Consider the following 137,005-nt stretch of genomic DNA (forward strand, 5'->3'; position numbering starts at 1 on the left):
CTGGCCCACCTCATTATCTTCTATGTACATCCTTCCCTGATAGCCTAAGTCAGGCAGGTGGCCCTCTGATAAGTCCTGGCACTCACCATTCTGCCCTGACAGGGCCTGCTGCCTTGTCTGGACTGTGAGTGCCATAATTCCCTTTACATCTATTTCTGGTTTTTACTATAACATTTCAAATACACAGCAAAGAGAGTTGCAACATGAAGCCCAGATTGTATAGGGTCAAGATTTTCCTTCTTTCCTTCCTTCTTCCCTCCCTCTCTCCTTTGCTTTCTTCCTCCCTCTCACCCTTCCTTCCTTCCCTCTTTCTTTTTCCTTTGCTAAAGTCTTATAGAGCAAATTCTCCCCCATAGACTTCATGTACTTCTCTAAAGCACTCAATAAAATACTTTTTCAATGCATGACTGTTCATGGCAGAGCTGTTTACAACATGCCCAGCTAGCACAAGTTCACTAGCTAACCATCTCCGACTATGGGTGTCTGATCAAAGGACTGTGAAGCATCCATTAAAGCAATCAATGCCAAGACCACCCAGCCACATGCTTGCAATAGAGAAGCAGAAAGGTCGTGAGTTCAGTCCAGTGTAGTACTCGCCTCTTGTTGCTGTGGCAAAGCGTCTGGTTGGGGTTCTGGATGGAATGGAGAGAGTGAAAACGAGGGTGAGGATGAGGATGGCAGGACGATGGGCAAACCTTTCATTCTCCCATTGTAACACTCTTTGGGCTCCTTATATCTTTTCAAGCCAATATCTGCAAACCAGGGTGGCTACAGAGGCTGTTTGTGAGGCCCAAAAGGACTGACTGGAATCTGCTGGCTGGGCAGGGGCTACAGGCAGTACAAGGAGCCTCATGGCAGACATCTGACAACAGGGGGTTTCCAACCCTCCCGCAAAGCCCTTCTCAGACCCCAGAAAGTGGCCTGGCACACTGTAAGGCAGTTTGGAACGTCACAGTGCAGTTTTCTGATGTTCTGGGTCATGTGTGCAGTCCACAGTGTTACTGGAAACCCTGGCCCACACCAGGTGACCAGCCCATCTGGGTGCCCATGATATGACACAGAGCTGATCAGGCCACTAATTGTGGCAGAAGCATGCCTTGAACTGGTTGCAAGTCCCAGTGTGGCTCATATAGTCATCCTAGAGAAAACAGCACTTATTTTACAACTTGACTTCTGGGCACAACTGTCCCCAGAGGGGCAAGAGGCCTGTCCACAGCAGAATTTTGTATCCATCCTATAGCTCCTGGGAGCTCAGTGCCCAGCAAACAGGAGGTGCTGACTTAATGGTTCTCTCCCAGGTGCCATGCTGAGCCCAGTGTCTTCCTCTTAATCCCTGGAAAACCAGACCCCAGGAAATTGGGAGGGAAAGCCTGCCCTAGTGGGATTAGGTGCGGAAAGAAGGGTGAGGGGAGTCAGGGAGCCCCAAGCTGGAGTCCCAGCTCCCCTATAAATTGCTTGGGGACCTTGAGACTGCTGTGCCTGTTTTCTCATTTACCAATGTGTCCATTCATCTGTCTGGTCGTTCTACCAATCTGATGTTGCAAACATTTGCTGAGCAGCTTTCTTGGAGTCTAAGGAAACTCAAGGCTGAGTTACCATTGTTCCTGACCTTGGGAAGTTCAACTTTGCTGCAAACAATAACTACAGTGTTACATGACTAAAAGTAACTGAGGGCCGGGTGCAGGTGACTCATACCTGTAATCCTAGCTACTCAACAGGCAGAGATCAGGAGGATTGCGATTCGAAGCCAGCCCTGGCAAATTGCTTGTGAGACCCTATCTCAAAAATACTCAACACAAAACAGAGCTTTTCTTTGCCCTCCAGATGCACAGCCAAACTCCTGCCTGGGTCTACACCCCCTTCATTTGTTCCTGTTCCACCTGTCTAGCCACTGTGCCCATGACCTGCATGCTGGTTGAGCCCACAGGCTCTTTCCTTGGTTCCTTTGAACCTGCACCTCCCTTCACCTAGCCTGTTCTTCCCTATTGCCAGCTAACACCACAGTCCTGGCCACCACCCATCAACTTCTCTTCCTAGCATTCAGAACCACTCGGAACATCTTCTTTGTTGGCAATAATGGCGCCGATAGGTTTCAGTTCTTACTGCACCCTTAAGCTTCTGTTTTCCAGGGTCAGGGTCCTGCCTCAAGTCTAGTTTGAATCCTCCTTCTGCCCCAACCTCCAATCAGCATGAACCATAAGATCCTAACCAATCAGATCATGCTGAGTCTCACTGAGGGGTATTTAAGCCCTTGCCCCTCCTGCTTCTCTCTCTTGGCTCTCTGCTCTCTCCCTCTCCCACCCGGCAATAAAGAATCTCTTTGCCAGATCACTCCTCTCTACGTGGTCACTTTTGGGGCCTATATTTCCTTACATTCTGTATGTAAACACCATTCTCCCCAATCCAATGGCTAGCTTTTCAAGGCTTGTTTTGCTCCCTGTGGCATTTGACTCAATGAACAATTTGCTCTCCCCTGTATTCATTAAGTATTCTTCAACAATATCATTTTATTTTTATTTATTTACTTTTTGTTGGCACTGAGGTTTGAACTCAGGGCCTCTGTGCTTATTAGGCAGGTGCTAGGCAGGTGCTCTTACTGCTTGAACCATTCCACCAGCCCCCCACTGTATTCATAAAGAGCCCTAATGAGAGCCTTAGGAACCCCATCTTAAAGAATACTGGAGGGCCGGGTACCAATGGCTCACACTTGTAACCTTAGCTATTTAGGAGGATTACTGTTTGGAGCCAGCCCAGGCAAATAGTTCAAGAGACTCTATCTCGAAAAACCCATCAAAAAAAGGGCTGTTGAGTGGCTCAAGGTGTAGTCCCTGAGTTCAAACCCCAGTATCACAAATAATAATAATAATAATAATAATAATCCTGGAGGAAGTACGCGCATAAAACTAGAGAAGCAAGCACGGATGGTGAAGGCACTTGGCATTCTTCCAATCTGCCCCTGCGAGGAAAAGTGGAGGAGCGCGCCTGCGCACACGTTCTGCAGGTGCCCCACCCTTCCTCCGCCCCAGAGGGGCGCTGTGCGCATGCTCCCCGGCGTCGCGGTCCTCCACGGCTCCTTCAGCCGCTCTAGCCACTCTCTTCACTGCTCCGCCGGAGGCGGGCGCGCCGCGGGGGTCCTCCAAGATGGCGGCGCAGAGGAGGAGCCTGCTGCAGAGTGTGAGGAAACCGACCCGCTCTCCGGGCTGGGGGTCGGGAGCCCGGGGGGTGCTGTCGGGTGCAGGAGCGGTTCTCCCTCGGTGGTGGAGGGTGACCGCCGCCGTCCCCTCGCTCCGGAGGCCGGGGGCGCGTGCAGCGCCGGGAGACCCGCGGCGGGTTCGGCCCCGCGAGGCTCTGCGCGTGCGCACTGCCTGCCCGACCGCCGGGGATCGAGGGCGCGGGGACCTGCTGGGTGGAAGCGTCCTCGAGCCGGAAGGGAACGTGGCGCCGCAGAGCCAGCCTGGGCGCCAGCCCGGATAATAATAGCAATAGCATCCGCTCGTGTAAAGCCCGCGGTGTCCTAGGCCTTGTGCAGATTGCTTCACGTTTGTAAATTTAATTTTCATAACAGCCCCAGGTGATGGGCACTAAAGTTATTCCTGTTTTACGTATGAGGAAACTGAAGCATAGAGAGGCTGTCATTTGCCCCCAGGCCACGCAGCTGGGAAGTGGCAGAGGCAGGATCAAAATTAGACAGTGTGGTTCCAGGAACCCCCTTATAACCTCTGGGCTGTACAAGTAATGATGTCCGTGGTTTTGGTCCTGGCGCCAACTCGCTGGCTCCGTTGGCCTCAGTTTCCTCTCCCTGAGGGGAGAGTGGGGAGTGGGACAACTAGCCCCAGTCGTGCTCCTCTCTCCAGCCCGGACCCCACTGGGTTTGATGCTGTCTTCCAGCTCCTGTGCCCTCCCGATGGACATGTGCATACGTTGGCACCGTGGTCTACTCTTTGGACCTGCCGGGGCAGAGTGTTGGTCCCCTGGCTCCTCCCCAGTCCTGGCACTCTGGGAGTTGCTTGTGGACTTCTCTGCCTTCAGAAGTAGAAAGTAGATTCCTTGAAGACCGAGGCTTGTGACCTCTTGTTTACCATTGTGTCCCCACACGGACCACCACTGTGTGCTGGGCACTTGTGTTCGTGAGATAGTAAGTGGTGTTTGTAGTCTAGACCACAGCTAGGATGAGGCTCTACAGAGATGAGCCCATGAAGGTCTTGAAGCATTGGAATTGGGAGGGTGAGGATGACCTTCACAACTGTATGCTAATGCATGCAGCATTAGGCCTGTGTAGACTCTGCAGCAGAGGTCTGGCCTGCTTTGTAAGGTCGGGGAGCAGAACCCTTGTTAAGTGTCTCCATTGTAGAGAACATCCAGGAACACTAGTTTGACTGTGGCATGAAGAGAAAGGGCAGCTGAAAGAAGTGGTAAATGATGCACTCTGCTTTGGCTTGCTAAGGAGAGAGTGGCCACCTGGGTCAGGCAGACCAAGGTGGTCGCCAGCTTCCCTTCCTCCTAGGTGTGATGGAGCCCAAGGGACTCCAGCTAGATAGGAAGTGAGCTTTACAAGCCCTAGAATGTGTTCTCTGAGTGATGGTGCACTCTTATTTATTTGTTTATTTAATTTTTTTTTTTTTTTTGGTAGTTACTGGGGTTTGAACTCAGGGCCTCATGCTTGCTAGGCAGGTGCTCTACCACTTGAGCCACACCTCCAGCCTCATGGTGGATTCTTTAAAAAAAAAGAAAGAAAAAGAAAAAGTATTAGCTTTAAACATATAGCATCTTGGTAGGCATTGGTTGCTCACAGGTATAACCCTAGTTACTGGTGAGGCTGAGATCAAACACTGCAAGGCCTGCCCGGGCAAATAGTTCATGAGGCCCCATCTCTAAAATAAGCAGAGCAAATGGACTGGACTGGAGGTGTGACTGAAGCAGTACAGAGCCTGCTTTGTGAGTACCTACCTGCTTTGCAAGTGTAAAGCCCCGAGTTCAAATCCTAGTCCCACCAAAAAATAATGATAATAAAAAAATTTTAAAAACCCCATAGCGTGTTGATGCAGGGAGGGGGCTGGCAGAGACGTCTATATAAGCTCCCTCCTGCCCTCAAGATGATTAGAACATCCCTACTCACAGGGCACCTGGGTGTCCAGTCCAGGTTGGGTGCAGGGTATTACCTGGCCTTTGTCCTGAGTCTGGTGAGAGCAGTTCAGATCCTGTGTTTGGCAGATGGCTGTGAAGGCTACTTGTCTGGCTGCTGTGCCTGGCAGTGCAAAGGTGATTGAGAGAGGTGCTTACCCTCACTGTGTTTGCAGCCCAGCTTAGGAGAAGGAGCATAAGCCACTAGCACAGTGTGCACAGCACTCTCAGGTCAGTGTGGGCCCTGGGCAGGAGCCCTGGGCAGGCAACAGAGAACTACAGAGGCTTTAAAGGATGTCGGGTTTGCCAGGCTGAGGGGAGGAGGGAGTTGTCCTTAAGTGTCTGTGCAGTCGGAGCTCTCTGCAGGTTGACTAGAATTGCTAGTACAGGTCTGTGTGTGGGCAGGACAGGCATAGAGCAGCCTCATGTGACCGAGGCAGTGGGGCTTGCAGAAAGGGGCTGGGATTGGCTGATATACTTACAAGGGATTTTAGGGCCAGTTAGCAGAGCACTTGCAGCACGTCATCCTGAGAAATTTCACCTTTCCTCCCCAGGCAGTGTGGTATCTTACAAAGTCTTTTGAAGAAAAGAGCTTTTGAAGAAAGCTTGATGTGTTTATAAAACCCCAGCCCTTCAGCCTTGTATGGGTTCCATGAGGGTTTGTGCAGGTCCCTAAACCAAAGAGGCTCCCAGGAGTAATGCTAGTGTTGAATGAACCGTTTGGCTGTCGTCTCAGTCAAACGAACTGCCACCTTCATTTCCACTTGAGCCAACAGCTGTTGAACCCTTCCAGTGTCATGGAGGCTGCTGACTAAGGCAGGCACCGTGCAGGTGAGGGGACATTGCCGTCTGTCATGTAGCTTTTATTCTAATAAGGGAGACAGGCAGTAAAAAACAGTGAACAAAAACATGACCTAATATCAACTAGAACCTCAGGTGGTGGTGTGAGGACTGCCCATGGAGGGGGACATTTTCCATGGGGTAGTAGGGAGTGATGTCTCAACATTGGTGAGGTAGAGTGGGGAAAAGTGAGGGGGTGGAGGATACAAAGGCCTGCCTTTTTTCAGCAGCCCCAAGGAGGCCAGTGTGGCTGGAGTTGAGTACTTTGGGGAGAGTGGCAGCATGGTCTCTTGGACTGGCTTAATGGGTGTGGGTATGGCCTTTGGGCTTTGCTTATGTGTGATACAAAGCTTCTGGATGTTTTCAGCAGGAGCCTGATGTGTTCTGAGTTATGACTGGAGAAAGATCTCTGTTGCAGTGGAGTGGTGAGAGTGGAAGCTTGGGACCTGTTAAATGGCTGTTACAGTCATCCGAGCTTGAGAAGACAGTGGCTTGGCTGGGGTGGTAGAGACATGGTGGAAATATCAGAGTCCAGCTGTGTTTGAGGCAGAGCAAGGACTCAGGCTGGGTTTGAACAACAGTGGTGCCATTTACATTGGGGCCCTGGAAGAAGAATGGCTTGGGGGCAGGGAGGACCAAGAGTTTGATTTTGTGGAAATTGTTACATAAATACAGAAAGGAAATCAGTCAGGGACAGTGGCGCTTGCTGAGTCGGAAGGATCACTTAAGCCAGGAATTTGAGGCCAACCTAGCGAGACCCTATCTCCAAAAGAAAGACAAGAAGTCAATTTTCTTAACATAGACATGTCCTGAGTAATTATGTTTATGAAATCACAGGTGCTAGCTATGTGTTGTTTTCTAATGTACATTAAAATAAATACATACTCATAAAATAAAGACATTCATTAAAAAAACGCATCACCTTGTAACCGTTCACCGGCCATCAACAGTGAGTGCTCCGCAGTCATTAGTAGCCCTTTAAGCACATATCAGGGACTTTGTGATGACAGGGTAGAGAACCTTTGATGGAAACCCTAGCCGTGTCAGGACCAGGAGTGTGTTGGCCTCAGAAGTGGGTCATTGAGCAGGGTAGAGACAGCAGGAGGCTTTTTGGAGCAAAGAAACTGCTGTCCCCCACCCTGAGCCATCTTCCCAGGGGCATTATTCTCCCTTTAGAGCTTCCTTTTTTGTCTCTGAGGCATTCGGTTGCTTTCACTACAAAAACACTCAGCCTTTTCATACCATAATTTGATATTCAAGCTGTAGCCTGAACTGGGAACCAGGCTTTGTCCACTTGTTCTGCCCAGGGCTTTGAGCTGAGTCTGTGCAGGGACGTTTATGAACGCTTTTGATGTGACACAGCCTCGTTTAAACATGATGAGCTCCTGCTTAAATACCTGGGCACAAGGCATTTGCAAAGACTGGGGCTCAAACACAGTTGGGTAGCCGTAGAAGTGTTTCATACTGAAGCAGGACTGCTGGAAACTCCCCTACAAAATCAAGTTGGATCAGGCCCTTTGGAGCAGCCTGCTTTCTTGCCATGTTTTCTGTTCAGTTTTGTACTGTGGAGGAGTTAGGGTCCCTGTGGTCGCTGGTATGTGTGCACGTGCGTGTGTACACGGTCTGTGCTCAGGGCTCTGAGTGTGAGACGCCCCCTTCTCAGCTTCTCCACAGCTTGCACCCCCTGAGCTCACGGGCCTGGCATTTGGGGACGTGGGAGAAAGTATGCATCAGTAAGTGTATGGGAGGAAGGGTGGGCGGTTTGTGTGACTAGCAAATACGTGACCTTTCCAAAAATTGTTCAGAAATGTGGAGGAAGGACCAGACTTGGCAGATGTGCTCAGACAGCGCCATGGACGCTTGGTGTGGGTGATCCTGACGAGATGGAGGTGGGAGAACACGCTCGAGGCTCGCCTGGCCGCAGCAGTGTGAGTGATGAGATCAGGAAGGACCAGGTACTCTGCTGCTGTCACACTGGTGGGACCTGCTGGAATCCCCAGGCCGATTGTTACTGACTGACTGGGTATGTGAGATGCTGTGGAGACCACATTAGGGCAGGGCTGGCCATTGATGGAGGCGTGTGAAACTGCCCCCATGCTGTCGGACCTAAGGCACTGTGCTAGAAGGACATCACTACTTTGTGTACTACAAGAAAAATTCCACACTGTTAACCAACTAGTAGTACATCATCTCTAGCACGAGAAAACATGGCAATACATCTTCAAGCCAGTGACCTCTGGGAGCTGATGAACGGCATGACAGTGGGTGGCTAGAAGCACATGAGCTTCAGGTCAGGAAGTGGGATGTCAGTGCCTGTGGTGCTGTCCCTGGGAGGAGGTTCCATAGAAGGGGCCCTAGGGCTTCAAGCAGCCCTTGCCTAGAGTCAATGCAGTGGCTTGAGGGGCAGCAAATAGAAGTGACCGTCACAGCTTGCGATGGTGCTCACTTTCCAGGTCCCCTTCAGACTGCTGGTCCTGTCAGGAAAAGACTTGGTTTGATCCCAGTGTGCTTAACACTTTTCTGATACTTGCTAATCTCTTTAAAGCACCCAACAGGGCTGCAGCTCCGAGTCTGTAGCAGGCAGTAGGTACAGCTAGGACTGAATAACCTTGTTTTGTTTGTTTTTATCTTCAAGATATAGCAGATGATACTGGCTTTCTGCTTACAATATTGGGAAAGTTTATATTCAAAATGAAATCACTTGACCAAAGTTGTGGCAACTTGAAGATGAAATAGGAAATGGATAATTTGTTGAAGATGATGTGTAGTCCCTGGTGCCACTGGATTTGGGGGCAGATAGAATAGAGAAAAATATTAAAAGGGAGGTCTTGCTTTCTGTATGTGCTTTTAAATATACTCTTTGGATAAACTTTTTTTTCTTTTTTTGGTGGGACTGGAACTTGAACTCAGGATTTTGCATTTGCAAGGCAAGCACTCTACTGCTGGAGCCACTCCACCAACCCTTTCTTTGTTTTATTAGCAAGTCAAGACGAACTGACTAGGAAGTTAACGTTTGAAGAGCCAACGTAAAATAAGTAGGACTTTTCCCAGCAGGGCCTCGGATGTGCATGAACAGTTGGTTTGTTTAAGTATGTGCTTCTCTCTCTGACGATACCTCTGGGGTCAGAAGCCTCCTCATTTGAAGCCAACAAAATGTTTCTGGCTTTTTAGAAGGGTAAACGTTTGGTGGAGGTGTTACTTCTCTTCTGTGTTTGGTGTGGACCCTTCCTGCCAGAAGTGGGTTAGCCTTTGCTCTGGGCACAGTTTTTAGAAGTCATTGGGAATGTGGTGTGGAAGGCTGTCTGTACAAGATAGACACTACATGGACTGTTGTCTGTCAAAGGGCAGGATTTGAAACTGCGTCCACAGTCTGGAAGGTGGAATACAATCGTTAAGATCTAATCCAAGCTGGGCGCTGGTGGCTCTCATCTGTAATCCTAGCTATTCAGGAGGCAGAAATCAGCAGGATCATGCTTCAAAGCCAGCCCAGGCAAATAGTTTGAAAGAACCTATCTTGAAAATAAATACCTAACACACAAAAAAAAGGGCTGGTGGAGTGGCTCAAGGTGTAGGCCCTGAGTTCAAACCCCAGTTCCGCAAAAAAAATAAAAGATCTAATCCAACCCAGAGCCAGACGCTGGTGGCTCATGCCTGTAATCCTAGCTACTCCAGAGGCAATTATCAGGAGGATTGTGGTTTGAAGAAAGACAACCCCAGGCAAATAGTTCACAAGACCCTATCTCGAAAAAACCTATCACATGTACAAAAAAAAGGGCTGGTGGACTGGCCCTGAGTTCAAACCTTAGTATGGCCAAAAAAGATCTAATCCGGCCCAAATAAACCTAGGTTTAGGGTTGTGGACTCTGACATACAGACCTCATAGGAAGAAGCTATGCTATTTTAGTTAGTAGCAGCAGAAGTTTTATTTAAGTGTATGAAGGCTATTGGTTTTCATGTCTTGATTTCTATTCTCCCACCGTATTTATATCTTTTTGGTTTTTTGAGACAGTCTTTTTATGTAGCACAGGCTGGCCTCAAACTAAATCCTCCTGCCTCAGCCTCCCAAGTGCTTTGATTATAGGCATGCATCACAATGCCTGTCTACCTGATTTCTTTTATTGTGTGGTTTGTTTTATCATTAATTCTTTAGGGTTTTGAGGTATCCTGTGCGAATAGAGAAAGCCTTACTTTTTTTCCCAATTCCTATGCTTCCATTCTTTTCTCTTGTCTAATTGCATAGGCTCACACCTCCACTTGAATGCCAAGTAATGGAGAGAGTGGGCAGCTTTGCTGTGTTCCTGACGGAAATGGGAGTGTTTCTTCTTAAATGTTTCCCACCGAGTGAGATGCTGGCATTGGCACTCATGGAAGTCTACATTCATAGCTTGCTAAGAAAGTATCACCGCTGCTGCTGGTGGCTCTGCCTGTAATCCTAGCTACTTGGGAGACAAATAGTTCACGAGACCCCATTTCCAAAATAACCAGAGCAAGATGGGCTGGAGGAATGGCTCAAGTGGGTAAAGTGTCTGCTTTGCAAGTGTGAAGCCCTGAGTTCAAACTCCAGTTCCACCCAAAAAAATAAAATAATTGGGTCAAGTACAGGCCTATAATCCTATCACTTGGGAGGTTGAAGAAGGAGGATTCAAGTTCCAGGCCAGCCTGGACTATATAGTGAGACCCTATCTCAAGAAAAAAAAAGGAAAGAAGGGGTCAATTTCTGATTTTTCAAGTATTTTTATAAAGATGAGCAAAGACACTGGAACATATACCCATTGACCGAAACACTGTTGGCTAGTTAATAAAATGATACGTTTCCAAAATATTACTACCTCAACATTATGAAAATCAGCCTTTAAAAAGTTAAAAAAACCCAAAAAACTAGATATAAATAATCACTGAAGGACAAGGTGCTTGCTCAATAGATGGTCACTGTCATGTGCACAAACTTTCTGACTTGGGAGACTTTCTTATTCCCACACCAGTCGAATGTGACTGCAGTGGTCAGTGCAGCATCTTCCCACCCCCATTGTAACATCCTAGGCCCCTGCTGGGAAAGACCCCTTCTAGAAGAGTTGTCTCTGAGCCAGCTTGGGGTGTCTTGCTTGCTAGGCAGGCACTCTACTACTTGAACACATGTCCAGCTCCTTTTGGTTTAGTTATTTTTCAGATAAGGTCACCCTCTTGCCTAGGGCCAATCTGAGACAGAAACCCTCCTACGTACGCTTCCTACATAACTGGGATTATAGGCTTGTACCACTATCTTCAGCTGGTTTGTTGAGATGGAGATCATGCTAAGTTTTTATCCAGGCTGGCCTCAAACTGTGATCCTCCCAATCTCTGCCTCCTCAGTAGGTAGTATTAAGGTGTCAGCCATTCTGCATTGGCCCTTTACTAGCCTTTTTAGTGTGTCTCTAAATTGAGTCAGTCTGTAAGTTGCTTGGGTAATATTTATTTTTTACCCAGAAAGTATGGATTTGTTAGAAAGATTCCAGGCCTGGAAGCCTATGTCTGCCCCTGGTGGGAGTTAGATAATGATAGAGGAAGTCCAGTGACAGGCTTTGCATCATGGGTGACACATTTGTGTTATTCATCTCCTGTTAGGGGACGAGTCCATCCGTCTTAATCTCGTCTTTGATAGACAGGACTGCAGGAAACATACTCTTTCTCTCCCACACTTGAAAGCTCTCGTGCCACCTTGGGGTGCTGACGGTGACTTCTTACCCGTCTTTTCAGGAGGAGGCCCTGGGGTAATCCCACTGGGAGCTGCTTTGTGTTTACTTCTGTTGTACTGGGGCTGGAGGCAGGCCCTAGAAAAGGAGTTTACTTGGGAAATTTGTTTGCCAGGTTGTCTGAACCCAATGTGAGCACCCTGGCAGTAAAGAGGTACTGACCAGATCTAAGATTGGTTCCTGAAAAATAACTAGCTTCCCGACAGTTCCTTCCTCGCTGTGGCCCAGAAGTCCCGGTACTGGCTTCCACCCAAGCCATGTGGGCCTTGTCTGAGAAGAGGGCTCATCACTTTCCCCAGCACTCACTGCAGGCGGCACCAGCTCATGCTTTCTTCCGCAGAGTGCCTTTTTTTCCACCTCAGGGCCTTTGCACATGCTGCTCTCTCTGCATGGGAGGGCCCTTCCCCAGTCTAGAAGGGCCAGTGCTCCATAGTCACTCAGGTCTGGCTCAGAAGTCTCCTCCCCAAAGAGGACTGCTCTTACAACCACCAACTAAGCCTTCCCCATCACTCACTGTCATATTCCTGACCAAAATTTCCTTGTTGACTTACTGTTTTACATGTTGAATCATCTTCCCCCTAGAAGGGAGGTCTGGAACAAGGAGCCTCTGTTATTTTCTACTTGTGTTGTGCTGCTTTGTTGTCCCTGGGACGTAGCATAATACCAGCCTGTTGTAAATGCTTAGCAGATGTTTGTTGAGTGAATGTGTGCCTTAACTGAACATACCATAATCACATAACATCATATGTGGTCCCAAGGATGTATGTTCCCATTCTTGTTTAGGGAGACATTCGTTTTGCTTTAAAATGAGGCAGGTCAGCTGAGCAAAGTGGCTCATGCCTTAACACTAGCTACTTGGGAGGTTGAGATCAATCCAGAGGATGTGGTTTGAGATTAGCCTAGGCAAAAAGTTAGTCAGACCCCATTTAAAAAAAAAAAAAAAAAAGTTGGGCACAATGGCATGCGTCTGTCACCCCAGCAATGTGGGATGTGCAAATAGGAGGATCAAGGTCCAGCCTGGCCTGGGCACAAATGTCAGAGCACGTCCGAAAAGTAAGTAAAGCAAAAGGGACTCTGGCTTCGGTGGTAGAGTGCCTGCCCAGCAAGCGTGAGGCGGTGAGCTCAGACCCCGGTACCACCGAAAAAGAGAGAGAAAGAAAGGAAAAAGATTAGGCTAGACCTAGAAAATGCTTTCTTTTCCAGTGCTGGAACTTGAACTCAGGGCCTACAACTTGAGCTAGGGCTACAGGTGTGAGCCACTGGCCGGCTAGAAACCGTTTTGCATTATGAGAAACAGTTGTCCTTTTGCTGTCACTTGACCTGAGTGTTAAGTGCCCAGTGTCATCAGAGCGGAGCAGAATGTCAGAAGAACATAAGAAGAAGGTTGGAGTTACATTTTCTGTTCTCAAAGGCTGCTGGCGGTATTAGTGGCTCTTCAAACCCCATGCTGAAACTGTGAAATAAATTAAAAATAAAGTCCTTTACAGAAGACTTAAGTAAGGGCAGAGACACGTACCGTGCTTATGGATTGAAAGAAGAAACAGCATGATCTATAGATTTAAATCCCAACAAGACTTTTTTTTTTTGCATAGGGTCTCGCTGTGTAGCCCACACTTGATGCAAACTCATGATCCTTCTGCCTCAGCCTCCTAAGTGCTGGGATGACAGCTGTGCGTCACCATGCGCAGCTCCCAACAAGACTTTTTTGTTGATACAGACAAACTGATTATATACGGAAAGGCAGAGGACTAGAATAGTCAAAACAGTTTAGGAAAAGAGTTGAGTGAGAGGAATTACATTACTGACTTTAGGACATACCATACAGCTCAAGAAATAAAATGTGTTGGTGGAGAGACAAACACATAGTTCAGTAAAACAGAACAGAACCAGTTAATTTTTTTTTTTTTTTTTTTGCGGTACTGGGGCTTGAACTCAGAGCCTTCACTGTGAGCCACTACACCAGCCCTTTTTTTGTGAGGGTATTTTTGAGATAGGGTCTTAAGAACTATTTGCATGGGCTGGCTTCAAACCGTGATCCTCCTGATCTCTGCCTCGTAAGTAGCTAGGATTACAGGTGTGAGCTGCTGGTGCCCAGCATTAGAGCCAGTTAATTTTTAACAAAGGTACAAGGACACATCAATGGACAAAGACTAATGTTTTCAGCAGATGGGGTTGGAACAATTGGACAGCTATACATAGGAAAAGTATTGACCTAGACCTCCTACCTTCAACAGAAATTCATTCCAGTGGATCCCAGATGTAAATAGGTAAAATGTAAAACTATAAAACTTTTAGAAGAAAATAGGTCTTTGTGACCTGGTGCTGGGCAAGGAGTTCTTAAACATGACTCCAAAAGTACAACCATGAAAGGAAACGATTGATAAGATGGACATCATCAAAGCTAAAAACCCAGCTGGGCACTGGTGGCTCATGCCTGTAATCCTAGCTCTTTGGGAAGCTGAGATTGGGAGGATCATGGTTCAAGGCCAGACTGGGCAAATAGTTCATGAGACCCTGTCTCCAAAATAACCAGAGCAAACTAACAACTCTGCTCTGTAGAAGACACTACTAAATGAGTGAAATGACAAGCTGCAGACTTGTCACATACCCAACAAATGGCTTTTATCCAAAATATATAAAGAGCTCTCAGAGCTTAATAGTTAAGAAAACAACCCAATTAAAAAGGGGGAATAAGATATACACACTTGCCCAGAGCTCTGTGGATGGCAAATCAGTGCACGAAAAGACACTCTGCATCATTGGGCACTAAGAAAGTGTAAACGAAAGCCGTGGAGTGGGGCTGGGTGTGCTTAGATGTCTAAGCAGGCAGGTGATACCAGATGGCGGTGAGCATGTGAGCTGCTCAGCTCTCGTGCGTCACTGGGGGCAATGCAGTGGTTCAGCCACAGGTCAGGATGTGGTCAGCAATCCCAGTCCTGGGTGTTTACCCTAGAGAAGTGAAAAGTTACGTTCATGCAAAAACCCGTATGTGAATGTTTACAGCAACTAATCCCTCGGTGGATGAATGGATGAGCAGACAGCTGCCTCTGCGCAGGGGAATAGGAGACCAGCTCTGCAACAAAGAGAAACAAACTGGATGCTCACAGGCCACCACCGGGTGGATCTCAAGGGCACACGCTGAGTGAGAGAATCCAGCCTCAAAAGATCGCGCGTGGCGTAATTCCACATGTGCCGTTCATGATAAACAGAAGCATAGAGATGGAGTATCAGGCTCAAGAGCGGGGCCTCCGGAGTGGTGTCAGGAGGGAATATTTGAGGTGGTGGGGCATTCTGCACCCTGAGCGTGGCTGTGGTCACACAGTTCTCTAGTGTATTAGCAGTCAAGACTGCGTACCATTTCCCTACATGTGAACTTAAAAATAAAACAGACCCCCACACCCTGCAGGAATTGCTCCAGGGAGCTAAGTACAGAACTAAAGCACTAAAATAGATAAATTCAGCATAAAAGCAATTAAAATGGAAAAATAGTTCATAAAAAGTGACTCCCTTCAGTACGTAAATAAACACAAGATGAAATTTGCCACAAGAGCTAGCACTGGGCTTTTTACCTCTCTGATTGCTGATGTGGTTTTCATATACCATTTTGAAAGACCATTACCAGTAACTTGTAAGAACTTGCACTCGGTGATCATGTTTGTTTAAATAAAGCTTTCAGTACAAGTTTTAATTGTTCTTGAAACAAACTTTTATTCTCCATATGATTGTAGTTTGCTGTCATTCAGCACTGTGGCCCCAAGAGTGTCCTTGTGAGCAAAGCCTGTGCTCAGGTGGGAGGTGGGCTCTCAGGGAGAGGCAGGGGCCTCACTTCAGAGTCAGCTCTGGAGCTTAGGAAAACACAGATGCTGGGGTGAAGCCTGAGGAGGTTCAGGAAATTCAGGGTTGGTATATTTGGGCCAGGGACTCGTGTGTGTGTGTGTGTGTGTCTCTTTGTGTATCTCTTTTGGGATGAACTGGGAGTCAGATGCAGGCAGGCAGGAGAGAAGGAACCAGGGTGCAGAGTGAGTATATAAGATGGTGTCTCCTTAGCCAGTGTCCAGAGGACAGGGAGACTTGCTGGACGAGAAAAAGGAGGGTGTCCACGTGGATGAACAAAGCATGTGTGCATAGGGCTGCGTCCACGTGGATGAACAAAGCATGTGTGCATAGGGCTGCGTCCATGTGCATGAACAAAGCATGTGTGCGTAGGGCTGCGTCCACGTGCATGAACAAAGCATGTGTGCGTAGGGCTGCGTCCAAGTGCATGAACAAAGCATGTGTGCGTAGGGCTGCGTCCACGTGCATGAACAAAGCATGTGTGCGTAGGGCTGCGTCCACGTGCATGAACAAAGCATGTGTGCGTAGGGCTGCGTCCACGTGCATGAACAAAGCATGTGTGCGTAGGGCTGCGTCCACGTGCATGAACAAAGCATGTGTGCGTAGGGCTGCGTCCACGTGCATGAACAAAGCATGTGTACATAGGGCTGCAAGCAATACATATTTGCCAAGAAGGACGCGGCGGGGAGATGGGTAACGACACCCTGGTGGAGGCCCTAGTGCTGGGGAGCGACTGAGACTGGCTCACAGGTGGAGTTTCTCCAGGCCAGGTCCTGGCCACTCTTCTGAGACTCACACGTGGCTAGTAGCTACTTACTTACAATGCAGATACCTGGGTTGCACCTCAGTCAGATGTTCTGGAGGTGAAGCCACAGTTGTCACCAGTGCCCAAAGGATTCCTTTGCTTCCTGCAGTCAGAACCACTATGGGAAGAGAACTTCCTGTGAGAGTTTGCTTCATCTATTGTTTGTTTGTGTTTCATAAAGCAGCTCCCTCCTGGAAACCATTCAGGAGCCTCGCATTTGGGGGTTTCCTGGGGAACCAGTTTGTGGATTGGTCATAAAAGCAGGAAACCCTTCTGTGATGTCTTTTCCTGAGACCATCGCTATTCTTTAGAAAGAGTGGAGACCTTTGGGGCTCCAGGCCTGCTTCGTTTTATTGGAGAAACAGATGGGGTGGGTCTGCCTCTGGGAAGAAAATGGCTCTTCACAGTTTCCTTGTGTCCTTCCCAGGAGCAGCAGCCAAGCTGGACGGACGACCTGCCACTCTGCCACCTCTCTGGGGTCGGCTCAGCTTCCAATCGCAGCTATTCTGCTGATGGCAAAGGCACTGAGAGCCACCCTCCAGAGGACAACTGGCTTAAGTTCAGGTGTGCATGCTGGCGTTGCTATCCTGGGTGGAGCATGTTAGTTTGTAAGCAAGAAAAGGCACCACCTTGTCACTGTTGTGTGGGGCTTACCATACATGTGACCCATGGGAAGTGGCCTCTGCTGTGGCCCCTTCCACATCTAATTCAGCCAAGGGCCTGCAACAGGGTGGAGTGGGGGAAGGACACCCAGATGGGTACCCGAAGCCCTTCTTCCTGTCTGTAGTCTCCCCCCAGTCCCTTTCCCTCTTCCCCGCTTATCCTCCAGCACTGGTCTCAGGCTTCCTTATGCCCTCCCTCTGCCAGAAGCGAGAATAATTGCTTCCTGTATGGGGTCTTCAATGGCTATGATGGCAACCGGGTAACCAACTTTGTGGCTCAACGGCTGTCTGCAGAGCTCCTTCTGGGCCAGCTCAACACTGAGCACACTGAGGCAGACGTGCGGCGTGTGCTGTTGCAGGTAGGGGCTCCGGGTAGCTGCTGTGACCCAGATGACTCGTGTCCACCTCTACCCTCCAGAACTTGGGCCTATGAATATGACAAGACTTGGTCTAAAGACTGCCAGGTTCCTTGCCCCCTGCCAAGGATCAGGTCTGGGAGCTGCTCCTGGCACCAGGGGCTCCTCTGTCTCTAGGAGCCTATAGCCAAGCAGGACTGGCTCTGGAGGAGTTAGTGTTGGAGAAGAAGTAGTGGAGTCTGAATGGAGACCAGGTTCTTCAGAGTAGCCCTGTCCTCTGGATGTGGTCATTGCTCAGCGTCTAGCTGCTGAGAGCATCTGGGAAGGACCTCATCTCCCCACCTCCTATGCTGTGCCCTCACTGGTCAGCAGTCTGGCTATTTATTGTTGTGTTGGGATTTTTCTCCTGCATTTCCTTTTCCAAGCACATCTGGAGGCACTTTGTTTTCAATGAGAATGGTTTTGTGATCCTTGAGAAAGCAGCCCCAGCTTTTTCTTGTCCTCTTCAGCCTCAGTGTTCCTGTGCTAGAGACTCTCAGAAGAGCCCACATCCCAGGGATGGGGCCAGTGTCTCTGGCATGTAGAGGCCAGTAGGCCAGACTGAAACCTCCAGGAAGAGCCGCAGTGCTCCTGCAGGCTGCGGGTGATTACTTCACTGCAGATGAGGAGCCTGAAGGGGCAGAGCTGCTCTGACTCCAAGCCCGAACGAACTCTTGCTCCAGCTTCCTGGCTCTCTCCAGAGTGCCTCATGAGCAGCGCATGTACTGAAGATCTCTGTCAGACCGATCTGTAGGAATCTCAGGTGCTCTCTCTAGGGGCATTTTAGCATGATGTGACAAAGGCATTTGAGCCAGCCTTTGCCCTATCTTCTGTCCCTCCAGGCCTTCGATGTGGTGGAGAGGAGCTTCCTGGAGTCTATTGATGACGCTTTGGCAGAGAAGGCAAGCCTCCAGTCCCAGCTGCCGGAGGTAATCTCCTTGCCTGCCCTGGAAGAAGACATCAAAGCCTGGCTCTGCTGGGAGCCAGAGTCACTTGCCGTGTCACTTGCCACCCTGGACGCAGCAGTGCCAAGGGAACAGGAGTCATGGGAACCATTCCTGATAGGAAGGTGGGGTGGTGATGGATTCTTGAGTGGGCCTCTTGGCCCACTGTGGACAGCTTTTCTCTAAGGCTCAGCTTTGGGGTCAGCGATGGATGGGAGGACTGACCTTTCCAGGTCCAATGGCCTGATTCAAGCCATAGCATCATCACCTACCAGCACCTTCCATCGCTCCTAAGTTAGGGCTTTGGCTGCTTTTCTGGCCGTCCTGGTCATGCCACAGGCCTCTGTACCCTAGGCCCTTACGTCCTTGCTCCCGAGGGAGAGGGAGGATTGGTAGGATGGACCCTGAGGACCTGCCTGCCCTGACTCCACTGATGATGGTTGCAGGGCGTCCCCCAGCACCAGCTACCTCCGCAGTATCAGAAGATCCTGGAGAGACTCAAGGTGCTGGAGAGGGAGATTTCAGGAGGGGCCATGGCCGTCGTGGCTGTCCTTCTGAACAACAAGCTCTATGTCGCTAATGTTGGTGAGCCACCTGAAGTTCTGGACCGGGGAGGGAAGGTCAGCCTTGGGGTCGGAGTGCTCTCTGGCAGTCTGCTTTCCAGACACATAGACGCCTTAGACCCAGAACGTACTGTGGTTATTGGGCGTGTGTCCTCCCCATTCCACAGTTGTGTCAGTCCCAGCTGGAAGGAGAACGGACCAGACAGGGCCAGGCATCTTGGCTTTTGGCTTCACTCTGCCCTAACTGGCCTGTGGCCTTGGGTGCGTCCCATCCCCTCTCTTAAGTGGCCTTGTGGCTGCTTCTTTCAAAAGAGGTTACCTGGCTCAGGGCACCCACTTGGCATCCCATCAAACAGCAGTGAACTGCCAACTGGACATTTGGATTTGTTGACAAAGGAGAGGCCATCCTGGAACAACAAAAGACCATGTAGTATACAAGCTACTGAAGGGACTCTGCAGAAACCTCCTGATGGTGTCCATCCCTCTGCCTCCTTTCCTTACGATTTAGATAGAGAACGATTTGCAGAATAGAAAACAATAGATGAGTAATTAGTGGACCGCCATGTCCCATCCAACCCTGGTTACCAACTTGTGGCCAGTTGTGTTTCATTTATAGCCCTTTGTCCCCAAATTACTTTGAAGCAAACCACAGACATGGTATGATACCTGTAAAGATTTCAGTATGGATCTCTTGAGAAAAGATCTCTTAAAACTCTTAATCTTGTGATCGCACTGTAAACATGGACCCTGATTCTTTAATGTCATCAGTCTGAACCCCTTCAGGCCGTTCCTGCCATGTGTGTGATATGCCTGCATTCCCTGCTTTCCCTCACATGGGTCTCACTCCTCCCTCTGTGTTGTCTGCTCACCTGCTCACATTATGCTACAGGTACCAACCGGGCACTACTGTGCAAGTCTACGGTGGATGGGCTACAGGTGACGCAGCTGAATGTGGACCACACCACAGAGAATGAGGATGAGCTTTTTCGCCTTTCACAACTGGGTGAGCAGGGGGTGCAGGCCAAGGGTCAGTGAGGCTATCTTGGGCATCCCCTGCGTCCTCCTAGGTTAACCAGGGGGAGAAGAGGAAGCTTGCCTGAGGTGCCATAGTACGTGGGGGGAGGGGCCTGAGGGGGGTGTTCTGATGAAGATGGAGCCTGAGGACACTGGGGGACGCTGTAGGTATTCTGATGATATTTTTTCCTATTGGTGTGTCCTCACTCCTTCTTTGCATGGGTATGTCTCCATCCCCTTATTTTTGTTCCTCATGAACAAGGAATGGGACCATTGCATTCTTTTTCCTGTGGTAGGTTTGGACGCGGGAAAGATCAAGCAGGTGGGGATCATCTGTGGGCAGGAGAGCACCAGGCGCATCGGGGATTACAAAGTCAAATATGGCTACACTGACATTGACCTGCTTAGGTAGGTGGTCAAACCAGCAGCCCCATTATGCTTAAGACCAGAGGGCTGGGGTAGAAGCAGCTTTCAGGCTCCAGTGGTAGGGGTGCAGTTGAAGTAGTTCAGAGTCCAAGGAAACACTTTTCACCTCCTGGAGGGGCAAGTGTGAGGCAGAGCCTGGGTCACTGGGCCAGGAGTGGGGTTCTTTGGACCTAGGCTGACAAGGGGTTGAGGAGAGGAACTGGGCCAAAGCCAGGGCAGCAAGAGTGCCATGGGGCCTGGCAGAAGAAGCCAACATGGATAGGGACAGACAGATGTGGCTGGGGCCAATGTAGAGGTATAAGGAGAATTGACTGTCTCTCGCTAAGAGCCTTCCCTCCTTGGTGTCACCTAAGTGCTCATGGCAATAATAGTAATGGTGAGCCTTTGTTGTGCATAGCTCTTTACACATGGCCTTCTGTTCACTACTCAGACCCTCTAGGTGGGTACTGTCTTTACCTCTCAGGCATTTTCATAAGAGGAAACGGAAGCATGGAAACATCAGCTAACCTGCCTGGTTGTGGGGCTAGTGGTGGACTGAAGCAGGACCTGACCCCAGCAGCCTGCAATTGCAGTGTGTGTCCTAAACATCAGTGAGAGATACTGTCTGGGAACTACGTGTGTGCACTTACTTACGTGTGTGCTAGCCACAGCATCTGTGCCAGCCACAGCATCTGTGCCACAAGCAGGGCTGTGGGAATCTGGCCAAAGGTTTTGTCAGCAGAGGCCAGCCTCGTGGCTTGGTTAAACTCTTTGCCCTCCCACAGGATTTAGGTGATGGAGTTTGGGACCTGTGTCCCTCATTTGTGGGGTTCTGTTTGCTTTGTTGGAAAAGGCCTATAATAAGTGCAATGAAAATAAATCTTCCTCCTACCCAAGCCAAGGCCTCCCACCCAGAGGCTGACAGCTTCTTGTGTTATGTCTGTGCACACATGTGTCTCAGTCTGCCCTGTGCAGAATATGTGTGTGTTTTGTGGGTTGTGAGGAGTGGGCAACCCTTTAAAGCATCCATAAGCGCTCTGTGCCCTCCCAGTGCTCCATCTCTCATGCTTTCTTTCTTAACCATTTTATTGTGGTCTGATTGACCCACAAGAGCTCTGCATACCTAATGTGTGCAGCTCAGTGAGGTCAGAGCTAAGTTCATGGGCCCCACTGTTTACATGAGAGATGCCCAGCCCTCCATGCCTGCACACCTGCACTTGAGCTGAGGTCATGCTTTGTAACAGCTGCTAGGATTGCAGCGCCAGGCTGTGTCAGCACTCACCCAAGTAGCCTCAACTGACCAATGCTTGGGATGTTTCCAGGCTTGACTCTTCTGAGATTTTGCCAGGATTGTCCTCATGAACATACATGTGTGCTGGAGTTTTCTGACGTTTAATGATTGAAGCCCACTAGCAAATGGTCCCTGGGCAGAGAAGAGTATTTGGGGCCTTAGTTGGTATAGACACCTGTTTTGGCAGAGCCCAAGTGACATAAAGACAGGTGGGCTTTTAAAATATAGCCTTCTGCTGGCAGAGAGGCTCAAGTGGTAGAGCACCTGCATAGCAAGCAGCAGTCCCTGAGTCCAACCCCCAGTACTGCCAAAAAAGAAAAAATATTCCTCCACCAAATAGTTAGACCATTACTTTGAGGCTGGAGGTGTGGCTCAAGTGGTAGAACACTTGCTCTAGGAACAAGGTCCTGAGTTCAAAGCCTAGTACCAATCAGAAAAAAAAATTTTTTTAAAAGATAGCCTTCCCTCTTGCTCTTCTACCCCCACAAGCCACAGCCCAGGCTCTGTGGACAGGAGTTGCAGAACAAGGCCAGAATCCAGCATTTGACTGTTGCCATCCTGACATAGCCCTCCAGCTTTTCTGGCCCTTTGAGCTTTGTTTTAGTAGCTGCCCTCAGAAGACAGGTCTGCTCTGATTTTCTCTTTTCCTGTTTCTTTTCCACTTATTGAGTCATGTGTTTTATTTTACATTCTGGGTGTGGATTCTTCCCTCAGCAGAAGCGTCGTCTACCTGGGGACCTTTCCACGCAAAGCCCCCCTCCACTCTCTCCCATAGTGCTGCCAGGTCCAAACCGATCATCGCAGAACCGGAGATCCACGGTGCACAGCCTCTGGACGGGGTGACTGGCTTCCTGGTGCTGATGTCTGAGGGGCTATACAAGGCCCTGGAGGCAGCCCATGGGCCTGGCCAGGCCAACCAGGTGAGCTGGGCTAGGCAGAGGAGGCGGCTGCAGAGCATGGCAGGCCGGCCCATAAACATGCTTCCCTGGGAACCTGGAGCTCTTATTCTTAGATGTTTTCATCAGATGTCTTTTCGGGATTCATAGCTGGGAAAGATAAAGCCCAGAGCTCTAAAAACTCCTCCTGCCTAAAGCTATGCAGCAGTGTTGATGCCTGGACTCGCATGAGGCCTGAAGAAAGAGGGTAAGGTAGAGAGAATTTCCACCTGTATCACATTGCTCTGGGGTCCAGGGGAGAGCCCAGAAAGAGCTGTGGCCTGCTACAAAGAGCACTGCCAAGGGTCTGTCTCTGCCAGGGCCTCAGGGCTTCACTGCCCTCTGTAAGTGGCAGGTGTTCTTCATCTTTGTAGTGAGAATGGTAACACACCTTGCGGGAGACTGCTGAGGTCAAGTGTGGAAAACGCAGGTCTTCATGCATTGGGGAACCAGTTATTTCTCCTACCCCTTGGAGCACACATGCCGAAAGTGTGACTTCCAGGCTGGACTTGAACTCAAACACCCTTCCCTCTGTCTCCCAAATGCTGGAAGTACTGTGTGTACCACCGCACCTTTTTAACCAAAGCCTATGTGGAGAAGCCTTAAGTGCCTAGCTATTTCTGCCCATTTCATGGGGCTTAGTTAGGGTTGAGGGGCCTGCCTGAGGTGACACAGCAAGTTAGGGATGGAGCTGAACCCCCAGCATCAGTCCCTGCCCTCTTTTCTTCAAGAGGCTGAGGCTAGCCCTCAGATAAAGGACTTTGTCTTTGTGCTTTTGGTCTTTTAGTCAGTGTGATTTTCTTTTTATTCTTTCATTTTTTTGGTCTGTGCAGTTATCCAGTGGCATCCCTAGGTTCTAGAATAAAATGGACAGGGACTTCTCTGAAGGCAGGGACACTCTTCATTCTGTATCCCCAATTCCTGACAAAATGCCTGATGTAGGTTTGTTACAGGAAAGAACAGTAATGACTATTTATACACACTTGTTAGTAGTCTACGGAGTGCTGTCAGGTCCATTGAGTCACGTAATCTTCGTACTCACCCAGTGAGGTGGGTTCTATCCGTTTACAGGTGTAGAAACCAACAACCAGAGAGATCCCCGGTCACAGACCTTTCCTATTGAGATAGCTCCAGAAGGATTATCCTGTAGCTTGAAAAGCTCAGATTGCAAGTGTGGCTGGCAGGGACTTCCTTCACCTGCTGGGCCAGTCACCCCTAAATCTGTGGAACAGGGCTCTGAGGTTATGGGCCTTCTCGCCAGGTTCTTGCTCCCTGCCCCTAGGAGATCGCCGCAATGATCGACACCGAATTCGCCAAGCAGACCTCTCTCGATGCGGTGGCCCAGGCTGTAGTGGACAGGGTGAAGCGCGTCCACAGTGACACTTTTGCCAGTGGGGGGGAGCGTGCCAGGTTTTGCCCACGGCATGAGGACATGACCCTGCTGGTGAGGAACTTCGGCTACCCGCTGGGAGAGATGAGCCAGTCCACAGCAGCCCCAGGTATGTGCACTGTGCAGTGCATTGGTGGTCTCACTGCTTGGGATGCAGATGAAGCGGTGGTCTGGCTTTGAGTGGCTCTGACCAGGAACTCTGCCCTTGGGATTCTCTGAGGTTTAGTTTTAGTCCTGTTGTCTGTAAAATGAGTGTGGTACCACCTGCCCTGGCCACCTCCCAAAGATCTGGTACACAAACACTTGTGCAGAGTCACAAGTCACATGCCAAAGACAGTGGCTGCCACCAGCCATGGCTGACGGCCAACTCCACCAGGCCAAGCACATGGCCTGAAGGGTGGCCATTACAACCCTAGACACAGGAGGAGGAAAGAGGCTCTGATGGAAGGGACCAGTTTTCGATGAGGCACAGGGCAGATTGTTGGGCCCCAGTGCCAGGCTCTGTCCCAGCCATGTTGGCCCAGGAAGATTCTTTACTTTCTTCCTTTTTAATTCTTGAATTGAGTTTCTCGGGAGCAGGGGGCATTGTTTTCTTTGCTGTTCCCGCCCAGTGCGGCTGATCCTTACACCTTCTGTCCCTGAGCACTCTGTTTTTTCTCTTTTTGAATAAGCAAACCTTGGAACTTGAGCCTTGCAAATGGGTTTGTTCTAAGACACCAGGGTTGTTGGAGTTTCTCTGGCTTGTTGTTATTGCAGTCATATTTTTATTGGGTCAGCCTCAATGCAGAGCTGGCGTCTCTGGATTTAGGTATCCTGGGTAGCTGGGAAGTAACCCTTTCATTGAGGCAACTAAGCAATTGATTCTGTTCCTGCTTTAAGGACCAGTGGACTTCTCTGCTGAGAGGGTCCCTCCTGGCCAGGAAATATCCTGGTCTCTGCCAAGGGACACTCCTCTTGAACTGCCCTAAGGGTCCAGGGCCCTGAGGGAGCTTGGGGATCCTCCCAGCCCTCAGATAGCCTCTGTTGGTTCAGAGCAGCCCTGCCTCTCCCCGTCCCATTTCCTCCCTTCCAGCCAATCCTCATACCCACTGCTTCTTCCCACAGCTTCAGGGGGTCGTGTGTACCCTGTGTCTGTACCCTACTCCAGTGCCCAGAGCACCAGCAAGACCAGTGTTACCCTGTCTCTCGTCATGCCTTCCCAGGGCCAGATGGTCAACGGTGCCCACAGTGCTTCCACTCTGGATGAAGCCACTCCCACCCTTACCAAGTAAGCCTCATGCTATGGGGCCAGTGTTGGCACGCAGACAGAAATGGCTATGGGCCACACTGTGGCTCAGGGCGCTGGGCCAGAGGCCCTAGGTTCATAGACCTCCCGTTCCCTCACCTCCACCCCTGAGGGAGGCAGGAAGGGGTAGCATAGTCGGTTCCATCAGGTTGCTGAAGCTGGACCTGGGTGGGTGGAGGGTAGGGCTGGATGGGTGAAGAGGGTTGAGAGGGCGGGCAGTGCCAGCTCACCATCTGCTGTCTCGTGGGCTAGCATCCTCACTTTTGTTCAGTGGACATGTTCTTTTGACCTAAGGTAGCCCTCTCCATGGCATCTGAGCCTGGGGGACACTGCCCACCTGCTGCTGCTGCTCTCCCACTGCATTGTCAACGTCTGGTTTCAGCTTTGAAAGGAGCTGTCTAGTTTGAGGGGAGAGGTGATGTGGGGTGGGGGCAGCCCCTCAGCACAGACCTGCCTAACAGTCTGGTATTCACTGCCCCTCACTTCTGTGGGATGCACTTGCCCCTCCAGGGGAATCTTGTTTCCACATTCCAACCCTGCAGGAATAATAGATGCCACACCCAGCCCATCTAGGATGGAGCAAGCAGGATGTGGCCAATTAGAAGAGCTGGAAGGAGGGCGTGTCCCTGTTTGCCTCTGCCTGCCTGGGGCTTTTCTTCTGCCGTGTGTCCCTGCTGTTCCTGCTATGGCCACCACTGTGGGGAAGGGTCTGCCAGGCCACGAGTGTCTCTAGCACAGTCCTTGGGCACAGTCATGGTGGCCCTTCCTTCTCCTCTACTGCTGCCCTAGGAAGCCACCAGCTGTATCCACAAAACGACAGGATCACGGTGATCCTAAGACAGGATATTCAGCATCCTTCTCTGCCTGACTTGCTGGGCCTCTCAGGCATCTTCCTTCCCCTAGCTCTGAGCTATAGTTGAATTCCACTTGGGCCAACCCCAAGCTGGCACGGGATTTGCTAGGAGCTGGCAGGGCAGTGGACTAACAGGGACCTTTCCCCACCTGGACAGTAGAACATAGGAGTCCTTAAAGAGGAGTCTTTAAGAGGAGTCCTTGCCTGTGGTCACTGGGGATGGGACCAGGGCTTTTCCTTGCCAGTGGAATGTTCTGTGTCTTCCTTGCCTTGCTCCACAGTAGTACTAACCACAAATGGCTGTTGAGCACTTAACCTGAACATTCTGTTTAGCTTTTGTCAACTTAAATAGCCACATAGTCAGTGCTTAAGAAATACATGTGAGGTCCAAGCATGTCCTGTAATCCTAGTACTCAGGAGGCTGAGGCAGACTGGACTATACAGCAAGACCCTGTCTCAAAACAGAACATAGGGGGAGAAAAACATTACAATTGACATTTTAACTGTCCCTAAGAACATCTGGCCCAACTAGCTTTATGGTCATCTTTGCCAGAGAGGCCTGTGGCCCAAGGGCCTGCTGGAGTCAGGCCTACCTCAGCTGCCCTTGGCTGACTTCCTCCCCTTCTTCCACAGCCAGAGTCCAACCCTGACCCTGCAGTCTACCAACACACACACACAGAGCAGCAGCTCCAGCTCTGACGGGGGTCTCTTCCGCTCCCGGCCAGCCCACTCACTCCCACCAGGTGAAGATGGCCGTGTGGAGCCCTACGTGGACTTTGCTGAGTTCTACCGCCTCTGGAGTGTGGACCATGGCGAGCAGAGCGTGATGACGGCGCCATAGCTTGGCAAGAAGTGCATCCTAAGCAGGACCTTGTGTGGGGACAGGGACCCAGCAATGGAACAGGGTAGAGTTAGCCTTTCCTAACCTTGCCTGTGTCATGGGGCCATTTGACACCCTATTCTTGGCCTGCACCAGGCTCTGCCCCACAATGCCTGGGGCTGTAGAGCTCTGTAGTGCAGATCACACCACTTGTCCATTCCTCACCACCACACCAGGGCTAGGAGCCAGGCCCCACAGGCAGCCTCAGCTAGGACCACAGTTGTTTCTTAGAAAAAGAGCCCAAGTGTGGATGCTGTGGCTGGCCTCCAGGCCACCAAGGGTTTCTTCCCCACTGTACAACAGTGAGAGGAGGCCGTCCTGTGGACCCCAAGTACCACAGATGCAACAGACACTACGCCCTCAGGGGCGCCCTCTCCCATCACAGTCTCCTAGAATAGCTATGACCACTGCTAATGCCTCACCTCTGGGCAGTGGCCCCAGGGTCTAAGGCTCTAGCCTCTCAGCCAACTCCTAGGTCCACAGTGGAACCGCTCATGATGCATCTTCTTGGCCCTAGCTGTCAGTGGTAATATTTGTGAGGGCTAGGGTTGTCCACAGGGGAGCAGGTCACATGGAAAGATAACTGGCCGCAGCAGCACTAGTCCTGGAGCTGCCAAAGCAGAGCAGGCTGGTGGCTGGGCTTCCTAGGGGCGCAGGAGGTGAGGCTGGCCCTCTGAGCTGTGTTGGTGGCGGGAAAGATAAGGCTAGGCCTACTGAGCAGCTGGAGTGGTTGATTTTGTCAGACCCAGTTTGGAGTTTGGGAATCTCAACGTCCAGGTGAGCCCATAATTCCTGCCCTGCCTCCTCCCTGCTGGTGCTGGGGAGACCATGATGGGAGGCTGAGATGGTGGCCTTTACACTGAGGATGAGTCTGGACTGCTTTGCATGACAGCCATGGGTGGTGCTTCAGGCTGGGGGCTCAGTTCAAAGAGTGGAAAATGCTTCCAAGAGGCAAGAGGTTCTCTGAGCCCCCACTGTCCAGAAAGGCAAGACTTGGGGATGTGTGCAATGTTTACAAACAGAGGAAAGGATCAGCTGGCCAAGACATCCTACACACGTTCTCTGCCACCAGAGAACGCCCCCGATGGCGCTTCTTATTCAGAGGAGGCAGCAGGCGGCTCTTCACCTGAGTTGCGCCATCAGTGATGAGCCTGAGGCCTTTTTGTTAGTGTGGCCCACAGGGCGCTGCCACCTCTCCCAGCCTCTGTGTCCCAGTGTTCCAGCCACAGCTTGCTGGGGACCAGCTGCTGGGGGACAGTACCCAGTGTGCTTGCTGTCTGCAAAGTCAAAGGCCAGTTCCAAAGTCCATGCTCTCGCTGCAGTCCAGGAATCCATTTTCCTGCAGCAGAGCCAGCAGTGTACTACCAGGGAGAGCCTGGGTTTCTGGGGAAGTGAAGTCTCAGCAGAAGAAGAAGGTCATCCTGGTGGCTAGCCCAGCCACCCTCCACTGGAAAGTCATCTCTCTGTGGATCGGCAGATTTTTGCTCACTCACAAAGACTTGGGGATAAAGAGGACTCTCCCAGGAATGTCTGGAGCTGTTTGGTCTGTAGAAAAAAAATTGTGTTCTTTATGCTATAAAGTAATACATAGCGGTGTGCTATGTCTTCATGCTAACAGTGCTGTCTTTTGTCTCCTGTAACAAGCGTGCCCTGGGAAGTGGCTGCCTTCTCCCGTTCTTCTGGGTAGGCTGGTAAGTGACTGGGCTAGGATTTGAACCCAGGCCTCCTGACTGCATTCACACTGCTGCCTGGCTACCCAAGGGGAGCACGGGCTGCAAAGAGTGGCAGTCTTCCCTACTGCATCAGGTCCTCCGGTCACACTTCTCCCTGTTCTATGAGTATGAGCCCAGAGTATGTGCCTCTATGGCGGGGCTCAGTTCACCAGGGCAGGGGTCCTTGCCCTCTCACCAGCTAGCTGGCTTTATTTGGCTTTGTTTCAGTGAAGGATATTCTATAAATATAGTCCATAGCGTGCCTCCTTCTGCTCCCTGGGACTTAACTCATCCCTCTAAGGAGCATCTGTGACAAACTGAAAGGCTGTGTTTGCTCAGGAACAAAGCCAAGCTCTGTTTGGTCAGAGGGTCCCAGATGTCCCTTCCCCTCTGCTAGGCAGGGGCTCTTAGAGGAGGGGTCCCCATGCAGAGCTTCCTGTCAGGATCTACCCCTTCAGATTCCCCAGGCATGCCTTCAGGTGTCCTAATGACTGCTGTGCCCCTTGAACACTCCTGATCGATGCTGGCCAGTGGCCCTTCCCAGCCTTTGACTCCCTCCCTCAGTCTTGTGAGGAAAATACTCAGCTCCCTAAGGTGGAGTCAGAGAGCCAGAAAAGCCAACTGTGCCCTCTTTTCTTGAAGCTATCCTGTCCCTGCTCAGAAATCTGTCCCAGGCTTGATTGAGGTACTAGCCTGGGTTAGACCAGATGGGGCCAGGCCTCAGAGCCACTGTGTGTCCCAGGCTGAGGCAGGTGGGCAGCAGTGAGGCCTCCACAGCAACCATGGCCATCATCTGGCCTGCTGTGTGTTTCCAGCCCTGGCCTGGCCTCTGCTTCTCACGAGTGGTCCTTGAATTGGGCTGCAGAACAGGGGCCCTGAGACGTGTTGACGGCGTCACACTGGCAGTGTTGGTCTACCCACAAGGAAGACTGTTCACTGACACTGTGGGAAAAGCACCAATCGTGCTCTTTGCAGGTTTCTCCGGTCACCTGGGTCTCAGCACAAGTGCTGCCTCCTGGAAGAGCCTGCCCAGCCATGTCCTGCTCAGCCTGTATAGAAGCTCACCGCAGGGCTCATTCCTTTATCTGGGTGGTCTCTTTCACTCTACTCACTCTAATAGCAGGGACTTTGTGTCCCTTATTCCCCTGGGATCAGCCCCCAGGTCAGTGCTGGGCCTGTATGGTCCCCCACACATTTATGGGAGTCCCTGAGTAAAGGAAGCAAGGGATAGCTGTGTGACCTTGACCAAGAACCTTTGTCTCTCATCTCCATGAGGAGGACACAACCACTTAATAAGATCATCCAACAGTCTTGGACAGTCCTGTCCCCGTAGGTGTGAGAAGTAAGATCCACTGCTTCCCTGCACATGTGGAGCCTGGGGCTGGGCCAGGTCACAAGAGTGTCAGCCAAAATCCTCCACACATGCACCCCACTCATGTTTAACAGGCTCAGCTGGGGCCCTAGTGTGCATCAGATGCCAGTGCCCCCTACGGCTTCATCCAGGGACCCAGATGCAGGGGGTGGGTGTCCTTCCTGCCTCTTCTCAGCCAAAGCCCAGACAGGGGCCTTTGGCCAGGCTTCCAGATGGTTCCTCTGACATGAGAATTTCACGATTCTCCCTTCCAGCCCCTGTTTTGAAACCAAACAAGAACAGATCCCTGCCGATCCCGGTGGACTCGGCATGTGCACGCTGTTTGTTCCCACTCAAACATGACGCCAGCTCAGAGCACAGACAGACACTTGACATTTCCACGAGCCACATTGGCCTCATCAAGGACAGACTGTCTGGCGGCCAGTTTTGGACACTATTGACACATCACTCACTCCATTCCTCCCCTCGAGCCCCCAGAGGGGACACAGCACCCAGGCTGTGTGGGCCCCTTGTCTGAGCCTGCCCTTCTTGCCCTTGTCCCAAGTCACAGAGGGATTGGTTCAGGGGCAGGCCTTAGAGCTTGGAGCTAGTTTCTGAATGCTGTGATGAAGCCTGTAGCTGTCACTTCATCAAAGCCATGCTATGGTTCACACAGTGCTGAGCTCAAGAACCTTCCTGGGCTCCACCCTCCTCCAGCACCTGCTGTGAGTCATTTGCCAGCTTGCCAGTTCCTCTCCCAGGCCTGGGCTCTGCTCTTCTCACCTCACCTCAGGAGCCAGCGCCAGCCCTGGGAAGTGTTCAGAAAATGTCAGTGAACATGATGGATGAGTGGACGAGTTATCCAGCGCAAAACTCCCAGAACTTGGCTACAGGAAATACCTGTCCTACAGAGTACACCTTCACACTGGTCCCTAGAGGTTGGGGGTTGGTAAGAAATTAGATGCCCCTCATTTATTTTGAAGAGGTGAATTCTGAAGTTAAGTCTGTACAATCCCTGTGCTCATTTTAGTATGAAAATAGCATTACTTTTTCCCAAAGTAATATTTTTAAATTATCAAATAAATGGACACACCAGGAAGAATGCCACATGAATTCTATAGGTTTGTAGACCCAGACACTCCAGGTGTCTGGTGACCCTAATCAAATACTTGCTATGTGCCAAGTGTACCCCACCCCGAGAGCTTGCAGGGTGAAGCCCAGGTCAAGGGGCCCGGCTAGCAGTCAGGAGATGGTTCAGCCTAGTGTCAGAAAGCATCAGCTCACGGCTGGCTGTGGAGGTGGGAAGCCTCCCTTCATCCCCATCACCCGGGGCGTGAGCAGCTGCATGCCAGCTGGCATCGGCAGGGGGATCCAGTATGGCTGCACAGCCAAGTCCTTCAGCAATGAAGTGGGGGGAGTTAAAAATATAGGTTCCCTGGCCCTGCTGTGAATCCACAAATCAGAACCCTGGAGGGAGGCCATACTGGGCTCAATGAACACTGCAGGATGGTGACTGGAGGCAGGCAGACAGGTGCCTACCTTCCTGCCCATCCTGCACCACGAAGCCTTTCCTAACTTGTGCTTCTGCAAGTTTGACCTCTGGATGCTCCTGGGTGAGAACCTCTTTGATCTCCATCTCATCCCCAAAAGGTTTACAGCCCAGATTTTTGTAAAAACAGAAACAAAATAAAACAAAAAACCTTAACGAGTTCTAACTGTGGTGCCAGGCAAGTAGCTGACATGTAATATTCATTTATTTACTTTTTGGCAGGGCTGGGGTTTGAACTCAGGACCTCATACTTGGTAGGCAGGCCCTCTACCACTTGAATCACTCCAACAGCCCTTTTTCGTGTTGGGTTTTTTCAAGACAGGGTCTCACCAACTATTTGCGGGTTGCCTTCGAACCAAGATCCTCCTGATCTGTGTTTCCTGAATAGCTAGGATTACAGGTGTTTGCTACCAGTGCTCAGCAAACACATAGCATTTAATTGTTAATGTCTCAGCAAGGAGACCCAACTACATCAGTGACCTGTTTTATGGTTTGAGTCGTAACAACACATGTCCCCAGAGGTTCACGTGTTAAAGGCCTGGACCCAAGGCTGGCAGCAGTGTTCAGAGGTGGGGCTTTTGGGAAGTGATTGGACAATGAGGACCAGATCTGCCGATGGATTAATCCATTGATGGGTTCATAACCTAATGAGACATTGGGAGTGGATGGAAGCTTGGGAGGAGGGGCCTGGCTGGAGGTAGATCACTGGGAGGGGTACTCTGGCCTAAGAGCACACAAGAAAAAGGATTTGAACCCTGAACTGTACATCTGGTGGAGTTCCTGCAAAGGCCTTTCCAGGCCTGAGATCAATGCCAATGCCAGCTGAACTTGCCGGAACACCCTGAGGGTCCCTCAGAGCTGAGGTGGCCTTGAGGTTTGGCCCCTAGGACTGAGTGTAGGGAAGGCACCAATCCCTTCCCCATACTGGGACCTACTTCTCAGTGGCAGATTCAGCAGGGGTCAGCCATGGTGTGCTCTGGGGGAGCTTGCAGACTGTAGAGCACCCCAGCCAAGACTTGGGGGGCCCCTGGAAGTTGCCTGGAGGAAGCATGTTGGAAGGAAACCTAAGAGACAGCTAGGTGAGGGAGAGGTGAGAAAGACACAAACCCTGGGAAGTGGGGGCCTTGCAGCTGTCAGGCACTGAGACTGTGTGACTGTCCTTTCTCCCAAGGCCTGGGGGAGCCAGTGCCAGTTTTGTGCAGTCCTGCCCAAGAGGTCCCAACCAATGCTCCCATGACTCTGGGGAAGGGATCTGAAGTCCACGGGCATTTCAGGTGTTTGGGGAGGGCGTTTCTGACCAAGCAGTGGGCCCCACCATGCCCTCTGCTTCTTGCTCTAGCCAGCCAGGCACCCACCCTTTGGGGCCAGACCAGACCATTCAGGGTCTTTGCTCATGTTTCCAAGCTGAGACCTCCCAGTCTTTGTGACCCAGCTCAGCCCCACTTCCCTCTCCAGGGACACCGCACCAGCTATAAGCCTGTTTCTGGTACTTGGTCACAGTAAACCTAGGGCTCTATTGACACCCGAATATGTTCATCTCTGATCCTAGTGCCCAGTGCAGGGCTGCATTTGCGACACTGAGTGGAGCTGGACCCAGCCATTCTAAGGGAAGAGATACAGCAACCATCTGAAGCATCCCACAGCTCAAAACAGTGCCACACTGGGGATGGACATAGATGCATTGTGACTTCCATGAGCCTCCTCTGCCACGAGAAAATATTTAAATTTTTATTTCCTGACTAGCTTGATATAAAGACGAATATATTGGTATGTTAAAATAATTCTTTGAACTGTGAGTTCTTTTTTTTTTTTTTTTTTGTAGCACTCGGGTTTGAACTTGGCCTCACGCTTGCTAGGCAGGCGCTCTACCACTTGAGTCACTCTGCCAACCTATTTTTTTCCACTCATGAGGGCCTTTCTTATCTCCAGCCTTTGCCCAGGCTGCTTCTGCTCTCCAGCATGCCCTTCCCTTTGCTCTTTCTAGCACAATGCATGCTGAGCGCCGTGTACCCGCCTCCCTGTGGTTGGAGGGTGCAGAGAGAGAGTCAGAAATGACCCAGTTTGAACTCCTGACCTAGAGGAGCTTCATCTCCAGGGAAGGTACACCCACAGGTAGAAGTCCAGCTGGAGTGCACCCCTAGACTAGGCCAAGGAATGCCCTCCAGCTGACAGGCTATGGGGAGCTTCCCCAAGAGGTTGGCTTTGCCCCGGGGCTAGGAGCTTGTCTGAAGGATAGGAATTCCAGGGGCTGTCAGGTTAGTCTCGCTGAAGATGACAGATTAAACACATGCATTAAATTTCTCTCACTCCTAAGAGCCCATTAAAACTGCAGAAAGGAGCTGGGCACCAGTGGCTACTCCTGTAATCCCAGCTACTTGGAAGGCTGAGATCAGGAGGATCACAGTTTAAAGCCAGCCTGGGCAAACAGCTAAAGTCCATCTCCAAAATAACCAGAGCAACATGAACTGGAGGTGTGGCTCAAGCAGTAGAGCACCGACTTTGCAAGCACGAAACCATAAGTTCAAACCCCAGTCTCCACCAAAAAGAACCCACTCCGCAGAAAGGGATTTGCTCCTTCCTTCCCTGCTGGTGCAGATCCACAAGGAAGGGTGGGGGTGCAGCTCAGTGGTAGAGTGCAAAAACTTGCATAGCATGCACAAGGCCCTGAACTCAAACAAAACAAACCCTCAAGGGTGGGGCAGGCAGACAGAACAGCCACAGAATTCTTTTTCCCCGTGCTGGGATGGAACCCAGGGCGTCGTGAATGCCAGGCAAGCACTCTGCCACTGAGTACACCCCCAGCCCCACCCACGCAATTTTTGAAGCTGGAAAGTAGATAGAAGCAACCAACTTAGCCACATCTCAAGTGTCCAGCCTGCACCTGAGCCACCTGTGGGCAGCCAGGCCTTTGCCTTCCAGCCAGGGGGCCTGCTGGAGCATCTGATCCTCCCAGGAACAAATTCTTGAATACACTGACATGGGACCCCAGCAAGTGCCACACACCTCACTCAGTGGAGACCAGAGTCCACCCTCACACCCCTAGAAGCAGCTGACCTTGGCAATGTGTGCCTAGAACATCACAGGTAAATCAGGTAAATGCTAAAAAGAAAGTTCACAGCAGCCATTACCCATACTAGCCTAAAGGTTGCTGGATACTTGGCTTAAGCAGTAGAGTGCCTGCCTCGAAGGCACAAAGCCCTGAGTTCAATCCCCAGTACCATCAAAAGAAAAGTAAAAAAAAGAAGAGCGACCATAATAGTCCAAAGGTGGAAACCACCCATATGCCATCAGCAGATTAAAGTGTAACAGGAGTTCTAGGGCACAAGCCCGACTTAAGGGGTTCTCCCGCTCTCCCCAGTACATCAGATGAAGAGATGAGAAGTAGTGGTGAAGGGTAGAGGAAGATTTATGAGGCACAGGCTTGCCAAGGGAAGAAGCAAAGTAAGCACTTCAGCCATCTTCTGGGTACAGACATGACTTTAAATTTACACAGAAGAAGAATTAGGGCAGGGGAGAAAGGTATGAATAATTATTAAGCAGTCCTGATCAAAGTATAGCCTGGTTGAGCAGGGCTCAGGTGGCTTAGGAGGCAGAGATCAGAGGGATCATAGTTCAAGGGCAGCCTGGGGCTAATAGTTCAGGAGACCCTATCTCGAAAAACCCATCACAAAAAAGGGCTGGTGGAGTAGCTCAAGCAGTAGAGTGCCTGACTAGCAAGTGTGAGGCCCTGAGTTCAAACCCCAGTACCACCAAAAAAGAAAAAGTATGGTTGATCATTACTTCGGTCTTGTGCTGGGGAGGGGATTCCAGAGAAGATATCACTGTATTGCTTGGCAAATCTGGTCATGAGAAGCAAGTCATTGTTCCCTGATGAGTCCTCTGTCATGAAAGGCTCTGCTGACCCTTTCTTGGGGGGTAGTTTTCAGTTCCATGTTATCAATCAGTTCTGTCCTTCCTGGAACCCAGAGTGACTGCAGGAGAGAGACTCAGAGCCCAGGAGACAGATGCAAAATGGAGGCAAGGATGCCAGGCTTTTCTCCTGCTTTCTGTTAAAATTAATTTATTAATTAATGGCCACATGATGCTTTTCTAGACTGATGAGAAAATTCGAAACCAGAAAGAGGTGGTGGTTGAACAGCACTGGGAACACATTAAATGTTGCTGAATCATAAACTTTTAAATGATTATTTAAGATCCAATCAAAGGTGTCTACCTTTGAGAAGGAAGAGTTCTAGGGGCTCCTTGTTATCCAGAAGCCCTGGACCACCAGTCCTCTAGTGTTCATGGCTCAGTAGAGAGACGACACAAGCCCATACGTGTTCCAGTTGTCACCTTTGAACTCAGAGCCTTGCGCTTGTCAGGCAAGTCATTTAAAAGCTGGGCAGGGTAGCACTCCCGTAATCCAGCACTTGAGAGGCGGAGGCAGGAGGATCTTGATTTCAAGGCCAACCTGGGCTACATAGCGTGATCCCATTTCAAAAGGGAATGATACAATGTGTGGCCTCTTGTATGTGGCTTCTTTCACTGAGCGTGTTTTCAAGGCTCAACTAGGGTGTAAGGTCAAAGAGGCTCCTTCCTCTTATGACTGAATAATACCGTCTTCTATTGTATGGATGTAACACGATTTGTTTATTATACATGTACTTAGAAAAGGCCTTTGCTAAAAGTACTGACTCCTTACTTGAGCTCATGAATTTTACCACAATTTTTTTTTGAAACCTCCACTACTCAGTGTGTCTAGGCTTGTGTGGATAGGGTGTTGGGACTTTATGGTGACCAATGAGAAACACTGGGGAGGATGTAGTGCCCAGCTGAGGTGACTGGGATGGCTGGATACTGTTCAGTCACTGTCCCATCCAGACCCTCACAGGTTGGCACATGCAGGGAGAAGGAAGACCTCTCCAGGCCAAGGCCTCCAGACCCTTGGAGACCTAGCCCCTCTGGGGCGCCTGACTGCTCTGTTGAGAGCCAGGAGGCCCCTTCATTGCTAATGTCCCTTCTTATATTCATCTGTAAGCTTGCTTTGGTTTTAGTGTAGCGAGGACACGAACACAGGAGGTTTCCACCTGGCTCACTGTCTGCACGTAGTTGAGAAGCACTGTGATTGAAGACAACACCAAGAGCCGTGAGAATTTTTTCTTGAAAAGAAAGTGCGCTAAGACTCGGTTTTGAGAAATGCTGTGGTTTGGCTTCTGGGTCTGTTTTCCTTGAAGTTCCATCATCTCTCTCTGTCCCCAGGGAACTGGCATGGGGCCAGTCTCAGTCTTTCTGAGTGAGTGAATGAACGAATGAATGAATGCAGGAGAACAGGAAGGAGGAATTCATTGTAGCTGGGCTCTCAGCCTCCTGGGTGGCTGGAGTCTTGACCCAGCTCAGGGTTGGCTTCACCCTGTTGAACTCTAGGACTTCCAAGCCTGCCCCAGCCTCAGTGTCCACATCTAAAAAGTAGAGAGAGCAACTCCCCTCTTGAGGTAGCTGGAGCAGATTGTGGTGGAAGGTTCATAACCCACCTTCCACTGGAAAGAGGAGTTTTTAAAAGTTGGTGATAATCCTGGTGGCTACCAGATTTGGGAGCAGGGGGACTACCTTGGCCTCCTTCCTCCAGGCTAGAGGAGCCATTTCCTGTGAGCTGCTGAGGACAGGATCAGGAAGCCAGGGCCTGGTAGAACTCCAGGCTCAGCTTTCAGCTGCTGTGACATGGGCAGGTCTTAAAACCCTCCCCACTCCCACACCACGTTACACTGAGAAAACAGGAGGGCTGCCATGCTGCCAGACACTGGCTCCAAACCTGCTTGGGAGACATTCGGCAGACCAACAGGTGAACACCAAGCGTCACACAGTATTCCCCCAACTACCCGTAGGATAAACCAGCATAGCCCTCTTGATAGACTGACCACCCCCCCGCACACACACACACAAAAAAAACCTGAACAATAAACAAGGAACTGAAAACTAACACACAGCAGAGGGAAACAGTTGCTGGGAGCACACCAGAGAAGGGGTGGGCAAGGAGCTGATCTCCACATGAACTTTCAGTAAACAAAGGCTGGAAAGGCAGAAAGGCTGACAGTGGGCAGGTGATAAGCCGCTGCCTAAAATAGGACAAGTAGCAGTCCACAAAGCTCATCTCCTGAGCCAGTGAGCAACATCCAAAGTCAAACAACATAGCAAAATTGAAAAATAATCAGTAAACCATCATGACATGCTGACAGCAGGGGGCCAGCTGATGGGTCACTGACCTTGCCCAGAGAAAGGGGGTGAGGCAAAGAAACAAGCCCCCAGCAATCAAGCACAGTGAAAACCCCAGGGCTACAGAACTGATTCTGGAACCTGAGGACAGCATGCAAACTTAAACTGCCACACCACACTGAGGGAGGAGCTGACTAAGCAGCTGCCTCTGAAAGACGGAAGAAAAAAAAATGCTACCCAACCACCTGGAAAGACTACCACACAGCTTCTGCTTACATACCAACACCTGGATTGGATGCTAGAGGAGTAGCACCAGAACATAAAATAAGACTGAAATTCTTTTGTTCCTGAACCTGGAATTTTTGTTTGTTTGTTCTGTTTCTTGTTTGTTTGTTCATTTCTCCATGTTGATTTTTTTGGGTGCTTTGTTTTCCCCCTACTTTTACTGTTGTGAATTAGCAAATACTAAATTACACCCAGATCAGGGACAGAAATAACACGCACACACTTAGCTACAAACCCAATACAGCCACAAAACAAAATTAAACCAAGGGAAAGAAAACAGGTGACTGAAACCACCAATTAGCCTATCAAGAACATAGTTGCACAGTACCAAGTGGAGCAATGGGAAGACGAAAAAGGGAAGGGAACCATTCTCCCACAAAAATAATTTAATACAGGATTCAGAGGGAAATGAGGCAGTTCTGGACTCCAGCAAAACAAAGATAAATGACACCAAGGAACCCAACGATGGCCACAAGAACATCCTCAAAGAAGAAATCCTGCAAGTAATCACTGAGAATTTCATGGAGATGTTACTAGGCATGGTTAACCAAAATGTACAAGAGGCACTAAAATTTTAAGACACCAAAAATAAAGGATATGAAAAGACACAGAAACAAATAAGTGAACTAATAGGAGCCCTAAATAAACACCAAACTGAAACAGAGAACACTATAAATACAGAAATAAATGAACCAAAGATGAAAATGGACAATATTAAAGAGGAAGTGACCCATGATATGGAAAACCTCAGAAAAAAGAATGAAACAGAAATACAAAACACAATGGAAGGCCACTCCAGCAGACTAGAACAAGTAGAAGACAGAATCTCAGAACTTGAAGATAAGATGGAAATTAAAGGAAAAACTGAAGCTATTAGTCAAACAACTCAAGACCTGTGAAAGGAATATGCAAGAACTCACCAACTCCATCAAAAGACCAAACCTGAGAATCATGGGTATTGAAGATGGAGAAGAGGTGCAAGCAAAAGGGATTTGTAATATATTCAACAAAACAATAACAGAAAATTTCCCAAACCTAGAGAAATCTATGCCCATTCAGGTGCAGGAAGCCTCCAGGACACCAAACAGACTTGACCAAAATAGAACTACCCCATGACATATTATCATTAAAATAACAAACACAGAGAATAAAGAAAGAATATTGAAGGCTGTAAGAGAGAAAACACAAATAACATACAAAGGTAAACCCATGAAAATCACAGCAGATTTCTCAACGGAAACCTTAAAAGCAAGAAGGGCATAGCGTGAGGTATTCCAGGCACTGAATGAAAATAACTTCAACCCTAGGATACTCTACCCAGAAAAACTATCATTCAAAATAGATGGAGCAATAAAGTCTTCCACAATAAACAGAAACTAAAACAATATATGACCACCAAGCCACCACTACAAAAAATTCTTCAAGGAATTCTGTGCACAGAAATTGAAAGCAAACAAAACTATGAGCGGACAGCAACACCAAACCACAGGAGAAGAAAACACAAGGAATCAGCTGCACACAATCAAACCCTCAAACAACAAAAATAACTAAATGGCAGGAATCACCATATACCTATCAATGTTAACACTGAATGTTAATAGACTTAACTCCCCCATCAAAAGACACCATCTGGCAAACTGAATTAAAAAGGAAGATCCAACAATCTGTTGTTTACATGAGACCCATCTCATTGACAGAAACAAGCACTGGCTTAGGGCCCAATGGCCCCCCAAAACAGGCAGGAGTAGCAATACTTATCTTGGAGAAAGTAGATTTCAAACCTACATTGATCAAACGAGATAAAGAAGGACATTCCATACTAATAAAAGGGGAAATACACCAAAAGGAAATAACAATTATCAACCTATATGCACCCAACGTCAGAGCACCCAATTTCATCAGACATATTCTGAAGGACCTAAGAGCATATATTAACTCCAACACAGTGGTAGTGGGAGACTTTAATTCCCCCCTATCACCAATAGATAGGTCATCCAAACAAAAAAATCAATAAAGAAATTCTAGAACTAAATCACACCATAGATCAAATAGACCTAGCTGATGTCTACAGAATATTTCATCCAACTTCTGCACAATATACATTCTTCTCAGCAGCCCATGGAACCTTCTCCAAAATTGATCCTATCTTAGGGCACAAAGCAAGTCTCAGCAAATATAAGAAAATAGAAATAATCCCATGCATTCTATCTGATCACAGTGCATTAAAACTAGAACTCACAACAAAAATAACAGTGAAAAACATGCAAACAATTGGAAACTGAACAACACATTGCTCAATGATCAATGGGTCATTAATGAAATAAAAGAGGAAATTAAAAGGTTCCTGGAAGCTAATGAAAATTAAAACACAACCTACCAGAACCTATGGGACACAGCAAAGGCAGTCCTAAGAGGAAAGTTTATAGCCATGAGTGCATACATTAAAAGGACAGAAAGATCTCAAATCAATGACCTGATGCTACATCTCAAATTCCTAGAAAAATAAGAAAAAGAAAAACCCAAAACAAGCAGAAGGAGAGAAATAATAAAAATAAGGGCTGAAATTAATGAAATAAAAACAAAAAGCACACAAAGAACAAAAAGTTGGTTCTTTGAAAAAATAAACAAGATTGACAGACCCCTAGCAAACCTGACTAAAATGAGGAGAGAAAAAACCCAAATCAGTAAAATCAGAAATGCAGGAGAGATAACAACAAACACCATGGAAATCCAGGAAATCATCAGAGACCACTTTGAGAGCCTATACTCAAATAAATTTGAGAATCTTGAAGAAATTGACAGATTTCTAGATACTTATGACCACCCACAGTTGAACCAAGAGGATATCAATCACCTGAATAGATCTATAACAAAATGAAATTCAAGCAGCGATAGTATCCCAAAAAAGAAAAGTCCAGGACCTGATGGATTCTCAGCTGAATTCTATCAGACCTTTAAAGAAGAACTGATACCAACTCTCCTTAAACTTTTCCACAAAATAGAAATGGAAGGAACACTGCCTAACTCATTTTATGAAGCCAATATTACTCTTATCCCAAAACCAGACAAAGACACCATAAAAAGGAAAACTATAGGCCAATCTCCTTAATGAACATTGATGCAAAAATCCTCAACAAAATAATGGCAAACCGAATTCAACAACACATCAAAAAGATTATTCACCATGACCAAGTAGGCTTCATCCCAGGAATGCAGGGGTGGTTCAACATACGAAAATCAATAAACGCAATAAACCACATTAACAGAAGCAAAGACAGAAACCACTTGATCATCTCAAGAGATGCAGAAAAAGCCTTTGATAAGATCCAACACCATTTCATGATAAAAGCTCTAAGAAAAGTAGGAATAGAAGGAAAGTACCTCAACATTGTAAAGGCTATCTACAACAAACCTATAGCCAACATCATACTTAATGGAGAAGAACTAAAACCATTTCCCCTAAAATCAGGAACTAGACAAGGATGCCCACTATCTCCACTCCTATTCAGAATTCCTAGCCAGAGCAATTAGGCAAGAAGAAGAAATAAAAGGAATACAAATAGGTAAAGAAACTTTCAAAATATCCTATTTGCAGGCAACATGATCCTATATATATATTAAAACCCCAAAAAACTCTACCCCAAAACTCCTAGACACCATAAACAGCTATAGTAAGATGGCAGGATACAAAATCAACTTACAAAAATCATTAGCTTTTCTATACACCAACAATGAACAAATTGAGAAAGAATATATGGAAACAATTCCATATATTGGACCTACTTGCAGGTCTTGAAGACAGCTGGGAGTATGTGGGGGGATTTCAAGCCTGTGAGTAAAGGCTATAGGGAAGGTAAAGTTTTATTTCTACCGTCTCAGGGGTGAGGCTGAGTGAGAGAACTTTCTTCTCACATGCTCAAGGCCCTGGGTTCCATCCTTGGCAGAGGGAAAATGAACAAGTAAGTAAATAAATAACAGAAATAAATAAGAACCAGTCCACTTGAAGGCGAGGGTGGACATCTGTGAGTTTTGTTTCATGTGCTCAGAAAGAGAAGGTGAGGGTCACAGTATAGTCCTTGCACTTGCTGGTTTTTCAAAATGCCACTAACCCCAAGTAATCCTTAAAGTGGCATCTTTGGGATAACATGTTCTGCCACCTCTCAGGGTGTATCACCGAGTGGCTGAGACTGGAGAGGCCTGGGGCTGAGTGGGTCCCAAGAGGTCAGCCCACGGACCTGGCTGCTTTCAACCCCCACATGGGCGCCATCACCCTGTGGGGACTGGCAAGGTCTGCCATCATCTTCTCTGCTGCAAAGATGACAGGATAAAGGGGGAGGCAAGCAGCGGCCCCCCAGTAGTGTGAGTAGTGTCTAGGCTAAGGAGGAAAGGGCTCGTTTTTTGGTGAGACTGGGGTTTGAACTCAGGGCTTCATACTTGCAATGCAGGTATGGCTTGAGCCATACCCCCGATCCACTTTGCTCTGGTTGTTTTGGAGATATGGGTCTCAAGAACTATTTGTCTGGCCTGGCCTTGAACCATGATCCTCTAAATCTCAGCCTCCCAAGTAACTAGGATTACAGGCATGAGACACAGCTCCAAGGGATCTTGATAATGTGTCTTGTCCCTTAGCCATGCCTACCTCTTGTATAAAAAAATGGCAGATTTGGTTGCTGTCCAAAGCAGGGAGACCACATCTTCTTCAAGACCCCTGCAAACCCCTCCTTTATAGAAATTCCTTCCTCTAACCCCTCTGGGGTGAGCTGAGCACCCTGAGGATTTGGGTGGTTCCTCAAGCAGGAGCTGGAAATGAGCAGGGGGAGAAGGGGAAGGAACCAGGCTGTGGGGAAAGCGTGGCCAAATGACCACTCTCTTGCTGTGTGCCAAGGCAAGACATGCCTTTCTCTGGGTTCTGTGTACGCTAGGCACTCAAGGAGGGCCTGGCAGAGGATATGGCAGACTGGGACCAGCATAGCTCTTTTAGCTGGGCTCTCAACACCAGCCCAGGAACAATGCTAGAGATGGCATGAAGCAGCAGGGCAGGCAGCACAGGCAAGGGGTTGGGTGACAGCCTGTGCTGTCCTCCCCTGAGCCAGTCTTGGCGGGTAACCGACCTCACCTTTCTTTTCCCTGGAGAAGGAAAGGACTGGAGTAGGGTAGAAGGAGGACAGCTGTGAGACTGGCCATATCTGAGTTATGGGACCAGCTCTGCTTAGACAGTGTTCTTTAGTGACCTTGAGGAAGTCACTTTGTCAACCAGCCTCAATCTTGTGAGAGTGATGGAGGTTCAGAAGTGACGTCATTCATGTGCATGAGGTAGTGTTCTTTGAGCAGTAGTCCCTGCTAGAATCCTGATGTCTCCAACAACAAACAAATTGTGAAAGAATATATGGAAACAATTCCATTCACAACAGCCTCAAAAAAAGTCAAATATCTAGGAGTAAACTTAACAAAGTATGCAAATGACCTCTACAAGGAGAACTACAAACTGGAAGACTACAGAAGGTGGACAGATCTCCCGTGCTCATCATGGTTTGGCAGAATCAACATAGTAAAAATGGTTACACTACCAAAGGCAATCTACACGTTTAATGCAATTCCCATCAAAATCCCAATGACTTTCATCACAGAGATTGAAAAATCTACCCTAAAGTTCATTTGGAAACACAAGAGACTGCGAATAGCCAGGGCAATACTCAGCAAAAAGAGCAATGCTGGAGGTATCACAATACCCAACTTCAAACTATATTACAAAGCAATAACAATAAAAACAGCATGGTACTGGCACAAAAACAGACATGAAGACCAGTGGAACAGAATAGAGGACCCGGATATGAAGCCACACAACTATAACCATCTTATTTTTGACAAAGGTGCTAAAAATATATGATGGAGAAAAGACAGCCTCTTCAACAAATGTTGTTGGGAAAAGTGGTTATCTGTCTGCAAGAAACTGAAACTAGATCCATGTTTATCACCCTGTACTAGTATCAACTCAAAATGGATGAAGGACCTTAATATCAGACCCGCAACTCTGAAGGTAGTACAGGAAAGAGCAGGGAATACTCTTGAAAGCAATAGGTATAGGCAAGGACTTCCTCACTAGAACCCTAACAGCTCAGCAACTAAGAGAAAGGATGGAAAAATGGGACTACAAACAATTAAAAAGCTTCTGCACAACAAAAGAAATGGTCTCTAAACTGAAGAGACCAACCACAGAGTGGGAGAAAATATTTGCCAGCTACACATCAGACAAAGGACTGATAACCAGAATATACAGGGAACTTAAAAAACTAAACTCCCAAAATCAATGAACCAATAAAGAAATGGGCAACTGAACTAAACAGAACTTTCTCAAAAGAAGAAACTCAAATGGCCAAAAAAAAACCATGAAAAAATACTCACCATCTCTGGCCATAAAGGAAATACAAATCAAAACCACACTAAGATTCCACCTCACCCCTGTTAGAATAGCCATCGTCAAAAATACCACCACCAACAGGTGTTGGTGAGGATGTGGGGAAAAAAGAACCCTCATACACTGCTGTGGGAATGCAATCTAGTGCAACCACTCTGGAAAAAAATTTGGAGGCTACTTAAAAAGCTAAACATTGATCTACCATTTGATCCAGCAATACTACTCTTGGGGATATACCCAAAAGACTGTGACACAGGTTACTCCAGAGGCACCTGCACACCCATGTTTATTGTGTCACTATTCACAATAGCCAAGTTATGGAAACAGCCAAGATGCCTCACCACTGACGAATGGATCAAGAAAATGTGATATTTATACAGAATGGAATTTTATGCAGCCATGAAGAAGAACGAAATCTTATCATCTGCAAGTAAATGGATGGAACTGGAGAATATCATCTTGAGCGAGGCTAGCCAAGCTCAGAAGACCAAAAATCGTATGTTCTCCCTCATATGCGGACTTTAGATCTAGGGCAAAGGCAGCAATGTGGTTGGACTTGGGTCACACGCTAAGGGGAGAGCACATACGGGAGGAATGGGGATAGGTAGAAAACCCAAAACTTGAAAGTGTCTGATGTCCCCACTGCAGAGGAGCTAATACAGTAACCTTAAAATGACAGACGTCAATATGGGAGGATGACTGGGAAGTAGTGAAGAGGTCAGGTAGAGATGAATCAATTTGGGTTGTAATACACTTGTGCATGGAAGCAATGCTAGGAATCTCTCTGTATAGCTATCTCAACAAAAACGCTTTGTCTTTCTTATTATTGCTTATGTCTACTCTTCAACAAAAGTGGAGAAAAGGGCAGAACAGGTTCTGCCCGGAAGTGAGGGAGGTGGGGGGGAGAAAGGGGCGGGCCATGGGGGAGAGATGGCCCAAACAATGTATGCACATATGAATAAATGAATAAAAATAAAAATAAAAAAAAGAATCCTGGTGTCTCTTGGGAGGTGGAGATTTGGGGGATCTCAGTTTGAAGCCAGACTAGACAAAAAGTTACTGGGAGACCCACTGACAAGCTGGGTGTGGTGATGTGTACCTGTAATCCTAGCTTTGTGGGAGGCACAAATAGGATTGCTGTCTGAGAAAAAAAATCACAAAACCCTATCTGAAAAATAACTAAAGCAAAAATGGCTGGGGGCGTGGCTCAGAGCAGCTGCCTAGCAAGCATGAGGCCCTGAGTTCACACCCCATTTCCATTGAAAAAAGGAAAGGAAAGGATCCTGGTGTCTCTAGCTCCCTGGAGAATCTGCCCGGTTCAGCCTGGTGAACTCTTTAACTCAAAAGACCCAAAACCTGGCATCTGTGCCCCCACCCCACCCCTGCCAGAGACTGGGTGGGGGTGGAGGGGAATTGACCCTCTTTCTCTTCGACTTCATCCACCTCAGTAGTTGGGTAAAAAACATCCAATACCTGCTGGGCAGAGCAGCCATAGTAAAAGGCCACCAACCAGTGGGACAGTGCTGTTGGGCCAGGGATCCTCCAGGAAGCACAAGTGGCCATGCCTCTAACAGTAGCAGAAATGGCTCACGAGCCCCAGTTGGGTCAGCCTGAGCTCCACTTACCAGCTGGTACTCTGAACCCAAGTCATGCTGGTGCTGCTGTTAGCCCTGGCTGGGGAAATCAAGTCCCCATAGAAGCAGGACTGTCATGTTGCTGTCTCTGCAGTATGCAGAGCAGGCTGGGCCCCTCCCATCTCCTCCCTGATGGTCCCAGGTGATCTCCTCATGGCCTCCCTTCACAGTGGCAGGGTAGTCAGGTTTCCTTCTGTGGCCTCTGGCTTCCACCCTGGAGAAAATGGGCACTGAGTCCTCTTGAGGCCTAGGCCTGGCAATTGTCCAGTCACTTCCATCGCATCCTATTGGTCAAAGCAAATCACAAGCCAGCCCCAAGTTCCAGGGGAGGGAGCTATGGGAGGTGGGGCCTCTGACCTGCCAGGGGAGGACTTGTGGGCAGCCATCTTGTCAGACATGCTTCCACCTGTGGATGGCTGTGGGCTGTTGCGAGGCTCCTGTGTGACAGGTGGAAGAGTTCAAGGTGCCCCATGAGCATGGAGCAGGGAGAGTCTGGCTAGAGTGGGATGGGCAGGACAAACTGGCCTGGCAGGTCCTATCTCTTCAGGCCCCAGGGTCTTTCCCCTCCTAGACCCCAGCACTCTGTCACTGAGGGGTGGTTTGCCAGGCCAGTGAGGAATGAGGCCGGGCCTGCTCCTCTCACTGGTGACAACATTCTACAGGCCCTGTCTAGGCTTTGCCTGGGGCTTTCTGCTGGCAAAAGCAGACGCCTTCCACCCTGCCCATGAGAAACTTCCTCCCTCCAGCTCTGCCCCGGCCCCACCCTGGCCTTACAGTTTCTGATACTGGGGACCACTGGGACCAGGTGTGTCCTCCCCCTTCCTCCACACCCAGAAAACCTCAGAAACTAGTACCACCTTGGGTAGGCCCGGAGTGACATACTGACTCTGTACAATACTGGGAAAGTTACTTAAAGTCTTGTAGGCCTCAGTCTCCTCGTGTAAGAAAATGGAGAGGAGCCGAGTGTGGTGGTGTTCCTCTGGGGTCCCAGCACTTAGGAGGCGGAGGCAGGAAAATGGTTGCCAAGTTTGAAGTCTAGCCTAGCTACATAGCAAGACCCTGTCTCAACAAACAACAAAACAACATAAACTCCAAAAAATGGGGAGAAGAAAGGGCCAAGGTGGTCAACCTGTTCTGGACCCTGTCTGAGCACCTCATGCCGAGCAGCTGTTTCAACCTGATGTAGGTTCTGTTTTTATATCCTTGCCTTTATAAGCTAGAAGTCTTGGTTTTCTGTCACTGTGACAAAGTACCTGAGAAAGTCTATACCTTGAGCCACTATACCAGACCTTTTTTGTGAAGAGTTTTTTTTGAGATAGCATCTAGCAAACTATTTCCCCAGCCTGGCTTCAAACTGTGATCCTCCTGATCTCTGCCTTCAGAGTAGCTAGGATGACAGCCACCAGTGCCTGGCTCTCTTCGTTTATATTTTGTTTTTGAGACACAGTCTCACTAACTTTGTCCAGGCTGGTCTCATACTTTTGATCCTCCTATCTCTACCTCCTAAGTAACTGAGATTACAGATGTGTGCAACCATGCCCAGTCAAGCATTCTTGAGGGTGGCAGAGATGCCTTGGGCCATGTGTCTTGCCTTGATCGTGGCGCTGAGTCTTCCTATGGCCCTGAACAGGCCCAGCCTCTCTCCGAGTCCCGTTTCCCCACTTCCTCACTGTTGTAGTCGGGGTTAACTGGAGTTTAGTGGCCACCAAAGATCTTCCCAACTAGATTTCATGATCCTAAACACCCAGGAGGAAGGGACTCTGAGCAGCTGGAGTCTGGCGGCTGTCACCTATGAATGGTAGTGATAACAGCGCTCACTCTGTTCTGAGTGTTTAGCATTTATTTTTTATTTTATTTATTTTTTTGCAGTATTGGGGTTTGAACTCAGGGTTCTCATGCTTGCTAGGTAGGCGCTGTACCACTTGAGCCACTCCACAAGGCCAGTGTGCACACATTTATTTAATCCTTAGAACAACACTATGAAGCAGATATGGCTCTTATTCTCAATTTACAAATGAGGAAACCAAGTCACAGAGAGCTTAAATGATTGGCCCGAAACCATAACAACAGCAGAATTCAAGCTCTGCCTCTTAATTTATGTTCTTTTTTTTTTTTTTTTGAGACAGGGTCTCACTGTGTAGCCAGGCTGGGCCTCAAATGCCAGATCCTCCTGCCTCCACCTCCAGAGTTCTGGGAATACAGGCGTGTACCACCACACCCAGCTTAATCTAAGTTCTTATTCACAGTCCTATACCACAATGTGGCTGAGGTTGTTTACAACCAGAGTTGTTTTGGAGCACCTGAGCTTTTCCAGGGGCCAAGCTGCACACTGCATGTAGCAGCATGTAGAAGTGTGCAGAGCGCCCAGAAACCTTCCTGCAAAGTGGGGCTGTGTTATAGGAAGGGTAGGAGGTGAAGCCTTCTGGGCATGTCTGTGTGGGCAGGCCATGTGGGGAGGGGGCCAGGGGAGAGCAGCAGGGATGGAAGGGGATGGAGAACCTAAGGAACCTGAGAGGCAGTGGTGAAGGAACACTGCCAAACTGAAGGATGGAGAGACAGCGGATTACTCTGATGGCCCCAGGCAGCGGGTTCTAGGACTTCTAGACAGAGCAGCCCCACAAAGCCAAGAGAGAGTGAGCACCACGTCACAGGAGACATGTAAGCGACGGTGTTGGATGGGACCAGAGGCGCTGACGCGGAGGCCTTGCCTAGTTCACAGATGGAGCTGCCTGAGACCCTGTCTGGGCAGACCTACAGCCTCAGATTGTACATAGACTGAAGGTCAGCAGCTGAGCCCCTGGTTGCCAGCTCAGGTCCCCTGTGTCCTTTTCTGTGGCTGATCCCTTTTTGTGTTTTGGGGGGGGACACTGGGGTTTGGACTCATGGCGCCACTGCTTGGTCACACCTCCAGTCCATTTTGCTCTAGTTATTTTGGAGATAGGGTCTAGTGAACTATTTGTCGGGCTGGTGTTGAGTTGAGATCCTTCCATTCTCAGCCTCCCAAGTAGCTAGATGCAGGTGAAAGCCACCAGTGCATAGCTCCTATTTTATGTCTGAATTTCTCTCTTCTTCCAGTTCTACCCACTGACCTGGCCCTGGCCAGACAGCTGGACCTCTGACCAGGCCTCCCAGCAATGCTCTGGTTTAAGATTCCGGTCATCAAATGAACCAGGGACTTACTGACCTGTCACAGGCTCTGACAAGTTGAGACAGACTGGATGTTCCTGAAGTAGCCTTTAGACCAGGCCCATGTCCACCTCCCTGGGGTCACCAGGCTGCTGGGTGAAGATTGGCCCAGCAAGCTGTGAGGACGGCTGTTGGGGGACAGACATTGCTGGGCCCTGCCCACTCTGCACTGCAGGACATCTTCCCTGATGCAGGCACTGGGCTGCAGATGGAAAAGCAGACCTGGAGGCAGGAGAGGGGCACTGGATGGCTTGGCACCACCCTCGTGGACTGTGGAATGTTGTGTGAGTCTGTGCGGAGTGTCCGGCAGGACTTTGTGGGCTCAGAGGTGTGTCCTGGCTGTGCACATGGTGTCTCTGTGCATGCAAGGTTGGATAACTGTGAGACAATGTGCGTGGGTATAACACTAGAGCATGCCTATCTGGGCAGGTGGGGGCTGCCTCTGTGCAGGTATGCATATGGTGTGGGGTGTCTACTTCTCCTTTCCCAGGGCCCCAAGGGAACTAGAAGCCAGTTGGGGCCACTGGTATGACTTAGCTGGCTCTCCTTGGGCACACAGCTTCGGAGCCTCCCTCCAGCAGGCCACCCTCCTGGGCCAGCCATGTGCTGTGGGAGGCATTACTTTCACCTTCACCTCAGTCTCACTGTCAGCACCTGGGGCATCCTCGGAGCTCCAGGGGCCCTCAGCCTGCATGGCTGCTCACTATGTCCCCCTACCTCTGGCTACGGCCAACCCCCATGAGTGTAGCGTGTTCTTTCCCACTGGCCATCTTCTCATAGCACGCCTCAGTCTCATGCTGCCCCTGCTCTTGCTGGGGTTCTGATCTGCCTGACCCCCGAGGCCCTGCCAACCTCCCCACAGGCAGACTGTGTCCCCGCCTCTCTGCTGCCTCTCTGTGTCTCCCCCTTCTCCTGATGGCCCTGGTTCTCCTGGAGGCAGGGCCAGTCCGTCTTGTCCCCATCTGCACCACAATCTAGCATCCAGGGCCTGGCATACATCAGGCACTCAATAAACAAATGGATTTAACCTCCCCATCACTATCATGTGTTCACCTTCCTTTTCTGAGGGTTAATCACTGGGGAGGTGGGAAGAGTCTGTCTCTGGTGGCTAGAGCATTGGCTCTGGAGCCCCAGACCTGGATTCAAGTCCTTGCTTTGTCACTCAGGCATTGAGTGGACTCTGCCAATCTCCTCCTCCTCTTCTTCTTCTTCTTCCCGTACTGGGGTTTGAACTCATGGCCAACACCTTGACCCACTCTACCAGCCCTTTTTTGTGATGGGTTTTTTTTAACTATTTGCCAGAGGCTGGCTTCGAACCACAATTCTCCTGATCTCTGTTTCCTGAGTAGCTAGGATTACAGGTATGAGCCGCTGGCACCCAACTGCCAATCTCTTCTTGCCATACCTCAGCCTCCTCACCTGGGGGTCCTGCTTGGGGGCCTGGGGGCTTCCTGGGAAAGCAGAGGGCCCGCGTGGCACAGTGGGGGCTAGAGACAGAGAGTTTTGCAGGAGCCAGGGCTCAGCTCTTAGTGAACGGACCCCTACCAGGGGGGCTTTCCAGCACAGACGCCACCCTTCATCTGGAGGACTGGCACTTCTCTCTCTGGGTTCCCACCAGTCACATGTCCCATTCAGACAAGGGTTGCCCCCAAATGCACACACAGAGGCTGGGGGAGGCTTCTGGGCTTCTTGGTGTGAGGAAGTGTTTACTAAGCCCGTCACGTGCCTGGCTGTGTTACATACTGGTATTCAGCAGCAAAGGTCCCTGCCTCCTAGCAGGTATGTGTTTTTGAAGAAACGGGCAAACAAACAGAAAACAGCAAGGGCTGGGAGTGGTGGCGCATACCTGCCTAGAATCCCAGTGGTCAGAATACAGAGGCAGGAGGATTGTGACTTCTAGGTCAGCAGGAGCTACATAGTAAGATCCTGATTTAAAAAAAAAAAACAAAAAACAGGATTCACTGAAAAGTGATCAGGGAGAGCCAGGTGCTTGTGGCTCATACCTGTAATTCTAGCTACTAAGGAGTGAGAGATTAGGAAGACCATGGGTCAAAGCCAGTCCAGGCAAATTGTTCAGAAGACGCTATCTCGAAAAAACCCAACACAAAACCAGGGCTGGAGGAGTGACTCAAGTGGTAGAGTGTGCCTGCCTAGCAAGCATGTTCAAACCCCAGTGGGGTGTGTGGCAGGGTAGTAATCATGGAGGCTATGTGCTACAGGGTTCCTGAGGCTGGGGTGTGAACAGAGGTGGGAGAGAAGCATTTCAGGCAGAGGGAGCAGCCTGGAAGCCAGGAAAGCCAGTGTGTCTCTGGAGAGGCCCCGGGGCCAGGCCAGAAGGAGCCTCAGCCCCAAAGGATGCTGGCCTCACTCTGGGAGAGGTGGGAACCACAGCAGAGTTTGAGCAGAGGAGAGAGAGGGGTGAACTTATACTTTCCTGGGTCTCTCTGGCTGTTCTTGGGGGTGGGAGAGCAGAGGCCAAAACCCCAATGGGGTAGCTACTATAAGAATCAGGCCAGGCCAGAGAGGGCAGCGAAAGAGAGGAGGTTTCTGGACCCCCAGGCCTCCCTCCTGCAAGAGAGGGGAGAGACCTGGGTTCCTTGTCTGGGTCCTGACACCTTTGAGACTCTGACAGGGCCTGCACTGAGCATACCCATGGCCACACACCTCACATGCACACCCACACTGCATGCAGGCACACACCTGCCATGTCCACAAGTGTGCACGCATAAATCACTCCCATGTTCACATTCACACATGCTCCAAACACAGACCATGCTCCTGGGAATTTGGGAAGATTCCTGGGCCCCTGGCTCCCTCCCCAAATACCAATCCCTTTCTAATCCACTGTCCCTACTCAAGGTTTGCAGAGAGGAAGGGACTTACCCAAGGTCACCCAGGCAGAGAGGGCCTAACCAACAGAGCACCCAACCTGGAGCCACAGGGGACCTGCCCAAGGGTCATCTGTCCCCCGGTATCAACTAGGAGCCCAAGGAAGCCCCCTTATCCCAGTGCCCAAAGAGCTCAAGGCAAGGCCAGGATACCAGACAGGAAATGCTTAGGGCCCAAGAGGGCCACATAGATGAAATCAGGATAGGAGACTGTGAAGAGGTAGAGCTCCAGCTGTGCCCTGGAGGCTGGGATAGGAACTGGGATGTGTGGGGTGAACACTCAAAGACGCCTATGCAAAGCCCAGGAGTAGCCCAAAGATTTTTGTGTAGGAACAGTCCAAATGGAGCATGAGCCAGAAGTCCTCTTAGGGGCCTTCAGAGACATGGAATATCTGGCAAGGTCTTGAAGGATGAGTAGGAGTTTTTCCAGAAAGGCTTTCCGGACAGGATTTATATATGCCAGATGTAAAGATAAGAAGAGATGGAGAAACTGCAAGCATTTCAGAGGGCTGCCTACCATGTGCTCTTGGGTGGGGCTCCGTGGTGAGTGATGGACCAGTGAATGGAGTGGGGGTGACTTCATCTGGTAGGAAAGGAAGGGGGACCAAGCAGTTACTGAACATCTCTGCTGCCTGCCCAGTACTGCCTCCTTTGGTTACCAACCCACTGCCAGGCAGCTACGAGGGCTCACGGCTGGAGTCCGCTCCTCTGTCCACTGCACTGCCAGGCTGTCTGCCCCTCTGGCTGCAGGGCTTTCACAGCATGGGTCAGGAGATGACCCAGGGAAGGCAGAATGCACACTCCCAGGCCAGGCAGAGCTTTGGAAGGTGTAACAGACCCAGCGATTGTTCCCAGAGCCAGATCAGCTCCAGGTGAAAGGAGATGGTGAGGCTGTAAGGTGACACTGTGTGGCACCACCTGAGCTGGTTAATCTTGTATCTGGACTTTTCCCAGCTGGGCTCCCACAGATTTCTGGTCAGACAGCCCATCTCCAGAGGAGGGGGTGGGGCGGGAGGACCACCTACCAAGCTCCTCACCCTCCTCCCCAGCCTCACTGAGGACCGGAAGTGAGGGGGAGGGAGATGGGGAAGTCCAGATGTCGCCAGGAAGCCAGGTATCCATGAAGAAACAAGCTTAGGGTGCTGCAATGACTGGGACGTGTAGTGCAGCTGGATCGGAACCCAGGTCTTAAACACCCAGTATTCCCATCTTCACCTGCTGAGCACCTACTGCGTGCAACGCCTCCAGAAATGCTGGAGGGACAGGACTGAGAGGGGGACCCATGGGAGGAGGAACAGGGCAGTGGGGTCATCTTTCTTTTGGACACCTCTCTTAGAGGTAGGTCCCTGGTGCTACAGGGCCCGGGCTGGGAGGGTGGAGGTGAGACTGGCTATGTGTGTGACTGAGGGAGTCACTTGTCACCTCTGAAGGGCTGGGCTGGGAGGAACAGTACTCACCACGCAATGCCAACAGCCTGTGAGAGCTGCGCTGGGGAGACGGAGGTGGACTTCGGTATGGCCCTGACAGAGGCGGCTCCCCCCCTTCCTGAGGCCTCCCAAGAAGCCTGGGAATCTGGAAAGGTCGGGAAAACAAAAACCCAAGTGGGGGTAGGAAAGAGAGCACACAGCAGGCCCTCAGAACTTCTTGAAGAGGCCAGTTCTGGGCAGGCCAGGGCTGTCACACTGTTGGCCATCCACACAACTGCCAGGGTGGTGGGGGATGGTTATGTCTCGTTGCATCCCAAGAACAGAAGCTGGGGGCTCCAGAGACAGGGCCAGCCTACAGGCCATTATGTCTGTTTTGCATTGTATTAAAAAACAGAAATGATGCTGGACTCCTGTGGCTCACGGCTATAATCCTAATTACCTACTTGGGAGGCTGAGATCAGAAAGATTGCTGTTCGAGGCCAGTGTGGGCAAATAGTTCATGAGACCCCTTCTCCAAAATAACCAGAGCAAAAATGAACTGGCGGTGTGGCTCAAGTGGTAGAGCACCTGCTTTGCAAGTGCAAAGCCCTGAGTTCAAACCCCAATCCACTAAAGAAAGCAAAAACGAAAAAAGGGCTAAGGTATAGTTCAGTGGCAGGGTGCCTGCCTAGTATACACAGAGGCTCTGGGTTTGATCCCCAGCACAGTGAAAAAGAAAAAGAAAAAGAAAAATCGAGGGAGTCAAGCTATAAGTGTGGCAGAGTGGACTTTAGGTCACAACACAATGCCTTTCCATCAGAAAAAATGTCATGAAGATAAGACATTTAATTAGAGGGACTCTCGGTGACTAGAGCCATGGCACACACTTCCTTTCCACTGTGTACCTTTTGGTAATTTTCAAATATAGACTGTGTGCTGCTATAATCTAGTCACTTAAATTCATTAAAAAAAATAAAGGACATAAACTGTACATGGCTACACACACCTGTAATCCCAGCTTCTTGGGAGACTGAGGCAGGAGGATCTCAAGTTCAAGGCTGGTCTTCTACATAGTGAGTTTGTAGCCAGCCTGGGTAGCTACACGGTGAGACTCCATCTCTAGAGACAAATAGCTGGAGGTATGGCTCAGGTGGAAGAGCATCTGCCAAGCAGGTACACAGTTGTGTTGGGAGCAAAGCTTGTCATGGAGTACAAGTTAGGTGACAGATCGAGTGCTAGGGACTGCCCACTGTGAGTATCCTGGCAAAAGGAGGGAAGAATGAGTAAGTCCATCTTCCTGGTCACCTTGGGTGTGTCACTGCACCGCCTCCCCTTCGCTATGAGCAATGGGAATGACAGAATTTGATACTTTGAGCACAGGTGAATGTTTGCTGTCCATAACTAAAGGCCACCGGAAAAGCCAGGCTTGAAATGGCCCCTCTCACAGTCAGAGGGCTGCCCAGGATGCTACAGGAAGCCAGGGAGAAGGAGCAAAATCGACTCCTTCTGTAGTCCAGAAGGGCAGGAGCCCCAACTGGAGGGTGATAGTGAGCAGGAGTGAGGGTGCTGAGAGGGGCAGAATCCACTGGATGAGTGGGGAAAAGGAGGCTGACATTGGTGGGGATGTGTGAAAACAGATTAGATTTGGGGGAGTGACAAGATACCTGAAGCAGGTGAGTCACGTTATATGAAGCTCAGATATGGGCTCAGAGCAGTGTGGACTAGGAATGGTTTCTATATTCAGATGGTTTGGGGGTGGTGCAGAAATCAAAAGAATAATGTTTCAGGACCGTGAGAACGGTACAAAATTCAAATTTTAGTGTCCATAAATAAAGTTTTATTGGAAGATGGACCTGCTCATTCTTTTACAAAGTGGCTATGGTTGTTTTTATGATACAATGGCAGAGTTGAACAGTTACAATCTAACCATTGGGAAAGGGTTAAATGAAGTTTTCCCACCCTTGGCTTAGAGGGAGCCTTTAGGGAGGAGGAAAGTGGGAGGTTGATGTGGAGAAGGTGGCGGTCATGTCACCATGGCCTTCTTATGCCTTGTTCAGGCACTGAACTTAAACTTAGGTTAAGTGGGAGCCATCCAGGGTTCAGGGAGGAGAGTGACCTATTGGGATGAATGGTGGAGAACAGTCATTCTGGCTGCTTGACAAGGATGGAAGGTGGGCACAGAAGCACCTGGTACAGGAAAACCTGCCCCAGCAGCTCCAATGTCCTGAGCATGTACATTTGCAAGGACACAACCTGGGAAACACCTCCCTGCCCTCTGTGGGCACTTGTGCTGATGGCACCGGCTAGGTACCTGTGGATGTGCCTACTCACAGGAAGGCTGAGTGGCACCGGAACTGCTGGAAGCCAGGAAGAGTGGGAAGCACATGGATGTGCTTCTAGGCCCTGAGAGATGCCCCAGCAAAGGTGTGAGAAGCCAAGTTCAAATCCCAGGTGCTCAGAGAACCCATATAGCAGGAGAACAGCTGGAGGTTCAGGAGGCCAGCAAGGCCCAGCCCAGTGCTGGCTGGCAGGAGGTTCCCCCAAGGCAGCACCCAGAGAGGATATGAAGATAGCTTTGGGCCCATGCCTGGGTGGCTGGGGTTGGAAGGACACAGGCCCTGTCGGGCAGCCAGGATACCCCAGTCAGACACTCCATGACAGGCTCCACACCGTGCACATCCCACAGGCCCAGGGTCACCACTGTGTGTATACTTAAATCACTGCCGCCGAGCCTCGCCCGTACCACAGCACAGGACCTAGGGGCCTTGCCACTGTGTGTGCACGTAGTCACGATCTAGGTGCACGCCGGCACACACAACACAGATCCCATACGTTTTTGCACGCGCAGGAACCGACCCTGGTACGCTGTGACTCACACAGACCCAAACACACAGACACACGTCCACGCACATCCGGACACGGAGCCCCACGCGCACACCCTGCAGACACTCTGCCGGGCCCCGCCTCCCACCGCACACACACACCCGCACAGGACGCCCGGGCCGTGGGCCGGCGCACGCACGGTCACAGGCAGGGAGCGCGCACACACACATTTGATCCGAGCACACGCGGGAGGCGCGGAGCGGCAGCCCGAGCCTGCAGTCCAGGCGCCCCCGGCGCGGTGCGGCGCGCGGAGCCCGGCTGGCGGGGGAGGGGAGGGGGCTGCACGGGGGCGGGGCGGGGGCCGGGGCCGCCCGGGTCGGCGGGAGCGGGCACCTCTGCGCGCAGAGCTCGGCCTCGCCGCCGCGCCCCCCGCGCCCGCCCGCTCGCCGCGCCCCCGCCGCCGCCCCGAGGTGCAGCCGAGAGGCCGCGCCGGGCCCGTGGGACGGGGTGGAGGTGGGGTGGGGGGCGGGGATCGGGCCGGGCCGGGGCCGCGCCGCCTGCGATGCCGGGCGCCCGCCGCAGCCACCGCCGCCGGAGCCCGGGATGGGGCGAGAGGCTGCGGCGGACGCCAGCATCTCCCCGCCGGGGGCCCCGGGGGCCGCGGAGCCGCCGCCGCCGCTGCTGCTGCTGCCGCCGCTGCTGAGACCCAGCGGGCGATGGGTGAGTTGCCCCTGGAGTCCGGGGACCCGCGCCGCAGCCCTGCATCCCCGCGCCCCGGGCCTCGCCTCCGGTTCCGCGCGCGGCGTCCCCCACCCCCGCGGCTCCCACAGCCCCTCCCGGAGCGCGGCCCTGGGGACAGGGGCCGGGGGCCGAGGGGGAGCGGGAGGCTGGGGGCTGCTCAGCCCGGCGCCCCCTCCCCCAACCGGGTTCTCCGCAGAGCTCTCCCTGGCCGCAGGGCAGAGCCTCAGCGCGGCGACCTCCTCCTCGGGCTGGGCGGAGGGCGTCCCGAGGCGCGGGGCTCCAGCTCTGCTTTGTGCGCCGCGCTCCCCCTCCGGCGCCGAGCGGGGCTGGGGGCGAGAGGCCTCCACGCCCGCTTTCCCCACCCCCGACCCCGGGCTGCGGCTGCGGCCGAGGCCCAAGCGCTGTCCGGGGCTGGGCGGTGCGGGGGCTGGGGCTGTAGCTGCTGGTGGGGACCAGGCAGAGGCTAGTAGCGAGAGAGCCCCCCCCACATCTTTTACTGAGGGGGGGTTATCGGCTCTTTGCGCTGCACTGCCCAGGGCGGAGGAGGGATCCTGGCTGGGGGGAGGGCGCTATAAATATCTGCAAATAGTGAGTTCTGGAACCGGGGGTGGGGAGGGGAGCGCCCGGTTGTGTGCGTGGGGTGCCGAGCTGGGGCGGAGGAAGAAGAGGTGCTTGCGGTGTAGCTATCCCTGGTGGCCCGAGGTCTGATGACACTCCATTGCTCTGAAGACACACCCCAGGAGGGATGTGAACAGGCACAGTTACCCCTGTGGGATTCCTCCCTCGTCCTCGGGACACCGGTCCAGATATGCTTTGATGGGTGAGTTGAGCGCACCGGTGTGTCACCTGGAAGGGGCACAGTTTATTAAAGGTGCAGGCACTGGGCCAAGCATGCAGACGGCCTGGAGAGCAAGACAAGGCCCTTGTCCCCCCAGGAGCTGAAAGTCAGGGGTTATTAATGCTGCCCAGTTCTAAGGAGCTAGACAGAGGCTCTGGGAAAGTTTGAAAGAGGGGCTCCCAGCCTGAGAGAGAGAAAACTTAGTGAAAGAGAGGATGACAGGAAGGTGGAGAAATTGGCTAGGCCGAGGGAATGGCTCCAAGGTGTGAGTGCCTGGTATGTGGAGAGCTGGGGTGGGGGATGGTGGCCCTGTGAGCCACCACAGTGAGAATTGAGCTGAAGAGGGGGAGAGGCTGGAAGCCAAGACCAAAGGGCAGGAGGGCCAGGTGGAGGCTAGGTGGCAGGCCAGGCCAGGGAGCTGGCACTGGCTTCTGAGGACAGCAGGGAGCTGTCCTGAGACAGGGCTGGAAATGAGCAGACTGGCTCAGCTGCCCCTCTGAGGCTCTGCCCAGGCGCCTGTGCTCAGGGCTGCTTCATGCACATCTGTCACCCCTTTTGCTGCAGCCCACTTCAGGCATGGTGTTCCATGCCTCGGTTTCCACCTCTGTCAAATGGGAAGAATCCCCACCCCTGCCCCCAGGATTTTGGAGAGGACTGAATGAGAGGAAGTATATAGGATGGCTGAACAGTATAGGAAATCTCTGGCTGCTGCGTTGGTATTATTACCTGTAAAATGAGGACATCTGATGCCAGCTGGCAGCCAGGCAGCTTCACCAGGAGGGCAGACAGTGCTGAGGATCACGTGAGGACTGATGGGAACAGGAGGGAGCTGAGGGCTGGGGACTGAGTGTCTGGTCCTCCTGTAATTCTGGGAGGAGGTAAGCACTGAGTGGCTGGAGGCAGGCAGTCTGCAGACACTGCCTCCTCTTGCCCCTGTGGGCACTGGCCATATTCTGCCCCTATCCTAGCCAAGAGATTTGGGGTATACTGCTCTGCTCCCCAAGGCCGAACCCTCTTTGTTCCCCAGACTACATGATGCCAGCTCTTGCCGTCTATATGGGTACCAGGGCTCCCTTGTAGAAGTTTCTTCAGACATTCAAGCCAAGAAACATGGCGTCCTCGGGAGCCGGATGCTGGGCTGCGTAGAGAGGACGTAGGCCTTGCTGTCAGGAGGTTAGAATCTAGTTGAGCAAGGGATCCCACTGAGTATTCCTGGTCTGCCCACACCCGTGCAAGTCTAAAAGCAGATTCCAGATCCAAATCCTGGTGGCCTGGTTCAAATCCTGGCCCTGCCACTTCTACACTACTGGCTGCACCTCTGTGCCTCAGTTTCCTTGTCTCTGAAATGGGGATGATGACACACCCTATGACCATTTGAATGGCTTGGTGTGATTTCCACTGGGCACCTTCTGCCCCCTTTTCTCGTGAGCCTCCTTATTCACCCTTGCCCTCTGGGAGGAGACACAGCTGCTGCAGCAGATGGGTTGTTCACATCCCTGTTGCTGCCCCCTTCTGACTGTGACCCTGTGGCCAAGGATCTGCTTTTCTGTGTCATTGCTCAGGTAAGGGGCAATGGTGTGCTGGCATTTGGCTTTCTGGCCAGTTCCCATGGTGTAAATCTTTCAGTCTCATAATGGGAGGTGGTTCAGGCCAGCTTCAGCACTCAGGCATTCAGGAGGTGTTTAATTTAATAATAATGGTTGGACACATAGGAAAGGACCCAGACACTGTCAGTCACATAGACTCGGGCAGCTGTCACGGAATGCTGCAGGGGAGAGGTTGAGGAGGAAGGTGTTGGACACCCCGAGGGCTGAAGGGGAGAAGGCACCCTTAAGAGCCTGCCGCGTGATGGAGGGCGGAAAGAGCAGAGAGTGTGTGGTGTCCTCTTTTCCTGAGACTCTTCACACCCCTGCTCTAGCCCCTCCCCACAGAGGCTCCCTGACCTTGACCTGGCCTTGGATTTTGTACAGAATGGCCCAGCTGGACCCCACGCTTTAGCCTAACAGGCCGCTGAGTTGTGGTTCAAACAGGACCTAAACCTCAGTGCCTATTCCTTGCTTTTGCTCTTCCCTCTACTTAAATATCTGTTTTGTCCCACTCCTTTCTCTGTCCCCTGAAACTCTGTCACCCATCAGAAGTTTGTTCATGTGCCTTCATGATGCCAGCCCTCCACTCCAGGTCAGACAACCCCTCTCCCTCTGCAGTTGCCCCTCTCCATGCAGCCCTGCAGACATGCACAAGTCTACCCACGAAAGTATTAACTGTGTCCCTGCAGTAACCCGTGCCGAGGCACCCTGAAAATCCCCTTCTGCAGAGGGGATTTACTGGAGGCCTGTGTGAATCTTGGTCCCTTTGCTGTAGACTCACAGAGCATGCCTGTCTCTTTGGCATGTTTGTTTTGTGTTCCCAATAGACTGTTGGGGACAGATGGACTGAGGAGGCCTTCTGTATGTATATGAATGAATGAACGAATGAATGAATGAATGAATAGGTGAGTGAATGAGGGATTCTCAGCTGAGGCCCTGCTGCCCTGCTCTTTACCCCCTTTCTCTTCCCAAATGGAGGGGACTTACCAGAGGGCGATCACAGGAACCCTGTTTGGCAGGGGTTACGGTCCCTGGGTCCCTGAGTGTGGTGGATCAGCCCATGGCTGGAAGCAGATCCCCTCTCCCTCGGTCTAAAGTGGGCTTGACCAGGGGGCTCCCAGTCTCACCCAGAATCCAACAAGTTCACAGGATCCTAAAATACTTTTCCTTGTGCTGCCTGAAGTGAAAATATCTCTGTCGGCTCACTTATTTTCATCTTTTCTATAAAAATAAAATTGGAACAATAGAAGTCATTCACACACCTAATTACCCCGTTGTTTTATGAACTTAGAGCTTATTTAGCTCAAAACTTTTAGTTCACACTAAAGTGAATTCCCTGGGAGAGGTGGGGGAGGGCCAGTGTAGATCTGGGGGCCTCCTCAGAGCCTGTCCTTCTGCAGCCCTGGCAGGACAGGCTGGGAACTTTGGGTCTGAGTGAGAGAGGGTGGCCTGAGTGGGCTGTGAACTTCTGGCTGGCAGAGATCCTCATGGGTGGCTTTCTTCGTGTTCTCCCCTCCTCCACGAGGACTTGCTGTTTGTTGTTTATGGCAGCACTTACTACATGCTGGGCGAGGGCCAGGCACCTTGCATGCTCCAACTTAAGTGACCTTTCATGCATAGGTACTATGAACCTTCTCCCTCCTCCCCTCCTAGGCCTGGAGTCAGGACTGACAGCCAGGAAGTGGCAGGACTGGGCTGTGTTCAATTTGTAGGACCCCAGAGCCTGTCAAGGCTGCCTGTCTGGGACCCCTTGGTCACTGAGACCTGTCCCTTGTCTCCCCATAGAATCCCAGGGTGACTTGACACCCTCCCAAAGCAGCTACCTCCCTAGCTTCCCAGCCTCCAGGCTACCTACCGCCTTTCCTCTACCTCCTGCAACTTCCTTCCTGCCTTCCTTGCCTTTGTCCAGGCTCTGTTTCTGGAAGTCTTGTTCAGTCTCACCTGGGCAGCTTGGAGCATATTTTTCAGGCACTACCCAGCCCATCTGTGTTAGATCTCTGCCATTGGCAGGGTATCCACAGTTTTCATGCATTTCCTTTTTCCCCCAACCTTTTATTCTGTTTTATTTTTTTGTTGGTACTGGAGTTTGAACTCAAGGCCTCATGCTTCCTAGGCAGGTGCTCTACCACTTGAGCCACTCCACCAGTCCTTGTTTATGTTGGATAGTTTTGAGATAGGGTCTGGCTTTTTTTTTGTTTGTTTTTTGTGGTTTTTTTTTTTTTTGCCCTGGCTGGCCTTAAACCATGATCTTCCTGATCTCTGCCTCCCAAGTAGCTAGGATTACAGGTGTGAGCCACCAGTGCCTGGTTTCCATTTCTTTTTTGTGGGACGGAACTCAGTGTTCCATCACTGAGCCATACCCTCAGCCCTGTTTTCAAAATGCTGCCTTGGAGATTCCAAAAACCACTGCCCAACCCCAAGAAGTCCAGGCTGCCTTATGAACCCCCCAGGTCCCCACCTGTTCTCTGCCTTTGCTCCCAGTCACCTAGGCCTTCGTGTGTCATACTGTCCTCAGACCCCTTTGATATTAGACTGCGCTGTTGCCTCCTCTGAGGGCCGAGCCCCAGAGCTTACCTCATTCTCTGGGTGTGTATGGTGGTGAGTGGATGACGGTGGCCACCCTAGGAAGTGAGCCACAGGGAGAACTGCAGATGACAGGGAGTGCTGGGCTCCCAGGATGGCACATGAGCGTGCATTAGGGCCTGGCACACAGAAGCTATTTGTTGAACGATGATTGCAAGGGTGGCAGGTGAAGGCCACTTCCAGAAATGACACAACTTGACTGGTTTGGGTGAAAGATGGAGAAGGTGCCCTCCTGACTACCACTGAGGATTATGAATGTTAATGACTAACTCAGATTTATGTGTCTAACAGGACCAAGATGATGGAGTTTTCTTTCTTTTTTATTTATTTATTTTCACCTGCATTGCTGGGAATGGAACCCAGGGCTTTGTGCATGCCAGGCAGGTGCTCTGCTCCTGAGTCACACCTCCTTTCTTGTGTGATCTCACTCCAGTATCTCAGGAACCAGAATAATCCTCATTTACCCTGTAGAAACTGAGTCCCAGATGAGGGAGGTGACTTGCTTGTATCACAAAGGCAGTAGGAGGTTCTGTAGGTCAGAGTCTGACTGATGGGCTGGTGACTGGAAGAGTTGGTGACACTCCAGTTTACAAAGCATTCCACATGTGGAGCTCACTTGAATCTCACAGTAGTAGGACGGGACAGCATCACCTTTTCACTTGTGTCACATCCTGGGCTTGAAAACCATTTGAGGTACTATGTCTGTGCTAGGTGCATGGGAGAAAGGAATCCTTCTTCCATGCTGACAGGAGGTGCTACAAAGCCAGGGTTCAGGTGCACACAATGGTTAGCAATCCACTTGTCACAGGGGCAGAACCAGGCCTGCACTAGGGTCCTGTTGCCAGCTGGTCCACAATTTGGCCCCGTCTGAATGTGTCTTATTAACTTGGACCTTGGAACATCCCAAGATACTCTTAAATCTTGATACAGAGGACCAGAACATGTGGTGGCCAGTCCAGGGTCACACTGCACATGCCTAGGGCATGAAGCTTTGACAGGGCTAAGGGCCTGGGCCTGAGTCTGGGTCAGCTTGGACGAGGTCAGGACAGCTGGCAGGGGTTACAGTTGTGCAGAATGGCCCTCGTGAAGAGTCACCAAAGGACTCTGATATCAGGACCAGCCCTGGGCAGAAGGCACACCCCAGAGGTGCCCAGCACACCTCCACCTAGGGGTCCAGAGACCAGGTTTCCTAAGGCTGACTGGGGCCTGGCATGGTACTGCTGTTGGAAGTGTGGGGGACTGCCCACCAGCACAGGCCACTGTGGGGAGAGTGACAGAAACTGCCATCCCTGGGCATGTGCAGTGGGGAAGGTCAGAGTGCCTGACATTCTTGGGGTGATGGCACCAGCACCCCCACTACCAGAAATCAAGAACTGGTTTTCTGTTAAGGCCTTAGCAGGTGCTGCTCCTTTGTCCATAGCACCCTTCCCCACTACTGGATGGTATCTGTTCCTCCTTAAGCCTCCTCTAGGAAGTCATCCAAGGGTGGCAAGACTGGTTGTCATTGCTTGAGACCTCTGTCTGGCTGTCCCATGAGATAATGGCATCCTGCGGGCAGGTTGGGCCTTATGACAGGCCACAGTCTGGTAGAAACACTAGTGGAGCATACAAGGAGGACGGGGCCAGGAAGATGTGGGCGATCACAAAGCCAGCAGCAGGGCTCACTTTGATGTTCCTTGTTTTGATGGCAAAGATGGGGCCTCCTGGAGTGGCTCCTGCAAGTGTCTGGAAAGTGCATCTGAGCTCTGCTGATTGTCACTTTGGCCCAGATCAGGGATGGGCTGGGGATCTCTAGGCCTTGTGGCCAGAAGAACCTGCCCATTTTGCAGAAGGAATATTGAGGCCTTGGGAGCTTGGGACTTGCCCTGACCTGAGTGCCTTGGGGAGAGGCCGATGGGCCCCTGGGATGGTGTGTGGGAGGAGAGCCCACGGGTTATGGGATTGTACCCCTCATCCTCTTCCCCATCCTCAAGCCAGGGCATTTCACAGGCCCAGATCAGGTCTGGGGAGGATAGGAATGAGGAGAGCAGAGTCCTCAGGGTTCTGAGCTCCTGCCTGCTAATGTGGAAAAGGACAAAGCTTGACAGAGAAAAATAGGTGTTGCTCCAACACTGGCAGGAAATGCATGAAGATGGTTCTAGCAAAAAGGTGTAGGATGGGAGGGAGAGGAAGGACGTGAGAACTCAGGCCCAGAGAAGCCAGGGTGGCAGACCGTGGGTGATGCTGCCATGTTTCTTTTTCTGTGTTTCCCACATTTTCAAGAATGTACAAGAAACCTTTATATCCAGAAAAATGAAATTTTATCTTAAAAGTGAGAGGGAAGAAAGGGCCATTGAGAAGAGTGGGTCCCCTTTTGTCTGATTCTGGGGCCATCACCTGTGGGCAGCCTCCAGGTGACCAGTGTGGTCCTCCCAGTGGGAGTGGCCTGTCACCAGGTATATCCCCCAGTAAGTGCACCTGGAGCAAGTTGCCTGCTTCGTTCAGGAGAATTGGGTCACAGGCGCCTAGGCCTGGGACTACTGGGATGCAGTGCCTGAGAATTTCATCCAAAGCCCTGGACCTCTTTCCCAGGACATTCATCTGGCCTCAGCACCTTCTTACCCACTGCCTCCACCCTTAGCCTTCCTGTGTGTGGCTGGCTCTCACCTTCCTGCTGCCTGGTCTCTCTGCTGCTCAGCCCTCCTGGAAAGCCTCAGGAAGCCATTCCTGCCCCTCCTAGCCTGAGGAGCCCTCAGGGCAGGGCCCAGGGCTGTCTGTTTCACCTCCATCCCCAGAGCAGAGCAGTGTGATGTTCACTAAGGGCTCACATTCTCCCTTACTCCAGCCACCAGCGTCTTTCCCAGTCTCCTGCATGGGTCAGGCTCTACCTGCTAATCACCCTTTTTCTCATTGTGTCTTGAGCCTTGAACTGGGGTGAGGACTGTCTCTATCTTCTGCCTGGCTTCTGACCCTATATGAGAGACAGGACATTCATCCATTCAGAAACTCAGCAGTTATTTACTGAGTGCCTACCGTGTGCCAGGGGCTGGGCTAGGTGGCACAGACTTGCCAACTTCAGGGTGCGGCAGCATGCATGTTTGTGTGCACGTGTTTTGTGCATACCACCTGCATATGCCCATGGTGTAAACATCTCTGTTACATATGAATCCACATCTCTTAGGCTGTGCCTGTGTGTTAGGTTGGGGTACCTCCAGCCTGCCTTCGTAACTCATTCAGCACACATTTACTGAGTGTCCACCAAAGAGATGCTGGGTCCTGGCCTGGAAGACCAGTGATGGATGACCTCCATCACTGAGAGGAGCCTCATGGGGCACTGCGGGGCAGGCTCAGGAGGGCAGAGATGGGGAGAAGCGGGGGAAGGCCATTGCTGTCTGACCACGTGCACACCCATCCCTGTGGCTTCCTGGCTCTAAAGCCCTCTGGAGATGGGGTGTGGATTAGTGGGCAGTAGCCCCACTGCTGGGTGGGGGAGGTGGGGGTGAGGGCAGGATGGAGAATACATTGCCCTGAAGAGGAAGAGGGATGTCTGGAGGATACAGAACCAGGGACTCAAAGATGGCTGGAAAGCCTGTGATGCCGAACCTTCTGTGAGAGGAGAACTTGAACCAGCAGCCAGAATCCAGCACTGCCCAGCCACAGCACCTGACATTTGGAAGCTCTGCATTCTGACATGAAGTTGTACACTTAGAATGGGGATCTTTTAGAACTCTGAGGTCAGCCCCCTGTGGTCCGTGGGGAAACTCAGGTCCAGAGGGGGACAGGTCGAGCCTCAGTGGGCAGTGGTTGGCCCACATCTGTTCTCTGCCAGACTGGGTGGGGTGAAAGCCCTTTACTGAGAGCTGCCTGGTTGCAGGCATGTTCCACCCTCTCGCCAAGCCTCAGCTTCCGCATCTGTGAAATGGGTTGTGAAGACAAAATGAGATAGAGCACGTTTCTTGGGAGCCAGGGTCACCCAGGAGGTTAGTGGCATTGCTGAGACTGGCTCCTGGCTTCTCTCTGTATGGTGATGGCTTTATTGTTGTTGTGTCATTTTTTTTCTGTTTCCCCAAAGCCAGTGGGACATCTGAGCACTTGCACACCTGGCTCCTAGCACTTTCCACCTCTTCCAGGTGGGAAAGTTCAGTCACCAACACTGAGAGCAGGTGGGTGGTGGTCTCTGTGTTAAAGAGCAGTGGGCTTAGCCCCTGCAGTCCTGCATGGCATCCTTCCATGTGGTGATGGCCTCCTGGGTGTCCCCAATGGAGACAGTCAGGTCCTGACCCAAAGAGGGTGGTGGCCCCCTCATAGCAAAAGAGTGCAACCTGCCCCCTGATGCTAGGTGGCTGTCCCTGGTCCTCGCCATTGCTCAGAACTATCCGCCTAAAATGGTGAGATGGGCACCCCAGTGCCTCAGAGGCTCCAAAGGGGTGAGGAGATGACTTAGTTTTCCCTTGGTGGGCTAGAGTGTGTTTGTTGTGCTGTGGGCAGGGGAAGTGGGTGGAGCTGCTGCTATGGAAGAGGGGGGCCACAGACCCAGGCCTGGCTTTGAGCTGGCGCCCCAGGCAGACAGCAGAGCAGAAATGCAATAGTAACTGGGGAGGAGAGAAGAGAAAGGGCGCATTGTTTCGGCTTCCTCCAGGCGGTAGGCAGCCCTCCAGGTGCACAGAGCCCCAGAGCCAGTCTACTGTGCACGTGCTCTGCCAGGACCGAAGTTCACTGTGATGCTCAGGCTCCCCGGCTTCTGGACCGCTGCAGGCCAGTCACCTCCCCAGCCCTCCTTTACTCAGCAGCAGCTCACTGGGCACCTGCTGTCCAGTGGCAAGAACCGCACAGAATGAGGCACAGTGTGGACCCAGTAAGGAGGATCCTAACTCGCTCAAAGCAGTTCCTCTCATTCCCCACATTCCTCCCCTCGTTCCCAAGACTCCTCCCAGCCCAGTACCCTGGAGGCTGACATCATTTCCTGTCTCCCCTCTGCACCACTAACATCTCCTTGGAAGGGACCCTTAGAATTCATGTAAGTGAGCCACCCAATGTAGCAGGGCAGGTAGATCTAGGGCACTGGGCCACTTTTCTGAGTCCCAGACCAGGCAACACAATTGAAAGCTGCAAGTGTGTGATCTTGGGAGACCACCGTTCAGCTTGTGCTTGGGGCTGGGGGCACAGGTCATGGGACAGCACAGCCCCTGTGGGGTGACAGCTCAGGTCCAGCAGGCAGAGTCCAGGTTGGAGGAACAGGAGTGGAGAGGGAGGTTTCACCTCCTAGCATGCTTGGACTTTATACCAAGGGCAGTGGGTCCAAGAGAAGCACAGCCGCTGCTTAGCTTTGCTAAGCTCCTGAGGATCTGGGGACCTGGTCTAGAGCCCCTAGGAGACTGGTGTCCTGGTGAGCGCTGCTGGTGGATCAACCAGCTGGGAGCCTGGGCTCAGGGAGAATGGGCTTAGAGAAGTTTCAGCCAGTGGGACAGACAGACTGGGTGATGATTTTTTGGTTTTTGATAGTACTGGGGTTTGAGCTCAGGGCCTCACACTTGCTAGGCAGATGCTCTACCACTTGAGCCACTCCACCTGCCAGCCAGGCAGGGTGATGGATGAGAGGCCACTGAGTAGGAGGATTGAGGGTGGGTCCTGGTTCTTGGTGTGTGTGGCTAGCTGGCTGGTCATGTCACTGAGCAGGTCGAGAAGGGGCATTGGGCATACAGAAGTTGTCAGAGTGCTCCTCGGTGCCAGGCATGGGTCACAGGTTATCAGCTCAGGTTGTCGGAGCTCCCTTAAAGAGTGTTTTGTGCCTTGCTAGCAGTCAGAGAGGCTAAGCAAGCTGCCTGGCCGGCCTACAGCCAGGCCAAGTGAGACCCACAGTCTGTGTCCACATCCTTGTGGCTTGGCTTAGATCATTCCATCAGGTCATAGGCTGGCAGGGGCACCCCTAGAGTGCCCCAGGAACTCACTGGGTTAGTGCCCTTAGGAGCATTTCTTTGGATCTCTACCATGCCCTCCCCCTCCCCCCACTCCCACACCACAAACCACAATGATGCCTAACTTGCTTCAGTCAGTGGCCCTGGGCCAGAGGCCCCAAGAGGACAGGGGAGGGTGGGGTGCACCCTCCCTCCCTTCCCCCACTGCCTTCTGGGCTGGAGATAGAGCTGAGACTCCGCACTGAAGTGGCCCTTTGTACATTTTCCCTGGAGGATGGGGAGCTGGGGTGGGAGGGGCTGGCACTGCCTGCTGGAGCAGTACTGCTGGTCTCAGCAGGGCAGGACTGGGGGGCTTTCTCTAGAGAGGCTGGGCTGGAGGGATCTCCCCCAGCTCAGGCCTAAAGGACCCAGACTTTCTTCCCTCATGGAGCTGAAGGTGTTCACCCCTGTTCCCTCTGACCTTGCTTGTCCTCTGCCTCCTTGGTAAAGCTGGTGAGGACCATCCCGGTGCCAAGATGTTGACTACTGCTCTGCTTAGGAGTTGTCACTAATCTCAATCCACAGATGTGTAAAGTCTTCTCCGGTTCCTGGATGGCCTGCTCACTCGTTCCCTACTCCAGACAGGGCAGGGTGGCTTGTTCAGGTCTGGGAGGCTGCAGGATTGGTGGGTGGAAGGTACCCACAGGCTCAAGAGGCAGGGATTCCTGAGACACTTATGGAAATATCCCACTGGCCTCTGGGTTCCTGAGGACCCAGTGATAAGCCTGGGTAGGACGCTGCTCAGTGGGCGTTGGCGAAGGACTGGCCACATGGGCCATGTCTGAGTAAACCAGGCCTCTAATCAGAAGCCGTTAATCATTAATCCTTGGCCTAGGTAACAATAGGGTCCCATGCTGCCCTCCCCACTGCCCCCACCTCTCTGGCCTCCTGTCTGTTCCTTGCAGCCCACGCCCAGCCCTGCCCCTTTCCTTAGTCCCAGCCAGCCTCCCTCTGCAGAAATAGAATCCTTACTCTTGGGAAGCCCACTCCCCTCACCCACTGGACACCTGTTAACTTTTTCCGGTGGGGGCTCTCAGCAGCCCTGCAGGGTGGTTGCCATCCCACCTAACAGAAGGAGACACTGAGACACAGAGTGGCAGGGCAGCCTGCCCATGGGCACCCTGCTTGTTCTTTCATTCTAGGATGTTCACAGTGTGCCAGACACCGGAAGTGGGACCTAGTGCTTACAGGCTGCTGCGTCAGGCAGCCAAGGAAATGGGCAGTCCCTCTCCAGGCTGATGGGCTAAGCGGCTGGGAAGTCCCACTGAGCAGACTGGGGTGGGAGACAACCTCCCTAGGGAGGCAAGGACTAAGCTGGGATGTGAAGGGGGATAGGGAGAAGAGGCTCCTGTGGGGGACATGTGCAAAGGCCCCCTAACGCAGGGCTGTGGCCCTTCCCCCACAGCACCAATGCTCAGCTAGGCTCAGCCCACTTCAAGGAATGAGTGCCCTGCTAAGGGGGGCTCTTGAGCTTGGAGCCAGATAGTAAATAGCTATTTGGGGGTCTTCTCCAGGACCCCAATTTTTCATCTGTGGTGAACCACACAGAGCCCAGCCTCTGTTCCCACATGCAGAGAGCCCCTAATTTGCCCTGCCACATAGCTGCTGGGCACCAGGTTGCCTTTGAGGGCAGTGGCATGTGTTCAGAACCTTGGCCTCTCCCATCCCTCCGCACAGAGTTCCTCTCTGAGCTCTTCCGTGTGAACATGCTTCTCAGTTTCCATTTACACCCCACTGAGAATATCCAACGAACTCCAGAAGTAAGGGCACAGTCCTCAGGGACCCTCTGCCCAAAGAGGGAGCAGGATGAGGGTCAAAGGGGACAGGCCTAAGGTTTACTGCATTTGGCTTTGACAGCTCCTCCCTGGGAAAACGCAGGTGCTGCTGGCCTCCACAACACCTCAGCTGGTTGCAACAGCTCAGGAAGGGTGGAGCTGCCCTTTCTGCTGCTTGGTTACTTGTTTCCACAAATGAGGAGACTGAGGCCCAGGAGGTGAGGCACCCAGCTGGGGGAGGTGGAGCTCAGAAACCAGCCCAGATGAAGGAGAGGGCTGGCATTGGATATGGCCAAGGTCAGCTCCCTATGTAGTCACATAACTGACACCTGGCTCAGCCCAGGGAGGCAACTGACAGTCTGCCAGGGAGGAAGCAGCCACCAGAAAAGCCAGGTACAGAATTTGGAGCACACTGTAGCAGCTGGGACTGGACACTGCCCACCTGGATGCCAGTGGGAAGCCTTGAGGCAGGTACCAGGTGATGGCAGGGTGGGCAATGATGGCTTGCAGGGGCCCACACATGACCTGATGCAGGGGGAGTGGTGGGGAGTGTGGACTTAGGGTAAGATCTGAAGGGTTGCCAGAGCTGTCATTCGCAAGAGTTCAAGCCTCAGTATCCTCATTGGTAAATAGCAGTGGTGACCAGGGAAAGGACAGAGTGAGAGAAAAGCATGAAGTGCTGAGCACATGTGCCACGGGGAGGCTCTGGGGTGGTCTCAGAAGTCTCCTCCCATCTCCCCCACAGTTGCAGGTCACTAGGGTTGCTGTGGGCACCGGGGCATCAGGATTTGGCCAGGCTGTGGCCAGGCCAGGCAAGTGAACAGAAACCTGAGTAGATACTGGGAGCCCTCCCTTGCTGTGATCAGGGCCAAAGGGAGATACGGGGTGAGGGGCAAAGAGGACCACACAGGATGGGGCACAGTGGGGCAGCCAGAGCTGGGTCTGCACTGCCAGGCAGGGTCCTTCTAGGATCTCCTGAAGCTCAGGCTTCACCTTGGCATTTTCCCAACTTTTTAGAACATCAGTGATCTCCTACACCAGGCAAGTGCTAGTTACCTCACAGGGTACCGTCCAGGATAATGCATTCCTGTTGGTGTTGGGTCGGGGTGAGGAGGGCTGCCGGGGGGTCCCTGCAGCCGTTCAGGGAACTTAGGGCTTTGTGAAATGCAGTTTTAGTTCCCTGTAGCCAAGCCTGGCAGATGTTGCCCAGGGGGGCTCACACTAGGCCACACTGGCAAGGGGGCCTCAGGCAGGGGAGGGGGGATTGGCAGGATAGGCAGGTGAAGCATTCCATGGGCTCCAGTGGCGGCAGGGTGTGAGGGGACCTTGTGCCTGAAACCCTGTGTAAGGGGGCCAGGTGGCTGGCAAGTCCTGCAGCTGACTCCAGCTAGCTAGGAGTTTCAGGCAGGTCCTCCCATGCCTATGAGAATAAATGAAGGAAGGTGAACCAGATGAGGTGGCTGACGCCTGTAACCCCAGCTACTTGGGAAACAGAGATCAGGAAGGTACAGGTCTGAGGTCAGCCCTGGGCAAAAACCATAAAATCCTATCTGAAAATAGCTAAAGCAAAAAAGTGCCAGTGCTGTGAACATCTGCTTAGCAAGGCCCTGAGTTCAAACTGCAGTACCAAGAAAAAAAAGAGGGGAGGTGAGTGGCACTGTGTCTGGCACCAGAGAGCACTCTTGAGTGCCAGCTGTTTTGAAGAAGGAGAGGGCAATTGGACGCAGTGTCTTCCGGGAGGAATATTCTGGGTCTACTGCTTCCTAAATCTGTTCACTCCTGGCTGCTTAGAGGGCTTAGCTGCATGGGGTGGCAGCCGAGATGCCCAGGCAGCCTTTAAGTGTGGGCAGTGTCCTCATCACACTCAGCAGCCCCCAGCTGCACTGCTGCCCCACTGGCCTCTGCACATCCTTCCTGGTGCCCCAGCCTGCCCCATCTGGGGTCCTGTGCCCATCTGAGTAGAGACACATCTCAGAACGAGAGAAGTCAGAGCCTTGAGTTCTGCTTATGTGGCCTTGGCCAAGTCACTGCCCTCCTCTGGGCTTGGTTCCCATCTGTGGAGTGAGGTGTAAAGTCACTGTAGAGCTTGTTAGACTTTTTTTTACCTGGAGGCCCTGGTCTCTCTCCTGTAACATTTACCTCACACCCTCACCAAGTCTGGCTTCACAGGCTCACCTGGTGCTCACTGTGCCAGTCATGGGTCTAAGCACTTTAAATAAGTGCCTGAAATCCTCACCTGTGGTGTGGGCGCTGTTACGGCCCCATCTGACTGATAGGAGTGGGGCCTAGGGAAATGAGCCCCTGGCAGTCTGGCTGAGAGTCTAGACGCTGCCTCAGGCCCCCTCCTTCGCCTGCTTCCTCCTAACCCTGATGGCTCTGCTGTGTGCCCAGGCCCCCTCCCAGAGCCTAGGTCCTTTGTCGTTCTCCCAGCATTATTGCGCATCGGCCCTGCTGACCACCCAACACCTGCTCTCAATGGCTCTCCCCCTGTCCTTCCCAGGCTTTCCCCAGGTGCTGTGTACAGCCCCACCTCAGTCTCAAGGTCAGGTTCTTGTCTGGGTTGCCAGGCTGCCCCCCCCCCACCCCGCCCCGCTTAGCTGCGTAGTCATCTAGCATTTTATCTGCACTGGGACTTTGACATCACCACCACCCCACACTCTGGTCTCTTCACCTTGGCCTAGTTTGTTCCCTTATCTGGCCCCATTACTTCGACCAGGCTGTGTGGTGGGTGGGCCAGCTGACGCCCTGCCTCCCCCTCCCTAGATTGGTCTGTATAATGCAGCAGCCTCTAGCACATATGGCGACTGGAATTTAAATTAAGTTAAACCGTAAGTTCCTCACCTGCAGCCAAGTTCAAGTGCTAGTGGTCTATACTAGTGGCTGTTGTAACAAACAGTGCAGGTCAGGCACATTTCCGCCATCCCGAAATGTGCTGTTGGGCTGCACTAAGGCTGGGCTGCTTGGTCAGGCACAGACTACACGGTTCTAAGAGCCTCCTGGGGCTGAGGCCTGCCTCCTCTCCCTACCCTTCTGCACCTGGGTGGGGGCTGTGTCTGAGGGTAAACCGATGTGACACCCCAGCCAATAACTGACACTTAGGAAGTATGCAGTAGGTGGCAGCCATCATTAATGTTGAACAGTGGATGCACAGTCACCCTGTGGGCTGGTGCCTGAGGAGGTTTAATCTATTTAACTTTCATTGCTGTCCAGTAGAATGTTCTGGAATGGTATCCTACAGCTATGCCACCCATGGGCCTCTGGGACAAGAAGCTGATGTTCTGCGGAGGCCAATAACCAGTTCTGGGAGGGGCAGGGTGGCTATGGGCAGGTCCCAGCCTTGGGAACCAATTTCCCCAGGCACTTGCCAGACCCTCTGTGGGAAAGTTCTGAGGCAGCCTGGAGGATTGTGGGATCAGGCTGAGTGAGGTGGGTTTGGAGGGAGGAGAGGGCCAGGGTATAGCTGGTGAGGGAGCGGGGAAGAGGTGGGGCTCACCAGGGACAAGGCTCCTGGGGGTAGGTGATGGACTGAGCTATCAGGAGGTCCCTGCCCTGGAGCTGAGCTAGCCGAGCGAGCTTCTGTGGGGTCCAAGTACCCAGTGATCTGGTCACCCTATCTTGCAAATCACTGCCTGACTGGAGCAAGACCTGCTCTGGGTGTAGCTCTGTCTCTCCTCTCTGGACTTGGTTTCTTCACCTGCAGATGGGTACAGTGGCAGCTGGCCCACCTGTGCTGTGGTGAACAGATTTTGCAAGGACTTTCTGGCCACCTAGGAGGATGGAGCCCTTGACCATGCCTGGTTGCTGGAGTAGAATTCCTGAGGGCTGGACATTGTTGTACCTGAGGCCTGCTTCAGTCTGCAGCCCTCTGGGCCTCAGGTCTACCTGTCAGCAGGCACAGGATGCCTGGAGATCAGTTTCCACCTGCTTCCTTCTGGTCAACAGGGTGTGGCTGAGTAAGCAGAGCAGCTTGACCTCTCAAACCTCCATTTTTTCATCACTGTGGAAAACCCCACCTCCTCCCAGGGTTGGCCTCAGGAACCAGCCCTAGTTTCTCTCCGGCCTGGCACATGGCCTGGACTTGGGAATGTCTGCATGGATGGTACATGGCTATAGCGTGACCACCTCCAGTAGGTGTGACCTGTGTGGAGCCCAGCCTGACAGATATTAATTAGAAGTGGAGGAAACGATGTGAGCTGAAGCAACAAACCCAGTGTCCCTTCCTCAAATCCTACTGGAACTCAGGAGCTTCTGCCTGTCACTCCATGAAGCCTCAAATTGGAAGGACCAGGGGAGTTGCCTGCTGGCTTCTCAGCCCTGAGACACTGGCTTGCTCTTCCCAAGGAAGGAACCAGAATCAGCAGCAAAGCCCCAGGGAGACAGATGTAGCTTAACCTAAGGAAGAACTTCCAGCAGCCCAGAGAGCTTGGAGTGGACACCCTGAGGTTTGGATACCCAGAAGCCACATGCACATGGAACAGAACGCTGGCCTGGGGTGGGGGCTTGGGCAGTGCTCTTACCCAAGGGCCTTCTGCTACCAAGAGAGGAGACTGGACCCTCAGTGAGGCACTGGATGCCTAGGGCCCTGAAAGCCTCAGTCACTGAGAAATGGCTCGTAGGGTGGTGGGTGCATCAGTGGTAGGCAGCTCCCAACTGTCCAGTCTTTTAACGGAGCCATCCAGGAGCAAGACTGGATGAGTCTGCCTTGCTTGTTGGACAAGAAGCCCAAATGGAAGGAAAGGAATAAATGAGCATTTACAGGTGCCAGGCTTTTTTATTTTTATTCTTGGTGGGACTGGAGTAGGGTTTTGCGTTCACAAAGCAGGCACGCTACTGCTTGAACCACACCTCCAGTCTGTTTTGTTCTGGTTATTTTGGAGATGGGGGTCTCTTGAACTATTTGCCCAGGCTGGCCTCAAATCATGATCTTTCTGATCTCAGCCTCTCGAGTAGCTAGGATTATAGGCGTGAGCCACCAGGACCCCACCAGTGCCAGGCATTTTGCAGGCTGCGTCAACGTCTCTGCTCACCCAGGCCTCCCACAGGACTGCAGTATCTTAGAAGACTGAAGCTCAGAGAGGGCACACAGCTAGCCAATTCAAACCAAATTCCTCCAGTCTTCAGTAACAACAGACGCCAACACCTACTGAACATCCACTGTGTCTAGGCAGGTTTCCTAGCCCTTTGCATGGATTAATGAAAGGGGAGACTGAGGCAGGGAAGGTGAAATAACTTGCCGAGGTCACAGGCCATGTTTGGATCAGGCCATCATAGCCACTGGCCTACCCTGTGTCCCCAGAGCTGCTGGACATGGCAGGGTTTGCTGCAGACACACCTCTGATGCTCCCTGCTCTGCTCTTAGAGGCAGGCAGAGCCTCCGGTGGCCTGGCTCAGGCCTGGCATGGGGTGAAAGGTGAGCTCCGGGAGGCAGACCTCAGCTCAGTCAAGATGCTCTTCCAAGCAGATGAACCAGCTCTGGGGAGCAGTAGGGGCTCATCATCCTGGGAGGGCAGTTGTAGATGGGCCAATTCCTGCCTAGGAGTGGAGGCTGACGGGGAGCTAGGAATCTCTAGAAATCTCCTCATGGACATCCCAAGAGTGCCTGGAGTGCATACTGGGAATCGGACTGTGTGCTGTAGTACACTGGTGGCAGCTGGCCCCTTCTCCCAGTTGGAGGAGTCAAGTGCCCAGAGTTGAGGACACCAGAGGTCAGGGGCAGGCAGAAGGGGCCATAGAGTGGTAGTCAGGGCAAGTAGCCATCAGGATACAAGCCATCTGAACCATGAAAGAGACAAGGGCCAGGGTGAAGCCAGTCAAAGGTACCCCAGGGCTGAGCTAGAACCCTGGTCAGTGCAGGCGAGCTCAGAACTACAGAGAGCTCCGTGGGAGCCTCCTGTCACCCCGTGGACAGCTGTCAGTGTGACTGTGACCCAGAGCTGCTGCTTAATCAGCCAGCCCCACAGTTCAGCTCCAGGCAGGGCTCAACCTCAGCCTGACTCTGAGGTCATGGCTGGGTCATTGTGATGGTTAATTTCAAGTGTCACCTTGCTGGGTTAGGGACACTAGAGAACCGGTCATGCTTTACTTCTGTGAGGGAGTTTGTGGAGATGGGCATGAGTGGGAAGATCCACCCTCAGCATGCACAGGCACCCTCTTCTCTACCGGGGACAGAGGGAACAAAAAGTCAGAGGAAGGGTGAATTCTTCTCTCTCGGAGCTGGGACACTTCTGCCCTTGGACACTGGAACTTGAGGCCCTGGGACATTAGGACTTACCCCAGTGGCTTCCAGGTTCTCAGGCTATAGGCCATGACTGAGTTAACACCTTTGGCTTCCATGGTTCTGAGGCCTTTGGACTTGGACTGAGCCACACAGTCAGCCTTGTGGGGTCTCCAGCTTGCAGAAGGCCTGTCGTGGGACTTCTCAGCCTCCATAATCATGTGAGCCAATTCCCTCAACAAATCCTTGTCTGTCTACTATTGTCTGTCTGTCTGTCTGGAGAATCCTCACTACTCCAGCTCTAGGGTCGGGCTCATCTTATCCCTCACTTACCCCGTCAGCGCTCCAAGCAGAGCCCAACAGAAAGGGTACAAGGAGAGGGGACAGGTGGGGAGAGGGAGAAAAGCATGGAAATCCACTCAGCTCAAACTTGCTGGGGCATGGCTTATGGGCTTGAGTCCTGCTGCCATCCTGGCTCAGCCTCAGCCTTTTGCGTCCAGGGTCACCTGGCTGCTGACCCATCCCCCACCACCTTCACCCAGTCAGACAGGAGACCCAGACCCCTAGGGCAGGTGCAGCTCAATGTATCAGGCAGCTACTGAAGGGATGTCCTGTCAGGGGTCCCCCAGGGAACCTCTGACCCTCCCTTCCTGGAGCCCCAGGGAACATGGTGCTATTTCCCAGCGCACACCTGCCTTGGCAAGCCCAGGCTTTGCTTGGCCTCTGCTGTGAGCCCCAAATTCTGCTCCCGGTTACTGTAACAGGACAGCACCTGCCAGGACTGAGGTCCTGCCAGGGGCTTACCTCCAAGTCTTTGCGTCTGATGTGCCCCAACCTGAAGGCACACTCTCTCCTCTGCCAGGCTAGGGAATAACAGCAGGGTAAGAGGAGTTAGTGTTTACTGAACACTTATCATGTGTTAGGTATCTTATGTGGGTTGTTTTTGGTGCGACTGGGGTTTGAACTCAGGACTCTACTGCTTGAGCCTTACCTCCAGTCCATTTTTCTCTGGTTATTTTGGAGATGGGGTATTGTGAACTATTTGCCTAGGCTGGCCTCAAATCATGATCCTCCCAACCTCAGCCTCTCAAGTAGCTAGGATTATAGGTATGAGCTGTGCCCAGCTTTTATGTGGGTTTTTAATCTAACTCTATTGGTAAGAAAATAGAGCTGCAGAAAAGCAATTAACCTGCCCAAGGCCACACACAGAGGAAGTGGCAGAGCTGGCATTTGAACTGGGTTGTCTATACCTGTAAAAGTGACAGTGAACGCTGTGAGGCCCTAGGCAATGTGGGGTTCCAGAGAGGCGGACCTTGGCACAAAGCAGGTACCTAAGAATGCTTGGTGAATTTTACCAGACTGAATGAGGCCTAAGTATAGCTCTAAGCTGCTGGCGCAGCAGGAGGGGCCTGAAGAGTGGTTTTGACCTTAGAGAGTGCCTGCCTGGCTGCTGAAGTCTTTCCTCAGCTGATCTCTCTCCTCAGGCAGGTCCTGACCACAGTCCCACACTCCCCAGGATTCTGAGTTTCCAGAGGGGTCAAGCCAAGTGCGTATGGGCAGCAGGACGGGGTGGGGGCAGTGCCCCAACTCCTCCCAGAGCCCCAAAGGGACCACAGACCCAAAGCATCACCCCCCGACCCTGTTCATCCTATGAAGAGTCCAAGGCTAACACCCAGGCCCTGCCACTGGCAGCTGTGTGACAGCCTGAGCTCCTCTCTGAGGAGGAGAGCCAGTGGTGAGAGCAGCTCCACGCTCTGGAAGCCTAGCCCTGCCTGCCACTTCTCAGGCCCAAGAAGGGTGGTGGGGGAGTGGCATCTTCTTCCCAGACAAAGCCTGGTCCATCCTTCCGGGGCCACCGTGTTTGTTCATCTGCAGATCCTCCAGGGTCTGACCACCACTGCCACTCCTGCCTGGGAACTTACTCACTGGCTGCTCCTCCCATCTGGAATGTTCTCTCCTGATGCCCTCACCTGCCTCCGCTCTGCTGAAGGGTCACTGTGTTCGGCAGGGTTCTCCAGCAGGACAGCGACATGACGTAGGAGTGAGTGGACTGAGCAGGGGAATGGGCTGGCTGTGGCTATGTGGCTCAGTGCAAGTCTGGGCCTCAGAACCAGGGAAGCCGATGGTGTAATTTTCAAGCCTCAGTCTGGTAGTCACTGGGGACAGTCACCTGCAGTTGTGGTGTCCCTGAGCAGGAGAAGGGGGTCCCAGCTCTTGATGAGAGAAATTCACCCTTCCTCTGCCTTTTTGTTCCCTCTAGACCCCCAGCAGAGTGGGTAATGCCTACCATCTTCCCACACAGACCACCCGCTGGCTGGCAGTCTCCCTGGAACCCCCTGGTAGACACTCAGAAGTAATGCTGAGTTCTCTAGTGTCCCTAAGCCAGACACTATTGTCAACTCACTTACCTTTAGTGTATTAGTCTCCCCAGCTGTATCCTCAGCATCTGGGGAGGTGCCAGCACTCAGGGGACTCCCGGGATGTAACTGCTGAGTGAACGAGTGATAAGGGTGAGGTAAGCACCCTGTAGGGTGCTGTGGATTAAAGGTGACAGTGGCTGTGCCATCCATTCTGTGGTCTTCACTGGTCATAGGTGGACTCTTCGTGGGCCTCCTGTCAGCCATTTAGGTTGAACTTGGCAGGTGGGAGGGACTCTGGAGAGCTTTGCCACTGGCTAAAATCCCATCATTGGCCCTATAGAATCAAATATGCTCCTGGATACCTGTGTTTGACACTGTGCAAGTTAGATCATCCCTCTGGCCTCGGTTTCCTCACCTGCAAAATGGGGTGGGAGGATCAGTATGGTTGTGTGTGAAATGTGCTCAAGACAGCAGCTGGCACTTTAGCATCTGTGACAGTTTCTCAGTGATGTTCTGTAGTGGCAGTAACTCCTCAGCTAGGGCCTAGTGAGTCCTATGTCTTTAGCCCCTAACTGGGCCACCTCATGAGCAAGTCCTGACTCAGCTGCCATTGTGACATCTTTGGGAGGAAGTCTTGTCATTTTTCTGAGTCTCAGTTTCCTTGTCTGTAAAAACAGTGGCAATGACTTCACCAGTAGCTGAGACTTAAATGAGGCCCTTTTCTTTTCTTTTTTTTTTTTTTTGAGTGTGTGTGTGTATGGTATTGGAATTTGGCATTTATTCTGTTTTATTTCTGTACTGCCTCAGTTAAAAAATGTATTTGAGAGCTAGGGGTGTAACTCAAGTGCTAATGTGCTTTTGAGCCTCCTAGCAGCCCAAGTGATAAGGGAAATATGCTTAGTTCCATGATTCTCAACAGCAAACCAGACAGGTCTTTATCAAGGAACCCTATCCTGAAGGCCTCAGTGAGTCAGCAAGATCCCAGGCCCTGGCGAGCCTGTCCTCGGAAGGCCACACCTGGCTAGGTGTATGTAACCAAATCCTGATAGCCAGTCTGGTGAAGAAGCCCAGGGGCGGCTGGGTCAATCTGACCTCTGTGGGCAGGTCCTCCGAGGCCCTATACACTGGCAGAATGTTCTCCTGGCTCTCTCAGAGGTGGTCTGTATCCGAGATGGGAACCAGCATTACCTCTGCCCTGGATGACAGCAGAGAGGCCCCACCCTGGCTTGTCCTTCCTGCCTACAATCAACTGCACCAGCCCAGTGGGTAGCTCCAGGGGACAGGCATTTAGGCTGGAGAGGGTGGGACACCTCAAGCCTCATATTATAGGCCCTGCCCTGCTTCTCAGGATAGCAACTCAACTGTGAGGCACTAGCTTGCTCAGGGCTCCTCCATGAGGTGGAGTCCAGCCCAGTGTGGTAACCTTGAGCTGGCCTGCAGCCCCCTGGGTCCTGGCACCCTTCCGTATAACAGATGAAAGACTGGAGGAGATGGTTCTCTGTTTACTGTTTTTTTTGTTGTTGTTGTTCTTGGCAGTACTAGGGTTTGAACTCAGGGCCTCATGATTGTTAAGCAGGCGCTCTACCACTTGAGCCACTCTGCCAGCCCCTAGAGGTGGTTCTCTAGACCAAATATTTCATGATTCCGTGCTTATGACCACATAGCTAGAAGATGACACCCGGGCTTCCAGCCTTCAGCACTGAAAGGAACAAAGGATACTAAGCACCTGCCACAGGACTCTAGACCCACGTCACAGGTCAGAATGGCGAGGGGCCTTGCTCAAGGCCACAGTGGTTCAAGGCCAAATGTATAGCTTTCCATTTCACCCCTCTGCCCTCAGGAAGGGAGGGGGAGGAGGGCTCCCAGGTGACCTAAAGAACCAAGAAAGCACAAGCTGCAGAAAATGTTCTACAGGAAGGACTAAGGTAGGTGGAAGGATTGTTCCAGATGCCGAAGTCCAGGTTTCTGTCCCAGCCCTTTTAGGACCCAGGCAACTTATCCATCCCACTTGCCCCTGGCAAGGTCTTTCATTAGTCACTTGGGTGTAACTCCCAGCCCAGCCTCCCTAGGCTTAAGGATAAGACAGGCAGATGGTTACAGGTGGAAATGCTCTGTGCAGGAGCCCACTCCCCAGATGAACTTGGCCTTGGCTACATAACCAAGGTCAAGCTTTGGGCACAGCTCAGAGGTAGAAAGTAGGTTTAGCATCCTGGAGGCCCTGGGTCTGAAAAAGCAGTAAGAAGTCCCAATGGAGTGTGGAGTTTGGTTCATGGTGATATGCAGTGTCTGTTTCCTCCTTGTGATAAGTGTACCGTTGTGGTATAGGACCTTCACAGGGCAGTCTGGGCGAGGCCTTCAAGGGACACTCTACTGTCTTGGCTACTTTTCAGATAATCTGCAAATATTCTAAAGTTAAGCTGGACGGTGATGATTTATGCCTGTAATCCTAGGTGGCAACCCAGGAGGCAGAGATCAGGAAAATTGTGGGATGAAGCCAGCCAGGGCAAATAGTTGGTGAAACCCTATCTCAAAAAAACCCATCACAAAAAAAGGAAGGTGGAGTGGCCCAAGGTGTAGGTCCCAAGTTTAAACCCCAGTACCACAAAAAACAAAACAAAACTGAAGTTAAAGATTTATTTCAGTTGGGAAAAGCAATGTACAAGCCTCTCCATTCAGCCATTAACTAATTGATAAACTGTATAAATCGAATCATGCATTACTCACTCAAAATAACCATGGAGTATATATGGGATTTAAAAGTAAATAATAGGGCAGGAGGCAGGGGGGAGAAATGACCCAAACAGTGTATGCACATGTGAATAAATGAATAATAATAAAAAATAGTAAATATAACAGATCTACTTGCACTGATAAAAAATCTTTTAAATCTGTCATTGACTGAGGAAAACAACTTGATTGGGCTTCGTGTCGAATCTGATAATATCTGTGAGAAATACTAAACTGAGAACAGAACAGTTGCTGTAAAGCCAGCCCTCCACCTCACTGTTTCATGTGTGGAGAGCACACGTTACCTGTGTACCTGGGGCACAGGTAATGAAGGAAAACCTTAACTTATTTTCATCTTTAAAATGTGTTAGAGCCGGGCGCGGTGGCTCACGCCTGTAATCCTAGCTATTCAGGAGGCAGAGATCAGGAGGATTGCTGTTAGAAGCCAGCCCCAGAAAATAGTTAGTGAGATCCTATCTTGGGGGGAAAAAAAAATCACAAAAAAAGAAGGCTGGCAGAGTGGCTCAAGTGGTAGAGTGTCTGCCTAGCAAGCAGGAGGACCTGAGTTCAAACCCCTATACTGCAAAAAAAAAAAAAAAAAAAAATTGTCAATATGTCCACAAAAAAAATAGCTAGAAGGAACAGCACCCTAGGGCAGTGGGCAGCCTGAAGCATGCTGTCCCCTGTCCCCTCCCTTGGGGCCTGTGGTTGAACTTTTCCCAGGTTTAATTTGCTCCTAGACCAAAGTCTAGCCCTGCAGCTGGTCCTGGCAGGGTGGGGCAGTCAGGTGGACAAGCAGGCTGCATAGGGGTGTGGTAGCCCAGGAGCTTCCAGGGGAAGGGCTATGGGAGCAGGAGCTGTTGCCTTGATGCTAGGGCTCTCAGGGTACTTGGTGCAGTTGGCCTTTGGGTGGCAAAGGGGGGTGATTCCATACAAGACATTCTCCCACGGTGGCAGCAGCCTAGGCACCCTCAGGTCACCTCTCTAGAAGAGCCTCAGGCTGTCCTGACCTCTGCTCTCTGCCTTGTCTGCAGGATGAAGATGAGACGCTACAAGCTCTTTCTCATGTTCTGTATGGCCGGCCTGTGCCTCATCTCCTTCCTGCACTTCTTTAAGACCCTGTCCTATGTCACCTTCCCCCGAGAACTGGCCTCCCTCAGTCCTAACCTTGTGTCCAGCTTCTTCTGGAACAATGCCCCCGTCACACCCCAGGCCAGCCCCGAGCCGGGTGGCCCCGATCTGCTTCGGACCCCTCTGTACTCGCACTCACCCCTGCTCCAGCCGCTGTCCCCCAGCAAGGCCACCGAGGAACTCCACCGGGTGGACTTTGTGCTGCCCGAGGACACCACCGAGTATTTCGTGCGCACCAAAGCCGGGGGCGTGTGCTTCAAGCCAGGTACCAAGATGCTGGAGAAACCACCATCGGGGCGGCCAGAGGAGAAGCCGGAGGGTAGCCCTGCGCGGCGCCCCCCGCGGCACGTGCTGAGCGCCCGGGAGCGCGCGGGCGGCCGCGCGCGGCGCAAGTGGGTGGAGTGCGTGTGCCTGCCGGGCTGGCACGGGCCCAGCTGCGGCGTGCCCACCGTGGTGCAGTACTCCAACCTGCCCACCAAGGAGCGCCTGGTGCCCAGGGAGGTGCCCCGGCGGGTCATCAACGCCATCAACATCAACCACGAGTTCGACCTGCTGGCCGTGCGCTTCCACGAGCTGGGCGACGTGGTGGACGCCTTCGTGGTGTGCGAGTCCAACTTCACGGCCTACGGGGAGCCGCGGCCGCTCAAGTTCCGCGAGATGCTGACCAATGGCACGTTCGAGTACATCCGCCACAAGGTGCTCTACGTCTTCCTGGACCACTTCCCGCCCGGAGGCCGGCAGGACGGCTGGATCGCCGACGACTACCTGCGCACCTTCCTGACGCAGGATGGCGTGTCGCGGCTGCGCAACCTGCGGCCCGATGACGTCTTCATCATCGATGACGCGGACGAGATCCCGGCGCGCGATGGCGTGCTCTTCCTCAAGCTCTACGACGGCTGGACGGAGCCCTTCGCCTTCCACATGCGCAAGTCGCTGTATGGCTTCTTCTGGAAGCAGCCTGGCACCCTGGAGGTGGTGTCCGGCTGCACGGTGGACATGCTGCAGGCCGTGTACGGGCTGGACGGCATCCGCCTGCGCCGCCGCCAGTATTACACCATGCCCAACTTCCGTCAGTACGAGAACCGTACCGGCCACATCCTGGTGCAGTGGTCGCTGGGCAGCCCGCTGCACTTCGCGGGCTGGCACTGCTCTTGGTGCTTCACGCCCGAGGGCATCTACTTCAAGCTCGTGTCCGCCCAGAACGGCGACTTCCCCCGCTGGGGTGACTACGAGGACAAGCGGGACCTCAATTACATCCGCAGCCTGATCCGCACCGGGGGCTGGTTCGATGGCACGCAGCAGGAGTACCCGCCTGCTGACCCCAGCGAACACATGTACGCCCCCAAGTACCTGCTCAAGAACTACGCCCAGTTCCGATACTTGCTGGACAACCCATACCGGGAGCCCAAGAGCACAACGGACGCAGGGCGGCGGAACCATGGCCCCGAGGGAAGGCCGCCCCTGGCCAGGGGCAAGTTGGACGCCGCCATTGAGGGTTAAGACCGCATCATCTCAGGGCCTTGGTACAGTGGGGCTACCCCAGTGTTCTCTCCTGCTGGCTCGGGGTTCTTGGGAGGACCAGTTGCGTATGGGTGGGTGGGTGTCTTCCCCACTCAAGCCCTTGTGAATCAAGGATCAGGTCTTTCAGCTCAAAAGGGAAAAAAAAAAAAAAAAAGGAAAGAAATCCTTCCCATCAGGAGAGAGGAGCAAGCCCAGACATCTATGCAGCCTTTTGTCACAGCCGAGAGTGCCCTGGGCAGGAGGTACATCTGGAGAGGGCATGGTGGCTCCCCAGGTGAGAGGAGTGCAAGCCAAGAGGGTTTGCAGTCTGACCTGAGGGAAGCCCACCTTTGGCATCCTGGGGCTTTGGACCTCTGGTGGAAAAGGGGACGAGCCAAGAGATCCCAGGTCTCTGTAAATAGATGCATCTGGATCCAGAGCAAGAAGGGACACTAAACAGTGAAGGTTTGAAAATGGACATCCGGCTGAGAGGACAGGTGTAGACACTTTGTCGTGTCACAGAAGTGCTGGGCCAGAGGGACCAGGCTTTGCCCTCCTGACCCACAGGCCACACTGCCAGCTCAGAAGACAGTGCCTGAGGGTGTCAGCGCTCCTGCCCCTGGCAAGCTGCACAGAGGGTCCCGGGAACCCTGCCTGAGGACTCTTCTTTTGGTTCCAAACCTGGACTTGACCTTCCTTCTTATTTTTCAATTGCTGTCTTGTGGGCTGCCCCCTCTGTTGCTTACAAGGACTCCAGGAGTCCAGTTCTCAGGGTGGGATGGGAGCTACAGGCTGTACTGACAGGCAGAAGAGTAGGTGGGACATTGTGGGGGAGGGCTGAAGTGAAGCCTCAGCATCATCTGTCTCTCCCTCCCCATCAACCCCTTCTGCTGGCACCCACAGCCCCAGCTCACCACCATTCCAGGTAGAACCACTCTTGAGCCTTTCCGTGGGGCTGGCTAGGGGCCACGAAGGGGCCCTGAGGCTCTCGGGCTCAAGAAGGGACATTAAGGCCAGTTGTATGTCAACCCAGTCCTTGTAGTTTGCCTTGTGGGGCTAAGGGATGTACTTGTGGGAGTAGGTTTTAAGCTGCTTTTGTAAAAGACTCTGAAATACAGTAGTTTAAGCTAGATGAGCTTGTTCTGGTTAAACTGTCTAGAGGGAGATGGTCCAGAATTAGTAGGGTAGCTCTGCCTTCCTTTATACACTCCTTCCAATTCTGGATGCAGAGCGGCTCTTTCAGCCTGCATTATCCCCTGTGCATCCCAAAGCACAGAAGAGCAAGAACGAGGGGGACAGTTATTTCTGATGGCATCTCATTGGTCAGGCCTTAGTCACGTGGTCAGAAAGCTTCAAGGGAAACTGGGAAATGTAGTCTCCAGCTGAGTTGCCATGTGCCCAGCCTGATCTGGGAGGTTCTCTTATAGGAGGAGAGCCAGGTGTGGTGGTGCACAGCTATAATCCCAGCACTCAAAAGGCTGGGGCAGGAGGATCTCAAGTTCTGGGCCAACCTGGGCTACACTGTGAGTTCCTGTCTCAAAAAAGTTTAAAAAATAATAATACAAAGCAAAAAGAGGATGGAAGTAGGGAACGAACAGCGTTGCTGGGGGAGGGATAGAAACGGCTGTTACAGTCATGGACTCTTGCTTTCATCATTCAGACTTCAGAAATGAGCTGCTCCCACTCGCCTCCCTGTCTGCCCAGGGACGGGGTGCAGTGAGAGTCTGCAGGTGTGTGAGAAGGGTGGGACGCCCCTCCCTGCAGGTGTCCCCCCGGCGCCAGTGTGCAGAGCTGCCTGTGGAAGGGTACCTGTTCGTGTACGTGTGTATATTTATGGGCACGGGTGCATGCTTGGTGTGTATTTGTACATGTCTGTATCCATGTAAGTAGATGCTCACGGGTGGGCGTGGGAGCATGGGCCCAGGTCCTCTTGTCCTCTTCTCCAGGACCTGGAGCCTGTGGCCACCCGGCTTGGGGCTCTCCAAGGTGTCGGAGGCAGGAAGTCTTTGGGGAGCCTAAGCTAAATGGGATACAGGTCTGTCTGTCTGTCTTTCAGTCTGAGAAACAAAGCCCTCCTGGCCTGAGGACTGTACACAGCTGAGTGCCTACCATCTGCTCAGCACCTCTTGGCCTACCACATCCTCCCATCTGACCTCCCACCCCTGGGGGATTTTTCTGGATGTCTTATGTGGGGGCTTTTTGAAGGGTCTCCTTTGCCACATCTATGTCTGGGGGACGTGCCCTGCATGCTGTGGTGTGGGAAACCAGCCTCAGAGCAGCTCTGTGGGCAGGCCTGAAGCAGGCTGAAGGGCTCCATGACCCCTCTCTCCCTCCCTTCCCTTCCCTTCCTTGGGGACATCCCTCCTTCCAAGTCACAGAAGCCTCCCTCTGGTTCCTCTTGGCCCTGAGGGCTGACTCAAGGGGGTGGGGGATTCCCATAGCTCTGGGACATTCCAAGCCAGGGCTGCTCTCCCAAGCTGTCCCCTGCTCACCCTGTGACAGGCAGTCTCTCAGGCACCTGAATCATGCCTCCTTGCCCCCTGCCCCTGGCACCCTTGGCTGCTTCAGGAAAGCCCCCTCCCTAGGCTGGCAGGGTCCTGTCCCATTTCACCAGTTCAGGGGGAAAAGGACACAGGAAGAAGCACAGACCTGCAGGCCCAGCCCAACTTCCCTGTCAGACCAGCGGGAGGGCACGTTCATGGCAAGGCAAGTGGTCCTGGCCATCAGTGGAGGGGACATTTGTGAGGGGCAGGACCTGGGGGAGGGGTTGTACAGTTTCATGTTACCACAGCATACACTGGGAATTTGGGGGACAAGGAGCCCAGGACCACTCCCCAGTATGAAGGGAAACCAAACTGAATGTGAACTTGGGCACCCTGGCCCAGGAACCACTGGCCCCTTGACTTCTAGACTCAAGGAGGCTTGAGCCAGGCATCCAGCCGGCCTCATCCACCCAGCAGACATATCTGTCACGGGGTGGCCGTGAGGGAGCTTTTGGGGATGATGGTGATAGTCAGGGTGGAGAGATAGGAGTCTCCCAAGCAGAAGGCAGGGCCCTGGGAATTGTGTAATTTAAGGACACCAATAATGATAATAGTATTATTTTTTTTGTAAAGGAAAAACGATATGTACATTCTGAAATCATTTTCTCTGTAAATGGTTGGATTTCATTTCACCCTTAAAGGGATGCTTAAAGGAAAGATAATATTAATAATAAAAGCAGATGCCAAGTCTGGAGGATGTGTGGAGTTGCCAGTGTGTGAGCACGCCGGGAAGGGAGGGGTGGAAGCATGGGGACTCTGGGCTCGCCGCCAAGCCTAAATCAGTGGGGTGTGAGGCCTCCCTAAAGAGTGGATGCATGCGGGCTAAAAGGGGCTGTACAGAGTCCCTTCACTCAGATGCAGTCACCTGCCTCCCACAGATGGACGCAGGCACTGGAATGGATGGTACAGAACCGAGGTCCAGCAGAAAGGGAAAGCCAGCTTGTGTGCTTGAACTGGCAGCTCTTCCCTCTCCTGAGGTTGCTAGGGACCCATGGCCCCTGGATGGAGGCTTTGGTGGTGATTGCCCCACACTTCTGCACCCTGGTGTCTGTCACGGGTGCACTGCCTAGATTCCACACCTGGATCCCCAATGCCACCCTTCTCAGGGTGGACAGCAACCTCCCCTCTAGGAGCTGGGGGTCTTTCCCTTGGAGCCAGCCATGAACTTGTGCTGTGACAACAACTGAGGCCTTGGGACATGAGGGGCTTCCTGGAGGTCTCCTCTTGCCTGAGTGGGCACTGGCATTCCTCCCAGGGGAGTCCCAGTTATGTCTTAAGGAGCGCTTCAGAGCTAGTAGGGCGAGACACTGCACTTTGCTGGAGGCGCCTGTGGAGCTCCTCTGTCGGTGGCAGCCCAGAAGCAGGAAGAGGAGACACAGTAGTGTTGGTGGCCTAAGCAGGGATGAGTTACCTTCTTAACTCTGCTGTGAGAGCCAGGCCAGGCTTTGAGCCACACTCCCAAAGCCCTGCAGGGCTGTGGCAGGGAAGGGGGAAAGCCAGGGGACTGGGGTTGTGGAGGAGAGGTACATATCCCAACCTGGCCACAAGGGGGCGATGGTGATATGCTTGCCATTTTAAGATCCAGTAGAGGACTTCAATAGTGGCCTTTGTGAGTTGGCATCAATATTTACAAACATTAGCTGTTAATTGCCCATTTTGTACCAAATTCTGGGCTAAAAGATCTTCCCCATCGTTCCCATTTGACGGATGTGGAACGTGAGGCGTAGACACCTTTTGCCTTAGACATTCCAGGTACACTGAGAAGTGGAGCTCCCTGCTGGGCTGTGCTCCCTCCATCAGCAGCCCACATAGGCAGGTGGGGGAGGAAGACGGGCCATGGTGGAGCTTAAACTCCTAACCAAGCCAGGCATGGTGTGAGGTCAGTGGACACAGACAGGACAGTCGGCTCTTGGGAGGCTCACATTCACAGGCAGGTAAGCACAGCTCAGAAGGGTGAGGGAAGCCCCTGCTGTGTCTGAGCAACTGGCCATCTGGGTAGTGTGGGGACTGTGACAGGCCCCATGACCTGGAGTGCATATTTTCTTCCAGACCAAGTGTCCTGACTTAAAAATGGTCCTTAGTATGCGTTATGTACCCAGTGGATAAATGAAATTGTGGTAGGGACCACAAAACGACATGGGAGAGGGGGTGAGGTCGACATTGATGACAACTGTCACAAAAACACCATCTTCACACTCAGGACTGTGCAGCGGGCAGGCGAAACCCTGAGGTCCTGAAGATCCATCTTCCTCAGGGTTCATGGGAAGTCACCTCAATACACCCAAAGTTATGGAGCTCCCACAAATCTGTTTAAAACTCAAGTAAATGAAAGACCTGGTCCTTAATTTGCTGTTCTGGTAAATTCTGAGACTCAGTTGTAGCCTGAAATGAAGTGCTTTTAAATTTAAAAAACTTTGTTAGTTTGCTGTATCATCTTCTATTGCTGCAAAACAAACTACCCTAAGTTGGACAATGGTGGCTCAGCCTGTAATCCTAGCTACTTGGGAGGCTGAGATCAGGAGGAATGTGGTTGGATGCCAGCATGGGGAAATAGTTCTCAAGACCCCATCTCCAAAAATAACCAGAGCAAAATGGACTAGAGGTCTGGCTCAAGAGGTAGAGCGCCTGTTTTGCAAACACAAAACCCTGAGTTCAAACCCAAGACCCACCAAAAAAACAAACAACAACAAAAAACCCAACACCTTGAGTGGATTCAAACAACAGATTATTTACTCAAAATTCTACAATTCAGGTTGGGCTATGCTGAACTATTCTGCCCGGTGGCAGGTGGACAGCCACTGCAGGGACACACTTGTTCACATGGGCCTGACCTGGACTGGTGGATGACAAAGGAAGGGATAACACATCCATGAGTCTGTCACCTGGCCAATGATCTCCATGAAAGGACAGAGACATCACCGCAGACAGACCCCCAACCTCACAGACCCACTGAGATGAGGCTCTGAGAAGGATCCTCGATCACCTGTGAGGCCTGCTGCAGAAAACGCACCACCCGAGTCTAAGTGCCAGGAAACATCACACTGAGGGACAAACTGCAAAAACTGGCCTTTCTAGGCACCCCTAGTCCTTTGCACCTTGTCCTTCTGCCGCATTTGCACAAGCAGCCTGATCCTGCAGCAGTGCCACAACCACTTTCCCAACACCCATCCTAGGGTTTCTAGAGACACAACACCAACAGTGACACCTGTCCTTGCACTGTGGCTTGTCCATCCTCCTGCTGATCAACATTCTGTGAACTCACCTAAGACCGGCATCACTGCGCAGTCAAGCCTGGTCTGCACCCTGATCAATCTCATGAGCTCACTTACTTTAAGCCACTGGGCTATGGGGTCATTTGTTACATAGCTTAATTGTAGCAGTAGATAACTGATACATGTAGTTTTTAGTGAATGACAGAAAAGCCAACCCAAACTAGAAAGACAGAGAAGGAATTTACTGGCTAATGGTAAGTTCAGGGGTAATGTTGGCTTCAGGTTGCAGCTTGAGGTGGAGCTCATTGTCACACTGTCATGCAGCTCTCTCTGGCTCAGCTCAGCTCCATTTCCTAACTTGTGTGTCCCTGTTTTCCCAGACTTATTCCTCATGCCTACAATGTGGCTGCAGCAGCTCCAGGTTTCACACCCTCTAAGCTTCATACTCAGCACAGAAGAACTAGAGCTCCTCTCTGTGGAAGTCTTGGGACTGGATCTCACTGGCTTGAATTAGTTCACGAGAACATCATTGTGACATGGGAAGGCTACTGGGGGAAGAATCTGATTAGCTTAGGTGAGTCAGAGCCCAATCTATATTAAGAAGGAATGAGGGTGGTTCCCCAAAACACATTTAGGGCACAGATGTTACTCTTGGCTCCTCAGCTGTCTCTGGCCCTTCAGCAACCACTTGGTCAACTTCCTTTCCTGTGTCTTCATCTGTAAAATGGGGGTCTCTGTTAGCACAGACGTCCACAGGGGGTCATAAAGCTGCTCAGAGATTGGAACAGAGGCTGGAGCTCGGTGAGCGCTTCCCAAGTGCACAGTATGGTGACCCTGACCTCGCCCTCCATCTCCTTTGATGTGGTGCATGTGACGTGAAGATCATGCATCCCTTCCTGAGACTTCTTCCCTTAGCCTCTGTGACTCATCTGTCTCGTGGCTATCTTCCTCCTTCCACCCTGACATTCCTTTCTGGCCTCATTTTCCCCTGTGCACCCCTTCAATAAAGGAGCTCTCCAGGGCTTGGTCTGAGCCTACTTGATGTTCTCAGTGATCACCAAGGCGGGCTGGCTCCATCTCTTTAGGGTGTCCTCTCTCCTGAGCACCCAGCCCGTTGGACTAGCCCACAAGGTGTTAAGGTCACCTCACACATCATGGAACCAAAATGGAGCTTGGCTTCCCTCCTTTTTTCTGTGTTCGCCATGCCACTCATGAGACGTCATCCACCCAGTCACATCAGCAGGAAATCTGGGAGACATCCCTGAATGCTCCTAATATCAGCTGCCATTTTTCAAGTGACTGCTCTGAGCCAGGAGAAAATCCCACATTCCCACCTACTGGTCACACAACCCTAGAAGTGCTCCTTAGACGTGGCCTGCACTCAGTGTTGGTTAGCTGGGGGGATGATTCCAATCTCGAGTGTTGGTTGCTGTGGGAATTAAAGGATGACTGGAAAGAAGCAGTGGGAGCCACTGCACCTGGTTAAGATTTGTGTGTGTGTGCCTGGAATTTGAACTCAGGGTGTTGCATTTGTAAAGCAAGCACTCTACTACTTGAGACTCACTTCCAGTCCATTTTGCTCTGGTTATTTTGGAGATGAGGTCATGAGAACTATTTGTCCCAGCTGGCCTTGAACCTCAGTCCTCCTGATCTCAGCCTTCCAAGTAGCTAAGATTACAGGTATGAGCCACCAGCACCTGACTTAAGAATTTCTTAATCAAGGGCTGTTGGAGTGGCTCAAGCAGTAGAGTGCCTGCCTAGCAAGTACAGAGCCCTGAGTTCAAACCCCAGTACTGCCAAGCCCTGAATGGCTAAGTCAATTGACACATCCACTGTCTGTTCAGGGTGACTGCTTTGGGGATGGACAAGTGACTCAATTCAGGCTAGTGATACAGAAGAAATTGTTGGAAACTCTTTGTAGGGAGATTCTTTTTTCTTTGAGAACGATGGAGCTATAGGACTTGGGGGGGGGGGGCACAGCTTACCTGGAAAAGTCAGGGCCCTGGGTTCAATCCCCAGTACTGCCAAAAAAAAAAAATGTAGCCCCGAGCTGGGAGTGGTGGTGTACACCTATAATCCTAGCACTCAGGAGGCTGAGGCAGGAGGATTACAAGTTTGAAGACAGCCTGAGCTCCATAGTGAGACCTTGCCTCAAAAAGAAATAAGAATGATGGGAAAAGATGTCCTTCCTTTTTGACTGGAGAAAAAAGTGGGGGTGGAGTCAGGGAGCATAAAGCCCTCTATTGCATGGAGCTCACCCAGCACCTGCACTGTCAGGGCTTTTCAGCTCTGGGAGCCCCTAAGCTCCTGAGTTCCTTTTTTTGTCAGACACTCTGGGTTGGACTTTCTGCTGGTTACCACCCAAAGTGTTCTTTCTGTGGAGAGTTCCTCTTCTCATACCAGAACCTTCTCTGTCATGCTCCACTCAGTGACAGGTTCCCCTGCCTGGGCTAGGTGCTAATCCTCCAGGCTCCCATGATGCCTGCACTATCTGGTATGGTCAGTGCTGCCCTTTCTATGCTCTTGTGGTTGTCACCCACATTTGAGGACAAACAGTTCCTGGCACAGCTCAATAGCTCTTTGGAACAAATGACTAAACAAATGAACACTGGTAATAAGTGGAAGGGCTGGGATTTGAACCCAGAGCTGTCTCCAGGGCCCAGATTTTCCTCAGACTCTGCACCAGCTCTCAGACTAGGGTTCTGTCACATACAGTGTATCTGTCCACCTGGGGGCAGTAGGTCCAGATTTTTCATCTGTAAGGCCTTGTCCACAGGCCCGGTTGCCCCCATCACAGGCCCAAGTTGGCCCAGACTCACCACTTCTGTTCAGTGTCACACTGGAACAGCCCCCTGGCATAATTAGAACCCCTGGCTTGTCTGTTCAGGCCTGCACCCCAGGCCTTTAGGGCCCTTGGCCTTCTGGAGGGTCACACAGGACCCTGCCAAGCCCTCACCCACACAACCATCTATCAAGCATTAAGTGTCAACTGCCTCTGCACCTCTCTTGCAGTAACAGGATTTCAGACTCTTCATCATTTGGTTCTACAAGCTTTGGCCAAGGCTCCAAGGTAGGTTGAGGGTGGCAAGAGGAAGACATCAGATGCTGGAGCACTGTGGGAGGCCGTTTCTTAAGTGAGCTGTTCCCGGGACGGAAGGCTCAGAGGGCATGCTCAGTTCTGAAATGCTTTTTCTGTTTGTTTGTTTTGTTTTTGGTGATACTGAGGCTTGAACTCAGGGCCTTGCACTTGCTAGGCAAGAACTCTATCACTTGAACCACAATCCCAGTTCTTTTGCTTTTGTTTTTTAGGTAGGGTCTCAGGTTTTTGCCTGCACTGGCTTCAGACCTCAGTTCTTCTTTCCTCTCTGCTTTCCAAGCACCTGGGATTAAAGATACGCACAACCATGCCCAGTAACTGCTTTATTTTCTCTTTCTCTCTCTTTCTCCCTCTCTTTTTCTTTCTTTCCCTTCCTTCCTTCCTTCCTTCCTTTTTCCCTTCCTTCCTTCCTTCTCTCTTTCTCTCTTCTTTTTTATTCCGGTACTGGAGCTTGCACACACACACTAAGTATGACAAAACTGTGTCTCCAGACACTGCAAAATATCCCCTGGGATATAAAATCTCTCCTGTTTCAAACTCCTGAAGGTGGGCATGGTGGTGCACAGTATAATCCCAGCTCTCTTGGGAGGCTGAAGCTGGATGATAGAGTTTGAGCCTTCCAGCCTCCTGTGGAGCTGAGGGGGCTTCTTCCATCTTCCAGCCTGTGAGAGTTGAGGTGGGAAACCCAGGATTTCAGGAAATGAAGGGCGTAAGTTGCTCAGGGAAAAGGCTGGTGTCCCCTCTCCCTGCGCTGCGCTGCCTCCTGGTGGGGAGCGAGGCAGCTGGCTTTCTCCCATCCTTCCCTTTCTTACTTGCGACATCTGGGACTGAGGCACTTAGTACGAACACATCGCCCCAAGTGAAAAAGCAAACAAGCCGCCAAGGAAATAACGCAGATCACAGAAGCCTGAGGAAGGGATGTCCTGCGCCCTGTGCTGTAGCTGATGGAATTTGAAGTTCCTCCCGCCTTCCAGCCATCAGAGGCCCGCAGGACAGCCCAGGAAGGAAAGCTCACTTTGATAGCAACTAAGCTTTAGGGTATCAGTGGGTCGAATTCTGAAACTCAAGGCTGGAGGTGTGGCTCAAGCGGCAGAGCACCCCAGTACCACCAAGATAGATGAATAAACAAACAAATTCTAAGTCTCAAAGAATCAAGAAAAGGGACCAAAAGTGTATACAAACTTTACAGTTTATCACACCTAAATCACACTTTGGCCAGGCATGGTGGTACACATCTGTAATCCCAGCCTTTGGGAGGCTGAGACAGGAGGATAGACTTCTAGACCAGCCTGGGCTTCATAAAAATACCCTGTCTCAAAAAGAATTAAAAAAAAAAAATCACACTCAGGGTCTCCCAAGCTATTCTGGTGTTGTATCCCCAGACCCTGATCTGGGAACACTGCTTTCCCTTCTCTCTCTTCCAGTCCTTTTTTTTTTTTTTTCTTTTTTTGTCTGTTAGTACTGGGATTTGAACTCAGGTCTTCATGCTTATTAGGCAGGTGCCCTACCACTTGAGCCACACCTCCAGTCCACTTGACTCTTGTTATTTGGAGAAGAAGTCTCCTGAACTATTTGCCCAGGGTGTCCTCTAACTGAGATCCTCCTGATTGATCTCAGCCTCCCAAGTAGTTACAATTTAAGCATGAGCCATGGGCACCCAGCTAGGGGAAAGACTTAAGCTAATTAGAAGAAAAACTGAGGGGGAGGAGGTGGCCCAAACAATGTATACACATATGAGTAAATGTAAAAATCATAAAATAAAATTTAAAAAAGAATTTTAAAAAAGAAGGCTAATTCTAATCCGTCCCCTGCTGCTAACACCAAAGAGAATTCCTTACACCAAAGACTTTTTTTTTGTTGTATTTTAAAAGTTCTCATTTGAAAAAAAAATTACATTAGGGCTGGTGGACTGGCTTAAGTGGTAGAGCACCTGCCTAGCAAGGGTGAGGCCCTGAGTTCAAACTCCAGTACCAGAAAAAAAAAAAAAAGTACAATAAAAAAAAAAGTGCAATCCAGCCAGTCCTTATTTGAAAGTTCAGTGCTTTGTGACTGAAGCTGGCAGCAGTCACTGATTCCCCCGCCTTCCAGTGGAAAGGAAGTTGTAGTAAGCCTGGGCAGACTCCTGGAGCCCAATGGGGCATGTAAATGAGTGAGAACTCTTGTAGGGGACCACATGGAGGATGGCTGTCCCTCAGCATAGGTGGGGAGCTCTGGACTGCCAGAAGCGTTGTTATTTAAATGCATTTGGAAAGCTGCCTCTGGTTACTTTCTGTGGAGCATGCAGAACACAACTTGGTCCAGTACAATGTGCAGATTTTTTTAGCACCCTGAGGAGGTAGAGGCCATAGTTTACTTGTCTGTAAAATGGGTGCATTGATACCCGGCCCTCTGGGGACAGCAGAGGGACCTGCTGAAGGATGCAAAAGGAAACTAAGTAGCACAGAGCGATTGATTTGGCCCAGGCACTGTGCTCAGCCTCCCATCTTCTCCTCAGTCCTGAGACTCGAGTCGTGTGTGGGAATGGGGAGCTGGGTTTGGGCTCAGAGCCTGCACCTCTACCAACCCCAGCCCAACCCTTGCTGCATGGCACAAGGAGGGTGTTTGGAACACAGTCTTACATTCCCTTTGCTCTTTCCAACACTGCCTGGCACAGTGTGGGCAGCCAAAATTTCACAAGCCAATGGGAGGGGCCCTCTCTCCAGCCCAGGGACACCAGGTTTTAGTCTTGTGAATGTAGGATGACATCTAATGGCAGCAAACCCCTTAAGAGGGAGGTGCTTTCTCTGTGACTAATTTCAAAGTCCCTGGCTGGCTCACATCGCTGAGCGTTGCTGCTCTGGTTTACAGGCAGTCCCTCTATTACTCTATCAGCCTGGTCATCTCCTGGGAGGGCAGGGTGGGGGGGCAGGCTGGGCTGGATTGAGCGTTCTGTCTTGTCATCCAATTTCCCACCTTTTCAGGGTAACAAAGCATTTACTGAGAGTCTTAATTTTGTAAGGCATCCTACTGGGCAAAGGAAAGGAAAGGGATCTGTAAGACATAGGCTCCTCTGTCCCATAGGAGGCCTGGGCTGCCCTTCACTGTCATTCGTATGTATAGGACACCAGCTGTTCTCTACAGACTCCTCTGTGACAGCTGCACTGGCTTTTTCAGCTTCCCTTCCTGTATGGCTCCCCCTCACTCCTCCCCCCCAGCAGGCTAGAGAAGTATCAGCCAACTTCCAAGCCAAACCAACCAAATACAACACATACAATTGGCTTTTGTCCCCCTCTAACTGTCCTTTCATCTTCAACTTTCACTTCCTGGCAAAATTTCGCTGTCTCCCTTTTGACTTCCCATTCATTCTCCAGCCCCTGGGCTTCTGCCCCTACCTCTGGCTGGCTGAATGGGCCAGCTACAGATCAGCTTTTAAATGGGGAAGGACAATGTCCAACTCATAAGGGCACTGACATTTGGGACCACACCCTTCCTCCCTTTGTGACCACACTCTCCCTCCTTCCCCAAGCTTCCAAGACACTGTGACTTCTGACTGTCCCTCTCCAGTGGCCTTTGTAATATTTTGGTGCTCCCAGGGCTTTCCCCAGGTTTCTGTAATCCTGGTCCTGAGAGATTTCATTTGTTCTATGGACAGTTCAGAGGTTCAGAATGAGTTCAGATTCTAATTTGCCACCTACAGTCCCTTAAAGAGTCCATTTCCAACCAGGCCTGATAGTACATGTCTATAATCCCAGCATTTGGAAGGGTAAGGCAGGAAGATCAAGAATTCAAGGCAAGCCTGGGCTTTATAGTGAGACCCCCATCTCAAAAACAGAATGGGGGTGGGGGAGGTGGCCCAATGTATACACATGTGAGTAAATGTAAAAACGATTAAAAAAAAAAAAAAACAGAACAAAACAAAAAATTCCAGTTCCTTGACTGTAACTGGAGCAATGCCAGCTCTTAGCCTTGCAAATCTGTGCTGAAGATCAGGGGAACAGGTCGTGTACGTGCCGGCATGCAGGAAGAGCTCAAGCACTAACTCTTGCTATCAGCAGTTGGGTCCCTCACGTGCAAGCCGTGGGGCTCCACTGGGAACTGATCTCCTGCAGGGCTCAGCTGGCCAGTCTTGTTCCCGTAAAGCCGCCAGACTGATCTCACACAAAGTCTGGTGGAGGCATAAACTTCTCACTGTTGTTAAGGTTATGGTCAAGTTCTCTGCCAGGCACTGCACCATCATCCTGGGGATTCCCTAAGCCCTCAATCATAGTCATAATTCTCATTGCAAACAATGCACTTGACCAGCTCGTCTCCCTCGATCGTAGTTGGCACAAGTCAGTTTCAAGTTCTGATTACTTAGACACTTTAATGAGTCTCCATTTATAAGTGTGGAAACTACCGTCTAGCTGTCAGGCGGCAGAGCTCAATCCTTCCAATCCACTCCACATCAACCTTTTGTGCAAGTGGGACAACCTGTAGCATGCCTAGCTGCCTGGTGTTTCCAAGGCCTTGGATGACCTGTCGAGCCCCATTTCTCACCCTCATCACCCACCCTGTGCTCATCCCCAGGCTTGTCCAGGCTCACACAGCCCCTGTGAAGGTGTGTCTCCAGCACTTGTCTGGTACCTGTCTATCTCTACCCTTGACTGACCATTAAGGGGGCAGGAACTACCTACACGCTTTACTTCTATAATCCCTCCTGTAGTCCTGGTCATAGCAGGTGCTCAGTAAATGCTGGACGAGTGGCTACTTGGGTGACACGAGGACACAATAGTGTTAGTTCTCATGAGTCATTCAGCAAAATAATTTTGCTCATTTTTGTTCCAGCATTCTGCCTTAGCCCACTGGATCTCCAGACCTTGATCACTGATGTTCTAGGGCCAGGGGAACGGTGGCCGGACACTCCCCTGAGGTCCTGCCCTGGGATTGGTGTCCTGCTTTTCCAAAGTCTGCTTGTGGGCCAATATTCCCGTGCCCATCCATGCCTGCGAGAGAACAATGACATTTTATACTAACATGATTTGCCCTCTGTCACTTAATCTTCAACAGCCCTTTTTATCCTTTTATCATTTATACCACTTTCTCCAATTCACAGATGAGGAAACCAAGGCACAGCAAGCTTAACAGATTGTCCCACAGATACTGCCAACCTATGCCCCTTCCAAATTAGACAGACCTAACCACCCTGACTCAGGTGAAACATTCCATCTCTCCCAGGACTTGTATCTTTCTGGAAAATGTTCACTCATTCATCCATTCAACAGTTAAATACCTACTGTGTGTGAGTAGCTGCTCCGGGAACGAAAACCCCCCTCACCCTCCAGCCATGATCCCCATAAGAACCAGGTGCCTCCATCCAGATGTGAAACCAAGGGTTATATCAATGCTGCATCCAACAGATCCCAGAATGCCCTTTGTCCAGGGAAACCCAGCAGAGCCTGGGATTTGGGTCAGTGCTCTGCTGTGGGGCTCACAAGGCACCACGAATACATATGAGTGCCAGATGACGCCTTACTTCCCATCCCCCATGGCCATGGAGTACTGGGGGCAGGGAGGAGCACAGCCTGCCATGCAAGATGACTGGGGTGGGGGGAATCCTAAGGGCAGGACCTGTCTCCCCAGGATCTCCCTCCATCTGTCTCTCCTGAAAATCATGAGGATCATGAAGTTCAGAAGAGGTATGAATGGTCACTTGGTCTTCCAGCTGAAAATATCACCAATTAGATTTATTTGGGTTACAAAATTATTTCTTTAAAGAGCAAAGTAGGGCAGCCTTGAAGAACAGAAAGAACACACACTTCCGAGTAAGACAGACTTAAGTCCCACTGCAGGCCTCTCTGCCACCTAGCTCAGGGCTCAGAGGAATTAACTGAGCCCCTCTAGTCTTGGTTTTCTCATCTATAACACTGGGATAATGATGCCTACCAAATAGGCACATTGGGTTAAACACAACACATTTGTGAAGTACTGAGTCCAGTGGCTGGCACACAATACAGGCTTAATAAAAGTGTTGGTCCTGTCTCAGAGTGAGGGGTGGGAGGGACATAATTGCTGAACTGCACTTTTGTTTTCCAGCCAAGCCAGCCCCAGGGAGCAATTCCTAAGGTTCTGGATTACACATCCAAAGTGGTTCCTGTTTTAGGCCTCTGTTGTTCCTCAGGTCTTCCTGTTCCTCCTTAAGGCCTCTCCCAGAGTCCAGTGGCTCACAGTCTCCCACTGCTGGTGGGGGCTACCCTATGCCCCTTCTCAACCTACTGGAGACTTGGCCTGGAAAGCAGCCTTCTTCCAGCAATTTGGAAAACCTTGAACATGGCCCTAAGCAGGCTGGAGCAGGCAGAAACATGAAGCCATTGGCCCTTTGCTGTCACACTCTGTCAAGTCCTGTCAGACTCCAAATACAAGCAGGATCTGCTCACTTCTCCACCTCCTCTGTGTCCTCGCTGGTCTAAGCTTGCAGCCTCTCTCCCCTGTGATTTGCAATAGCCTCTTGCCTGATCTCCCTCTCTAGTCCTGGTTCTCATCAGTTACTCTCCAGCCAGACTGATGCTTTTAAAGGGAAGCCAGGTTCTATTGCTCCTTGGCTCCAAATCCTACAGTGGCTCCTTCACTGCTGCCCCTCTTATGGACCTCTTCTGCCACCTCTCTGGCCCCCTACTGCCTCCCTCCATGCCCTTCCTGGCTCTTCAGACCAGCACTGGGTCTGTTTCCCACTGAACTACAGCAGTGCTTTGCACTTTAAGAGGTTCTGAATTTGTAGCATGAAGGTATGAATGGCCAACTACTCTGAAAAAGAGCCCACCCTCCTCCTGTCAGCTTAATCCTAATAAGAACCCAGGAGCTGAGGTTAGGAAATGTGCCCCAAAAAACCTGTCCTGACTCCACTGTGGGAAGCCTGTGGGTGAGGAGCTTACAGTTTCCTAGAGACATGCCTCTGTCTTCAAACCTAGTGAAGCAAATGGATAAAGAACAGTGCCTGAAAATAACAAGCAGCAGGTTTTGCTGCAGAACCGGTCTAGATCCATTATAGCGATGTGGACATTTCTGAGTCCAAAGGAGGCACCTATGTGTGCTGGAGGAGGGCAAGAAGGGGACTGGAAAAGACTTCTGAGGGGACATTTGCGGTAGACTTTTGAAGAAATGGTAGGACTTTGTCAGGAGGCAGGGGCCTGGGAACGGGAACACCATGGAGAGATGAAAAGAACGCGATCTGAGAAAGTGATTTGGAGAGGCTCTGAGAGTCTCGCGAGAAAATAGTATTAGTATTAGAATCTCCGCTCCTGCCAGAGATCAGCAGGTGGGGGGGCCCCGGGTCTGGCCAGAGCTCCTGGCAGGCTAGAGGTTGGCAACAGGTGGGGGGCCTACCAGGCCCTTCGGCCTCGTTGACAGTGAGGACACCCGCGGCTGCTCCCTTCTATCCACTCGTTATCCCCGCGGTGCCCACAGTTGACCTCCAGGGACACTGCGACCCTCCAGGAGGCGGGGCCCGCATGGCCTTGGTGACGTCACGAGGCGGGCGGGGCTCAGCACTGTGGGCGGAGACACCCGAGGGGCGGGGCCCAACGAAGCTCCCACGCTCGCCTCGGGAGGGAGACCGGAGGGAAGACCGGAAGTCCTTCCGCCTCCGCCCGCCTCCGTGCTCCCTTCCGTCCCTCCCTCGGTTCCAAGCGCGAGGTCGTGTCCCGGAAGTAAAGGGGCCATATTGTTGAGTGACCCCGAAAGAGGTACGGGGCGACAGGCTAGTCCTGAGGAGTGGTAGTGCGCGCGGCCCGCGGGTGAGTGAGGGAGGAGGGGAAGGCCGCCCACGGCCGGGGACGCTCTGCGCCTCCCCTTAGGGCCGCTGCTTGCGCCCCCAGTTCGGTCCGGGCTTGGGGCTACCGGCCCGTGCCAGGGGCTCTCCTCAGCCCACCCGGGCCTTGCCCGGACCCCGCCCCGCCCAAGTGCCCCCCGAGCCTCCCGGCCCCGGCCTCGGGGTCTCGGCCCCGCCCCCAGGGCCGGCGGAGGAACTGCACTGGCCGGGCCCGCTGCTCAGCGACCTTGTAGTAACAGAACCTCGCGTGACGGTCGCCTTTAGCTCGTCAAGCACCTCCGTGGGTCTTGTGCATCTCCCCTGCCTCGGGAGGCCCTTAGGCCCGAGGGGCGGCTCTTCTGCAGTTGAGGAAAAAGGCACCGGGTTCATGGCTCGCTCGGGAAGTTAGCAAGGCCCGAGGCCATGGCTGGTCGACTTTGGGCCCAAAGTCCAGACTCTCTTTGTCCAGTCGCGTACCTCTCCCTCCGGCCCAGTTCCTTATTTTTAAAACGAGGGTGGTTATCTCTTCCACACAGGGACGTGGGGAGGATTGTTTCTTTAATTCAGCGTGCTTTGAGTCCCTCGTGTGCGTGCGCTGTGCTGGAAAGTCGGTGCTGCACACATGGAAAGCGACCGCAGTCCAGGACGGGCAGGGTTGGGGTCAGGAGCAGCCGCCCCTTTACAGCTGTGGCCTGTGGGGAGGTGACTCCCCCGGGAGCGTCAGTTATCTCCACTTAACATGGGGATAATGGTGACCCTGGGACTGGTGCTAGAGGATGACTTACGTGACGGGTGGATAGCACGCCCAAGCAGAGTACGCTTCACTGCGGGATCTGTTATTGTGAACCCTGACCTCTTAGGCTCCTGGTTTAAATGTAATAATGGATGACAAAGCACTTTACAAATGTAGAGTGGTGCTTGTGTACGGGTCGGTACTTAAGGAAGGTGGTGGCATTTCATGTAGAACTGAATGTCATATTTATTGGTAGCTGTCCTTGATAGGAGCTCAGTATGTGCCAAATGCTGTTCTAAACATGCTCATGTACATTGACTCGTTTAATGGTAAGACTGACCATTTGGGCAAAGTACAGTGAACCCTCACTTTACAGATGAGAAACGGAGGCAAGCAGAGGTGAGGAAAACTGCCCAAAATAAGACAACTCATCAGTGGTCTCAGGATTCAAGCATGGCTGAGTCCTTGTCTTCAGCCATCCTGGACCATGCCTTGTGGTAGAGTTCCACTGCAGGTGCTTTACCTGGACAGTTCTCAAAATAACCTTATGTGGTAGGTGCTTTCGCCATGTCATCATTTTTGTTGTACAAATGAGGAAGCTGATTTGTTGTTCAGTGGGATTGAGTACCAGAGCTATGGATTCAAGGCTAGGCAGTCCAGCTCCAAACTCTGGTGAACCCTAACCTGAACTTTTTCTAGGAAGGCTGGACTCTAGCCCTGAAGTCATAGTATAAAACCTTGGAAGTCTCTGAACCCTAGATTAAGAACTCTCGACTTACATGGTATTTGTAGGCCCTGCTCCATTGGTTCTGATTCTGGGCTTCCTTGTCTTCTGTTTAGAGGACGCCCTGCTCCTGCCAGTCCCCCATGGCCCCAGGCAGCAGAGAGGCGGTGGTGAGTCTCTACCGGGCTCTGCTGCGCCAGGGTCGAGAGCTTCGCTACACTGATCGGGATTTCTACTTTGCCTGTATCCGCCGGGAGTTCCGGAAAAATCAGAAGCTTGAGGATCCTGAAGCCCGGGAAAAGCAGCTGGAGAAAGGCCTGGTCTTCCTTAATAGCAAACTAGGAGGATTAATTTAGGACCCTCTTTTTTTTCCCCTACCCTTCCTAATTCCAAGGGAAAGAGGACAAAGGTGCTTTCGGCAGACTCTCCAGCCCTCTTCAACCCCCACCTCACCGATGCATTAAGAAGCCTCAGGTAGGTAGGCCCTTGTTCCTGGAGGTTTCTGTGTTTCTGGTGCAGGGGAGTAGGAAAGGGTCAAGTTTCCCTGTAGTCCTTAGAACTCCATGGAGGAAGTATAGGTATGTTATGGTCTTTTGCATGCTAGTCAAGTGCTGTATCTTTTGAACCACACTTAGTTCAGAAGTAGATTTTCTTTTTTCTGCTGGTGGTACTAGGGTTTGAGTTCAGGGCCGTGCTCTTGCCACACAGGCATGCTACCACTTGATCCATATCCCCAGCCATTTATGCTTTCATTGTTTTTTGAGTAGAGTCTCACTTTTTATGCCCAGGCTGGCCTGGACTGTGATCCTCCTATTTATGCTTCCCATGTAGCTGTGATGACAGGTGTGTGCCACCATGCTCAGCTTTTTATTGGTTAGATGGAGTTCTGCTTTATAGGCATGAGCCACTGCACCAACCAACAGAAGAGTTTTTTGGGTTTTTTTTGAGGTGGGTTTTCTTACTGAGAAAAATAAGAATTTCAAGCCCCACGAAAACAGAATTACTGTCATCATTTCATAGAGGGTTTTTTGTTTTTTTTTTTTGGTGGTACCAGAATTTGAACTCAGGGGCTTACACTTGCTAGGCAGGCCTACCACTTGAGCCATTTGGTGGGGCTGGTCTGGAATTGCTATCCTCTTGATCGCTGCCTCCGGAGTAGCCAGGATTATGGTGAGAGCTCATAGAACATTTTTGTGAAAATGTTAGAAAAGACATTGGTTAAAACTTTTAGAGTTCAGTTCCAAACTGACTTGCTTTTCTATTCATAGTTCTACCATGTCAGATCATGTTTCCTAAAACATGATTGTATTGTTACAGTACAATCTATAAAGCAAGCATAATGTACAGATGTCAAAGTTTAGTGCCTGGATTCAAATCCTGTCACTGTTACTAATAGTTGTGAACTTAGAGAAAGTCTCTAAACTCTTCCAGGCTTCATTTCATCATTTGTAAAATGAAACTAATAGTACCTACCTCTTCAGATTACAATGAGAAGTGAACGGAACTGCACGCACAGCACTGAGGCTGGTACTTGGCAAGTGCTATGATAGCTCTGTTTCTCTCGAAGCTAGTGTCATCATGAAGTCCCACAGCAATATTCAGCAACCTCTTTAGAGGCCCTTTTATGGTCCTGGCATTCTGGAAGGCTAAATGAAAGATAGGACCCATCAAGGAACTCAGTCTAGGGAGATCAGTGGGAAATCATTCTAGTCTATGACATGAGCAGTGCTATGCTAGAGGGCTGTGTAAAGAGCCGTGTAGATCAGAGTAAAGACACAGCTCTGCCTTGGGGGAGGGAGTGGGAAGGAATTACAGGTAGCTGTAGAAAAGAGGACATTTGAGGCCTACTTCAATTGAGAAATAAAGGCTTGCTGGGCATTGGAGCAAGAATAAGCAGATGCTTGGCAGTGGAATCTGTACTGTAGCCCAGAAACTCAAATCTAGTATGGTTAGAGTGGTGCACCTGTAAGGCCATTGGCTGGTGTTGGGCTGGACAGGTATGGAAAGACATTGAATCCCCTATTAAGGAGACTACAATATCTGACTGTGAAGGCATCACAGCTTTGTAAGAAAGGAATGACATGGCCAGATTTGTGTCTTGGAGCATGCTAGGACAGTATGTAGAGTAAATTGGTGAGAGATATTAGAAGCAGCCAGTCTGGCCAGAGGGATCCAGGGATTGAGGTGGTAGGAGTAGTCCCCTGTAAATATAGCCTGCCCAACAGTGGAGCATGGTGGCTAGTTGGGTGAGGCAGGAGGTGAGAGAAGATGAAGGATAGCTGCGGTGGGCGGCTTGCCAGTTGGGTAGAGGGTGCTTTTTTTTATCTGAGAGGGAAAGCAGTAGAAAGAGCCTTACATAGTGGCTTTTGGTTCTCAGCCCCTTGCATTGATTGGCAGACCTGTCTTTGGCAATACAGGACCAGGGTGGGGTGATACCTGTTGGAGACTCCCAGCACATGCAGGGGTAGTAGATCTCCAATCGAAGTGGTGAGTTAATGAAATATTTGTAATTCTAGGATTTTTTTTCTCCTCAGTACTGGGGTTTGAACTCAGGGCCTACCCCTTGAGCCACTATACCAGCCCTTTTTTGTGATGGGCTTTTTCGAGATAGGGTCTCACAACTATTTGCCTGGGCTGGCTTTGAACCATGATCCTCCAGATCTGTGCCTCAGGAGTAGCTAGGATTACAGGCATGAGCCACCAGTGCTCGACTCTAATTTGTGTTGACTGTGAGTTATGCTGTACCTTGCCACCAAGAAAAAGAACTGGGTGTGGTGCCATGTCCCACAATCCCAGCACTCAAGAAATGGAGGCAGGAGGGTTAGGATCTTCATGGGCTACATAGTGACACTTGTCTCAAAACACAAAATAAACACAAATGCCACAGAGTTTATGGTTCATTCTTGCAACTGATACTTATTGTGTCAAATGTAGCAGTGCATATGCCCAGAAGCTTATGGTCTGGTGGTTAATAGCGAGGACATGCAATGATGTGGGCTTGCAAACTGTTAGTTCTCCCTAGCAGTTTAAGCTCTGGCTCAAATACTAACTGCACAATTTATTGACAAGATAAGTTACCTTGGGGTAGTTATTAAGCACCTGCCTCAATTTCTTTACTTCTAAATTGGAGATAATATTATGAACTAAGGGGTAAAATTACTATGTGTAAAATGCTTAGCGTGTAATATATACGTGGAGGTATAGGACTGGAGGTGTGGGTCAAGTGGTGGAGCACCTGCTTTGCAAGTGCAAAACCCTGAGTTCAAACCCAGTCCCACCAAAAAAAAAAAAAAAGTCATTTGCTGGGCGCAGGTGGCTCATGCCTGTGATCCTAGCTACTCAGGAAGCAGAGATCAGGATTGCGGTTTGAACCCAGCCCAGGCAAATGGTTCACAAGACCCGATCTTGAAAAACCCTTTTCAAAAATAGGGCTGGTGGAGTGGCCCATGGTGAAGGCTGTGAGTTTGAGCCCCAGTACGTCAAAAACAAAACAAACAAACAACAACAAAAAAATATATATATGCTTGGAGGGTATATATTTTAAAGGGTCCTGGCTGATGACACCTCTGTAAGAAGACAGGCCAACAAGAAAAAGGTTTGATTAGACATTTGTGTGATCAAAGTTTTACATGCATAGGAACCTTTGGGATGAAGGCTCAAAGACCCAGGGTGAGTTATCCTTTTTTGTTGTTTTTTTAGTGGCCCTGGGGTTTGAATTCTGTACTTGGTGTTTCCAAAGCAGGCACTCTTAATGTTCGAGCCTTGCCTTGAGTCCATATATATATGTCTGTCTATTTTTTTTTTTTCGGTGCTGGGGTTTGAACTCAGGACCTACACCTTGAGCCACTCCACCAGCCCTTTTTTGTGAAGGGTTTTTCAAGATAGGGTCTCAAGAACTATTTGTCCGAGCTGGGTTCAAACTGCAATCCTCCTGATCTCTGCTTCCTGAGTAACTAGGATTACAGGCATGAGCCACTGGTGCCTGGCATGGCTCTGTTTAATTTTGAGATGGGGTCTCACGAACTGTTTGCCTGTGTTGGCCTTGAACTGTGATCCTCCTAATCATAGCCCCCCAAGTAGTAGCTAGGAGTGTAGGTGTGAGCCACTGGCACCTGGCCTTTTTTTTTTTGAGATTATAGGCCTGAGCCACCAGTACCCAGCTAACTTTTTTAAGAAAAATAAGTTAAAAGCTTCAAGATCTCATCATCCTTACTGTGTTGGGGTGGTGAGTGTTTCTCTTCCCTTTTTTTCTGTCTAGGGAGACAGGTTAAATAAAAGTTACCTGAAATGTTGGCAGAGCTTAGATTCTCCATCCCTGACTACTGTGCCAGTGTTCCTTTTCTGTTTTTTATTGATTTATTTAAATATTTTATTCATGAATTTGTGTGTCATCCTTGCACAGGGGCCATGCTAATCTTCTCTGTATTGTTCCAATTTTAGTATATGTGCTGCCAAAGTGAGCACCTATTTTTTATTTTTTATACCATGTTAAGTGCATAGTTGATTTACTTGTATAAAGTATACCATGGAACAGTTCTCTAGAACTTTTTTCATCTGCTAAATCAGAAACTGTACCTATGAAACAAGTGTTCCTCCTTGATTGCCCTGAAGAGCCAGGCCATTCCTCCTGTATCTTAGAAAGCTGTAGGCTGGTGCAGCAGAACTTGAGTGAAGAGTATTCAGCAGGGAGGCAGGTTCACCTGGACAGATTGAAGTAAGTCTTAGGGTAAGGACCATGTCTCCCTGTTGGAGCTTGTGGACACTGTCTCTTCTCGGTCACCGGGTCTGTGATGTCACTTGGTACATGAATGGGAGTAAGAGTATCACGTTATAGTAGAAAAAGCCTTTAGCAAGCCTGCTCTACTTAATAGTTTTGATCTCAAGCCCAGGATTGCTTCATTGTGAGTTTGAGAGGCCATTTGAGCTCCATCTCAGAAAGTGCTGTGGAACTCAAGACAGTCTGCATTGCTGATTGCCTCCTGGAAGCTGACCTTTTGTCCTGTGGATAGAAATCTTGAAAAACTTAATGATAGCCCTCATTTGTGGAGCATGTTTACAGTTTATAAGGTGTTCATACAGTCATGTAGCAAATGTTTTTTCCTTACTACAACCCTATGATTTTGGGCCATACAGGGATCATTATCCCCTTTTCATAGCCAATGGTTAAGTAACTCATTTGAGGTTACCTAACTAATTAGCTCAAGGCAAGCACTCAATCTCAGGATTTCCTACTCTTAACACCTATGCCCTCTTATTATGCCACACCATCCACCACCTGTTCCTTCCTGTCATCAGAAGGGCCAGGAACAAATGTCCCAGAGAGGCCCCCTCTCCCTGTCCCCTGCTTCTAGTCCTGCTGCTTCATTCAAGGATGATGTAGAGGGCCAGGCACAAGTGGTTCTCCCTGTTATAAAAACATCCGCAAAGTTTTTTTTTCCAAAAATGAAAGTCATTGTTTTTTGTGGGGAAATTCGAGTGTTCAGCTTTTTTTCCGATGGGATTTTACTCTGCCTCACCTGAGTTTGATATCTTTGTCTCAGTGGCCACTGGAAGGAGGGTGACAGACCCACCACCCCAGGTTTAACTCTTCTTGGCTTGCTTGTACTGTGCATTTGAAGTAGGAATATATTTTATTTAGTCAAATGTCTCAATGTGTCCCTCAACCTGAAGCTTTTATTGACCGTAAATGGTGGAGAAGAGGAAAGTGCCACCAAGGTTCTGAACTCTAATGAGAGAAAGAGTATTTTTCGTTGGGTGCAGATGGCTCACACCTGTAATCCTAGCTACTCAGGAAGGCAGAAATCAGGAGGATTGTGGTTCGAAACCAGCTCAGGCAAATAGTACAAGAAATCCTATCTCAAAAGTACCCAACACAACTAAGTTGTAGAGTGCTTGCCCAGCAAGTGTGAGGCCTAGAGTCCAAATCCCACTCCCACCAAAAAAAGAGTATTATTGGACTTGAGAGTGAAATTTTTTTTTTTTTTTTGGCTTCCTGAGTGCTGGGATGATAGGCATGTGTCACCATACTCGGCCCCTTCTCACTTGTAACTTTCACGAAGTAGTGACCAAGTTGGAAAACCCTATCTGCATTATACCCTGTGAAGGGGTAGAGAGAGGGTTCTATTGTGTGGTGGGATACTTCATTGTAATACTGAAAAGGACTGATAATGAACAATGCTTTGTGTATAATCTCAATAGGTCATGGAAAGGTTTTCCCACAGTCCACAGTGTCAGTTCCTCCCCCTTGCATGCAGATGTGTCATAGGACACGGTACCTCCCTCTGGACCCTAGAGCATGCAGTACTAGAGGCAAGGGGAGGGAGGTGCAGGGGGCTGGTTCTTGAGGTTCCAGGTGGTGACGCATGTTCTGTCTTGGTTCTCAGGTGAGCAATGGCAGGCGCTGGTGAGCGCAAAGGCAAGAAGGATGACAATGGCATTGGCACGGCCATTGATTTTGTGCTCTCCAATGCCCGGCTGGTGCTGGGGGTGGGTGGAGCGGCCATGCTGGGCATTGCCACGCTGGCAGTTAAGCGGGTAAGTGTATGCAGCTAGGGCCTGGATAGAGGTAGTGAGGCAGCCTCTAAGGAATGGAGCTCTCCGGAACAATACTTGGACACTGCTAGTGGGAGTGTAACTTGGTCATTTGGCATGATTAGATGAGACCTTGAAAGACTTCAGTAAGTCTCTTTGTAGGACTCTGCCCCAAAGAAATCATCAGCAATACAAATAAAGTAGTTTATCCCATCAAGTAAAACAATGCAAATAACAAATATGTCCTCCCTTGAATACCCTATTTAAAGTAGCAACACTACACCATACATATATTTGGAGTTCTTATTCCTGCTCTATCTGTATTCTTAATTTTTTTAAATAATATTTTAACGGGTCTCATTATAAGTTCATATTTAACTTGTTTAGTATGTATTGCCTGTATTCCCCTAGTAGATTGGAAACTCCATGAAGGCAGGGATTGGGTCTCTTGGTTTTCTTAGCACTAGAACAATGCCCAGCATATATAGTAGCCCCTAAAAATAGTCATCCTTCTGTATATATGGATTTCACATTCACAAATTCGTCCAACTACAAATCAAAAATACTTCTTAAAAAAATTGGCATTTGTATTGAATATGTATAGACTTTTTTTGTCATTATTCCCTGAACAATTAGTGTAACAACTGTCTTTATTATTACATTGTAATATAGGAATATTAGGAATAATAAGTAATCTAGAAATGATTCAAAGAACATGGGAGGATATATGCAGGTTGGCAACTACAGTGCCATTTTATATTAAGGGACTTAAAGCATCCAAGGATATTGGTATCTTGGGGTGTCTTGGAACTAATCCCTTGGGGATGCTGAGATTTTTTTTTTTTTGTTATGGAACTAGGATTTGAACTCAAGGCTTTACACTTGCAAAGCAGGTGCTCTAGTGCTTGAGTCACATCTCCAGTCCTCTTTTTTTCTTTTTTTTTTTTTTTTGGTGGTACTGGCGTTTGAACTCAGGGTCTTGCATTGGGTAGACAGGCACCCTACCACTTGAGTCATACCCCCCAGCTTTCACTGGTTCTTAAATAAATGAATCAGTGTTCAACATGGTATATTTATTATGTAGTCAGAACATGTTGAAGTGTCTTTGGTAATAGAGGAAATCAGCAAAATGATAGTAAGTTAAAAAGTGCACACACAGTATGATCCTGATTAAATAAATACATATCTCTAGAAAGAAATATACCAAATATTAAGAAGAGTTTTCTCTGGGTTATAGCATTATGAATAAATCTGTATCTTTTTTTTTTTTGGTGGTGCTGGAGTTTGAACTCAGGACCTTACTCTTGCTAGACAGGTGCTCTTACTGTTTGAGCCACTCCACCAGCTCCTATATCTTTCGTATGTCAGTATTTCCAGAGATTTTCTGCATGGAGCACTGTATTCTATAGTCTAGAGTTAGTTATTATTAAAAAAATAATTTGAGTGAAGGGGTGTAGGTAACTCAATGGGAGAGTACTTGTCTATCATGTGCAAAGTCCTGGTTCAAATCCCAGCATTGCCAAAAAAAAAAAGAACTTCCTAGGGCAAGGCTTCTGGGATAGAGACTGAAAGGAAGTAGAGAAAAGAAGGCTGATATATATGTCCTGGATCCTCTGCTATTTCAGATGTACGATCGGGCAATCAGTGCCCCAACCAGCCCTACCCGCCTGAGCCATTCAGGGAAAAGGAGCTGGGAAGAACCAAACTGGATGGGCTCCCCCCGACTGCTGAACAGGGACATGAAGACAGGTCTGAGCCGCTCCTTACAGACCCTTCCCACAGAACCCTCGGCCTTTGAGATAGGTGAGGAAGGCTGGTACCCCTCCCCGCCCCAGACTACCTCTGGACATCAGTGCTACTCCTGCATTGCACAAACATTTTTCAAGTATGGATGTGTCAGGCTGTTCAAACCCTTTCCCTTTGTCCCAAGTCCTCCTTTCTGGGGCTGAGGCAGCAGTGGACAGAGCAAGTGTGGGAAGTGCTCATGTGCCTCTCTCTTGCCTTGGCAGATACTTTCTGCCCACCCCGGCCCAAGCCATTGACCAGGAAGGGCCAGGTAGACTTGAAGAAGTCACGACTCCGCATGTCCCTGCAGGAGAAACTTCTTTCTTACTACCGGACCCGGGCAGCCATCCCTGCTGGAGAGCAGGCTCGGGCCAAGCAAGCTGCTGTGGACATATGTGCTGAGCTCCGGAGCTTCCTGCGGGCCAAGCTGCCTGACATGCCACTTCGGGACATGTACTTGAGTGGCAGCCTCTATGATGATCTGCAGGTAACAAGATGGTTCTTATGAGGGTGGTGCTGGGCACCCACTAGGTACTTCTGTGTAATGTCATTGGCCAAGAAAGCCAGAGTCCCAGGCTCACCAGAAATACCGAGGTCCTCCTCTATGAGTCCCGTGCCCTGTGGCAGCCTTTGTTACTTTGCTCTTATGTCTTCTTAAACCCTTTCTCATTTTTTTTTTAGTCATATTCAGAACTTTCAAGAAGTTGTAAGAAACTTGATCCTTCCTGTATTCTTGCCTCCATCTCCTTTCTGGTTTTTCTTCATCATGTGAATTCATGTGAACTGCCTCAGTGACATGAAAGAATTCTTAGCTTCCCTTATTGGGGGAATGTAAGATGGTGAGCCCTGTGTGGGGGGAAGCATGTCTGTTAAGTAGAGTAAACCCCTCAGAGCCATTTTTAATTATTTTGGCAGGTGGTGACAGCTGACCACATCCAACTTATCGTGCCCCTTGTGCTGGAGCAGAACCTGTGGTCGTGCATCCCTGGAGAGGACACCATCATGAATGTCCCTGGTTTCTTCCTGGTTCGTCGTGAAAATCCAGAGTATTTTCCTCGTGGTAGCAGTTACTGGGACCGCTGTGTTGTAGGGGGCTACCTCTCCCCAAAGACAGTGGCAGACACATTTGAGAAGGTAGTGGCAGGCTCTATCAATTGGCCGGCCATAGGGTCCCTCTTGGACTATGTGATCCGACCAGCACCACCCCCAGAGGCCCTGACACTAGAAGTGCAGTATGAGCGGGACAAACATCTTGTCATTGACTTCTTGCCATCGGTTACCCTTGGTGACACTGTCTTGGTGGCCAGACCACACCGGCTAGCTCAGTATGACAACCTGTGGCGGCTGAGTCTGCGTCCTGCGGAGACAGCACGCCTGCGGGCTTTGGACCAGGCTGACTCAGGCTGCCGATCTCTGTGCCTCAAGATCCTCAAGGCCATATGCAAGTCCACTCCAGCTCTGGGCCACCTCACTGCCAGCCAGCTAACCAATGTCATCCTTCACTTGGCCCAGGAGGAGGCTGACTGGTCTCCAAACATGCTGGCTGACCGTTTTCTGCAGGCCCTGAGGGGACTCATCAGTTACTTAGAGGTTGGAGTCCTGCCCAGTGCCCTGAACCCCAAGGTGAACTTGTTTGCAGAGCTCACCCCTGAAGAAATAGACGAATTGGGATACACTCTCTACTGCTCATTGTCTGAGCCAGAGGTGCTGCTGCAGACGTAGGGCAGGTGAAGGCCAAAGCGGGTGTCAGGTGGTCAGGCCGTCAGACCCCTGAGACTCCTTTAGAAACACTTGGCTACATAGTTGGTGCCTCACAGGGTCCCCAGGTGCCTCCTGTTTTGCGGGTCATCATCCTGGTCACTTCATATTGGTTGATTAGAATGACATTTCTTCTGTCTCCTATTTTCTCACCCAACCCTTTGTTTTTGTTACCAAACACTGTGCTTCCTTATTCCCTAACCCCCTTGCTGATTTTTCTGGAATGAATGGAGAAGGTGGAGTGCTGGCCTGAGCTGCTAAGACCACTTGGTCTTTTGCATTTTGGCCCAGTTTTCCTGTTTCTGTCTGCCCTGTCCCACCCATTTGCATCTTCTATGAAGTGTCTTGTCTTTTTCCTCTCTCACTCACACCTTTTTGTTTTGCTCTTGTTCCTGAAACATACCTGCCTAATCGAAATGTTGCCTTTTAGTTGAATGTCACAGAAGAGTTATGATTGCCTGTTTGCAAGCTGAACTCTGCAGACTGAGCGCTTAGACAGTATTTAGGGTTTTGGGGGTGGAGCCAGTGGAAGAGCCGGCTTTGACCCTGGTTCCTGGAAAATAAGCCTATCCCTCGCCCCAAGCTACTTATATTCAAATGTACTGAGGATATCTCTCCTGGGGACACTACATTTACCCATGCAGGAGAAACTGGACGCAGAATTATACGGAGATTGTGTTTCTTAGTGGCCATCAGCGGGAGCACAGGGGTGGGGTCTGGAGCTGGCTCAGAGGGCTTGCATCTCATCTGTGGTCACCGGAGCCAGACAGACAAGGGGGCCTGGGTGCAGCAAGGGCAGGAGCTCCCAGGATGCTGGGTTTCACCTCTTTTCTCCTGTATTGCCAATAGGATAAGGCCTTGCAGGAACACAGCCTTAGTATGGGCTGAGGGAGGATAACAGACTGTCAGCTGGAAAAACCAGTCACCAATTGGGGCTCAGTGACCGTGGTCCTCCTCTGAAAGGCCCGGCTTTTCTAGGATGTTGCCTTAGAGCAAGGACATGCCCAGGGCCAGCGCACCCTGCCCCCTCCCCCCAAGCAAAGGGAGAGGTGTTTGCTAAGCCCCTGCATGCACCTCCAGAGGCTAAAGGATGGGTGAACATGCACAGCCCTCATACCCCTTGTCCTGCTCTCACTTGCCTGCTACCTGTGGCAATTGGTGCTACCTAGGGAGAGCACAAAGTTAAAATATACAGGGGAGGCAAGTGGGTGCATCTCATGCTCTGTCTTGTTTTCTGCTGCTAAAATTGCACTATTTATGGCAATGTGAACGTATCCTGAGGGTGGGGAGGAGTGCTGAATACACCATGTCAGTGTGTCTTCTTTCGTTGATCGTCATTCAGGTTTTGCTCTGCCCATCCAGTATTTTGTTCTCCTCCCATCATGTCTTATTTTATCTACTCTTACTGCCTCTCCATCAGTGAGATTCTGGTGAAGCTCTGCAGCTGTCTCATTCCTTCCTGATGACATGAATGAATGCTAAATTTTAAGCCCTGACCGCAGCAACCACCTCAGTTTAGCAGAGGTAAATAGAGGCTGTCCCCTTTTAGCCACAGATCAGGAAGTTGAGAACTAGGGTGACCTTGACTATATTTAGTTTTTTTTGCCTCTTGTTTCTTCAGTTCGAAACATCTGCGTGCTTAAGCACTAAGGGGGCTTGGTGTAGAAGAGGAGCTGACCTGATACTGAGGGCTCTGATGTCCCATCTGGTGTCTCTTGGACCCCAAGGAGGCTTGATAGAGTGCTGTAGAAACAGATGAGTCTGTTGACATAAGGGATTTGATGTCCTAGCCATAAGTATTACAAAACTTAAAAATTTCCCAAGCTGTCATCTCCGACCAAATTCCGTATAAAACCTTGGAAAGAACTCTATAAACAGAAAAGATTTTAAAAAGTTCTGGGTTATCAAAGTCAGATGTCACTGTGAATTTAGGAGGGAAATGAATTTAACTCCTGTTTTAACAGCAGCTCTTTTGGTTGCTTCATAAAACCAAAACCATGGCTTTGCTATCTTGTAAGGAAGAGCCTCTTACAAGACCTCAGAACTAGGAGAGGGTTTGCTGGTGGAGCAGGTTTTCCTCTGCTGCTATTTACCTCATCAAAGACAACATTATATCCCCCTCCACCCCTTTTTAGTCTTTGGGGAAAGCTGCAGTGGCTGTCCCCCTGCCCCCACCTTCCTGTTCAGTAATTGCCACTTTTGCCTGAAGGAGCAGTAACTGCTCCTACTTATCTGGAGGTATTTTTGACACCACTTAGATTAGCAAACCACACATTTAGCTTGATGCTTAAAAGTGCACTCATCATTATCTTGAACACCTAATAAATTCCAGGTTTATTTTGATAAAGGAATTCTTCCTTATTGCCCCTTCCTAAAAAGTGAGTTCAGGATAGCAGTATCTTACTTCCTATGCTTGGTTGTGACTTTTTAAAAACAAAGGAAAGATTTTGAAGTTCACATTCGGAAAAGCTGTGTTGAAGTCTACTATCTCCAGGTCTTGGCCCTGGCTGTCTTACCTGTTGACACACAGGTGAGCTTATTTTGCTCCCTTGGTCTTCACCCTAGAGCTCAGATAGTTCGGATGAGGAGTCAGCTTCAGGATCAAGGGTGCTGAGAGGCCCTGAGGGGGTCCTGCAAGTAGGACTTCCCTGCATGTGTTCACAGTCCACTGCCACAGTACATCTTCCTTGGGATTATGTTTTGGCTGAGAACTTCTGCTCTTAGAGGATTTGTTAGAACTCTGGTCTTTTGTCTGAAGGTCAAGGCCAAGGAAAATGGTAAGAGACACTTAGAACAAAGCTGACCCCTGCACCAGGCTGGGTGCTTTTTTATATTGACTGTAATGGTCCAAATACCAGAAACATGGGTTCTGTGGTCACTTGCATACTGGAGTGGCGGCGGGGCGGGGGAGGGGGGGACATGAAGGGAATTTACCTTTTCCATCACCTTGTAGTCTAAATTCTTGGTCCCTGAGGCCAAGTTCACTTGCCTTCCTGTCACTTGCCTGCCCTTTAGTGGTGGTTGATGTGTTAGCTGGTCGATTTGGAATCTCACCAATTTTTATGTCCTGTCTTGGCTAGGTCATGTGGGAGTAGCTTAGACACAGAGAACTGGTATCCTTTCTCTTGGAAGGAGGAAATTAAATTGGGGAACACAGTGAAAAAGAAAATAAAACTCCTTTCCAACAACTTTGACTTTTGCATGTGGTATGAAACATTTTCCTATAGGAAAATAAGAGAACCACTGAAGTGTTTGACCTAGGTCTCCGTAATAGAATGGGGACAGTAGCCACAAGATTCGTTCTGTGACCTCTGTAGTGTCAACCACCATCTGCATGATCATGTGTCAAGAGCCTCTGATAAGTCTCTTTGCAGAGCAAAAGGAGGGCCCAAGGGTCCTTCGGCAGACATAGGTAATGGCTTAGGATCCTTTCTTCCTTTGCAGTGACTTCTCTGTGTCATCACACTCATGGTTGCCTTTGTGTCCAGCCATCTTGGAATGCAGTGAAGGACTGGGCCACCTGTTGGTCGATGACTTTTTTTTTTTTTTTTAATTTGGTGGCACTGGGTTTGAAATTAGGGCCTCAGGCTTGATAGTAGGCGCTCTACCCCGTGAGCCACCCGGGTAGCCTCACATTCATGATTTCCCACAAAGAAAAGCCACATTTTAGTCCCAGCACCTAGGGTGCCTTGTGGATGCAGGTTGCAGGTGTTGGTTCATCAGTAAATCAGGAGTAAGGGAACCTCTGAGGACACAGGGTGTCACGGAGGTCGGCGTCAGAAGACTACAGCCGTTTTTGACCACGTACCTGCCAGACGCCGCTAGGCGCCTCCCACGTGTGATCTCAATTCTAAGGTCAGGAATACTCATTGGCCTCATTTTGCCGAGGAGACGGCCCCGAGAGGACAAGTCACTGGGCCAGTGCCCCAGCTATAAATGACATGGCCACTTAGGAGGAGGGAGACAGTTTCTGCGGAGCAGGCGTGACTGCACGGGGCTGAAGGAGGGAGGCAGGTCGCTCAGCTCCCCGTGGAGGGCTGGCCCCACGCGGGACGCGGGGCCACTGCTCCCAAACGCCCGGCCCCAGGACTGGACGTGGTTCCCTAGCGCCTCTGCCCAGGGCCATTAGAGTGAGCTGCTGGGAAGTGGGCTCTGCCTGAAGTCAGAGTTAAAGCTACCTTAGCGTGAGATGCCAGGTGAACAAACCTTGTTTAGGGAAACGGCCTGCATAAGCCAGAGAGCCCTACACAGACCGCACACAGCAGCGGACGTGCTAGCAGAATGGCCGTCGGTTAGACAGGCTGGGCGATGGAGTCGGCACCTTTCCTGACTACAGGGTGCGGGGAAGGACGCGGACCGGCCTCTGAGAGCAGGTGGGCGGGCAGGGATCGGTGGCGGTGCCCTCCCACACCGCCCTTCCAGCTGGGCACCGAGTCAGCCGCCCGCTGGGGGCTGCTCTGGAGAAAAGCCCGGACCATGTGACTTCCGGCAGCCTCTCCAGGTCCGACGCCCGACAAGTCGGTCCTGAAAGGACAGCACCAGGTGCAGGAAGGACGGACTTGGGTTGCATGACGGGGACTAGGTCTGAAGCCATTGTTGACTGCATACTGGACAAAAGTTTTTTTGCGCGGTGGTGGCCAAGCCAAGGGGAACACTTAAACGTGGTAGTCTCAAAAAAGGAAACGGCAAAGGTGACAGCCCCGCGGCGGGAACTGTCCCGCCCCTTTCCTCGTAGACTGTGGTTTCTCTGGCCTCGCAGCCCGCCTACCTTGGACCCGGAGCCAATAGAGACTCGAGGTATACATGACTCATCATGCTTAGACCAATCAGCTCGACGCGCGGTACCTGCCAGCGTCTCGCGCGACAACCTGGTAGCCTCGGCCTTCACAATAAAATGCTTCTCTGTGATGAAAGAAGTCCCCGCTCTCTGAGCTAACGCCGGAAGCGAGGAGTGTCTGAGATCCTTCCGCGGTGGCTGAGAAAAGTGGCTCGAGTCGTAGTCCTATTGTAAAGTAGTGCGCCTTTTTCCTTTCGTGAGGCCTTAAAAATAAACAATCCCTTCCTAGCCACTGCCGGGACATAGTAGTTGAGGGTTGAGCTGGTGGCGGTGTCAGAGAAGCGTCGGCGGGTGGGCAGGTGGCGAGGTCACGTGCCCGCGGCGGAAGGATATTCTCAGTGCTGCGTCCCTCTGATGCGAAGTCTATAAAGGCTTCGCGGGCCCCGGCTCGCGGCCATTTCTGTTCCGCCCGCCGGTAGATGTAGTCGTCTCAGTCCGCGCGTCTTCCCTCTTCCCCTCTCGCAGGGTGTGCAGCCACCATGGCGTTTTAGAGGCAGCAGTGCCTGCGGCAGCATTGGCCTTTGCAGCGGCGGCAGCAGCACCAGGCTCTGCAGCGGCACCCCCCAGCGGCTTAAGCCATGGCGTGAGTACTGGGGCCGGGCGCGGTTGCGGCCGGGGCGGGTCCCCGAGGGGGAAGCGGTTTTACGAGCGCCCGGACGCGCGGTCCCGGCTTGGGCTTTCCGGAGCCTCCGGCGTTCCCGAGCCGGGCGAGGGGCGCAGCAGGCACCGGGGCTGTCTTCACTGGACCATCCCCGGGTTGCGAGCCCCCGGGAGTTGCAGCTGTCGCCCCGCGAACGTGGCAGCGGCTAAGATGGCGGCTGGGCGGAGTGTGAGTCACGGCGGCGGGGCGGGGCGGGGCGCGGCGGCCGTGACCGTATTTGGACGTGAGGACGCGCGCCTTCCTCTGGGCGGCTGGCTGGGGAATGGCCGAGCCTCCATTTTGTGCCACCCGAGTCGGAGGCTCTTGAAGGTCGACGCAATGGCCCTGGGGCCCCGTGCTCCGCGTTCTCCAACCAGAATCGCATTTACTAGTTACGCGTCTCGGGGAAAAAGATGGACTTCTCAGACAGGTTCGCCCCTGATGGGCCTTGCCCTCCGATTCCTATGCAGGCTTCTCACGGCATCCAGCAGCAGCGTTGCTGTAACCGACAAAGACATCTTCGAATTTAGCACCTTCCTCGAATCCAGCAAAGCCCCGCACCATGAGCGAGATGAGCTTCCTGAGCAGCGAGGTGTTGGCGGGGGACTTGATGTCCCCCTTCGACCAGTCGGGTTTGGGGGCTGAAGAAAGCCTAGGCCTCTTAGATGACTACCTGGAGGTGGCCAAGCACTTTAAACCTCATGGGTTCTCCGGTGACAAGGCTAAGGCGGGCTCCTCCGAATGGCTGGCTGTGGATGGGTTGGTCAATGCCTCAGATACCGGCAAGGGTGAGTGGCCGCCTTCATCTGCCTGGCTGGGTCTGGTGTTAGAGCTGTGTATCTGATAATTGGCTTCATCACTCTTAAAATGTTTTGCAGAGGATGCCTTCTCCGGGACAGATTGGATGTTGGAGAAAATGGATCTGAAGGAGTTTGACTTCGATGCCCTGTTTCGTTTGGATGACCTAGAAACCATGCCAGATGAGCTGTTGGCCACGTTGGATGACACGTGTGATCTCTTTACCCCAGTAGTCCAAGAGACTAACAAGGAGCCCCCCCAGACAGTGAACCCAATTGGCCATCTCCCAGAGTGTTTAACAAAAACCGATCAGGTTGCCCCTTTCACCTTCTTACAACCTCTTCCCCCAGGGGTCCTCTCTTCCACTCCAGACCATTCCTTTAGTTTAGAGTTAGGGAGTGAAGTGGATATCTCTGAAGGAGATAGGAAGCCCGACTCTACTGCTTACATTACCATGATCCCCCAGTGTGTAAAGGAGGAAGACAACCCCTCAGATAATGACAGTGGCATCTGTATGAGCCCGGAGTCATATCCAGGCTCTCCCCAGCACAGCCCCTCCACCTCTAGGGGGTCTCCAAATAGGAGCTTGCCATCTGCAGGTGTCCCCCGTGGGTCTACCCGCCCCAAACCTTATGATCCTCCTGGAGAAATAGCAAAAATGAAGGCTGAGAAGCTGGATAAGAAACTGAAGAAAATGGAGCAGAACAAGACAGCAGCCACCAGGTACCGTCAGAAAAAAAGGGCAGAGCAGGAGGCCCTCACTGGTGAATGTAAAGAGCTAGAAAAGAAGAATGAGGTTCTGAAAGAGAAGGCAGATGCTCTGGCCAAGGAGATCCAGTATCTGAAAGATTTGATAGAAGAGGTCCGCAAAGCAAGGGGGAAAAAGAAGGTCCCCTAATAGGATAGTCAGTGCTGTGTGCTTGTACATAGGAGTTTTTGCGCTGAAGCTGTTGTAATAAATTATTTTGTAGTGAAAGTATCAGTGCTAATTTATTGCTCTGAATACCCCATTCCCAAGCCACACTGATGAGCCTTGGACTACTCAACCCTATTGTGGAGGATAGGTCATATAGCTGGTGTCTTGGGCTCCATTGAGGTGATAGAGCTGGTTAGGGCAGGAAAGGGGGGTGGGGAGTTTAGCCTGAGATCCTGTGGGTGACTCAGGAACATCCTGGATTCCACCTGTTTAATGAAGTGGCTCTGTGCCAACATTCCATCAAATACCCAGATAAGGTCACAGCCCTTGAGCACAGAGGATTAACCTATCAGGAAAACTAAGCCCTTTTATGGCTGCTGAAGCAGTTAAGCCAAAGCTAGGGATTATCTCCACTACCCCTTGCTACACAGTGCAAAGGACAGTAACAGCCTTCTGGCTAACATACTGGGGCTTCTGTTGGTCACTTGGGTCAGAGAGGAGGCCTGATGTCTGGAGATGTCAGGATTTAGGGGTCATATAACCCAACTGTAATCCCAGACACTGGTTGTGGGACATGTAAAACGGGAAGGTAATTCTCAGAAGCATTTTATTATTGTGACAGCTGAGGCCACCTGGTTATTGTGTGAGATGCTGGTAGGGTTGGTTCTTCCATTCAGCTTAGGGCAAATATTTGGGGCCAACTAGATTTTCCTCTTTGGAACAGCATCTGGGCTGCTGGGAGAGCTGTTCAATGATGGTCAGGTGTGTATGGTAAGCAGGCACCAGACCCATGTTCCCACCCAGTCAAAATGAAAAACTGGGATTTGAACACAGGCCTTTTGAGCCTTGGAAATAAATGGTCTGTAAGGGCCCCCAGAACAGGACCCACATTTACTTGAACAGCGTTAGTGCCCAGTGTAGACACCTGAGTCAGTCGTGAACAGTCACTTTGATCTGGTGATCTGAGGTCTTTTATGTTGAGATTCTGTAATTCATAAGACCATGGGCTGCCTCCTGTAGCTTACTCAGTGGGGAGCTAACTATTGCTGCTTCTATGTGCAGCTAAGAGTTCAGAAGATTCTAGAGTTAGATCCTGGCTCTTCCACTTCTGGTTTTGACCTTGGAGCTACCCTTCATGCCTTACCTCATGAGCTTTGTACTCCAGCCTCCTTTTCCTCCTGCTTCCCACAGCTGTCTCTAATGAGGCGTCTACCCATCTAAGCAGCTGAACTGTTCCTAATGAAACAAGATTTACTGGCTGAAAAATGGTACGAACTCAGCTACATACATTGACACTATGACAAATTCTATGCTGAATGCTTTTTATAAAAGGACCATCTTCCCCATTTTGTAAATAGGGAAATTGAGGCTCAGTTAATTGACTTGCCCAACAACCAGGTGGTAGATGAACCCAGGTAGTCTTGACTGCAGGAATTTTTTTTTTCTCCCTTTTTCACTTTTTGAGACAGGGTCTTGCTATGTAGCCCAGGCTGGCCTGGAACTCATGATCCCCTTAACACAGCTGGGACCACAGGCATGCTCCATAAAACCTGAGCAGTGATTCCAGGATTTCTTAAGGCAGCATCTGGTCAGGTGGGGTGGGGTGGTGTGTTTGAGAGCAGTACAAATGGGAAGTTTCTCAAGATTTTTTTACTTAGTCACAGCTTCAAGAAAACAACAGTTGTAGTCCTGCGCCAGTGGCTCATATCTATAACCCTAGCTACTAAGGAGGCAGACATCAGGAGGATCTCAGTTCAAAGCCAGCCTGGGCAACCAGTTCGATACCCTATCTGGAAAAGACCCACCACAAAAAAGGGCTGGTGGAGTGTCCCAGGGTGTAGGCCGAGTTCAAACTCCAGTACTGCAAAACAACAAGAAAACCATCAGTTGACCAGTTGTCTGGATGACACTGGGGACCCTGGGGGCCTAAGGCCAGTCTAGAGCTTCATTAGCACTGCTATTTATAATCCCTGCTCTGCTTTTCACTTGTTTTGTGAATGAATACTTTTTCAAGATGAGAAGTAAAAACCTACCATTTCCATCTACCTCCAGCATTGTAGAATGTTTGCCCCAAGAGGCAGCTGGTCCCACCTGGGGAACTAGGTGGTGAGGGAGAGGGCACTGAAAGTTGAGGGAGTGGACAGCAGGCCTGAATGTGATTAAGTCACAGTCATCCCTTCTGGAGAGGCTTCTTCACTTTGCTTCAGCCCTTTGTGCGTGTGTTTCATGGGGCTTTTTCTGCCCGACCAACCCCCGAAGTCACCAAGACCAGATAGTGTTGACCTCTGGTGGTCCAGCCTACAAAAGTAGGAGCCTCTCCAAGTGCAGGTTCCCAAACATCTCAACCTCTCCAAACCACCTGAAGCACAAATGCTCTGGGTGGCCTTCACATCAGCTAAGGTGACTTAATCAGGGAAGACCTGCCCTGCTGTGTCCTTTTAGCTCTGCCTGAATTTTTTTCCTTTGGGGGTACTGAGATTTGAACTCAGGATTTCACACTTGCAAGGCAGGTGCTCTGTCACTTGAGCCCTTAGCCCTGCCTGGGTGTTGCAAGCTGTGTCTTATTTTGGCTGTGGAGATCCTGAGACTGATGGCCAGAGCCCCAACCCCTGGTGATGCACCTTGTCCTGCACCAGTGCCCGCTTTCCAGACTCCCTGCTGCTTTCTAGCTACCTACAGTGAACCAAAAAAAAAAAAAAAAAGGAAGGCAAAGGACCACTGCTCACATCCTTCCCCAGGAGGCACAGGGAATGTCTATGTGATTTAGACGGGGGTGTGTCCTTGTTAGAAAGGGGCCCTCTAGAGCCCAGGGTCAGCTTTTTTCTGTACTGCAAACTCTATGAGTAAGTGTTGAGCTGGCTTCTTACTAAGCTGCTTATGATGGAGGGCATGAGTCTTTAAGGATACCTGAGTTTGCCCCTATGCCAATAGTCAGTAGAGCCCAGCAGGCAGGAATAGGAGCGTGGAGGGCTTGAAGATCAGTATGCCCCCTGTCCCTAACCCATTTGAGGTCTTGAAGATCTTGGACTCTACAATTTAGTCACAGCACCCTCCCTCCTCCTGCCTGCCTGCCTGTGTTGTCCTCCTGGTTGGATGGTGGGTGGCACTTCCTATCACTCAGGTAGAGGTACCGTGGAAACAGAACCCCCAGCTCTAACTCTGCCTTATGCAGGTCTATGGTCCCTTTCTGTGTCTCCACTCAGGACACAAAATTGATTAATCCCAGCAACAGATGCCTAGAAGCCCCAGCATTGGAGGAAAAAAAAAAAAAAAAAGCCTGGCGGGGGGCTGGGGTGGTGGTGAGCACTCTTACAGATGGGCAGCCCCACTGCTGTCATTTTTTTTTTCGGTGGGACTGGGGTTTGAATTCTGGGCTTCACACTTGCAAAGCAGGCAACACCTCCAGTCCATTTTGCTTTGAATACTTTGGAGATGGGGGTCTTAGGAAGTATTTGCCCAGGCTGGCCTCCCAAATAGTGGTTAGGAATACAAGTGTGAACCACCAGTACCCGGCTTCCACCACTGTCTTATTAGGGTCCGTTGAGGTGTTGGCTGATTTGTCATGCTCCCTCTGGCCTGGACCCAGCCTTTTTGTCTCCACTGAAGGACTCCAGGCTTCTGTGACTCCACTTTTCTCCCCTGAAGGTCTACACCGTTCATTTCATACCACCTGTCCTTGGTACTGTGTCTGCTGCAAAGGGCCCAGCCTGCTCTCTATGATGGTATAGCTGTGTCTTCACCACCACTGTCCGCTGTGGGTGAAGTCTGCTTGTTCAGGATTTTTCTTGAGACCCCTGACCTATGACCTTATCACAAGTGACACAGAAAGGACCCAGCATGAACCTTGGGGTTAGGGTGGAGAAGACCTCAAGCTGACAGGGAAAGGGTGAGGCAACTCTATTCCCACACTACCCAGATCTTGTGATTCACTTCCTTGAACAAAGCCCCCAGCAGCTGCAAGTACCACTTTTGCCTCATGTGCCACCTTCTCAGCTGAGTGGCCATGCCCCAGAGAGGAAGGCACATCTGGTAAACAGTGCCTTTGCTGGAGAACTTCTGACACGGCCTCTAGATCCGTGCTGGGAAACAGAAGACGCCTTAAGTCAGATCAGCAGCACACACTGTCCAAGTCCACATTTACTAGAACTCAGAAGCCCTTTCCCAGCAACCGTCTTCCTTCTCCTGGAGGTATAGCCCCCAGAGGCTCAGGACCTGGCCCTGTTCATGGCAAATGGAACAGTCAGAAATGTTTCTTTTTGGTAGGTGCAGATGGCTCCTCCCCCAAGCCTGCAGAAGTCATCTCCAATCTGAGTCAAATCTGCTCAGGGTTTGCAGCTCACCAGCTCCACCTTTTCAGTGTCCCTGTGACTCCAGCTCCAGGACTTTCTTGAGCCAGACTGGTCCTGTATCGCCATCTGCTGGCCACACATCACACAGCATGGGACAGAGGAGGCAAGAAAGTCAAGTAGGCTGGGTCTGGGTGCCTCTTCCACCCACCTTGCCCTCCTGGGAGCTCAGCTGCCAAAGTACTCCCGTTGGAATTTCTGGAAGTCTTCCTCAGTGAACACCGTGCCCTCAGCTTTCTTCTTCTTAGTCTTCTCCACAGGCCGATCACAGGCCTTGCGGCCCTGGTTCTGATGCAGAATCTGGGTAGGGGACCAAGAGGGAGAGCATGTCATTTCCACTTACAGAACTGGATGGACTGGGGTTCAGGGCAGGGTTGGACCAACTTCTACCCCATGTTCAGGGCTAAGACCCCATGGATCCAGGGGAACAGCCTCAGCTATCACCTCCAGGTCCCTTCCTATACCCTGTATCCCCATACGAACCTGCTGGGTCACAGACTCTGCCACGGTGCTTCTCACGCTGGTCATAAACCTCAGGTTGACTCTGAGATGGTCACGACACTCTCGCTTCTGGTACTCAGCTGTGGGTAAAAGGCAGGGAGAGTGTCACCTCAGACTGACTCCCAGGATCTGCCTCTGGTCTGGCCAAAGGCCTCATTGTTCATCTGTGTAACTTCCCCCCCAACCCACCTCAGATTACTGCAACAGTCTGGGCTCTTATCAGCCAAATCCACTCATGGAGCTTACATTCCAGTGGGAAGAATATTTTAGAGGGTTATCCATATCCATTTTACACAGGGAAATAGACGGGGAGTGCCAAGGTAGAGAGTTGCAATTTTATTATTTATTTATTGTTGTTCTGGGGGTACACTGTGACATTTATAAAGGTTCTTACAATAAATAATAGTTGAATTCACCCCCTCCATCATTCTTCATCTTAAACCTGCCCCAGCCCTCCACCGAATTGCAATTTTAAACAGGAAGGTCTACGGTCTCACTGAAATCACACTTGAGCAAAGACTCAAAGGACAGAGTTGTGGCTATCCAGAGGAAGGGCATCTGTCTAGGCAGACAGAACAGCCAGGGCAAAGACCCTGAAGCGGAAATATGATAAATGTATTTTAAGAACTAATGTTGGGGCAGAGTGGCTCAAGTGGTAGCCTGCCTAGCAAGTATGAGTATGAGTATGCTGAGTTCAAACCCCAGCAGCAGCAGCACCACCACCACCAAAGTGGCTATAGTGGAGGGGGGTCATGCAGGGCCTCACCAGGCACCATGAGTGAGTACCACACTTTTATTGAGTACAACAGGAGCCCCAGGGTGGTGGACAAAGAGAAAATAAGATGTGGCTGATGACTTTACAAGCTCATTTCAGTTGTTGAGAATAAGATTATTGGCAGAGGGGTGTGTGGAAGGTGGAAGATCACTTAGGAAGTTTCTGCAATAATCCAGGCAAGAGACAAGGTAGCTTAGGCCAAGATGACAGCCACAGAGGCATCCACAGATTGGCTACTGAAGCCTGCCACCCCTCTGACCTGCACATGCACAGGCCCTGGGCAAGTCAAAGGAGGTCTGTCTCTTGATGAGCTCCCAGTCCAACAGGAAGGCAGCAAAGGTATCTCTAGCAGAAGGGTGGTGAGACACCTCACCATGGGAGGAACTTCTCTCATCCTATATTCCTGCTTCACAGCTAACACCACTGGTACCCAAAACTTGCCTTGTTCTCCTGCCTCCATGCCTTTCCCCATGCTGTGTTTCCTCCTTGGAATTCATAACTTTTAACAAGTACCTGGACACTTTTATGCACCAAAAGCATGGATTCAAAGGCAGGATACGAGCTCACCACCCTGCCCACAAGTGCCCCTCCCTAAATCTTTATGTCTTGTTAACAATGTCACATTCCCCAAAATGCTCTAATAGAAATGGGGCTCCCTCTTCACAGCCAACCCACCACTAAAGCCCATCATGCTTCCTCTCTTTATCTATCTCCCACAATCTCTTGTTATCTCTCCTACCATCACCACTGTCCTTCCATAGTACTCCCAGTTGAGTGCAGCCGGGAAGAACAAGACTCTGGAGGCACACTGCCTGGTTCCCACTTGGGCAGGTACCTGTTTCTGTACCTGTAAAATGGGATGATAACACTACTGACCTCACAAGGCTGGTGTGAGAATCAAACGAGCTCACATTTATACAGGGCTTACTTAGATAGAACAGCACCTGGCACGCAGAGTATGAAACCATTTGCTAAATGCTCTATTGTGACCCTTGTTCACTAGACATCTTCTTTCTTTCAAATTCTCGAAGGCACCAAGGTCCTTTCTTACTCAGGCCTTCTGCACATACTATTCTTCCTAGAAGAGTATTCTAGGAGTACTTTCACCTGGCCACTCTTTTTTTTTTTTTAAACAAGGATTTATTTTAGTATAACACGATAAAGTATAGACGGGGTGGGGGCGGGGAAAAAGAGAACATTTCCTGCCCTTATGCAGGTAATGGACACTTGGCCACACTTAACACTTCCTAGGGCTCTCAGCCTAAATGCTGCTTCCTCAGAGAAGGCTGATTTGGCCTTTTACTCTCTCTTAGAGCAACGCTCTCTTTTACTTCATAGGCTTCAACACCCTCAGTAATTATACTTTGTTGTTGCCCTGAGTATGCGACCCAAGGGCAAGCGATCTACCACTGACCTCCACCCTGAACCCCCTATGCCGGTTTTGAGACTCTTCGGTGCTCCTCTTCCCACTATGGCCGCGACCATGTATCTCGTTCACTTCAGTATGTCCAGGACCCCGCTCTGCCTCTGTAGGCATTCTAGCAACCCCTGGGGGAAGATTCGAACCAGCCTCAAGAGCCGCCTCCTTCAGGGCGCCGTCCCCAAAGCCGGGCAGCGCTTCCAGCCCCTTCCAGAACTCACCCAGTGCCGACTTGGGCACCTTTCCCTTGGCCGAGTTCCGCAGCTTCTGCGCCTGGGTCGCCCTCGCTCTCGCCTTCCGGGTTCGCTTCACAGGAGCCCCGCTCGGTTTGGCCTGGCTTGGGGCGGCCCGAGGAGCTATATAAGGAGAGAAGAACGGACCCATGTCGGAGAGCGCGCAGGGCTCCCATCCCACCAGGAATAAGTCAGGCCAGCACCATTCCACGCACCCGGGCTCCTGCCCGCTCCCTTTTTCCCTCCTCACCCTCGGACGCCGCCAGCAGTTCCAGACCTCGCCGCAGCAGAGCAGCCGACATATTTGCACTCGGCTCCGCCCCCGCGCCTCACGCTACTTCCTTCCGCCTTGGCCGAGCGCTTTGTATAGGCGGGTCCCCTAGTCGTCGGAAACTGGAACTAGAACACAGGGTTCCGCAGTGGGCGGCGGAAGTGCCCACATTTTCAGGACGCATGCGTCAACAATCCTTTGTGAGTAAGTCCACGCCTTTTCCCGGAAGCCGTCCGTGGGTAGCCCAGCCCCTCTGGCCTCTCTTGTCGATAGTGGGCGAGGTCGGGGGCGGAGCCAAGTGTTGTCATTCTCAAATTTTTTTTTTAGTGGGACTGGGGATTGAACTCAGGTCCGCTTGCTAGGCAAAGCACTGTACTACTTGAGCCATGCCAGCGACCTGGACGATAATCCTCCTGTTTATGCCTCCTATGGTAGCGGGGATGACAGGCATGAACCACCACACCCAAGGTATTGGTTGAGGGGGCGGGGGTCTAGCTAACTTTTTGCCTGCGCTGGCTTCTTGTCTCCTGCAGAGTAGCTGAGATTACAGAAGTGGACCGCCGTATCCTGTGGCATTCTAATTTGTAAGAAAGGAAATTGTGGGACTGGAGCTGTATTTTACATATACTTCAACAAAAGCAACGAATCACAGAGTGCAACATGAGAATCCAGCTGTCTACTATTAAGTCAGACATTAAAGACATGCATGTTGCAAAAATTTAGTGTATTTTTGTTTTTCCATAAAATGTATGTTACCAAACAATGAGTTTATTATTTTAAGTGAATGAATAAATATTGGCAGGGCATGGTGGTGCCTGCTTGTATTTCCAGCACTGGGGAGGCAGAGGCAGGGAGAGTGAGACTAGCCTGAGGCTACATAGTGAGCCCTGTCCCAAACAAAACAAAACAAAATGTTGGGGGCATTGCTCAAGTAGTATAGCACTTGCCTAGCAGGTGGGAAGCCCTGGGTTCAATTGCCAGTACCATGAAATAGAAGAAAAAAGCAGCACTCAGGAAGCAGAGGCTGAGGCAGGAGGTTTTTCAAGTTCAAGACTAGCTACATAACCAGACTCTGTCTCAAAAAAATTATAAAGTCTTCTCAGATTTAGTTTCTAATATGGTAAGTAAATGCCAACAGACATTACATACAAGCTAGGCAAGGACTCTACCACGTGAGCCATGCCCCCAGTTTGCTTTTCATATAGGGTCTCATGCTTTTACCCAGGCCAGCCTTGGACCTCCATCCTCCTACCTCCACCTCCCAAGTACAGGTGAGTGCCACCATGCCTGGTGGGATCCTGAGTTTTTAAGAGCAAACGGCTTCCTAGACTGAAAAGTGTGAGAGCCTCTGGCCTAGAAATGACTCAATCCCTGGCTTGTTCAACTGCTGTGTCTGGCACCTGGAATGCAGTAGCCATGCAGTTCCAGTCAGTCAATGAGTGGCAAATGAAAGGGACAATTGAGTTCACTGAGCAAACATGATCTGAGGGCCTGCTGTATATCTGGCCCTGTGGAGCGTGGGGCATGGAGATGACTCGGTGGGTTCTCTGATTAGCCCTTGCCAGCCAGCCTCCATCAGCTAGCTCAGGAGGGGACACTCAATGACCAACACCATGTCCAGGGTCACGGTCCTGTTCTAAATGTTTCACATTTTAAACTCATTTACTCTCCTTCCCCCAAACCCTGGAAGGTAGGAACTGTTTTCTTCATTTTAAAGATGAGGAAATGTAACTGGGGAGACCCAACTGGAAGGGGAGTTTGCACGTCAGGTCCAGCCATTCTCCCAACATGCCAAACAAAGAGGCGCATGGTGGTGAAGGTGGAGAAAGGAAGTTTACACAGCATGGGCAGGCGTGGGGAAAGGCAAAGCCAGTACTCAGTCATCTTTGGCGTACAGATGTGACCTTTAGGTTTAAATAGAGGAAGAATTGGGGCCCCCAATTCTCCTTGGGCAGAAGGGGGACTAGTCACTCATTACCTCAGTTTTGGTTCTGTGAGGGTTGTGGAGAAGTTGTTCTCGCTGTCATCATTCGAGTAGGGCAATCTGGTTCCCATGGATGACTGCCCCTGCTCCAGGGTGCAGCCTTATCATCAAAGGTCACTGTCTCACTTAGGGCGTGGTCTGTCCTGCAAGCCCACCCCTTAGGGATAGTTTCAGTCCCTTGTCCTAAAGATGTTATTGATCAGTGCTGTCCTTTCTGGAACCCAAGGAGAGAGACTTAGAGCAAAGGAGACAGGTGCAAAATGGAGGCAGGGATGCCAGGTTTTTCTTCTGCTTCTAGTTACCTGTGGGCCCGCAAGAGGAGTTTGTTAGCAAAAGTAGCTTCTAAGTACCTGTTACAGAAAGAGAGTGCAGAGAGGTGGGCGGGGAACCAATGAGGTCACACTGGTGGTGCAGGGCTGGAAACCAAGAAACAGCATTTGATTTGGACGCCCTGTGCCTGCCCCCAGGGTGGTAGCGCTGTGGTAAGTGGTGCCAGATGGGTCTGTCAAAGTGTGGGGTCAGGGAGGCCTATGGAGGATGAGAGGGAGCTGGCTATGTATGGGGAGGGGTGGATTCTAGGCAGGAGACTATTATAGTGACACAGGAGCAAGCCCATGAGAGAAAGGGTTGGCATGAGGACAGAATGGTCTCAAGGGATAGACTCAATAATTTTGCCCTAAGGATCATGGCGGGGGGGCCTGGAACCCAGCCATGTGGTCAGATAGGTGCCTCTTTTCTCTGATAAAATAGCCAGTTTGTTTCCTAATGTGTATCTGCTGTTTATTGTCTCTTCCCCCCCACCCCCACCATCAGCTCCAGAAGTGCAGGGGTCTTTGTTTTGTTCCTTATTGTATCCATACTGCCTGGAATAGTTCTTGGCATAGAGTAAGCACTTCACAAAGACGTGAATAGGATGGGCGAAGGATGAGTTTGGGGATCCAGTTGGCAAAGGGTTAGTGATGTCCCGAAGGTCACGATGTGCAAATCGGCCTCAGCTGGCCAAAGGGAAAAGCTGTCCTTCGGATATGAGCTGTCGTACAGGACTCCTGGGTGGAGTATTTCTCTGTAGTCCAACATCTTCAGGGAACAGGGTCGCCTGGGGTTGGGTGAACCCTCAGTAGGTGGAAGGGGGTGTGCTCAAACCATGAGAAGAAGAAGTGGTGGATACTGCAGGGCTGACACCACTTTGGCCATTATACCACTAGATGGCGCCACAGGATAGCTTTCTCATGCAGAAGGGTCAAGTGCTGGGTGTGGGGGGAGTGATGGAGGAGGGGGGCGGATTGTAGCTGGCTCTTCGCAGTCAGCACTGTGTGGCCTGGCTCCCGCTCCCTACTGTCCCTCGAGAGCAGCCTTCCATTCCCAGAACAGGACAGTCCTTCTGAGTCTGATCTGAACAGAAGCTGGGGCAAAGCCACCAGGCCGGGTTGTTCAGGCTGGAGGTGAGGTCTCCTTCCAGAAAAGTGTGCACATGGTGGCTGGCTGCTCGCTGCGTGACCCTAGGTAGTCCCTTAGCAGAGAGTGCCTCAGTTTCGTCATCTGTCACATGGGGCTTGGGCACAACTCCCATACAGGGTGGGTGCAAGGAGCCAGTAAGTTAGTACTGGGTAAGCACCCAGAATAGGGTGGGGTGAGCCAGTGATCGGCTGTATGGACAATATTGTGCTCTTGTTCTGTGTCCTCTCACTCTCGCAAGCACTAGGTGGGTGGGGACCACTGTGGGGTCACTCCACGGCCCAACGGTGGATCCTGCTTTTGGCCAGCTGTGTTCTGAAGGGCCAGGGTCAGGGAGGGCAGCTGCTCTGTCTTTCTGGGAGAGGGCAAGTCCTGAGGTCCTGAAGGCTGGTTCCTGTTCCAGCTGTGCAATCCTGGACAGCTGCTTGACTGTGCTGAGCCTCAGTCTCAGCCTGGCTCCCTGCTGCACCCTGGCCACCTCCCTGAGCACCCCTAGGTACTTGCTCAGCTGGGGCCTCAGCCACATGGAGAAGCCAGCATGGTGAGTGACCACCCTCCAGTCCCTGACACCTGGCACCTATTCCTGTCTCCTCCCTGGCTTTCCTCTTTTCCTGGGACCAGCTTTACCTGGGCCTGGGGAGCTCTCAGGAAAGGGCTTCCTGCAGGGTCAGCCTAGGACCCAGGGCTCCTCTGGCTCCAGAGCGAGTGTGTGCATGAGTGTGTGCCTGTGTAGCGTGAGGATGTATGTGTGTGTTCACGTGTGTACACACAAGGGTGTGCGCGGTCTTCTTGACTTGTGTGTTGGGGCACTTGGAGTCCTAATTTGCTTTTGTTTTCCTCTCCTGTCTTTCTGTCTCTCTGTCTTCATCTCCTCATCCTGTCTCTGACTCTGTCTTTCAGAGCCTCCTCCCACCTGCTGTCTCTGTCTCTGCCTCTCTTTCTCCTGCCTGTCCCCAAGCTTCCGGCCTTTCACCACCTTCAAATTGAAAACCAAATGGAATTTCCAGCAGATTTCCCACCCTGTGCCACCACCTGTCTCATTTTATGAGCCCTCCCTTGCGCTCCCCTCTGTCAACTCCCCTCCAACCACCACTGTGCTGTCTGGCTCTGTGCTGGGAGGTGATGGGCTTTGGCCTCTGGCCTCTGCGACTGTCTGAATTCTTTTTGGTTCTGTCTTCCTCATATGGGACTTTCTTTCCTAAAGGTGTTGCTGTGTCTCGTGTCCTGATGTACAGTTCCATTTCCCTCTGACCACACTGTCATTAGGCAATTGCTTATCCTTGGTTTCCCGGATCCATGTCCCCCTGTGGGAGGGGAGGGGACCAAAGGATGGCATAAGAGATCTTGAGCAAAGGGCAGTGTGGGGGAGCTCCCAGAGCCTGGGACTAACACAGGGGCTTGGCTCATACAGCTATGTGCCCCCAAACAAGTCTTCTCGCTCCAGGCTTATCTCCTCCTCTTAGAACTAGCCTTTGAGAAGTGTCTCTTTGTCCTCCCAGGGCTGAGGGTTGTGGGGACCCAGAACCCCGGGATCACTGCTTCTGCCACCTGGAGGGTGCAGAGATCTGGAGCCAGGCTTTGCAAGTGTAAATTCTGGCTTTCCCACTCATTAGCTGTGTGGCCTTGGGCAAGTCACAAAACCTCTCTGTACTTCAGTTCCTCATTTGTGAGTTAGATATAACAATAGTCCCTATCTTATAGTGTCACTATGAGGACTGAGTGCAAAGCACTTGAAATAGCCTTGGACACAGAATATGTGCAACATGTTTGTAAGTAAATGGTTGATCTGTGGGTCAGCAGTGTGGCCTAGGAACCTGTGTGCATGTCTGTGAGTGGGACCTGCACAGCTACAGCTGCTGGGTCTCCATATGTGATTAGCACAAGGGAGCAATGCTTGCGAGTCTGGAGTCGGAGGACTGTATTCGAATAGCAGCTGTGTGACCTGGGAGATTAAGTCACCTCTCTGAGCTTCCTGGGGTGCCTCCCTCATAAGTCCATGAGGGTACAATGAGAGGTCACTCAACAAACCTCAGCTGAGTATGTTCTGGAGTTGGCCACCTGTGGGAGGCGGGCACTGGGGAAGATAAGGGGCACCAGGCCTGTGGTGCTCACACACTCCTGTTACATGCTCAGCAAGTGTGTGCCTCTGGGGCCCAGTGAGGGCCTGTGTGTGACCCCAGGGCTGTAGGGTTCAGTGTGACACCCATAGATGGTGGCAGACCCTGATTGGTGCCTTTTGATTTTGTGAGACAGGAAGAAGCTGCTGGAAATTCTCCCTGGAGCTCTGGGGTCAGACAGTGAGCTGGGTAGGGGCTTTTCAATGGGGTCACCCTGAGCCCCCAAAGACACAGTTCTGCCACCACATTGCTGTGTGACCTGGGTACCTGTCTGCCCTCTCTGGGCCTCAGTTGCCCCTGAGATAAAATGGAGCAGGTCCCCAGGTCCCCAGACCCCCAAGGCTACTGTGACATTATGGGAGAACTGAACTTGGAAGATTCAGTGGAGGACTTTGGGGGGCCCAGCAAGCAAATGCCCCTCCCTCCAGCCAACTTCTTCCTGGATAACTTACCAGTAAGAAGGGGTCAAGTGGGGGTCTTAGGCAGAGTCAGGGGAGCCCAGACTCGGGGGACACTATCTCATTGTGGATTTTTTTTTTAAGCAGCTTTGCACTTGCCTGCTTGAGCCACGCTCCCAGTGCTCTCTGCGTTAGATATTTTTTGAATAAGGTCTCCTGTTTATGCCTGGGTCAGCCTGAACTCTAATCCTCCTACTTAAGCTTCCCTAGTAGCTGGGATGGCAGGTGCAACTTTTTTTTGGATGAGATGGGGTCTGGAGAACTTTTTGCCCATGTTGGCCTGGAACCACAATCTTCCTGATCTCTGCCTCTGGGGTAGCTGGGACTACAGGCATGAGCCACCACATCTTGCCTCATTGTGGGATCTTAAATAAGTCCTTTCTGTACTCTGGAACACAGTGTCCCCATCTGGGCAATGGGGACACTCTGCCACCCAGGTAGGGAGTGTTCTGTAGTGATGATGTTGCCAAAGGGCTTTGAGGTAGGGGAGTGGATTGGTTCTGGAGCCTCCCTGGGCTCTGGGATGGGGAGATTTTGATTCCCAAAGGGGTGTGGTGCCAATCAGAGGGTTCTGTCCCTTCCAATCCCAGCCCTTTAATTCTAATTATGTCTCCATTAAAATGCAAATTTCCTTCAGAAGCCTGGAATGGAGGCCTTGTTGTCATGGCAACCAGAGTCTGGGGCTGGGGAGAAGGCACCGGTCTCCCATCTGATCCTTCCAGACCCACGCTGGGACCTGCCTGAAGTCCTCCCCTCATCCTCAGGACTCTGAGCTTCTCAGCCAGAGTCTTTGGGAGAAGGGAGCTGGGGAACCCTACACAAATCTCTTCCCGGTCCTGGACTCAGTCTCCCCATCTGCTAGTTGGGGATAACAAGGCTTGCCTTTCAGGGTTGTCCTGAGGATCCAGCAAGTTTATGTTGCGCCATCAGGGAACAAGGTCTGCTCCCAGATGCAGCTCCCAGTATGCACTGAAGCCTTGAACTGGATACCTTCCTGGGTAGGGTCAAGGCCATCTCCTGCCCTGGAGTCCTGGTCTCTGCTCCACCTGTGGACAAGGAACCAAAAGCTGGTGTGGGAGTGGCCTTCAAGGCTTCCCTTGGGCTCATTCTGTAGCCATTTAACTTGGTGCTGTGTCCCTTGCAAAGGATGCATGTGTATCTAAAGAAATGGGGAGGGCCAGGCGCTGGGGGCTCACCCCTGTGATCCTAGCTACTCAGGAGACAGAGATCAGGAGGATCATGGTTGGAAGCCAGCCTGGGCAAATAGTTCAAGACACCCTGTCTTGAAAAAACCCATCATGAAAAAGGGCTGGCGGAGTGGCTCAAGGTGAAGGCCCTGCGTTCAAGCCTCAGCATCCCCCCCCCAAAAAAAAAAAGAAAAAAAGAAATGGGGAAAGAGGAATATTTTTGCCCCCAGTGAATCTAAAAACAAGAAAGGACAAAGAGAAGGAGCTTTAGGAAGAGAAAAGAGAGTTAACAAGTTGTTTCTCTTCTTGCCTCTGCTGCTGGGCAGCTCCTATTGGAATGTATTATTCAACTGTAGCATGATTGTATTATGCTACTATATTATTCAACTTGCAATAAATATTCATTTTGACTTTCCAGTACATCTAGCTCACTCCTGTTCCCTACACGATTTCTGATCTTTTATTTTACTTTTAAGAAATCCCCTTTAGAAATAGTTGGGAGTATAAATTATAAATCAGCATTTATGCCAGAGAGAGGACATAGGCTGCTTTGTGCAAACCTTTCAGCCCCTGAGCCTTATACTAAGAGCCAGGATGGACAGGTGGGGTGGTGACGGCTGTAAGACATGTCTGGTGAGTGATTCTGAGTCCTTAATGCTGTGCTGGGATGAAGGTCTCTCCAACAGAACAAGGGTGGAGCTGAACAGGCTGGGTTTGAGGAGTAGTTACTGAACAAGCCAGGGCTAGGGGGTTCATTCCCCAGAAGAGCTGAGAATATGTATCTAATTCCCTTTCCTGCCATGGCGAGACAAAGCCCTGTGTCTACACCATCTCCCCAGCCCCTGCTCCAGTTCCTTTGTCCTCAGGAGGGACCAGCAAATGAGTCCTGGTGGACAGCGTGTTGTGAAGGGGACAGTGCCACCCTGTGCCTGGGCTGACCCTTGATGTCATCCTTTGTGAGCTGCAGCTCATTTTTCTTGCTGCTGTGACCAGGTGTTGTGGGTGACAGGAGGCTGCCTAGTGCAGCTGTACTGTGGCACATACATTCAGTGACTACTGTTGTATGCAAGCCTGGGGCTTCCAGGCCTGTGTGTTGCAGCAGTGTAGCCTAACGATGAATACATGCCCTGTTCCTATCCTGACGAATACACCTCCAGTTCCCTTCTTGACCACCCCCTGGCACCTCTGGGAGGTTGGGCTGTGGGGCTCAGGATGCCTGAGTGTCATGAAGATGCACAGGCAGGCAAGGAGGGTCAGGCTTTGTCAAGATTCAGAATCCTGTGCTCCCTGGGCCAGGTCCCCAAGGAGGGCTCAGCTTTTCAGGATGCAAAGGACAAGGAAGCTCATCTTTACTACTCTGCTACGTGTCAGAACTGGATTGGAGACCCGCTGGCTATACCAGGTCTTGGGCCAGGCTCTGGGAACTTCCTCAGTCACAGAGGAGGAAACCTGAGGGTCTTGAGGTGATTTAGAGGGGAGAATAGACAAGTGAGGGGCTGGGGGTTTCCATTTGGCTCCTGTTGGGTCCTTGTTGGTGGCCTAGTAGGGTTGGCCTCACTCCAGGCTCCATTTGCCAACCCAAAAAAGGTCAGAGTGTGTTTATCCTATGCAGGTGTAGCTAAGGGTGAAAGGGACAGGGCTGGGAGGGTGCTGGGGACTTCCTGAACCTCAAAGCTACTGGCGACTGTGTCTTAGGGACTGCAGCTTCAGATTGTGGCCAGAGTTGTGGGATCTCAGAGAACACAGGAGACTTAGAGAGTGGACCACAAACTCCAGCAAGGATGTCCCCCAGAGAGGACCCAGTGCATTCCATCCCATCGCATGGATCCTACCCAGCAAATGTCCCCTCGTGAACTATGGAGACATGGAGACAAATCCCACTGCCCCTGCTGTTTGAGAGTCTGGTAGAGGAGCTCGGGTCCACAGTGACCTTTGACCTGCTGTGATTGGGGCTGGTGGGGCAGAGGAGAAGGAGAGGAGGGGACCAAACTCCTTGGAGGTCTCCAAGGCCAGGCAGAGCATTGGCACCCTGAGGGCAGCACCAGCTACAGAGTAAGACAAAGATGCAGTGCCCCGAGTCAGGCACTGTTAAGCACTTCAAGGGAACAACTTATTTTGGCTCACAGTTGTGGAGGTTTCAGTCCATGATTGGCCCTGCTGCTTTGGGCCTGTGGTGGCACAGTATTTCATGGCAGGGATATGTGGCAGAGCAAAGCCACTCACTTTACAGCTGGGTATGAAAAAGAGAGAGGAAGAGCCTGTGTCCCATAATTCCCCTCAAGGGTATACCTCCCTAATGAGCAGACAATCTTCCTCTAAGCCCTGACCACCCAAGAGTGCCAAACTAGAGACCAAGCCTTTAACACAGGGGCTTTTGAGGGACATTCCTGACGCAAGCTGCGGCAGTATCCACCCATCTGTCTTTCTCAGCCATAGTATCATTCTCATCCCAATTCTGTCACAGTGTATCTGACCCACTTGGCAGATGTAGAGATTGAGGCAGTAGTGAGGCTGCGTCTTGGGAGCCAGATCTGGGTTCAAACTCACTCCTGTCTGTGTGCCCGTGGAGAAGGGGTGACCCTTCCTGAGCCTGGGTCCAGTATTTAGAGTCAGGATTGTGAGTCTTACTCTGTGCGGTTCTGTGAAACCACTGCTTCCTGGCTGTGGGAACTTTAGCTCCTCATCTGTACAATGGGGTGGTAACAGTGGCACCCACCTCCCAGGGTGCTGTGAAGAGGAAATGGGTGACTATGTGAAAGTGCTCAGCACAGTGTCTAGAACACAGTAAACACCAAGTAAGCATTTGCTATGTTTATTATTTGGTGAAATTCACAAATATGCAAGCACCCCCAGGTAGCTCATGGGACTATTGATGCCGGTCCCTGGACTGTGGGCATTGTCAGGTCAGGCATCCCCTGGGATTCCTTGTGAGGGGTCTTGGAGACTCCTGTGGAGGTGGAGCTTGAACGTGTGGACAGAAGGCTTAAGCCAGCAAGAGCACCTGAGTCTGCCTCTCACTTATCCTGTGACATTGGGCAAGTCACTGACTCTTCTCTAGGCCTCAGTTTCTTCATTTGTAAAATGCAGATGGCAATACTGAGGCTTAAAGTTAAGTGACCCACAAGAAAAGTTCCCCGAGAAATGACAATG

The 137,005-nt window shown here is 51.1% G+C and overlaps 6 protein-coding genes and 1 non-coding gene across 16 annotated transcripts; 5 read left to right on the forward strand and 2 right to left on the reverse strand.

The window, feature by feature from the left end:
- The first annotated feature begins 3,029 nt into the window (after nucleotides 1-3,029).
- Tab1 (TGF-beta activated kinase 1 (MAP3K7) binding protein 1) lies at nucleotides 3,030-28,561 on the forward strand. Of its 3 annotated transcripts, none has more exons than XM_020173996.2 (11): nucleotides 3,030-3,174; nucleotides 16,757-16,893; nucleotides 17,197-17,350; nucleotides 18,229-18,315; nucleotides 18,777-18,915; nucleotides 19,783-19,896; nucleotides 20,204-20,315; nucleotides 22,379-22,523; nucleotides 23,821-24,037; nucleotides 25,033-25,195; nucleotides 26,700-28,561. In XM_020173996.2, the coding sequence occupies exons 1-11, from the start codon at nucleotides 3,142-3,144 to the stop codon at nucleotides 26,905-26,907; spliced, it is 1,509 nt and encodes a 502-aa protein (XP_020029585.2). In that variant the 5' UTR covers nucleotides 3,030-3,141; the 3' UTR covers nucleotides 26,908-28,561. The 3 variants fall into 3 exon arrangements, with proteins under 3 accessions (XP_020029585.2, XP_073940619.1, XP_073940620.1); XM_074084518.1 differs by having other exon boundaries at nucleotides 23,824-24,037; XM_074084519.1 differs by having other exon boundaries at nucleotides 26,704-26,864.
- Nucleotides 28,562-56,987: 28,426 nt separating this feature from the next.
- Nucleotides 56,988-87,007, forward strand: Mgat3 (beta-1,4-mannosyl-glycoprotein 4-beta-N-acetylglucosaminyltransferase). Of its 5 annotated transcripts, none has more exons than XM_020173408.2 (2): nucleotides 56,988-57,104; nucleotides 82,176-87,007. In XM_020173408.2, exon 2 carries the CDS (start codon nucleotides 82,177-82,179, stop codon nucleotides 83,770-83,772), a length of 1,596 nt encoding a protein of 531 aa, XP_020028997.1. In that variant the 5' UTR covers nucleotides 56,988-57,104; nucleotide 82,176; the 3' UTR covers nucleotides 83,773-87,007. The 5 variants fall into 5 exon arrangements, with proteins under 5 accessions (XP_020028997.1, XP_073940625.1, XP_073940626.1 ...); XM_074084524.1 differs by lacking the exon at nucleotides 56,988-57,104 and adding an exon at nucleotides 57,790-57,945; XM_074084525.1 differs by lacking the exon at nucleotides 56,988-57,104 and adding an exon at nucleotides 67,221-67,497.
- Nucleotides 87,008-100,167: 13,160 nt separating this feature from the next.
- Miurf (mitochondrial elongation factor 1 upstream open reading frame) lies at nucleotides 100,168-102,199 on the forward strand. 3 transcript variants are annotated; one of them, XM_074084529.1, is made up of 2 exons: nucleotides 100,168-100,321; nucleotides 101,960-102,199. In XM_074084529.1, exon 2 carries the CDS (start codon nucleotides 101,987-101,989, stop codon nucleotides 102,197-102,199), a length of 213 nt encoding a protein of 70 aa, XP_073940630.1. In that variant the 5' UTR covers nucleotides 100,168-100,321; nucleotides 101,960-101,986. The 3 variants fall into 3 exon arrangements, with proteins under 3 accessions (XP_073940630.1, XP_073940632.1, XP_073940631.1); XM_074084531.1 differs by having other exon boundaries at nucleotides 100,185-100,372; XM_074084530.1 differs by lacking the exon at nucleotides 100,168-100,321 and adding an exon at nucleotides 100,583-101,671.
- On the forward strand, nucleotides 102,179-115,105 carry Mief1 (mitochondrial elongation factor 1). 2 transcript variants are annotated; one of them, XM_074084528.1, is made up of 4 exons: nucleotides 102,179-102,317; nucleotides 110,000-110,177; nucleotides 110,384-110,646; nucleotides 111,075-115,105. In XM_074084528.1, the coding sequence occupies exons 2-4, from the start codon at nucleotides 110,000-110,002 to the stop codon at nucleotides 111,879-111,881; spliced, it is 1,248 nt and encodes a 415-aa protein (XP_073940629.1). In that variant the 5' UTR covers nucleotides 102,179-102,317; the 3' UTR covers nucleotides 111,882-115,105. The 2 variants fall into 2 exon arrangements, with proteins under 2 accessions (XP_073940629.1, XP_073940628.1); XM_074084527.1 differs by lacking the exon at nucleotides 102,179-102,317 and adding an exon at nucleotides 108,234-108,377.
- Nucleotides 106,204-106,307, reverse strand: LOC141426016 (U6 spliceosomal RNA). Its single transcript, XR_012451130.1, has one exon. It is a non-coding gene; the product is annotated as a U6 spliceosomal RNA (small nuclear RNA).
- A 2,035-nt stretch (nucleotides 115,106-117,140) lies between the features above and the next one.
- Nucleotides 117,141-119,168, forward strand: Atf4 (activating transcription factor 4). Its single transcript, XM_020174049.2, has 3 exons — nucleotides 117,141-117,337; nucleotides 117,865-118,182; nucleotides 118,273-119,168. The coding sequence occupies exons 2-3, from the start codon at nucleotides 117,957-117,959 to the stop codon at nucleotides 119,088-119,090; spliced, it is 1,044 nt and encodes a 347-aa protein (XP_020029638.1). The 5' UTR covers nucleotides 117,141-117,337; nucleotides 117,865-117,956; the 3' UTR covers nucleotides 119,091-119,168.
- Nucleotides 119,169-123,227: 4,059 nt separating this feature from the next.
- Nucleotides 123,228-126,792, reverse strand: Rps19bp1 (ribosomal protein S19 binding protein 1). The gene is made up of 4 exons (XM_020174062.2): nucleotides 126,634-126,792; nucleotides 126,372-126,506; nucleotides 123,938-124,035; nucleotides 123,228-123,754 (listed from the first exon to the last, which is right to left on the reverse strand). The coding sequence occupies exons 1-4, from the start codon at nucleotides 126,683-126,685 to the stop codon at nucleotides 123,623-123,625; spliced, it is 417 nt and encodes a 138-aa protein (XP_020029651.1). The 5' UTR covers nucleotides 126,686-126,792; the 3' UTR covers nucleotides 123,228-123,622.
- Between the last annotated feature and the right edge of the window lie 10,213 nt (nucleotides 126,793-137,005).

Source organism: Castor canadensis, chromosome 8, assembly GCF_047511655.1.
Source record: "Castor canadensis chromosome 8, mCasCan1.hap1v2, whole genome shotgun sequence".
Classification (NCBI taxonomy): domain Eukaryota; kingdom Metazoa; phylum Chordata; class Mammalia; order Rodentia; family Castoridae; genus Castor; species Castor canadensis.

What these genes read in the sequence shown, in the direction of transcription:
- Miurf (XM_074084529.1), top strand. Translation starts at nt 101,987, where the DNA reads ATGGCCCCAGGCAGCAGAGAGGCGGTGGTGAGTCTCTACCGGGCTCTG.
- Mgat3 (XM_074084523.1), top strand. Translation starts at nt 70,129, where the DNA reads ATGGCCAAGGTCAGCTCCCTATGTAGTCACATAACTGACACCTGGCTC. An exon ending in TGCCAGTGGGAAGCCTTGAG is followed by an intron (nt 70,308 to 82,175) that starts GCAGGTACCAGG and finishes CCTTGTCTGCAG; the next exon opens with GATGAAGATGAGACGCTACA.
- Rps19bp1 (XM_020174062.2), bottom strand. Translation starts at nt 126,685, where the DNA reads ATGTCGGCTGCTCTGCTGCGGCGAGGTCTGGAACTGCTGGCGGCGTCC. An exon ending in ACTGCTGGCGGCGTCCGAGG is followed by an intron (nt 126,507 to 126,633) that starts GTGAGGAGGGAA and finishes CTCCTTATATAG; the next exon opens with CTCCTCGGGCCGCCCCAAGC. An exon ending in CAGAGTCTGTGACCCAGCAG is followed by an intron (nt 123,755 to 123,937) that starts GTTCGTATGGGG and finishes TCCCCTACCCAG; the next exon opens with ATTCTGCATCAGAACCAGGG.
- Mief1 (XM_074084527.1), top strand. Translation starts at nt 108,234, where the DNA reads ATGGCAGGCGCTGGTGAGCGCAAAGGCAAGAAGGATGACAATGGCATT. An exon ending in CCACGCTGGCAGTTAAGCGG is followed by an intron (nt 108,378 to 109,999) that starts GTAAGTGTATGC and finishes CTGCTATTTCAG; the next exon opens with ATGTACGATCGGGCAATCAG. An exon ending in ACCCTCGGCCTTTGAGATAG is followed by an intron (nt 110,178 to 110,383) that starts GTGAGGAAGGCT and finishes TTGCCTTGGCAG; the next exon opens with ATACTTTCTGCCCACCCCGG.
- Atf4 (XM_020174049.2), top strand. Translation starts at nt 117,957, where the DNA reads ATGAGCGAGATGAGCTTCCTGAGCAGCGAGGTGTTGGCGGGGGACTTG. An exon ending in TGCCTCAGATACCGGCAAGG is followed by an intron (nt 118,183 to 118,272) that starts GTGAGTGGCCGC and finishes AATGTTTTGCAG; the next exon opens with AGGATGCCTTCTCCGGGACA.
- Tab1 (XM_020173996.2), top strand. Translation starts at nt 3,142, where the DNA reads ATGGCGGCGCAGAGGAGGAGCCTGCTGCAGAGT. An exon ending in GGAGGAGCCTGCTGCAGAGT is followed by an intron (nt 3,175 to 16,756) that starts GTGAGGAAACCG and finishes TGTCCTTCCCAG; the next exon opens with GAGCAGCAGCCAAGCTGGAC. An exon ending in GGCCTGGCCAGGCCAACCAG is followed by an intron (nt 22,524 to 23,820) that starts GTGAGCTGGGCT and finishes CCCTGCCCCTAG; the next exon opens with GAGATCGCCGCAATGATCGA.